The 143,448-nt window shown below is 34.6% G+C and overlaps 10 protein-coding genes across 23 annotated transcripts; 6 read left to right on the forward strand and 4 right to left on the reverse strand.

The window, feature by feature from the left end:
• The first annotated feature begins 20,550 nt into the window (after positions 1-20,550).
• LOC110611035 (AP-1 complex subunit sigma-2) lies at positions 20,551-29,348 on the forward strand. 3 transcript variants are annotated; one of them, XM_021751140.2, is made up of 8 exons: positions 20,559-20,676; positions 21,169-21,255; positions 21,459-21,550; positions 21,660-21,768; positions 22,396-22,431; positions 22,661-22,747; positions 22,856-22,931; positions 29,107-29,348. In XM_021751140.2, the coding sequence occupies exons 1-7, from the start codon at positions 20,674-20,676 to the stop codon at positions 22,925-22,927; spliced, it is 486 nt and encodes a 161-aa protein (XP_021606832.1). In that variant the 5' UTR covers positions 20,559-20,673; the 3' UTR covers positions 22,928-22,931; positions 29,107-29,348. The 3 variants fall into 3 exon arrangements, with proteins under 3 accessions (XP_021606831.1, XP_021606832.1, XP_021606833.1); XM_021751139.2 differs by lacking the exon at positions 29,107-29,348 and having other exon boundaries at positions 20,551-20,676; positions 22,856-23,158; XM_021751141.2 differs by lacking the exons at positions 22,396-22,431; positions 29,107-29,348 and having other exon boundaries at positions 22,856-23,158.
• A 79-nt stretch (positions 29,349-29,427) lies between these two features.
• On the reverse strand, positions 29,428-39,501 carry LOC110611034 (phototropin-2). 4 transcript variants are annotated; one of them, XM_021751138.2, is made up of 24 exons: positions 39,184-39,501; positions 37,960-38,696; positions 37,692-37,874; positions 37,551-37,582; positions 37,115-37,367; positions 36,782-37,001; positions 36,229-36,299; positions 35,530-35,636; positions 35,375-35,424; positions 35,173-35,277; positions 34,879-34,938; positions 34,649-34,738; positions 34,464-34,540; positions 33,587-33,671; positions 33,359-33,439; positions 32,858-32,961; positions 32,261-32,310; positions 32,066-32,172; positions 31,644-31,766; positions 30,858-30,909; positions 30,630-30,742; positions 30,368-30,508; positions 29,673-29,791; positions 29,428-29,571 (listed from the first exon to the last, which is right to left on the reverse strand). In XM_021751138.2, the coding sequence occupies exons 2-23, from the start codon at positions 38,640-38,642 to the stop codon at positions 29,675-29,677; spliced, it is 2,904 nt and encodes a 967-aa protein (XP_021606830.1). In that variant the 5' UTR covers positions 38,643-38,696; positions 39,184-39,501; the 3' UTR covers positions 29,428-29,571; positions 29,673-29,674. The 4 variants fall into 4 exon arrangements, with proteins under 4 accessions (XP_021606830.1, XP_021606827.1, XP_021606829.1 ...); XM_021751135.2 differs by having other exon boundaries at positions 37,491-37,582; XM_021751137.2 differs by having other exon boundaries at positions 37,491-37,582; positions 37,960-38,692; positions 39,184-39,416.
• Positions 39,502-44,867: 5,366 nt separating this feature from the next.
• On the forward strand, positions 44,868-51,875 carry LOC110610907 (sister chromatid cohesion 1 protein 3). 3 transcript variants are annotated; one of them, XR_006350144.1, is made up of 15 exons: positions 44,868-45,078; positions 45,227-45,288; positions 45,818-45,976; positions 46,831-47,092; positions 47,192-47,288; positions 47,403-47,470; positions 47,561-48,132; positions 48,216-48,327; positions 48,412-48,548; positions 48,639-49,261; positions 49,589-49,625; positions 49,723-49,768; positions 49,869-50,004; positions 50,637-50,789; positions 51,464-51,875. XR_006350144.1 is itself a non-coding variant. In XM_043954599.1 (15 exons), the coding sequence occupies exons 3-14, from the start codon at positions 45,853-45,855 to the stop codon at positions 50,733-50,735; spliced, it is 2,313 nt and encodes a 770-aa protein (XP_043810534.1). In that variant the 5' UTR covers positions 44,868-45,078; positions 45,227-45,288; positions 45,818-45,852; the 3' UTR covers positions 50,736-50,780; positions 51,464-51,875. The 3 variants fall into 3 exon arrangements, 2 of the variants coding, with proteins under 2 accessions (XP_043810534.1, XP_021606670.1); XM_043954599.1 differs by having other exon boundaries at positions 50,637-50,780; XM_021750978.2 differs by having other exon boundaries at positions 47,561-48,120; positions 50,637-50,780.
• Positions 51,876-52,973: 1,098 nt separating this feature from the next.
• LOC110611852 (histone deacetylase 19) lies at positions 52,974-58,694 on the forward strand. Of its 2 annotated transcripts, none has more exons than XM_021752372.2 (8): positions 52,974-53,128; positions 53,645-54,200; positions 55,253-55,693; positions 55,831-56,061; positions 56,730-56,800; positions 56,903-56,960; positions 58,246-58,317; positions 58,465-58,694. In XM_021752372.2, the coding sequence occupies exons 2-8, from the start codon at positions 53,673-53,675 to the stop codon at positions 58,561-58,563; spliced, it is 1,500 nt and encodes a 499-aa protein (XP_021608064.1). In that variant the 5' UTR covers positions 52,974-53,128; positions 53,645-53,672; the 3' UTR covers positions 58,564-58,694. The 2 variants fall into 2 exon arrangements, with proteins under 2 accessions (XP_021608064.1, XP_021608065.1); XM_021752373.2 differs by having other exon boundaries at positions 52,976-53,128; positions 53,653-54,200.
• A 1,188-nt stretch (positions 58,695-59,882) lies between these two features.
• LOC110610249 (UDP-rhamnose/UDP-galactose transporter 2) lies at positions 59,883-62,051 on the reverse strand. The gene is made up of 5 exons (XM_021750087.2): positions 61,693-62,051; positions 61,434-61,618; positions 60,922-61,122; positions 60,669-60,830; positions 59,883-60,366 (listed from the first exon to the last, which is right to left on the reverse strand). Exons 1-5 carry the CDS (start codon positions 61,817-61,819, stop codon positions 60,037-60,039), a joined length of 1,005 nt encoding a protein of 334 aa, XP_021605779.1. The 5' UTR covers positions 61,820-62,051; the 3' UTR covers positions 59,883-60,036.
• Positions 62,052-66,083: 4,032 nt separating this feature from the next.
• LOC110610598 (50S ribosomal protein L20) lies at positions 66,084-69,572 on the reverse strand. Its single transcript, XM_021750590.2, has 3 exons — positions 69,286-69,572; positions 67,691-67,894; positions 66,084-66,406 (listed from the first exon to the last, which is right to left on the reverse strand). The coding sequence occupies exons 2-3, from the start codon at positions 67,874-67,876 to the stop codon at positions 66,215-66,217; spliced, it is 378 nt and encodes a 125-aa protein (XP_021606282.1). The 5' UTR covers positions 67,877-67,894; positions 69,286-69,572; the 3' UTR covers positions 66,084-66,214.
• Positions 69,573-73,398: 3,826 nt separating this feature from the next.
• Positions 73,399-81,323, forward strand: LOC110611398 (pre-mRNA-splicing factor CWC25 homolog). Of its 5 annotated transcripts, XR_006350196.1 has the most exons (8): positions 73,399-73,630; positions 74,534-74,637; positions 76,395-76,498; positions 76,911-77,145; positions 77,266-77,587; positions 78,049-78,905; positions 79,216-79,394; positions 81,294-81,323. XR_006350196.1 is itself a non-coding variant. In XM_043954850.1 (7 exons), the coding sequence occupies exons 4-6, from the start codon at positions 76,958-76,960 to the stop codon at positions 78,859-78,861; spliced, it is 1,323 nt and encodes a 440-aa protein (XP_043810785.1). In that variant the 5' UTR covers positions 73,399-73,630; positions 74,534-74,637; positions 76,395-76,498; positions 76,911-76,957; the 3' UTR covers positions 78,862-78,905; positions 79,216-79,465. The 5 variants fall into 5 exon arrangements, 4 of the variants coding, with proteins under 4 accessions (XP_043810785.1, XP_021607396.1, XP_021607395.1 ...); XM_043954850.1 differs by lacking the exon at positions 81,294-81,323 and having other exon boundaries at positions 79,216-79,465; XM_021751704.2 differs by lacking the exons at positions 79,216-79,394; positions 81,294-81,323 and having other exon boundaries at positions 78,049-79,084.
• An 8,613-nt stretch (positions 81,324-89,936) lies between these two features.
• On the forward strand, positions 89,937-108,717 carry LOC110610826. 2 transcript variants are annotated; one of them, XM_043954685.1, is made up of 12 exons: positions 89,937-90,405; positions 90,550-90,679; positions 90,757-90,859; positions 92,090-92,213; positions 95,106-95,177; positions 96,179-96,217; positions 98,907-98,987; positions 99,112-99,159; positions 101,022-101,072; positions 101,165-101,269; positions 107,908-108,150; positions 108,246-108,717. In XM_043954685.1, exons 1-12 carry the CDS (start codon positions 90,253-90,255, stop codon positions 108,492-108,494), a joined length of 1,398 nt encoding a protein of 465 aa, XP_043810620.1. In that variant the 5' UTR covers positions 89,937-90,252; the 3' UTR covers positions 108,495-108,717. The 2 variants fall into 2 exon arrangements, with proteins under 2 accessions (XP_043810620.1, XP_021606594.1); XM_021750902.2 differs by having other exon boundaries at positions 89,940-90,405; positions 101,165-101,233.
• A 1,314-nt stretch (positions 108,718-110,031) lies between these two features.
• LOC110610493 (40S ribosomal protein S4-1) lies at positions 110,032-111,816 on the reverse strand. Its single transcript, XM_021750426.2, has 5 exons — positions 111,674-111,816; positions 111,503-111,580; positions 111,233-111,413; positions 110,724-110,821; positions 110,032-110,603 (listed from the first exon to the last, which is right to left on the reverse strand). The coding sequence occupies exons 1-5, from the start codon at positions 111,674-111,676 to the stop codon at positions 110,172-110,174; spliced, it is 792 nt and encodes a 263-aa protein (XP_021606118.1). The 5' UTR covers positions 111,677-111,816; the 3' UTR covers positions 110,032-110,171.
• A 2,363-nt stretch (positions 111,817-114,179) lies between these two features.
• On the forward strand, positions 114,180-116,135 carry LOC110612449 (L-ascorbate oxidase homolog). Its single transcript, XM_021753243.1, has 3 exons — positions 114,180-114,418; positions 114,641-115,747; positions 115,835-116,135. Exons 1-3 carry the CDS (start codon positions 114,180-114,182, stop codon positions 116,133-116,135), a joined length of 1,647 nt encoding a protein of 548 aa, XP_021608935.1.
• The last annotated feature ends 27,313 nt before the right edge of the window (positions 116,136-143,448 follow it).

Raw genomic sequence — 143,448 nt, forward strand, 5'->3', positions numbered from 1 at the left:
TAAGTAGACATGATACTTATGAATGCCTTGAACTAGAACTGTTACTCGGATAATATTTTTTATTATGACCTGAATGTTTATAAATACTATAACATTGTCTGATTCCCTAAAGTCTATTTCATTCCTGATGCGTGTAGTTTTTTACCTTTCTTTTTTCTTTCTAATTGTCATATTTGGAATAATGGTTGCACCAGAATATTGTGGCCAGTAAGATTCATGTGCTAATGAATGGAAATGAGTATGGTAACATTTTAATTTTTCTTCGAATGTATAACACGTATCCACATATTACTAAAAATTAACATGCAAATATTGACATGCAGCAATAGCATGTGAAGAATGCATTTTTATTTCTTAAAATTTCCCACACTCACATTTTCTCGTTGCAATATTAACGATCTAAGTATTATCCATTTTCTTCGAATTGGATCATAAGCTGTTAGTATCGAACAAAGTCCAATATGACTATTAAATTTAGTCACCTTATGGCCATTTACTTTTAGTGCATGTACTCTAATTTCATTCACGCCTGATAGAGTGTATGTATTATTTATAGTAATTTCATGTTCATAAAGCACTATTTTTTCATCAGAGTACTTAACCAATCTTACGAATGTATGTTGAACGATGCATGTAATTAGCATTTGGCGATCTCCTTTTAGTACACCATTCACACATCAGCAACATTAGTAGTTAAGTTATCATATCTTCAACCATCATCATGTGCGAACGTCCATTGTTCTGTTAAGAATCTAACAGTGCAATTGAATGATGGTACGTCCTTACTTAAGATTTCTTTCATTCGCAATTTGAACTTGTATTGTTGATATGTATTCCCTTCATTTAATGTATAGATGTTATTTAAAGTAATATTTTAAATATAAATAAAAATTAATTGAAAATGTAGCTAATGAGATAATCATAACAGCTCTATATAACATATCTTTTATCTCTTTACTTTTGTGGGTGGTATTATAGTTGCTCACAAATTGTTAAAGATAATGCTTATGATAAGCCAATGGTCCTTTCCAATCCATAGATTCGTTACTCATTAGAGATGTTTATCCGAAACAACATATATTCTATATTTTTGTGTTACATTCTTATGGATGCAGCACATAAACTAACTCCAATTTGACTTATTATTTCCTTCAACAATTGCAAAAACACATGAAATAATCTATTATTACTATCAACAGAACTTGCTATCAATGATGTGTGTTGAAATTTTTCGAATAAAAAAGTTTCATCTACAAGTAATATAGGTTTGCAATGCTCAAACCCATCAACATAGAGTTTAAATGACCAAAAAATCTTTTTGAACATCTTGTAAGATAGATTGATTAGGTCTTCAACTACTAGTTCAACAATTATGCCTAAATTATATAATTGAATAGCATTCAGATATTAAGGTAACTTATAGTATGACTCTCCTTAATTACCAAAAATACAAGTCAAGGCTTTCTTTTTTGCATACCAAACTTTCTTATATGAAATCTCATAATCAAATTTATTTTTTATCACTTCAATTATGACATCAACTTTCAACTTTAGTTTCTTACCAACCATTTTCATAATACACCAACTTATCAATTGATAATCTAATTACCTATGGTCATGGGATAAAATGGGTGCACAACATGTGTATAGGCCGTTGTAAACACTTATTACCTAGTATGAGTTAGATCTTCACTTCATTACATGTAATCTTCACTCATAACTATTGTCAGCTTAAATACACTTAACAACCCAAAAGTATGGTTAGGACTCAACAACACGATATGAAATATTATATTTTATTAAAAATTGTTTCACAACATATTGAACATCTTCTTACGATTTGAAGTATAATCCATAGTATAACTCAAAATTCTCATTTACAGTGATGGGTTCTTGTATTTTCAAAGCATTTACTTCCATAATATCCAAATTGTACCATTATAATGTGATGATGGAAATTAAATTGCATCACAGATGAACCAACAAGCGCATGTTTTGGAACATTGACATTTAAATCAAGTAATTCGTTTCTAAAATTTAAATTACCATATCTAACATTATCAATATCATTATTCTCATCCTCATCATCATAATAACAATCGCCTTCATCATCACTATCATCATTCTAATACTGACACTTGGATCTTTAACCAATTGAAAGTTTATATTGTCCCTTACATCAATATTTTCATATCATATATTTTGATTTGAACAAGAGAAATACTGAAAATAATGTTGGTTTTCACATTTTAAAATAACAATTATAATAAATGGTTCATTAAGTCTACCTTCTTCATTATTATAAATGTTTACTAGTAGAAGGCGCTCTATATGACTATTACAACCATTATATTGAGTGAAATCCATATCTTGACAACTGTGATTATTAGCAAATTTTTTATTTAATTAAGTATTAATCGCAGTGCCTACATCTTTCTTCACTTGATTTTCTATATTGTGCATCTGATGAGCTGTCTCAACTTTAATTTTATTTAACTCAATAAAAATTTCCACATGATTGTAATCTTGAATTGTATTTAGACTGTCAAATATAATATTAATATCATCATCATCCCCAATAAACAAATTTGACCAATATATTGATCCACATCCAACTATGAATTCTTATAGATTCCTCTAAAAATCTTTTCATCACTCTCTAAACCTATTGCAATTGATATTTTATGAATCAACTCATTGAAAGTTGATTTACTTCTGAGCTTAATTCTTCTTGTCTTAATATATTCATTTATAATATCGTATTGAAAGCTATTTATTTGACATTTCCAATGAATAATAAATGATACTTGTAATGACTTTTTTGTACCTATTACAAAAAAATTTGGTTATATCCATTTTATGTCACATGGAAATATATATGATTATTTAATTTATATATAGTTTTCATTTCTCAAATATAATACTATGAAATTTTTCATTTCACTTGGAATACCATTTTTCAAGATAAAATTTAAATTACTAAAATAATCATAAAACTAAAACTATATTTTCTTATAGGGACAAATACATATATGCCCTTTTAGCATTCTTCTATTCACAATATATCACTTGGAACACGAGTAGATTTTGTTTGACTGATTTTAAACTTATTATATTGTAAATGTTCATATTTTCTCTTTCAAATGTGCATTATTATATTGAAATAATACAAATAGTTTCACTTAAAATATCAAACATCTCCAACTCTGTTATTTTATATCAATTATTAATAATTTCTTGCAAATATTTGTTAATTTTTTTCACATGCTCTATTAATCCAAACGATGGGTCCATTTTACTTTTATATATATTTTTCTACATTTTTCTCACTTGCGTTTCAGCGTATGCGCCTCGCAATACTTTAGCATTCATAATCGCTATAACCATCTATAAATGAAAAGAAATATTACTTTGCAATCCCTAAAAATATTATCTCTTGCCTAATTTATTTGAGATTCAAAGATAATCATAATTATTAAGTGATAATTAAAATATAATAAAATTAGACTATGTTAGGATACTAAATTAACAAGCATAATAAATGATAAAATTAATATCAAATAATTTAACACATTTAATTCTATCTACAAAATTAAAAATGTTAATATTTTGTTCACATACATAAAACTTACCTTAGTTGCAGAGTTGTAATCTCGAGTGGATGGATTAATATCAAATTCAAATTCTACCTATAAATAAGTAAAAAAGCATACATATTAAACTTTTAAAGGTCTAAAAAATAAATTTTATGAAATATAAAATGATAACTTTGAATAAAATTTGAAAAATAAAAAAATTGAAAAACTTACCATCAACGTAAGTAAAATTCTCAAATAAATGGCTCAATGGCAAATTCAAATTTCAGCTACAAATAATTGTAAATTTATACATTAAAATTTAAGGACTAAAAGGAAAATTTTATTAAATAAAATATTAATCTCATACAAAATTGTAAGAGAATTTTTTACAAATAATTACTATATAAATTTTAAGGACTACAAGGAAAATTTTGCATAGAAATAAGGGAGATTTACAACTTAGTCCCTGGATATTGCCATTATTAATAAGTCAGTTCCTGTATTTTTAGAAACATATTAAAACATCCTTATCTTTTCTTTCCATCAACGAAATAGTCCTTCCATCCTTTTTTCCGTTAAAAATAGATAAAGGATGAGAGAAAATTTTTAAAATCCAATTTTATCCTCAAATAAAGCCCCTTATTTAGTCCTTGGATATTGCTATTATTAACAAGTCGGTCCCTATATTTTTAGAAATCTATTAAAATATCCTTATATTTTCTTATATCTATTAAAATGTTATTGTCTTTTCTTATATCTATTAAAATATTCTTATCGTTTCTTTCCGTCAATGAAATAGTCCCTCCTCTTTCCGTCAATGAAATAGTCCCTCCTCTTTCCGTCAACGAAATAGTCCCTCCTCCTCAAAAAAGAAGAAAAAAAAGAAGAAGATGATGAAGGAGAAGAAGAAGAAGAAGAAGAAGAAGAAGATGATGATGATGATGATGAAGAAGAAAAAGAAAAAGAAGAAGAAGAAAAAGATCCTCCTCCTCCTTAAAGACGAAGAATAAAAAGAAAAATCGAAGAAGAATCAAAGAAGAAGAAGAAGAAGAACCAAAGAAGAAGAAGAGAAGGAGGAAGAATCAATGAAGAAGAAGAAGAAGAAGAAGAAGAAGAAGAAGAGGAGGAGGAGGAGGAGGAGGAAAAGAAGAGGGGTAATTTAGTTTTTTGCTATATTTTTAACAGCAAAAATAGACGGAAGAACTATTTTATTGACGGAGAGAAAAGATAAGGGCGTTTTAATAGGTTTCTGAAAATGCAGGGACTGACTTGTTAATAATGGTAATACTTAAGGATTAAATTGTAAATCTCCCTAAAAATAATTGTAAATATATATATAATATAATAAAGTTGGGTTCGCAATTGCTATGGTCTATGAATAGTAGCAATTGAGAACAGTAAATTGACACCCACACCTAGCATCTCATCTCACGCGTCTTCGATTTCTATTCTAATTGTTTTGAGTTTCCAAAATTACCCTTCCATTCGCATATTCACAGTGTCTCCTTGCCCGGTTCCATCGTCTTTTCCCTACATTGAAACGACAACGTTTTATTGACTATTTTAGATCTGTTGGCACCTTCTCTCAATAGTGCATGGCCATTCTCTCGCCGCTTCGCCATCTCTCCATGGGATGTTCGCATCCTTGTGCGCGTCTGCCCACCAGCATCCACCTCTGATGTGCCTCACCTTCACGTCTTCTGAAACCTCCTGTTTCTCACTTCTCCCATCCAAGTATTTTGTCGCCTTTGCGCATGTAAATAGCTCACTGTTGCGCTCTTAGAAACCCCGCTTCATGCTCGCTGCCCAAAATTCAGCCCATTTCCTGTTTCTATCTCCTCTTCGTTCATTTATTTCGGCGTCTTCATGTGCGGTTGCTCGCTGGTGTTCTCCTCCGTGGTGTCTCATCGCTATGCCTTTGAAAACCACTTTCTTGCTCGACGGCACGACTTTCAGTCCATGATCTATTTGTCTCTTCTTCCCGTCCATGCACTGTCATGCGTTTGTGAGGGCGCGACTGTTCACATGTCTTTGTATTATGCCATTCTTTACTATTGTTTACCCTCATATCACTGTCTTTTTTTCAGATAAAAAGTTATTTGCATTGTTGTGTATTAATTAGTGCAATTGAAATTTCTTTTTATTTTAATAGCAATGTATTTTTATGTATGGGTCTGTATCTTGTTAGCGTTGACTGGACTCCATCTGCTCTAGGGATGTCTTCATGCACCGGTGCTCTGTTTGGTAAGTAATTCCAGATGTGGCTTCAATTGGAGGTTTGGCTTTACCTTGGCTACTGTTTTTTTTTTGCTGGTGGTTGTAATACCCGGCTAGACTCCGGTATCGGAATTCCTACCGTCCGGTGGAATCTCGGGTGTCGGAGACCTCTAGAAGGGTAAAACCATGTTTTCATAAAATGTTTTAATGTATTCCATGGTTTTAAGTAAAAAGGAAATGAGTTTTTGCATGAAAACAACCTTGGAGGAAAACCCAGGTTCGGCCGCCGAACATGCATGCATTTCGGGTGTGCCTTAGGCCCCCGAAGGCATAAGTGAGGGAAGTCCAGGTTCGCCCGCCGAACCTCAAGTTTGGCCGCCGAACATGGCATGCATGCGGAGGCACGTTCGGCCCCCGAACGTGGCCTGGCCAGCCACTATAAAAGGGTCCCTTAGCCGAAAACGGGCGAGCTTTTCTCCCCATTGTCGGCCAAGGTGAGCTCTCCGCCGTCCCTCACCAATCTTTGAGTTCTTCCTTCAAATCTTTCTCGATTTTCATTAGTTTTATCCTTGTTTTGAAGATTTTGAGCTTTTGAGCAAGTTTTGGAGCAAGTTTTGGAGCTTGGAGGTTCAAGGAACTTTCTCTCTCCCATTTTCCGAGCTAGGATCGTTCTCCTCTCGATCTTCAAGAGGTAAGGGCCGATCTTGAGCTTATGGCATGTTTTAAGTAAGTTTTAAGTAGATCTATGGGGTAGAATGCATGTTTAGCTCATGGTTAGGTTTATGGGTTTTATATGTGTTTATGAACAATGTGGATGTTTGATGTGTTGTAGATGGGGTTTTAGATAGTTTGAAGCCCCTAGGAGCTTGTATGCTTGTGTATGTGTGTTGTAGAATAGGTTTATGCATGTTTGGAAAATTTTGGAGGCAAATGTGCATAGAAGAGCTGAGTTTCTGCCACTATGGGAGAAACCAGGTTCGGCAGCCGAAGGAACTTTCAGCCGCCGAACATGCTTGTGGAGGCAGCCTTTGGCTGCCGAAGCTTGCTCCCGAAGGAGGACTTTCGTCTCTGTCTGGGAGTTTCGGCCGCCGAAAGTGCCGCCGAACATGCATGAGTTTCGCCTCTGTCTGGGAGTTTCGGCCGCCGAAGGTGCCGCCGAACCTGCCTGACTTTCGGCTCTGGAGGGACTTTCGACCGCCGAACCTGCCGCCGAAAGTGCCCTGTCCAGCCCTCTCTTGCATGTTTTTCTATGATTGTTTCATGATGTTTTAGGGGGTTTTTGGGGAGTAGTTTAGAGTTATGTTCTAGTTGTTTGGTCCCTCATTTGAGTCCACCTGTGTAGGTTCGGACCCGAGGAACCGAGGACCCCAGCAGTGAGTCAGCTGCTCCAGTGTCTGGTCAGAGCTATCCAGAGGTGACTAGAATAAACCTTTACGTTTTAAAGTAAATCAAATTGTAAAGTTTTGAGCATGTTCATGCATCATGAATGCCATGTGATGATTTAGGTTGTTTGCATTAGAATTCACGAATATGTTGCATTGCATATTTTAATGTTGATGTGGATGAATGTTGGATGATCCATAGCCCTCGATCTATGATGTGACGATGTGATATGTACGGTACGGAATGTAAGACCAGTGGGACCCATTCTACGTTCGCTGGCACTATGTAAGAGAAAGACCAGGACCCATTCTACGTCTGGCACAGTTGGACTGTTATGTTATGCTATGTAAGGGAGAGACCAGGACCCATTCTACGTTCTGGCACAGTTGGACTATGTAGAGGGCTATTGGTGACAAGTTCATCCTTGATGTGATTAGCTGTGATGTGATGCATTCCATGTTAGCATATGTTTTGAATGTTTTATTATTCTGCTCACTGGGCTCTAGTAGCTCACCCCTCTCCCAATTTCCCCAGGTTTGCAGGTACAGGGTAGACCAGGAGGTCCGCAAGAGTAATGAAGTCATGTGTATGTAATAGATAGTGTGGACATGATAAATGTATTAATGTTATGTAAAAGTACAGTTTTAGTCATGTAATGATATTGAGGATTAGAGATTGTGCTTGACTTTATGTATAAGGTATCCCTTTTAATACATGATCTTAGATGTGTTATGGTATTTATGTAAACCAACTCAACTTATGATGTATCGCCCATTGGGGCATTGATGAGATCCCACAGAGGGGTCATGGTTATAATTATGATTATGTTCAGTGCATGCACAGGTTGAGTTTGGTGTATGAGAGAATGTATGAAGGAAAAGTTTTAATTTTCATGTATTTTCTTGATCATGTATGGGATTAAGCAGGTTTACAGGATGTATGTTAGGCTTGCTAAGGGTCCCGGCGGCCTTAAGCCGACCTGGATCCTAGCGTCGGTAGCGGTCCAATTTTCGGGTCGTTACAAAATGGTATCAGAGCCCTAGGTTCATAGGATCGGACCTAGAGTGTCGGGCTCATAGATTGTTCTAGAAGGTCAAGCACAATAGGAAGATCATGTCCACTAGGATAGGATGTTGAGTCCTGTCTTGTATGATGATGTGAAATGCCATGATTATATACATGTGCATTGATGCTATGATATGAATGATGTATATGTGATGCGGGTTCATGTGTTTCCACATGAACCATATGATGCTAATGTTTGTGTGATGTGTACTGTTTTTCAGAAAACAGGATGAGAAGAACCCGTCGATCTGCGAGATTGACTAGAGTACCACCTGAGGATGAGGGCACGAGCGCCCGTCCTCCTACATTGCCTAGGGCAATGTCATGTAGAGCAAACAGAGAAAGAGTGACAAGGGACCCTAGAAGGTCTTTTGATGCTAGCAGAAGGGGGACTGATAGAGAAGGAAGTTCTTCAGATGTGAGGGAGGTTATGGAAGAGGACCAGAGGAGGGATGGGAATCTGGATGTCAGCATGGCAGAAGAAGGGACAGGGGAGTCACAGGGAGGCGCTCAGGCCTCGGGGTATGGTTTTCCACCCCATTATCCACTCTTCCCACAGGGTTCAGGGTATCCGATGGGAGGCACATCGGATTACTCCAGCTTTAACCCCTACCCTACCTACATGCCTTATCCACCTTTCTATCCACCTTACACACAGTACCCAGCTTATCCACCCTCACCCTTCTATCCTAACCCGGCAAACCCCACCTCGGGGAATGCTGTACCCCCACCTCCACCACCTACAGAACCAGCAGCCCCAGTTACTCAACCTTCTAGACCTAGCTCAGCCGGTGGGAGCAAGGTAAAGATGACAGATTACCTTAAGCTAGATGCTCCCAAATACAAGTCAGGGGATGATCCCTTTGAATACCTGAGAGTAGTAAAGACAATAACTGATGAGCTAGGGGCGGATGACAGCAGGGCCATTCAGATGGCAGGGTTCACCTTAAAGTGCAAGAAGGCACAGGAATGGTTCAAGTGTTATGTGGACCCGAGACTAGACGGTATGACATGGGAGGAATTCGCGAATGAGTTTGCTGGATGGGCTTTTCCAGACAGTTCTAGAGAACTGAAGATGATTGAGTTTGAACAGCTGAGGCAGACAGAACACATAAGTGTAGAGGAGTTCACGGATAAATTCTTGGAGCTATTGCCTTTTTCAGGGCAAGCTCTAGATACAGATTCGAAGAAAGCCAAGAGATATGTTATGAAGCTGCATTCTAGGTACTCCTCTTTGATTCAGTCAGTTGAGAGGGAAAGTTTCCACACTGTGGTGGATATGGCTCGAAGGATGGAGGCGAGTGCTATAGTTGAGGGGTCAGTGAAGCAGTCAGTGACCCAGTCTTCAGGGGTTAAGACCCCAGGCAGAGGAGGGCCAGGTCTCTCTTCTCAGAGCTCAGGTAAGAAGAGGTGGGATAACACCACCAAGAAGCCGAAGAAGAACAAGTTTTGGAGTAAGTTGAAATTCGGTCTGGGATTTGGCGGTGGCTCGAGCTCAGGCTCAAACGGTACAGAATGCCAAAGGTGTGGGAGGCCACACAAGGGAGTGTGTCGAGCTGGGACTAATACATGTTTTAGATGTGGACAGGAGGGACACATGGCTCGGGAGTATCCTAGAGCACCTTTTATGGGCCAGCCCCAGCAGACAGCTTCTGGTAGTGTGGCACAGCCAGCAGATCCAGCCACAACTCAGGGCAGTGGCAGAGGTAGAGGGAGAGGGGCAGCCTCTTCTTCTGGTTCCCGAGGTGAAGGTCCATCAGCTCCAGCCAGGATCTTCACCATGACTCAGTAGGAGGCTAATACATCCAACACCGTAGTGTCAGGTAATCTCATCATTGGGTGTTCTGATGTGTATGCATTAATGGACTCGGGTGCATCTCATTCATTTATAGCTCCGAGAGTCGTTGAGAGGTTGGGTCTGATAGTCTCTGGGTTAGAGTGTCCCCTATGGGTCAGTGGACCCAAGTGTGACCCGTCAGTGGCAGAGTCAGTCTGCCAGTACAGTCCAGTTTTTGTTGAGGGAAGATGCCTCTTCGCTGACCTTGTGGTCCTAGATTTGACAGACTTTGACGTCATTCTAGGGATGGATTGGCTATCTACCCATGGTGCTACCTTGGACTGCAGGGACAAGGTAGTCAGGTTCAGAGATCAGAACGGGTCAGAGGTCGTCTTTAGAGGAGACAAGAGGGGTACACCTAGAGGTATGATATCAGCTCTTCAGGCTCGTAGGTTGCTTAGGAAGGGATGTCAGGGGTATTTGGCTCATGTGAGAGAGCTAGATAATCAGGTCAGGGAGCCAGCCTCGGTACCAGTTGTCAGAGAATTTCAGGATGTTTTTCCAGACGAGCTTTCAGGTTTACCACCTGTTAGGGAGATAGAGTTCGAGATAGAGTTGATGCCTGAAACTAGACCGATCTCTATCCCTCCCTACAGGATGGCCCCAGCTGAGTTGAAGGAATTGAAAGAACAGTTGCAAGAGCTGGTAGAAAAGGGCTTCATCCAACCGAGTACCTCACCTTGGGGTGCTCCAATTTTGTTTGTGAAGAAGAAGGATGGATCCCTCAGACTTTGTATCGACTACAGGCAGTTGAACAAAGTCACTACCAAGAATAGGTACCCTCTGCCAAGGATCGATGATCTATTCGACCAGCTAGCCGGAGCGGGTTGTTTCTCCAAAATAGATCTGAGATCTGGGTACCATCAGCTGAGGATAAGGGATGAAGATGTGCCAAAGACAGCTTTCAGGACCAGATATGGGCATTTTGAGTTTCTTGTAATGCCGTTCGGGTTAACAAACGCCCCTGCAGCATTCATGGATCTCATGAACAGAGTGTTTAGCCAATACCTGGATCACTTTATTATTGTCTTCATAGATGATATCTTGGTGTATTCCAGGAATGCAGAGGAGCATGCCCATCATCTGAGGTTGGTTCTGCAGACCTTGAGGGAACATGGCTTGTATGCCAAGTTCTCTAAGTGTGAGTTCTGGCTGAGGAGCATTTCATTCTTGGGGCATGTAGTGTCAAGAAATGGGATAGAGGTGGACCCCAAGAAGATAGAAGCTGTGGCTGACTGGCCTAGACCCACTTCAGTGACAGAGATTAGAAGTTTCTTGGATTTGGCAGGTTACTATAGGAGGTTCGTCCAGGACTTCTCAAAGATTGCAGCTCCTCTGACCAGATTGACCAGGAAGAATCAGAAGTTTGTGTGGACCGACCAGTGCGAAGAGAGTTTTGAAGAGCTTAAGAGGAGGTTGACTTCAGCACCAGTGTTAGCTTTGCCGGCTAACAGTGAGGACTTCACGGTCTTCTGTGATGCATCCCGAGTGGGTTTGGGTTGTGTGTTAATGCAAAATGAAAGGGTGATTGCTTATGCTTCTAGACAGCTGAAGAAGCATGAGTTGAATTACCCCACACATGACCTGGAGATGGCAGCAGTAATCTTTGCACTCAAGATGTGGAGGCACTACCTCTATGGGGTAAAATGTGAGATCTTCACAGATCATAAGAGCCTGCAGTACATCCTGAGTCAAAGAGATTTGAACTTGAGACAGAGAAGATGGGTGGAGCTGTTGAGTGACTATGATTGCAAGATTCAGTACCACCCGGGTAAGGCGAATGTTGTGGCAGACGCCTTAAGCCGGAAATCACTCAGTAGTTTATCCCACATATCGGCAGAGAGGAGGCCAGTGGTGAAGGAGTTTTACAAGCTCATTGAGGAAGGTCTACAGTTGGAGTTGTCTGGTACAGGTGCTTTGGTAGCTCAGATGAGAGTGGCACCCGTGTTTCTGGAGCAGGTGGCTCAGAAACAGCATGAGGACCCAGAGTTAGTGAAGATTGCCAGGACTGTTCAGTCAGGCAAAGATAGTGAGTTTAGATTCGACAGCAAAGAGATCCTCCGCTATGGGAGCAGACTATGTGTACCAGATGACATAGGGCTAAAAGGAGACATTATGAGAGAGGCTCATAATGCAAGATACAGCGTTCACCCCGGAGCCACCAAGATGTATCAAGATCTGAAGAAGGTTTATTAGTGGCCAGCTATGAAGAAAGAAGTGGCACAGTTTGTGTCAGCCTGCGAAGTGTGTCAGAGGGTGAAGCTGGAACATCAGAAGCCGGCTGGAATGCTTAACCCGCTACCTATTTCAGAGTGGAAATGGGAAAATATAGTTATGGATTTCGTAGTGGGGTTACCGGCGACGTCCAACAGATTGGACTCCATATGGGTGATTGTGGACAAACTCACTAAATCTGCTCACTTCATCCCTGTCAGGAGTGGCTATTCTGTGGACAAGTTGGCACAGGCGTATGTCGATGAGATCGTCAGACTGCATGGGGTTCCTGTTTCGATAGTGTCAGATAGAGGGCCCCAGTTCACCTCCAGATTTTGGCGGAGTCTGCAGAATGCTATGGGTACCAGGTTGGATTTTAGCACTGCTTTCCATCCACAGACGGACGGACAATCAGAAAGGACCATCCAGACCATAGAGGATATGCTTAGAATGTGTGTGCTGGACTTTGGCGGTTCTTGGAGGCAGCATCTACCTTTGGTGGAGTTTGCCTACAACAACAGCCATCATGCTAGCATCGGGATGGCTCCATATGAAGCTTTGTATGGGAGGAAGTGCAGATCACCTGTTTGCTGGGAAGAAGTTGGAGAAAAGGCCTTGGCAGGGCCTGAGCTAGTAGAGATTACCAGCAGGGTAGTACCCATAATCAGAGAAAGGATCAAGACTGCTGCAAGCAGACAGAAGAGTTATGCAGACATCCACAGAAGACAGGTAGAGTTTCAGGAGGGGGATCTAGTATTGCTCAAGGTGTCTCCTATGAAAGGAGTGGTTCGCTTCGGGAAGAAAGGTAAACTAGCCCCACGATACATCGGACCCTTTGAAATCTTGCAAAAGATTGGGAATGTGTCGTACAAGCTGGATTTACCTGCTTCAATGGAAAGAATCCATCCGGTTTTCCATGTTTCAATGTTGAGGAAGTTTGTGTCAGATCTGAGCAAGGTTCTTAGTGAGCCTGATGTGGAGGTCCAAGAGGATCTCACCTATGTTGAACAGCCAATATAGATCATAGACACCCAGATCAGAAAGCTAAGAAACAAGGAAATCCCGATGGTGAAAGTCCTGTGGAACCACCACAATTTGGAAGAATGCACTTGGGAGACACGGGAGTCCATGCTCCAGCAATACCCTTATCTTTTCTAAGGTTAGTTTCTTATATGTTCCATGTGTTTCATGTGTATGATTTTGTATGCCTTGCATGTGCTAGTTGGGGAACATTCGGGGACGAATGTTCTTAAGGGGGGAGAATGTAATACCCGGCTAGACTCCGGTATCGGAATTCCTACCGTCCGGTGGAATCTCGGGTGTCGGAGACCTCTAGAAGGGTAAAACCATGTTTTCATAAAATGTTTTAATGTATTCCATGGTTTGAAGTAAAAAGGAAATGAGTTTTTGCATGAAAACAACCTTGGAGGAAAACCCAGGTTCGGCCGCCGAACCTCAAGTTCGGCCGCCGAACATGCATGCATTTCGGGTGTGCCTTAGGCCCCCGAAGGCATAAGTGAGGGAAGTCCAGGTTCGCCCGCCGAACCTCAAGTTCGGCCGCCGAACATGGCATGCATGCGGAGGCACGTTCGGCCCCCGAACGTGGCCTGGCTAGCCACTATAAAAGGGTCCCTTAGCCGAAAACGAGCGAGCTTTTCTCCCCATTGTCGGCCAAGGTGAGCTCTCCGCCGTCCCTCACCAATCTTTGAGTTCTTCCTTCAAATCTTTCTCGATTTTCATTAGTTTTATCCTTGTTTTGAAGATTTTGAGCTTTTGAGCAAGTTTTGGAGCTTGGAGGTTCAAGGAACTTTCTCTCTCCCATTTTCCGAGCTAGGGTCGTTCTCCTCTCGATCTTCAAGAGGTAAGGGCCGATCTTGAGCTTATGGCATGTTTTAAGTAAGTTTTAAGTAGATCTGTGGGGTAGAATGCATGTTTAGCTCATGGTTAGGTTTATGGGTTTTATATGTGTTTATGAACAATGTGGATGTTTGATGTATTGTAGATGGGGTTTTAGATAGTTTGAAGCCCCTAGGAGCTTGTATGCTTGTGTATGTGTGTTGTAGAATAGGTTTATGCATGTTTGGAAAATTTTGGAGGCAAATGTGCATAGAAGAGCTGAGTTTCTGCCACTATGGGAGAAACCAGGTTCGGCAGCCGAAGGAACTTTCGGCCGCCGAACATGCTTGTGGAGGTAGCCTTCGGCTGCCGAAGCTTGCTCCCGAAGGAGGACTTTCGTCTCTGTCTGGGAGTTTCGGCCGTCGAAAGTGCCGCCGAACATGCATGAGTTTCGCCTCTGTCTGGGAGTTTCGGCCGCCGAAGGTGCCGCCGAACCTGCCTGACTTTCGGCTCTGGAGGGACTTTCGACCGTCGAACCTGCCGCCGAAAGTGCCCTGTCCAGCCCTCTCTTGCATGTTTTTCTATGATTGTTTCATGATGTTTTAGGGGGTTTTTGGGGAGTAGTTTAGAGTTATGTTCTAGTTGTTTGGTCCCTCATTAGAGTCCACCTGTGTAGGTTCGGACCTGAGGAACCGAGGACCCCAGCAGTGAGTCAGCTGCTCCAGTGTCTGGTCAGAGCTATCCAGAGGTGAGTAGAATAAACCTTTACGTTTTAAAGTAAATCAAATTGTAAAGTTTTGAGCATGTTCATGCATCATGAATGCCATGTGATGATTTAGGTTGTTTACATTAGAATTCACGAATATGTTGCATTGCATATTTTAATGTTGATGTGGATGAATGTTGGATGATCCATAGCCCTCGATCTATGATGTGACGATGTGATATGTACGGTACGGAATGTAAGACCAGTGGGACCCATTCTACGTTCGCTGGCACTATGTAAGAGAAAGACCAGGACCCATTCTACGTTCTGGCACAGTTGGACTGTTATGTTATGCTATGTAAGGGAAAGACCAGGACCCATTCTACGTTCTGGCACAGTTGGACTATGTAGAGGGCTATTGGTGACAAGTTCATCCTTGATGTGATTAGCTGTGATGTGATGCATTCCATGTTAGCATATGTTTTGAATGTTTTATTATTCTGCTCACTGGGCTCTAGTAGCTCACCCCTCTCCCAATTTCCCCAGGTTTGCAGGTACAGGGTAGACCAGGAGGTCCGCAAGAGTAATGAAGTCATGTGTATGTAATAGATAGTGTGGACATGATAAATGTATTAATGTTATGTAAAAGTACAGTTTTAGTCATGTAATGATATTGAGGATTAGAGATTGTGCTTGACTTTATGTATAAGGTATCCCTTTTAATACATGATCTTAGATGTGTTATGGTATTTATGTAAACCAACTCAACTTATGATGTATCGCCCATTGGGGCATTGATGAGATCCCACAGAGGGGTCATGGTTATGATTATGATTATGTTCAGTGCATGCACAGGTTGAGTTTGGTGTATGAGAGAATGTATGAAGGAAAAGTTTTAATTTTCATGTATTTTCTTGATCATGTATGGGATTAAGCAGGTTTACAGGATGTATGTTAGGTTTGCTACGGGTCCCGGCGGCCTTAAGCCGACCTGGATCCTAGCGCCGGTAGCGGTCCAATTTTCGGGTCGTTACAGTGGTTTATCAGATACGATATCTAAATGCTCATTCAATATTATTCAGAACATCATTAGCTCATTTAATGGATTTGATTGTTAACCGATTATTTAATATCAATTTATTACTTTTTTTAGTTACATACTAAGCATCTGTCTCTCCAGATTTCATTAATTATTTCTATATTTGGCAAGATATCATCCTGATTGCAGGATTTCCTAAGAGATTCAAAGTTTGCAGGCTCATTTTTTCCTATAAATAGCAAACATCATTTCTTTTATCTGCATAGTTTTCTTTCAAGTTGTTCTTCTATGGTTCTTCTGCTTTCTTTTCCTATCTTTCCATGATGTTTTCTATTTTTTTTTTTGTCTTTCTTCTCTAGTTCCCTGCTGACTTCTCATCCTTTATTGTGTAGGGCTGTTATCCTAGCTAGCTTTTTCTTTTGTATTGTTACTGTTGTGGTTTGCCGTTGGCTTGCCTTGCCTTCCTCTTTGCGCCGTTACTGTAACCTTACTTGGTATTGCCCTAGTCTAACTTAGATTTTGGAGTATAACATTGTGCATGTCAGAAATGTATTAAACATAAAGCTCATGGCACACCAAACCCATTAAGGATGGATGCCATTCATGGAAAACCATCATAAACTTTAGTTTTAATAATTAGATTCAGATCTTGTCAAACATAGAATATGGTGATTCTTTCATATTGAGAAAGTTATAGAGCTGTCAAGTACTGGCACATTAGATCCAGCTAGACTGTAATGGATCGTTGCTGATTCTCACAATAGTTTCATTACCCTTCTCAATCTCACAAGTTTAAGCCAGAGCTTTCAGAATGCCATGGAATTTTTGGGACTTTTGCCACTTTGCTGGTTTTTGTTTGCTTGCCAGCCAAAGTGGGCAAGCAGACTTTCCATACTTTTAGAATCTCTTTCCCATCTCATTTGCCCTTTGGACTGGTATTTATGGTATTGTAGTTTTGTCATTTTCAGTGTGTTTAATATGCTAATTTCATGTTTTTTTTTCAGATATGTGACTTTCTCTTTTGTCTGTTCTTCACAAATGAATTCATGTATGCCATTTACCTCCTGATTGAAATTTGACTACGCTAAGAGGAATAAAATATAAACAACATATTATTTACTTCAACATATTAAAGTTTTAGTATTTGAAGAAACCTAGCTAGCCCTTTTTTATGTTATCATATCTACATAGATCTGTGTGGTTGTATTATGGTACAAACCCATTAAGGATGGATGCTATTCATTGCAAACCATTATAAACTTTAATTTTAATAATTAGATTATTGAAAACCATCATACACTTTAATTTTTATAATTAGATTTAGATCTTGTCAAAGGCAACCATAAAATAGGGTGATTCTTTCATATTGAGAAATGCACAAAGCTGTCAAGTACTGGCACATTAGATCTAGCTGGACTGTAGTGGGTCTTTGTTGAATCTCACAGTAGTTTCATTGCCCTTCTCAATCTCACAAGTTTAAGTTAGAGCTTCCAGAATTCTATGGAAATTTTTTAGACTTTTGCCAATTTGCTAGGTTTTGTTTGCTTGCCAGCCAAATAGGGCAAGCAGACCTTTCATACTTTTAGAATTTCTTTTCCATCTCATTTGCCAATTGGACTGATATTACTTTTGTCATTTGTTGTGTGTTTAATATGCTAATTTCATGTTCTTTTTCAAATATATGATTTTTCCCTGTGTCTTGTTTGTCCTTTACAAATGATTTCATGTTATGCCATTTACTTACAGGTTGAAATTTGACTACATCAAGGGGAATAAAACATAAGCAACATATTATTTACTTAAAGTAAATAAAAAGTAATTATTGATGGGTTATAATTTATGTATGTGGATTTATTTTTAGGGTTATAAAATTTTGATTTTAAAATTTAGTCAGAATTATTTATATAAAAAAATATTGATTTTAAAATTCAGAAAGAATCATTTATATAAAAAAATATTGAAATATTTTTGTAATCTCAAATTAGTTTGTGAATATTTATATTATCATTTTAATTTATTTTCTATTATTTAACTATTTAATTATTAAACTTATATAAATTATTATCATTCTCTTTTTTAAATAATTTTAAAATTAATTTTTCACTGCAAATGAAATTTAATTCATTATTTAATGAAATATCAACTATATTACATCCTATTTTTCTCTATCTTTTTGCATTTTCTTATTTCCTTCCTTAACCAATGTTTTAGGATACATTACTTTAATAATAATAATAATAATAATAATTTTTATTATCATTTAAAATGTGTTAAAAAATATCCATATACTTTTATGATATCTATTTAATTACTCGTTAGCTTATTGAATGTATAAATTTAATTACTAGATATGTAACCAATTAAATTTGTATATAATTCACTATATATTTCAATTTATTTTAAATAATTAAAAATATTTTTAAGATATATATATATATATATTTTATTTTTATATACTAATCTTATTGTTGTTAAATGGTTTGAATGAGTTGTTTGATTATTATTATTAACTTGTCTAACAAATAATTTAATATAAATTATTTCTGTCCGCTTATATTTTATTGGATATATTATAATATGTAAATAATAAATGTTATAAAATTAATATTAGTTAACTTTAAATTAATTAAAGTCAACGAAGAAAATTTTATTTTAATTAAATATTTAAATAAATAATTATCAATAAATAATAATTTTGTTTATAATATATAAGGATAATATTTTGGAGAAATGATAGCACTATCATTTATTTTATGTTACATCATTTTTTTATTATGTTCTTGACTTTAAACTAATTAAAGTGAACACTTAAATTTTTATTTTAATTGAATATGTGAATAAATGATTTTTAATAGATAACAATTTTATTTATAATGTATAAGTATAATATTTTAAAGTACGGAAGACAGTGTCATTTATTTTGCGTCCCATCATTTTTTTAATGTTCTTGAATTTAAACTAATTAAAATGAACAATTAAAATTTTATTTTAATTGAATGTTTGAATAAATGATTACTAAGAGATAACAATTTTGTTTATAATGTATAAGTATAATATTTTGAGATAAAAAAAATATTGTCGTTTATTTTTCGCCCCATCGTTTCTTTTATAATATTCTTTATGTTGTTTTTTCTAGGTTATTAGCCAACATGTTTATTATAATCCCTCTTGCGGATGTTTTTCAACATTAGAGTTTTTATTAACGAATGATTGTTGATACTAACTCTTGAAAAAAAAAAATCATTTGTTAGCCGTCCAAATTATTATAATGAGGTCATCCCGCATTGCTCTAAATTAGCGTCTTGCTTTCCTATGAAATTCTATATTGATACTTGCTGTAAATTCTACATAATTTTTTATATATTAATATTTTAAATTAATTTGAAATTTTACTATATAATATGTGATTTAAAGGTTTTATTTTATTTAAAAAAAACACTTTTTTATTTCATATTAAAATTAACTTTTATTTGCTAAAATTACTAAAATGACACTGCAACATCGCGCAGGTTTAAAACTAATTTATACATTAAAATTTAAAGACTAAAAAAAATTTTATTAAATAAAAAATTAAACTCATACAAAGTTATAGTTTAAAAAAAATTTTAAACTTCGATGTAAATTAAGGTAAATGAAAAACTTAAATTATATATATAAATAATTAGTATATAAATTTTAATGATTAAAAGGGAAATTTTGCATAAAAATAATTGTAAATTTACACACCAAAATATAAGGATTAAAAGAGAAATTTTACCAAATAAAAAATTAAAATCCCACACAGTTATATAAAAATTTAAGTAAAATAAATATAAAAACTCAATATAAATATAAACCGAAGCTAGTGAAAATTTCAAATTACATATATAAATAATTTATATATATATTTTAGGAAATAAAAGAAAATTTTATTTTTTGAAACTCTTAAATACAAAGCATCTTATCTCATTCTGTTATATTCTATAAATATATACACGAAAGCGAGAGTTCATGGAAAAGCATTATGAAGATCATTATGCCATGGTTTTAAAAAGGAGCGTAGTAATATTTTCAAAAACGCCACAATTAATATTATTTTATTTTCAAGAGCTAGTAGCATTTTGAGGAGCATAATAATTGCTCTGCAACACGCCAGTTTAACTGATAATTTTTTTAAATAAAAAGTAATACTAAAACTTTTTTTATTGACATTTTTGAGTAAAAATTAATTTAATAAATAATTTTAGATTCACATTACACTTTTAAAATTTTATTTACATCTTTTTAATAATTAATTTGTCTGGTCTTTCCACGAGTTGGATTTAAAAATTATCAGACATACTTAGAACCTAAATAATAAAACAATACACCAAATACCTTTGAAATTGAAGATACAGTTAAACTTTCTAATAAAGGTCATGATTAATTTATGCATTTACCTCTTATTTAAAAGAAATTGAAAAAAGTTAAATTCCGTTTATTTATTTTTGTCATTTTTCATGTTTGCGATTAAAAATTTTAATTTTTCAATTTAAAAAATTTCAATTTTTTAAAAATTAATTTAATCTCTCTTATTGTAAATAGTTAAAATATATATAATACTATAATAACAATAAATTAATTGGGATTTTGGGTTGGGCTCTCTTCTTAACAGATTTGGTCTATTAGCGTGGCCCAACTTTTTACTTTTCTTTATATTTTTTTCTTTTTGAGACGGATTTCGCGTCAAAGCAAAGAAAAGCAGGAAGAAAAGAAAAACGGTGGTACAGTCGGCTGAGCAGCAGGGGTTTTGATATATTGATACAAACCAACAGAGAAAATGGCAAGTTCTTTCAGTCCTTGTTTTTGATTCTCTTCATCTTTAGATCTGTTTAAACTATTTCTGAAGTTTTGTTTCATTTAGGTTTTGGATCTAATGTTTCATCCTTGTAATCTAGTACTAGTATGCTATTTGATTCTACTTTCTTTAACGGAAACAATGGTTGATTGGTGAAGCTTTTGCAATTATTGTCATTATTTTTGAATTTTCATGATTATGAGTTCTTTGATTTTGGAAATTTTCAAGTCATGTGAGATCTTTTGTTCTGTGCCTTGGAATGTATGGATGGGAAGTTGTTTACATCTCTGAAGTAGCTTTCCACTAATTGTTGAAATAATTCATTATGGGTTCAGTAACTCTGGATGAAGGCTGCACTCCAATCATTCAGAACTTCCAGTTTTCTCCAAATGCTTTACCTAACTGTGATTTATGAATTCTTGTATATTTAGTAATTTGAATACAGACATTAACGGTTCCTGTTACTGTGTGTTCCAGATTCACTTTGTCCTTCTTATTAGTCGACAAGGGAAAGTGAGGTTGACCAAATGGTATTCCACATATTCTCAAAAGGAAAGAACTAAGGTAGTTATCATAAATTCTCGTTTTTTAGTTCTTTCAGTTATAGATTTCAGGATTTTTTTAAAGATATGTGTAAGTCCGTGATGATGATAGAATGTTGGTCTATGCTTCTGGTGGTACCATTTTCTGTTGACAATTATCTGAAAATATTTTGCTTTCTTAACGTTACTTATGTCTATTTGTCTATGGTGCCACATTTTGAGAAGGTTATTCGTGAACTAAGTGGTGTGATTCTGTCTCGAGGACCCAAACTTTGTAATTTTGTTGAATGGAGAGGATATAAAGTTGTTTATAAAAGGTAATGCAAGAACAGATAGCACCTTCTTTTTTATGTAGAAAGACTGCGAAGTGTGTTTTGTTATCTTAGATATGATCAATATGTCATTTCCATTTAATGCAATTTGCAGGTATGCTAGTCTTTATTTCTGCATGTGCATTGATCAAGATGACAATGAATTGGAAGTCCTTGAAATAATTCATCATTATGTTGAGATTCTGGACCGGTATTTTGGCAGTGTGAGTAACTTAACCCTGTGGGCACTCTGTTTCATTAGTCTCCATTTCCTGGAAAATGATACGCATATGAAAACTACTTGTTTTTCTTTTCTTAGAAAATGAATCATGCTGTGATATTTTTTTGACTCAAAATCACAATGGAATTTTGTGTATATATATTGGTGTTCTGGGTGTAACTAAAACATTTATCTAAGAATGAGAATATTTGACCTTTATGTGCTCTATGTTCTTGCACTTGGTTTTACTCTATTTAAAAACAGAAGAGAGCCATGTTAAATCATGGTGGGACTGGGTTCTATTAGCCTGATAGACCCTGATCTCAGCTGCTAATAGCAAGCTACTATTGAATTGAGTGTTGAATAATGATTGTGTGCTTATCTTTTAGTTATTTAAATATGTGTGAGTTTGTAGAATTCTTGCAAAAAATTGCTCTCTCTCTCTCTCTCTCTCTCTCTCTCTCTCTCTCTAAAGTGGCTTGGCTTTCCTGTTGGATGTGGAAAATGCCTTTTTTATTAATTTTTCTGTGCCTCAACATTAGAAATGAGAAGAGAAAATATTATATGTGAAATTAATGGAATATTTATCCTTTGATTTATTGGTTGTTTGGTAATTCATTTATGCTTCCAGGTCTGTGAGTTGGACTTGATCTTCAACTTCCATAAGGTACATGCATGTCTTGCAGTCAAGATGTACTAGATTTCATTTACCCCTCTTTACATAAGCTTGGCATTTAAAAGTTAAATTTATTGTATTACCACTGTTATTGATTATTTATGCTGCAATTGGCTAATCCAAATATGCCTCATTTACTAAAGCAGATTGGTGTTGTTTATTATGTATACATGAATATGAATGTTTCTTTACTTAATTGTTTACTTCTTTTAACATTTAGGCTTACTATATATTGGATGAGCTTTTGATTGCTGGTGAGCTTCAAGAGTCGAGCAAGAAAACAGTTGCCAGGCTAATAGCTGCGCAGGTATAGCTTTTCTTTCTCTAACACCCCCCCTTTCTCTCCCCCCAATTGTCTTTAGTTGTAGTTGTAGATTCTTCCATTTTCCTGAGTTTATCGTTCATTGAGCTGTAGGATTCACTGGTGGAGGCTGCAAAAGAGCAGGCCAGTTCCATAAGTAATATTATTGCCCAGGCCACCAAGTAAGAATGTAAGATACGAAAGAGCATTGTATTTTGTACTGGTTTGACTTTGAAGTGCTGTCAGTTGTCGATATTAATCACAATTTTCCTTGTTGATATGTGAAATATATGTTATGCTAGTATTTTATCACGCTGGATAGTATTGTGATTCGCCTAGAATCTGTCAAATGTGATCCATATGACCAGGGCCATTGTCAAGTGAAATTAATAATAACTCTTTTAAGTGTTCTGTGAATAATGTTGACAATGATTATAATTAAATGCTACAACTAATTCAGCAGAGGCTGTGTCATTGTTGACAACGATAGATTGATGGCACAATAATTCCCAGGCTACCTGGGCTGTAAATTTCTCTTGGATAAACTTTTTTCATGCTAGTTTCTCTTGATGGGGCATTAGAAACCACAGAGCTCACCTCCTCTGACACCACGATTTGGGTTACCCGTTCCATTTACGGAATATTTGTGTCTCAAACTGCTAGGAAACATGTTTAAGTCCCCTAAATAAGGGTTCTAGTGGAAAAGAAAAAGATTAGAGCAGGTCAGGAAAAGAAAGATAAACATAGGTGATGAAAGAAGCAGCCATACATAGGAGAAAGAAGCAGAAAAAGCAAGACGAGGAGAAGAGAAACGAAATATAAATGACACGTGGATGAGAAAAAGATAAAAGTGGGCCCTTTTCATTTTTGATATTAGTGGTTTGATGGAATTTTTATTTTATTTTATATGTTAGTACTTGAGCAGGGTGGAATAGGGCTTCACATATTGGGAGATTAATATATGATTAATATTCGTAGCTAATTACTATTAGATGAGAGTTCTTAAGAAATATAAATACTATTAATTATTTAATTATACTTTGACTTGTTTAAAATTGTATTATGTGATATTAATAGTAGTATGATAAAATGACTTTGTTTATTATATTATATTAATAAATTATTTCTATTAAATAAATACTTTTATTTTCTATAGATATATTATATTAAATAAAATTAAAAGCAAAATATACTACATGAATGTGTCATGTTAATTGTGTACCACAAATCAAATTGACCTACCGTGAATAAAATTATTGTATCAATTAAGACTATACAATGAATCCTATATTTTATTAAGTGTACTGTAGAGTGTATCGACCACTCATGCCAAGGCCTTAGGGTACCATGTTCCAGGTAACTATGCTAGAAACATAGATGATAGAGTATTATTGTATGTGGGTATAGTGGGGAGAGCTGGTGGGGCCAATGTTCTTGCTGTGGTTACAATGACAGTGGTATTTCTGATGTCACTGTTCCCTCGTAAGGTATCACCAACGCTACACTATTTTTTGCATTATTTTAGTGCAAAATATCAAAATGGCATAATATTATTTCCACTTTTTTACATCATTTTTAACACCAAAAAAAGGTTATGTTTGTATTGTTTTCTCTTTCATATTATATTATTTATTTTACTTTAATTTTATTTATTTATTTTACTCAAAAATTTCATATTATTTTATATATTCAAACTAAATATTTATATATTTTACATTTTCATCCAATATTCAAATATTCAATTATATTATAAATAAATAAAAATATATTAATTATAAAAATATATTAATTAAATATTAATTATAAAAATGTATTAATTAAACATTAGTTATAAATATATATTAATTAAACATTAATTAGCAAATTAAAATGAAATTTATTAGATTATTGTTGGTTTAATTATTGTTTAAGATTTCATTTGACTTTATTGAAAATTATGGGGATAGGAATGCATAGGAGATTGAGATAAAATCCATTCAACGGTTGATTTTAATATGAAATCTATCAGAATACTATTGGTTTAATTATTATTTAAAATTCCATCAGATTTTATTGAAAAATGTAGGGATAGGAATGCATACTATTCGACTGTGAAGATCGAAATGAAATCTATCAAACGGTCGATTGTAAGATGAAATCTATCAGGATACTGTTGGTTTAATTATTGTTTAAATTTGTATATATTGGAATGCCAATATCTACAACTTACCCTAAGTTAGCCATATCCTTCAATATTTAATCACTTTGTAAACTATGACTTCAAGATCTGCAGGATATTCTACCAATAAAAATGTTTTATTATGCAGAATTTATTTAGATGTTTCACAAGATCCCGTTATAGGTAAACAACAATCTAGTCAATGTTTTTGGAGTCGGGTGGCAGAAGCATATGAAGTTGCAAAGAATGAGTTTTGGGAGTTTCGCAACCCACGATCTTTGTAATGTCAAATGCAAGTTATTGAGAAAGTTATAAGAAAATTGAATGGTTGTTATCGATAAGTTGAAAACTTACATCCTAGTGGTGATTCAGAGTAAGATCTGATGAGTATTTTTTTGGTAATTACTTTGTACATAAATCTTAGAATTTTCCTTACCATTTTTCAAATTATGCAGCTCAATCAAGCGAAAAATTTACTCATACAAGATCCAAGCTACAAAAAGGATTTAAATTTGACAATGTTTGGAGTATTATGAAAGATGCTGTAAAGTTCAAAGATGATAGCTCTAAAAAAAAGTTCAAAATCAAAGCTCGTCTTATGTGTCCTCAGAGTCTACTCCTGACTCACCTATGGTACCATCTTCAAACTTATCATCATTTTTAATTCATTTAAATGAAGATATTGTAGGAGATTGTACATTATCAGATTGACCTCTTGGTGTCAAAAAAGCAAAATTGAAGAAAAAACTTAATGAATCTTTTTCATCCGCTCTGAAATACTTATATACTGATAATGAAAAGTTTGTGAAATCGTTGGTAAATGCAATGGTAGAAAGGGAGAGAGGAAGGCTAATGATAAGTGAACTTTAGACTTAAAAGGAATTTAAAGAAGAAAATAAAATTTTACTACTCGATTTAAATTTTATTTTCGTCCAATTGCTCGTGAAATGTTTCGCTAAGAAAAAATTCGAATATTAGATAAAAGAGCTCAATGTCAACAACTACCACCGTCATTCGCGTCTAATGTATATGGTATATTGTTGGATTCAGGTTCAACCTACCGAAATGTTAAATATTTATTGTGCTTTTGCTGATTATATTTTTAATTAATATATATTGTTCAATTATAATATATGTGTCACTCCACTTATTCTATATAATATATTATAAATAAATTAATTTATTATAAATACTATTTATAATTAAGAATATATTAATTTAAATTAAATTTTTATAATTATAAAAATATAAAATAAATTAAAAATATAATATATTACGAGAGTGAAAAAAATAAGGACGTAATTGAAAAGTTTTAAATATTCAAATAGTAAGGAAGGATTTTTATGAAAAAAATTATAAAGTTTTATACTATATTGTAAATTAACAAAAAAAGAAATAAGTAGCACTGCTACAGTGTTACACCAAATATATCGTGACATTGTAGCACATCACCAAAATCTCACTGAATTTTGGTGTTGCGTTGGAGTTCATCTTCGATGCTAAAATAAAATTTAGTGTAGCGTCACTATGTTAAATTTTATTTTAGCATTGGAGATGGCCTCTAACGCAGCATCAAAATCCAGCGGAATTTTGATCTCCAACGTTATGCTAAATTTTATTTTAGCGTTGGAGATGACCTCCAACGCAGCACTAAAATTCAGCGGGATTTTGGTGCTGTGCTACAGTAAGTCCTTCCTTACTATTTAAATATTTAAAAATTTTCAATTAGGTCTTTATTTTTTTCACTCTCGTAATATATTATATTTTTAATTTGTTTTATATTTTTATAATTATAAAAATTTAATTTAAATTAATATATTCTTAATTATAAATAGTATTTATGATAAATTAATTTATTTATAATATATTATATAGAATAACTGGAGTGATGCATATATTATAACTGAACAATATATATTAATTGAAAATACAATCAGCAACAACACACTAAATATTTAATATTCTGGTAGGTCGGATCCGAATCCAACAATATCATTGAGATATTGATCATATATATTGGAGGTGAATGACGGTAGTGGTTGTTGACGTTGAGCTCTTTTCTCTGATATTCGAATTTTTTCTTAGCGAAACATTTCACGAGCAATTGGATCGGAAATAGAATTTAAATCGAGTAATAAAATTTTATTTTCTTCGTTAAATTCCTTTAAGTCTAAAGCTCGGCTTCTCATTAGCCTCCCTTTCTACCGTTGCATTCTCCAACGATTCCATAAGCTTTTTATTATCGGTATGTAAGTATTTTGAAGCGGATGAAAAAGATTCATCAAATTTTTTCTTCAATTTTGCTTTTTTGACACTAAGAGATCGATCCGATGATGTACAATATCCTCGTTTAAATAAATTGAAAATGATGATAAGTTTGAAGATGGTACCATAGGTGAGCCAGAAGTAGGATTGTTCGACTCTGAGAACACATAAGACGAGTTTTGATTTTGAACTTTTTTTGTAGAGCTCCCATTTTTGAACTTCTCAGCATCTTTCATCATGCTCCAAACATGGTCAAATTTGAATCCTTTTTTGTAGTTTGGATTATGTATGAGTAAAGTTTTCGCTTGATTGAGCTGCATAATTTGGAAAATGTTAAGGAAAATTTTAAGATTTATATACAAAGTAATTACTAATCTTGCTCTGAAGCACCACTAGAATGTAAGTTTTCAACTTGGCGATAACAACCATTCAATTTTCTTATAACTTTCTCGATAACTTGCATTTGACATTGCAAAGATCGTGGGTTGCGGAACTCCCAAAACTCATTCTTTGCAACTTCATATGCTTCTGTCATCCGACTCCAAAAACGTTGACTAGATTGTTGTTTACTTATAACGGGATCTTGTGAAACATCTAGATAAATTCTGCATAATAACACATCTTCATTAGTAGAATATCCTGCAGATCTTGAAGTTATAGTTTGCAAAGTGATTAAATATTAAAGGATATGGCTAACTTATGGTAAGTTGTAGATGTTAGCATTTCAATATATACAAGTCAGATGGAATCTTAAACAATAATTAAATCAACAGTATCCCTGATAGATTTCATCTAAAAATCGACCGTTGGATGGATTTCATTTTGATTTCCATATTCGGATAGTATGCATCCCTATCCCCACATTTTTCAATAAAGTTAGATGGAATCTTAAATAATAATTAAACCAACAGTATTCTAATAGATTTCATCTTAAAATCAATCGTTGGATGGATTTCATCTCAATCTACACCTTCGGATAATATGCATCCTTATCCCCACAGTTTTCAATAAAGTCAGATGGAATCTTAAACAATAATTAAACCAACAGTAACCTGATAGATTTTATTTTAATTTGCTAATTAATACATTTTTATAATTAATATATTTTTATTTATCTATAATATAATTGAATATTGGATGAAAATGTAAAAAATATAACTATTTGGGTTGGATATATAAAATTTTTGAGTGAAATGGTAAATAAGGTTAAAGTAAAATAAATAATATAATATTAAACAGAAAGAAGAATACAAACAGAATATTTTTTTTGGTGTTAAAAATGGTACAGGAGATGATATTGCATCATTTTGATGTTTTGCACTAAAATGGTGCGTACCTGGCTTCGTATTCTGAACGATTAAATTAGGCTGAATGATTTGTATTGAGAGGGATAATGCAGTTTAACATAGCGTTGCTGAAAGCCCAGGAAATGGCATTGCAGTGCTTTCCTCAGAACTTTTCGAAGAAAGTTGAATTGCATGCTTTTTAGCTGCAAGTAATATAGAACATTCTTGCCTGTCTGGGGTTGGTAACAAAATTAACCCCGCTTAGGTTCTTAAGGTTATAAATAATGCTGAAATGTATTTACCTATCGATGTGCTTTAGTGTAGTTCTTTTCTAGGCAACAATGTTTTAAAGGGATGAAACAGCATAAACTCATTTTGTCGAGCCCTGAAGAGCATTGTGTGGCATGCTCTCTGGCAAGTTGAAGAGTTTGAGGCGTGTGGCTGTCATTTAAAAAAATGACATCCTTGCCTGGATAGGGCAGACAACATTAGGTTACCATACTAGTTTTCCTGTTTATTTTGTTTTTTTTTTTTTTGCATCTTACTAATATAATTATTGAGTTTTCTGTGAGGACTAGGAGGAAATATGAGAATGTTTATGCTACTGGAGTGATTCAGTCAATGAGGTTATATTCATGTTTGGTTTACTTCTTCAGAATGTAGGTCCAGGCAGAAGCTGAGGTCTGATGACAGATTATGTTGGATGATGGTATGAGAAAGAGTAGATGAAAATGTCTAATCACAGAAACATGCACCTAGGTAGCATCTAAATCCGATCATGTGGAATAGTTACTTTATTGAGAAATAGAAGTGAGATGCCTATGGCCCCAGAATTACTGTCAGTCCTTGGTGTTTGAATAGAAATCCATTTCAACTCCCATAAACTTGTTTGCTTTTAGATGGATAGTCTATTATTCTCGTCTTTGTTATTGCAGTTTTTGCTTCAGAAGCTGAGGCAAATCTGTACCCTGCCTTAATGGAACATAAAAGAAACTGATAAAACTGCATAATCTCTCATTTACAGAGCTCTTTTAAGTAATTCTGCACAATGAATATAATATGAACAAATAATAGAGCAATCACTTGGAGCAGCGTTGTATATGATGTCTGGAATATGAGTTCTGCAAAAGAAAAGAAAAAGAGCAATTTGACACTGAAAACTTGGGAATTGCTAACTAGAAATAATGCTGCTCTGAGTTGATGTCTCAAAATTCATACAAACCTTTAGAAAATGTCCATATCCACGGACGATTCAAGCACTCCATCATCTTCCCATGAAACATCTTTGGCCTTGGGATCTTTTTTAATTAATTGGAGAGGAACATCCAGATGTGGTGGGCTCTGCACAGAGATAGCATCCAATGAATGTAACCTTGGTTAAACATTAGTCACAAGTCTTCCGGATGCAAAAAGCTCTGGGTATTTGCTCGCGATGCAAGTATAGGAATTTTTGTGGAAAATTTATTAGTTGGTATTTTAGTTTTAAAAAATATATTAAAATGTCCTTGAAGTTTTTAAAATTTAGCCATTAAATGTCACTTCAAGTTTAGCCATTAAATGTTTGTGACAAGAAAAAACTCATTAATTGGTTCTAGATTTTTTTACAGATTAAAATTGACAAGAAATTAATTAGTAGATTTTTGAAAATTTTATGGGTGTTTTAAAATATTTTTTAAAATTAATAGATTAATTAATTTCTTTATATTACATGGATATGATAGTAATTTACCAATTTTTATCTTCCAAATTACACCAACCCTTCCACACTCTCTTGTTTGTTTACAACCGAAAACGGTAAAACTTTGCTTATGATATGCTTCATATTGAATACTTCCAAGGAGCTCATCTAACTGTTCAATTTCCATTAAAAGAAGCAAAAGTTTTCTTTTAAAAAAGAAACTGATGAAGAAGAAGTACCGTGCAGCGAATAAGAGGCCAGTTAATTCCACGGAAAAAAGGATGTTGCTTAATTTCATTAGCACCGGTCTTTGATCCTATACGAATGTCTGGATCTCTGCTCAACAGTGCATTAATCAATTGCCTAGCAGCAAGGCTAACCTGGTAACCATCATTTAAATAAAATAATGTCAATGGTTCTTAAGAAACTTGTTTCTGAAATAAATATCTTATTGCAAGAAAATTTGCAGTAATCATGTATATAAAAAAGGAAAATTCATACTGGAATGCTACTTGGAAAGGTTAGATCTTTGTGCAAAATATTTGCAAAAGTCTTTTGTCTATTCTTTCCTCTGAATGGTGTGCGACCGTACAGCATCTCATACAACAAAATACCTGAACCCCAAATGTAAATTAAAATTTGTAAGTCACCAATAAATAAATGGTTTTCAGATAATGAAGAAGAAAAAGAAGAAGAAATGGAGGAGAGTGCTTATTTATTTGTGCTTACCAAGAGCCCACCAATCAATGGCACTACTGTGGCCTGCTCCGGTTATTATTTCCTGAAATCAAATAAACCTATAAGAACTCTTCCTCATGAATAAAAATATGGTGAATATTTTTAAATATCTTGTCTACCTTCTATTCCAATTTATCCGAATAACTTTTAGATTTGAATAATTTAAATTTAAAATAATTAATTTAAATTTAAAATAATTAATTCAAGTTATTTTAATGGATAGAGTGAAAACAGTTTATTCTATATATTTTGATATTGAAAATAAAGTTTTTGAGATTGACAATGATCATTTTTTTCTGAGTAAACTAAAAAATTCTTTTTATAGTTATTGGAATTCTAGTTATCTGAATAATGGGTCTAGGAGTGGTGACTCCCACTCTGATCATTATATGTATAATACTAAATATAATTGGAATAATTACATCAATAGTTGCATTGACAGTTATTTCGCTCTGAAATCTGTATTGATAGATTAGTTATTATATTGTACCCAATTATCAAATCACATACAAAAAAAAGGTAGTTATTTTTGTAGAGTGAAAAAATATGTTTGACTCTTATATAAAATTAGACTTTATATGACATTTATATATACATGTCCTAATTTCATTGGCTTGCCATTCCCTGTCACTGTTATATAATAAAATTTCTCCTGATCTAGCCCCTTAAATTCAATTTGTTCTAAATTTAAATACCACATCCCACAAAATGGACACTAAACAATTCCAGAACAAACATTAAAATAAATAAATAAAAGCAAACAAAAATTGAACATACAGGAGCAATGTATTCTTCAGTTCCAACAAAAGAATTTGATTGAGTTACTGGTTCTGCAACAAACGTTGGTGGTGGCTGACTTCTAGAGGTTCTTCGTTTACTAGGGGGCGGGTGCTTTAATATCTGCATAGCATATTTCATCATAACAGATCACACATTTAGTGCCATTTCAGCATTTTCTTTTACAGCTGGAACATGTCAAATTTAACTCACTGATAATTTGAACAAGCAATCAGGAAGCCTAAGCCAAAAATAAAGAATTTTGCAAGAATTAATTCAATTGATTTATTTTATAATAATTTTCTGGTTAAGAAGTTTAAATTTTATATGATTTTGATAGGATTTATTTGATTTTTTTTACAAAATAAATTATACCAAAATGAAGGGTATGTGATTCTGTAAAAAGGAAGAAAATGGCTTACTTGTGGTTTACAGGATGCCATAAATGATAAATCAAAGTCAGTTAAAACGACATGACCATCCTCCTGGATCAAGATGTTTTCTGGCTTTAGGTCTCGATAGATTATTCCTGTTAAAATTATTTAACAGAAAAGGGAAAAAAATTAGCAGCAGAAAGAAAATTTTTTAAGGTATATGCTTAATGTTTATGGAAATACCTAAACAGTGAAGATATTCCAACCCTATGACAACCTCTGCTGCATAGAACCTGAACATGTAATTACAATAAACGGTGAAGTAGAAAGAGGTTAAAGGCAACTTTTAATATTGACAAAACTGAGATGGGTAAATTGCTGTTAAGTCCCTGAATTTTTACAAAATTAACTAGTTCGTCCTATTTCAAAATACTCAATTATAATTTCTCTATATTTTATAAAATATAACTCTTTAATTTTTCTATCAAAACAAAAAAAAATTAGCTATCTTGAATTATTTATACTATCCCTATAATAATTATAGGATATTATTTAATCTCTTTAATTTTAATATTCATACTATTTAATCTCTTTGACAAAAAATATAATAAGTTGGCTCTTTAATAGAAGAATTAAAGAGTTTGGTTTTATAAAATACAGGATGTTTTTAAAAATGGACTAGTGAATTTTCTAAAAACTCAAGAATCTAATAGTAATTCTTACGACCGAGATTGAGACACTGCAAGCACCTCAGATGGAGTAAGAAACTAACCAGACCTCAAGAGAAACAAGTTTTAAGTAGCAGAAAGTTAGGTAAGTTTAGGAGATAACTGATAGTACCTTGCAGATTCCTCCTTAAATAATTTCATAGGTTGCCTATCTAGCAATGCAAATAGCTCTCCACCAGGGCAAAAGTCTGTTATCAGACAAACATGCGTAGATGTCTGAGGAAACAAAGAAACATCACTAAATTAGTCGATCCGAAAATCCCATTTGAAGATGAAGAAATTTTATGTTACTTCACAATGAACCATGTTAAATCATTTTTCACATGGATATATGCATAGACAAAAAAGAATATGTAACTATTGAAATGGGATTTCTCCAAGAAAGAAAATACAAAAAGCACTCATATAATTGATATTTGACTCATGAACTACAAAGATTATGAAATTTAATGCTAACGTATTATCATCTCTCCACACAAGCACAGACTTATCGCAAATATCTCTTCTATTATGAAGACTATCTGGTTTTTCAAGTCAAATTTCATATTGTCTTTTTAGATTTTCAAGTATTATAGATTTGAAGCTCCTAATGAAGCATCTTAAGTGAAAGTACCTGAAAGGAAGTGTATAGTGTGGGAAGGAAAGGATGATCTAGCATCGAAATGATCTCTCTTTCGATGCATGCTCGGTGAACCTGTAGAATAAAGAATGGTAACTATGGAGGTTTTCTGGAAGTGAAAATGATATATTCTAGGGATGTTCATGAGTGAAGAACAAGAACAACATCAAAAAAGGAAGCAAAGAAGATTGAAGTTGAACCGCGAGTTTCAGGCATTCAGACCTTGTTACGGTTCAGCATCATGGATTTTTCCATTGCCTTCATAGCATAAAGCTGGCCAGATTCTTTCAGTTCCACCAAATGAACACTGCAACCAACACAAGAATAATAGAAAGGCTATGTAAATGATCTATAACATCAAACACTAAGGACTGACCTCTAAGCACAAAATAAAGCAATAGTAGAGAGCAAGTGGTAACACAAGAATAAACTTATTATTCTTGGCCTTCCTATGTCCTTTTGTTCTGTTGCAGATATTAAAAAGGAAAATTTACTGTTTAGTTCCTGTGTTATAAGAAAACTCATTAGTTAGTCTTTCGGTTTTAAAAAATACATTAAAATGTCCATAACGTTTTAAAAAATTTTCTAATTAGTCTCTCTATATTGAAAGCATTTTATACTTTTTTGTAATTTGAAAAAAATTATTAGTTAGTCATTCAGTTTTATAAAAAGTTTACTAATTAATCCATCCATGTTAAGAGCATTTTAAATTTTTTATAATATTTAACAAATAAAATTAATGGACAGACTAATTAATAGATTTTTTAAAACGTTAGGGACGTTTTAATATATTTTTCAAAACCGAGAGACCAACTAGTGAGTTTTTCTGTAATATAGGGACTAAATAGTAATTTTTCCTATTAAAAAAATATTAGTTGCAGATTAAAGTCAGGTTTCCCCAGGCAATAACCATTGATCTTTATTGTAGAAAACCAACTCTATATATATGCAAATTCTTATTCTCAAGTAAAAACTCATTAACAAGGCAAAACGAATATAACAACAGTGATAATGGCATATTTCACACTAGCAATTGATCAAAGTTATAGTAAACCAGCCATTTCGATAAATATTTACATAAAGACAAGTGTTTTGCTACCTGCCAGTATCGCCACAACCTAAGGGTTTTATGGGCTTGAAATGGTGCAATCCTATTTTCTCACCACGGGAAGTGATCTGTGGAGACAATGGTGAAACTTAATAGCATGATTTATTACTTGAGACATGCATCTGCAAGAACTGAAACAAACATAGAACAAAATAAACATCTTATAGAATTAGCACCTTTTGTATTGCTATCCATGAAGCACTCTCCCTTTTGTGAGGCCGTGGAAAGACGGGCTGAGAATGCAATGCCCACAAATCTTCTGGTGTCTGAAAGATAGCCATTGTATATAGGTTTGCATGAGCTATATTTATGCAGTATGCCATTTATCTTCAAAAACTGAAAAGCTCAGAGAAGAACGACATCAGCTAATTCTCAGTCCTAACATAGAGTGAAAAGAGTACCTTACCAAGTTGGCGTCAGGAAGTTCTCTAACAGCTTCGTCGACATTTTCTGCAGTTGCTTTAACCTGGTAAAAGTCCAAATGCCAAAATGTTTTTAAATCCAAAAATAAAAAATTGTTTGTGTTTGAATTCACAATGAAATGATTGAAGTTAAAAGACTTGCCTCGACAAGGCCTAAACATAATCACTATTAATGTTCTTGTATGCAATTATGAACAATTTCAGATTTCATTAATGCTAATGATTTTTTTTTAGCAATGATCCTTAAATTCATTCACACCAATGATAGAAATACAAACCAACTTAGCACTTTGTAGCTCAGTCTTCTCTGAGAGGCGGTTTCGCAAGGGTTCCACATGATCACTTCCATCTAGTTGAACACCAATGAAGTATTGAAGCTCCCCCTAGAAAAATAACAATGGACTTATGAGAACAGATAAATGAAAAGCTGAAGTATCGGCTTGAAAATTAAGATGATTTCCAGAGTAACAACACAGCCACCTTTTGGTCACGCATCGGTTGCAAGTGGAATAAGTTCCAGAATTTCTTTCCTGCAAGTCATAAAATCATAGCAATCGATAATACTAATAGCAAAAATTTGCAAACTACATTTTTAATGAGCATGAAGCAAAATTATTTATATCACAATCACATACCACTTTTGGTGTAGTTGATCAACTGAACAGTAATTTCTCGCTGCTCTCTGATAGCATCTCTTATCTTCGAGACAGTTGCTTGATCTGTTTCAGGTCCTTGAAGAAATCTATACAATAAAAAATACTTTTAAGTACCTTGAAAAAATTCAGAAAATATATGGTTATACTACTGATGTTACCAATTATTTTCTTACTTTGTTGGCTTCCTGTGATTCATTCAAATGCATGAAATTAGTTTATCATTGGCAAAGTCATAGCAACTGTGGTTACTTTAGAACTTGAAATTGATAAGAACATTATAATAGTACACCAGTAAATTTTGCTTGACAATTTGAACTAGCCACCCTTCACCAGTTCTGATATTTTTACAACATCCAAAGAAATTTCATACTCATCTTCTTCATCATCTCCAAGATTATGCTTTCGATATCAAAATTATCAGATGGAAGTTAGCAGTTTCAGTTTCATGGGGGCATTTTTCACAGAGGATTGGAACATAAAGAAACTCTTAAGCTTGCATATAATTTACATAGGAACTGAATCATGGATACTAGAGAAGCTCTACTTCTGAAAAAAAAAAAAGCCAGAATTAACATTTGACACTGAGCAAAAGCTCTAGTACTAAATATGTAAAAGATCTGCATAAATATAAGGCTTATCATATGGGAGGTAAATGGAGAAAACAGTAAAGTTTTGTACCGACAGTTTCTTCCCAAGATTTCTTCACGTGTATATTCTGTTAGTTCAAGAAAGCTGTCGGACGCAAATATCTGCAAGAAAGGCATCAAACAATGTAATCTTCATAATGCTAAATTGCATGTGTAACTCATTGCTAGCTTCTTAGCATGTAGCATGATGCCAGTGCTGACTACATATTCACTTCAACACAAGAGATTTGAACTCCAAGATTGATAGTAGTCTAACTCTATGAAACTTTGTGCGTGCTCTATCATCACATAGCAAGCATGAAAGTACACATCGCGGAGGCCATGGAAGGAAACTTCAGAAAGATACAGATGTTTCCTCATCAGAAAAAGACTAATCTGCTTGTGGAAATGAGTATATTTGGCAAGTTAAAATGAAGAAAGCTTTTGCATCCAGCCCTCTAGTGTGAAAGCGAGGTCTTATAAATCAGCAAACTAGGTGGCATATTCCTGAATTCAATGAACTTAAATGGAGGTAGCCAATGCATTGGTCTTTGAGACGGAGATATTGACAAGAAAGTCACGATGGTCATGAACTTGTCACTTACAATAGGATTATCAGGAAGTCTAGGATCTGTGATCACAAAATTCTTTTCAATGCGCTCCAGTGTGGTTGCCAAATCAATTCCTTGGCGTATGTCTCTTTCTCTTCCAGCTCCGTCCCAACTGTCGGACAGTCTTACCTCTCTGGTCATCAAAACCTCTGGCTCAACAGTTGGTGGTGGTGCTTCTCGTGTTCCTGCAAAACTTACGGACTTTGGTTTCAACCTGCAGGAGAATCATCACACATACCATTGATATTACCAGTAAATTCTCAGGCTCAAGACAATGTACAGTGAAAATATCTGGAAATTTGTTGGCAAAAGGGGAGGGAGACTGACCCCATCAAGGAAATGCGACTTGATTTTCTAGTTTTGTTGTCAGCTTCCTGAGAAACATCATTTGTGGAGTTCAACTGAGGAGTTTGGTTACTAGGTGTACCGGAACTGATGGCATCAAAGTCAGCAGATTTAGGCAGAACATAATCAAGGTTCTCTGATGTGTCTTGGCTCATTGCTTGAATGTGAGATTTTGGATGTTTGACAGTTTGAACAACCTCTGTGATGGAACCTAAAGCCTTGTCCATCTGACGAGCTGAATGACATATATACATATAAAAACTAACAGTTGACATGAAATGATAGAAGAAGCTGTAAATATGAAAGCTCTCAAATTTTATACAGTAGAAAACCAAGATTAATATGCATTCTTTTTTACCATCATAGCGGATTAAAGACTTGGGCAATCCATTAGGGCGTAAAGCCTTGTCGTTAATACCTTCAGTATATTTGCTGACTTCTACCTGCATTCTGCATTTTAGCAAAGATGATATGTTACTTATTAATTGTCTATTCACGTTTGGTTCTGTCATGCTTTTTTTCAAACAAGTGTAATGCATATGTTAATGAACAAACTGACCCAATGAATTTGATCGTATTGCCACGGTCATCTTTGATAGGCGTCACAGTTAGCAAATTCCAGAAAGGAGTTCCATCCTTCTTGTAGTTAAGAAGCCTACCACAATAGCTCTTCCCTTTCTTCACTGCATCTCGAATCTTTGCGACTTCTGCCTGGTCTGTTTCCGGCCCTTGAAGAAAGCGGCTGCGAATACAAAACACTTACCTCTCTATGTAAACTTAGCTGGGATTCATCAGCATATCTACTAAAGCCGAAGTATAATGCTTACCAGTTCCTTCCAATAACCTCCTTTGAAGAATAGCCAGTCATGCTAAAAAATCCACTGCTGGCATACATAATAGGACAGTCTGGTTTTGTTGCATCAGACACAACAAATGTTTGCTGTAGTGTTGCTAGAGCATCCTTCAGCTCTTGTGATACCCTTGGAAAGGCTCCTGCTTCTGATTCCTCTGATGTCCTTGTCGACATGGCTGTGAATCTTTCCGACGAGTATTTTCTTCCATCTCCTCCATCTCCAGATGAAAGCTTTATTGCTTTGAAACTACCTTCTCCTCCATCTGACTTCACAACAAGTCCCCATTCTGCAGTCCTTTCTGCTATGCTTGCTTCTGTTAATATTTTATTGGAAGAAGATTGTCCATTGAAATTATAGAAGCTTCGATCATCTTTTGCTGCCAGATTAGCATCAGCAGAAGATTTGAAGTTGGACTTATTTGCTCCTTCGCTTTCAAATGCCATCCACTTGTTCACAGGCTCTTTCCTGCTGCTAGAACTAAAAGCTTGTGATGATCCTCCTTCTTCGGCTCGGGCTTGTGTACCAATGCCATAACTCCTACTACTGCTATTTTCTGGTGGATCAAAAACCTCAATTGGTTTCCTCTCTATTTTATTAATGGATTGATCATTTGCAGATGATGTTGAGGCATTAAATTTCAAATTCTCCTGATCCATTGCTCTATCTTTCTCCCCTTTTCAACTCTTCTCACAATAAATACAAGAGACTGCCTATATCACACCAGCACAGAGATAGATTGTTTACAAATAAGGAATTGATCATAATCTAATCTACATCAATCCCTACTTAAATTTGAATATTTGCTTTTCAGGTTTATTAAAATTTAACTGGAAATTAAACAAATTTTAATAAAAAAATTCACTTTACTGTCACAAACCCGAACCCCAAAACACAACTGAGAACACAGCCATGAATCAACATAGAACTGCTAGAAATTTTGCTGCGAAAGACTGCTAAAATGAGCATGTAGATCAATAAATGTACTTGCAGTCATTATCAGTTGTAAAAAAAATAAACCTGTGGAAAGTAAATAATGAAATATTCTATCAAGAACAGAAGCAACATATGCTGTAAATCACTCAAACAGTTTCATATCTCTTGAATCCAAACTTTATACAAGAACAGCAACAGTAATGCAGAAAAAAAAAGCTATAGTTGCAGGAAACTGAATAAAGAAAGCAAGATAAAGTTGCTTACAGGTATTGTGATCACTGAGAAATGAAACATTGTCTCATCCAAGACATAACCCAGATGAGCGTCTTTGGAGTTCTGATAAACTGAACATGAAAGATAATGTTTGAACTTTTGGAGTAAAGGATCTTTCAGGTGCTGTGTTTCTTCTTTTTTGCTTAATGGTTTGGTTTGTTTTGGAATTTTGATAACGTTGGCCTTTCACCATGTAAATATAGGAAGCCTCAACCGTCCCATGTGTTAGAATAAGGTCCAATCTATAGTAGTACAATTATTTGCCTTTACCAGCTTTTTTGTAAAATTTTCCCCCCTGCTTTACATGGAAGCATTAAGAACCATCCGATTGGCTATCATTTTATCCGACTTAAAAAATATATTATTAGAGTATTAAAAAATATGCTAAACAGTCTTTCTATTAATTTTAATTATTAAGTGTTAATATTACAAAAATCGATAATAATTTTCTTTGTATATATAAAATGCAGCTGATGTACTAAAATTTGCCAAAATTTACCATACATGAAAATTTTTGGACATTATGAGAATAATTAGAACAAAAATAGCACAGAAAGAGGAGGAAGTAGAGATGGAGAAGATTGCTAGAAATATGAGGCTAGAAAGGATGGATGTGGCAATTTTAGGAGATAAAATTTCGCCATCCAACTTTAAATATTGTTTGGGTGGTTTCGGGAATATGAGGACCACAGGCATTCTGTTAGGGTCTCATACCCCTCCACGTTGTATGCTTCCTACCATCATATACATCTCCAACACCTCATCTCATTTTCATTTTTTTTTCTTCTTTTAACTTTGGATAACACAAAAAAAAAATTCATCATATATATTTAAAAAAAAAAAAAAGACTAACCTCATGAATTTATATGGCTAATGGATCGGAGTAATTCGGTTATTTGATTTGAAAAAATTCTGATTCACTGGAGTTTGAGTCATGTATAATTGAATTTAAATTTAAAAAATAATATATATAAGTTTGGTTTATAAATTAAAAGAAAAAAAATAAACTGCAAGTGATTAGTTTTTCATTTTAGTATTTATAAGAATTAAACTTATAAATTAATTTAACTAAATAAATTATTATATTACTTTTATTTAATTTTAAAAATTTATCATATATCTTATTTAATATTTTTTAAAATAATTTTAATAATAAATATACTTATAAGCTATTCATTTCCAAATATGTATACTATTTATTTAGCACTTAAAATATGAATACATAATTGTTTAAATTTTTAAAAATGTATAAACTTTAAATTAATTATAAATATAAAAAATTTATAAATTAAGTCGCTTAAATTAAATAATTAAAAAAAGTGTTGTAGGTTCTGGTTCCAGACATTTGTGCCCAAAAAGGAACCACTCAAAACGGTGTTGTAATTGTTGTGCTGCTCACCAAACAGCATCGCCTCAAAATAAATAAATAATTATGGTTGTCGTTAAAAGTAAAGCACTTCACCCATTTTCTTTGAATTCGATTAAAAATCTTTCTACGATATTTTTCATTTTTTTAATATATTTACTCTGTTAATATTAATAAAATTAAAAAAGTATTTATTTTTAAACCATTATATTTAGATATTTTATTTATATAGTTTAGTTATTAAATATTAATATATCGTAATAATATTATAACTCATACAAAAATTATATAAAAAAAATAAATTACAATTATGATAATAAGAAATAATGCATAATACCCTTTAAAAAAACTAATTTTTACTTTTAGCAAATAATTGTGATATTCAAAATTTTAAAAATAGTATTTTATTTATACAAAATTGTATTTATATGGTCATGACTAATCTGCACTTATATGTGAGAAAAATAAAGAAATTAAGTTTATTTTAATTTTAATAAAAAATTTAGGAGCTTACTTGAAGTTTTTGCCACTTTTGTTTTTTTTAATACTAAACTCCAAACAAGGTGATCAAGTTTAAACAAGCTGAGCTCGTCTTGTCATTGTAGGTTTATAACATTTAGTTGAATTGAGCTTTAGCAATCATTGAACGTGTCATAAACAAATTGGCGCCGACAAAATTTGTATTAATGAAAAACAAATTATTATATTTTAAATCATATATATTAATAAATATAAATTAATTTAATCTGATTTCACTTAATATTTAAAAAATATATTATTTATCTAGAGAGGTTAAATTTGAATTTTTATATTCTTAATTTATATTAAAAAAATACTAATATATGAAATAAATTTTCATAATATTTTTTACAAGTTTTTTATGAAAGCAAAACTATTAATTATGGATATAATTTTAAATAAAAAAATAATTATATTTAATAAATTTTTTAATTAAAATATCAACTGTTAAGCTAGTATTACGATAAATTTATTTAATAAAAATATTAATTACAGAGTTTAATAAAAATTTATAATTATTTAAAATTAAACTTTTGTATAAGATAATTTGATAAATATATTTAATTTATGTCAAATTATTTTAATGTTACGCAAGTTAAATTATTTTAATATTGATAAAATTATATATAATTAATTAAACTATAGGAAAAGTATATGTAAATGATAATTACATGTATTAAGGAAATAAAATAATATATGATTTTGTTCATTATTCATATAATTAATTGTAAATATTATAATTTTATATTGATATATTATTTCTGAAATTCATATATAATATTATATTATCTTTGTAATTAATATATAATATTATATTTTTATTTATATATCTAACTATAGTGTATAAAAAGTACAAATAAAAATTGAACTTATGCATATAATTACTAATTAATTATTCACCACAATCTTTTGTAATTTAAAAAGTATATTACTTTATTTAACAGTTTGTTAACTTAAATTTTTTGTAATTTAAAATTAAAACAATGAATAATAAGTAGATTTTGGGATTAGTGTGAAATTATGGTTATACAATTAGAAAATATTTTTTTTAATGAAAAAAAAAACAATAAACTTAATTAATTAACTTGGTTCCCGTATAAGTCAATACTTTATAATTATTATTTCTTTAATTTTTTTATAGAGCTAGACTTATCATCTACAATTTATTATCTATTGCATTAATAAATGGAAAATATTATGATTTTTATTTATAATAATAAAATTTTTAGTTTAGAAATAATAAAGATAATAAATAAATTAGTTTTAATTTATTTAAATATCTATTATGTTAAATTTTATTCTAAATAAAAAATTATTAATAGAAATAAATATGAATTTTATAAATAGAATTCAATTTATTTTTATTTTCAAACATTGTAAATAAAAACTAAATATAATTGATAGTAAATTAATTTACTTTAAGTTTCATTGATCAAATTAATTATAGAGTTGTATAAATTTTAAATTTTTTAATACTATTGTACTTAAATTTTTGTAATAAATTTTTATACATAATTATAAGTTAAAGTGTCATGTTGACACTATTTATAAAAAATCAAAAATAAAAAATGTTGTTATTTATAAATTAATTATATTAATTATATTTACTATAATAAAATTAAAAATCAACAGATAATCTAATTAATTTAAAATAATTAAATTAAATTTATAATTATAATTTATTTATTTTTAATTTTATTAGATTAATTGTTGACTTTTTAATATAATTATATGATAAATATAATTAATTTTTCAAAATAGAAAGAGTCATCATTCTTGATTTTCTAAAAGATCATATTATCACAATTCTCATAATTTATAAATTATGCAAATGTTGCACTTTATCAATGGAAAAAATTAAAAAATAAGTTATTATTTTTTAAATATATGTTATAAAGTAAATACAATAAGACAAAACCCTGACCAAATTTGGTTTTTCAATATCAACCCAACGAAAACAAAGGTAGCATCAAATGCCATCCACCAAGTGAGTGCATTAAAATCGGTTCAAATCAAAAAAATTGATCAAACTTAATTAATTTAAAATTTTAATTTAATTTTTTATTTAATTAAATTCAATTTAATTTTTAATTTTAAAAATTTTAATTATTTCAATTCGGTTCGATTTTAATAAAAAATTAAATCAAAAAAATCGAAATTAATGATAATAATATATTAATTTTAATAATATAGAAAAATTAAATTATATTAAAATTTTAATATTTCAATTAAATTTTAAAATATTAAAAATAAAGTGTAAATAATAAAAAAATTTATTAAAAATTTAAACCGATTAAATTGAATCGAATCGAATCGATTCGATTTAATATCATTTTTTATCAAAATTAATTAAATTTTCATAAACACTAAAATTTTAATTTTTAATTTATTTAATACAATTCTAACAGAAGCGCACACACACTCGTATGAAGAAAATCAACTTATCATAACATGCTAATATACTGGTTGATGCAAAAAGTGATGCAGGAATTCAATTTAAGGGCTTAATTTAAATAAATAATTAAAGTAAATAAAATATATTATTTTTTATGAGAAAATTAATTTTTCATATATTTATTAAGAAAATTTCAGATATAATTATTGAAATTAATAAAATTTAATTTTTTTATAATTATTTATTTTATTTATATTAAAATATTAATTTAAAATACTTATTAAAATGATAACATAATATTTCTTTTAGATGTAATAATCAAATTTAATGATAGAGTATAAATAAATTTATATATTTAATATAAAATATATTAATTAATTTTATAATTTTAAATTATTTATTAAAATACAAATAATTTAGATATTTTTACCATTTTCCTTTTATAAAATTAAATATTTTTATTGTACAACTAAATAAACTATAAGTCAATTTATTTTAATATTGTTTTAATTAATATAAATATTTAAATATATAAAAATTAAATAATTAAAACTATAAAAACTAAACAATAAAAAAATTAAGACAGTTAATAATTTTATAGATAAAAAAATTAAATAATTTATTTTTATATTATATACTCTTATTTGGAATGTTTAATTTTAAAAGAATTTTAAAAAATAAATTATTTTTTTTAAAATTTTTATATTTGACAATAGTGTGAAAATTTAAATTTCATGGGAATTGATTTTGAATTAAAAGTAAATCTTAAAATTTTATAAGAAATGATTTTATTAAGACTATTTATATCAAAATTATTTAATTAGTTATTAGAATTATTTTTTTATTTTTTATCTTTTATTTTTTTAAATTTTAAATTTATTTTTTATTTTTTAATTAATAATTAATTTTTAATAAATTATTTTAATTTAATATTGACTATTAATATTTAATATATTTGTAATTAATATTAAAAAATTTATTATATTATTTTCTTAATTTAAAAAATAATTTTTATATTTTTAATTGTAAAAAAATATATAAAATTTATATTTTATATTTTATAATAATAATAATAATAATTTTTTAAATGAATGTAATAAAATGATTATTATTTATAAGAATAAATATTTATATTTAATTTAAAAATAATAAGAATGATAAAAATTAAATAATTTAAATTTATTATTAAGTTATTTAATATAAAAATATTCAATTGATTTAAATTTATTTTAAATAAATAGATTTTTTTAAATAAAAATATTTTTTTTATCAAAAATATATATTAAATAAAATTTTTAAATAAAAATAAATTAATAAATTTTCTAAAATTATAGGAAAGCTTCCCATACTTTTAATTTAGTAATTGATTTTGCCCTATTCCCTCTCTCCCGCGCCCGCTCTCACACTCTCCCGCTCTCTCTCTCTCTCTCTCTCTCTCGTTTCTGCCTCTCTTTCCCGCGCTCTCTCTCGTTTCTGCCCTTCCCTCCTGCAGAATATCTCTCTCTCTCTCTCTCTCTCGCGTTTCCGCCCCCCTTCTCTCTCGCTCTTGCTCTCGCTCTTCCTCGAAGTATTGCTGCGGGAGATCTCTCAGCGTTTCTTAATTTAGGTAGTCTCCTGTTCCTATTTTTATTTTTTATTTTCTAGTTTTAATTTTGTGCTTTGAAAGCAAGGTTTTCATCCGATTGCATTGTGTTTCTGGTAATCAGCCTTTTAGCATTTTTCTTTTAAATTTCCTTTCTTTTTCGTTTCTCTAGGTATTCTGTGGTAATTTATCCATTGGTGTAACTCCAGCTCCACTTTCCTTACTGCTAACAAGGTACTGATTTTTCCTTTTCCTCCCCTCTGTTATTTCCCATTTGTAAATTTTACAGCTTTATTTGCAAGTAAGTCAAAAGTTTTTATTTTTCTGTTTAAATTGCTGGTTGTTTGGTGAGTTTTTGATGGGTGAATGGCACATATACTGAGTATTGCTTGTGACTTCCACTTCCGTAAGAATTCTTCCTTGCGACTGCCCTCACCTATTTCACCTCCTTTCTAGAATCACATGTTCTTGCTCTCGGCAGTGGATTCTTGCTATATTATTGTTGAAATTTGAGAAGGAGAAATGCATCCTCTTATTTATTGTTTTTTTAAAAGAAATCTGGATGTGGCTTGTGACTGTTGAGGATCTTCCATGTCTGTATAATCATCTTTTATTTAGTGTGGAGAGTCGATGAAGTGAACTGAACCAACTGAAATTTGTTGGTTCTATTCGATTTGGTTTTCCTTGTAAATTGGTTTGATTCTTATTTTTCTGTTATATTGGTTTTTTGTTCTTATTTTTCTGTTATCTCTGTTATTTGTAGGAGTCCTCCCTCTAAGGTGGCCTAGAAGATAGGAGATGTTCTATTCGCATACCTTTCTGGCCAGAAAGGGCCCACTCGGGACAGTGTGGTGTGCTGCTCACCTACAACATCGCCTCAAAAAGTCTCACTACACTTCCACTGATATCTCCTCCACTGTTGGTATGTTCTTCATCTTTTTATTTTTGTTCCAAAAATTGAGTTTCTGATTAAAAATAAAGCAGTTCAGCAACACATTTTTTTTTTTTTTTTGCATTTGGTGGTCTTTTCATTGTGGGGGTTTTCCTAATAAAAAGTTATTTTTTTTCCTGGAAATTGGTGTTTTAAATTAAACTTATCTTAGATTTTATAACATTATGTATTTTGTCCACTGGGTTTTCTTATTTGATGTTCATATCTAGAGGAAGATTTGGGGAGGGGTTTCTTAATATTGGGTTTGTTATTTTTGCAAATTAAATCAATTGTATCATCTGTTGATTGGTATTTATTTGTTTTGTAACTAAGGTCAAACCTTTTATGGTTCAATTCATGTTGAAACTAGAATTCCAGTGTTATTTTGGGTGGTCTGTTGGCTTATTAAGCAATGACACAGGTTCATATTTTGTGGAAGTCTGTGTTTTTTTATATTATGTTTTGACTGGAAGTAGACCGCCTTTCTTAGACTGCATTACCTCTGCAGTAGTTGGGTTAATTTTTGATGTGTGAGGGAAGAGTATTTTGGGTGAATTTTATTTTTTCCATGTACTGTCTTCTTAATTGTGTAAAAATGATGTTTTTGATATGTTGTTAATGTGGCATGTACCAATTGTATGCAATGATTCTATTATTAAATCAAAAGCTTTCCAGTGAGAGGTGCTTTTTCAATGTACTTTTGTATCATTCGTTATTCTTCTTTGGTGTTATTTTGTGTAGTGTGTCTGTTGTATTCCTCTGAAATGTGGTGTTTACTTGTGTAGAAAAAAAGAAGGGTGGAAAACTGACTTATGCTTTGCTATTTTTGATGGATGTATGTTTAGATCGCATCATGTTCCCTGAAGTTCCCATCGCACTTAGAATGTCTGGCCACCTACTGTTAGGTGTTGTTCGGATATATTCAAAGAAAGTTGATTATCTTTACCATGATTGCAATGTCATTCTTATTGGCTTAAGAAAGGCCTTCGCTTCCACAGAAGTTAATTTGCCAGAGAATGCCACAACAGCAAAATTTGAATCTGTTACTTTGCCACAAACATTTGACCTTGATGCCTTGGATGTGGACTTGGACGTATATCCTGATGGGTAAAATTAGAATGAACAGACTTCTTTTTTTTTTTTTTTTGACTTCTGCACCTTTATTTTTCATTAGAACTTTTTGACACTCAATAATTTTGGTCCTAGGTCTCCGGATACTCATACTAGGAGTCAGGAGGAGATAACACTTCAAGATCAAATTCCTACCGGCAGGGATCCTTATGTTATTATAACTTTTGATGAGGTCTACCATTTTTCTTTAAAAAGTCATCTTAATTTGTATGGCTTTTGCCTGTATGATCTTTTTAATAAATGTATTGGAATTTCATTATTCACTAGCAGAAGGATTGCTGTGCAGGATATTATGATGGATGCATTACCACCAGAACAAGATTTTGATTCAGGGGTTCAGCCAATGGACAAGAAGTACGTCCCTAATTTCATTTTCAGATGCTGTTAATTAAAATAGAAAAGAAATTCAGTTGAGTCGGTCTAACCTTTCTTTTAGAATCACAGTGTCCTTCCTCAATCAATGGTTGATACTCCCCATGCCAGTCCAATGGATCAGATGCAATTACCAACAGAAACTCTTGATCTTCAAGAACCGGGTCCAAGTAATCAGGCAGAAGTGCCTATGGACACTGTTGATAATCAAGAAGCTCCAAGCAACCAAACAGAAATACGAAGTGAAACTTTGGATTTTCAGGATCCTGTTCAGAGCAACCAGGCAGAACTACGAACTGACACTCTGGATGTACGAGATTCTGGTCCGAGCAACCAAACTGAGGTTCTAAATTCAGTACTTAACAATGGAAATTCCCCTCTAGAAATTGAAGTTATGCGTGATCTGGTCCATGGTTTTAGCTCAGAAAATCTTCCTGCAGTATTTCCAGGTCATCAAAATGATGCATCTGATCCTAACAAATCTTTAGATCTAGGTTTGAATCAGAAGGAAATTCCTTCTCCATTTAAGGAAGATACGATGCCATCTGGAGGGCAATCTTCACCATTTCTGCAATGTCCAGAGCCCCTCAATTCTGCTGCTTCGCAACAGGCACCCGAAGTCTTTGATACATGTACTTCATTTAGTGAGCATAACTACATAACTTCTTACATAAGCAGGATATGGCCTATGTATATCTTGGATGAGCTTGTTCTTTTTGTGTTTCAGGGAACATATCACCTGAACTCGCCATGCGTCCAACTCCACCTGTTCAGCAGCCAAGACCAAGGCAGAGAAAGAGAAAGCATTTCTTTGATGAGTCCACGGTGTTAACTAATAAGTACAGTATCTTGTTTGATATGATCATGTCAAGACCTTGTTTCATTTGGTTGTGCTCACTGACATAAGAATGGTAATTTGATAGGTTTATGAAGAAGGCACTAGAAGATTCTAGTGACATATCAAGGAAAAGAAGGGAAATCCCTTCCACCACTTTGGCCATTTGGAAATTGAACAACACTTTAAGGAAGGAACAAGTCTTTTATGAGCCTTCATTAACTGGTATCTTCATCAAATGCATTAGTTGGTTTTTGATTGTTGATTTCTTGGTCTTGGTAGTTTGTGAGAGTAATGATTTTTGTCTGTTTCCAGGGTCTTCTCCTGAGATATGCAATCTTTTAAATAAGGACTTTGTTCCTATAAAATGTCACTTGACTCTTGAAAGGGAAGCCAGTCCAGATCCTAGGATTGCAACCTCTCCTGCTTCTCCAACTGAAGTGATTCCAGAATCCAGGGATGCAACTTCTCCAGCTGCAGCTACGGAAGTGATCCCAGAGCCTAGGATTGCAACTTCTGCCTCTGCAACTGAACACTTTCAAGGGCCTCCAGTTGCACAACCTCTTGCACCAGAAGCTGAACCCAATCCAGAAATTGAATGTCTTCGGCATCATGAAGGCCATGATGGCAATAGTATGTTGCCAGAACTTTTGCCTTCTCCAGCCAGAGTAATGACTTCTCCTGGAAGATTTGTTTCTTCTCCTTTTACTAGAGATGACTTCACTCCCAGCTCACTAAGAAGTCTGGAATCAGAAAAATTACCTTGGGCTGGTACAAATACTGGAACTGAAGTGTTGCCTACACCAGATATTGCAGCATCCACTGGAACTTACACTACTGAGCTGGAAACACCTAGGACATTTTTGGAGGAGCAATTTGATATGGGGCACACTGGACTTTCTAATATTCCTGAATCGATGAATACTGCACAAACAGAGGTAATGCCTTTGCTTTTATTTATTTATTTTTTTGATGCATTTCTAGAATTTTGGTTATTTTGGTCTTTTTTATGCTTTCGTGATTTTTTTCTTCATTTCAAGTATTTGTTACCTTGTGCATGTCCTGATGTGCATTAACGCTAAAGTTCTGATGTTGTGCCTCAAACTTGGTGTATGATGATATGCTTATTCACTTGTCAATACATTCATATATGTTCTTATTCTTGTATCTGTAGTTATTTTAGATTATGAGGCATAAATTCATTCTATCCAAGCTAACCAAGTTAGTGTTTTTTGCATCTTAATTTATGGATTATATTGCTGCAGGACCTTTATTTTCTTGAAGCTGACAATTCCCCAGCTGGTAAATTGATTTTCCTTGTTCATTTAAGAAATTGAAGTGATATTAAGTGTTAAACTTTTTGTTTATGATATTTCGATGGCATTTATGTCCATGGCAGGATCTGAAGGCACTCAAGGTGAATATTCCCTGTCTGTGAGGACAAGGTACTTTTGTTAAAATTTTCACTGGAGAAATCTTCCTTCCTAGTAATTCCTCCTTTCTCCTTCCAGACTTCCTGTTGATTTGTTTACTGTTGGCATGCAGGGCTGTGGCTCAATATTTAAAAGGATGTTCACCAGTCACCCCAGTATCAGAAGACCACTCTGGAGATCTGAGTCTCAACAAGATCTTACAAGGAAAAACAAGAAAGTTATGTGCTCGGATGTTCTTCGAAACACTAGTAAGTTCCTAAATTGTCAATCTGAAGTGTTTAATGCTAATATCAACTTAAATGTTTTCATGCAAGTTAACACGTCAAGGAAAACAAGTCATCATGACACTCTGCATAAGTGGGCATTATATATATTTAAAAAAATTAATGATGATTGATAGGTTACTTTTACAATTTAGTGAAAAATATTGTAGAGCTATGAACTTTCCAATTGACTTGTTATGAAATTGATGAGCACACTTTGTATTATATGTGCTACATGTGTTCATGAATATTGAATGATGGTGGCAAGTGGGAACCTTAGGATTGGAAGTCCCGTTTCCCATGTTTAGTGTAAGTGGCCGTTTAATTGGCCAGAGAATTACTCTTTGTATGCCAAAAGTACATTTTTATTGTTATCTATTATAATTATATTTATTGCATTTGTATATAACTGATTTAAACACATGCTGACTCTTGCAAATGCAATTTGATTCATGATTCATAAGAGCAGGATTTTTTTTCACAATGGGAATCTCAATTGGACAACCATGTCTAGGATTTTCATATAAATGTTCATTTGAATGATTGCAGGTCTTAATGCTACTTGTTTTGTTATTTATCATGCTTTCGGTCATGTGATTCTTGATTGTACACTTCAGGTTTTGAAGAGTTATGGGCTTATTGATGTACGACAGGAGCAACCTTACAGTGATATTACTTTGAAGTTGACTTCTACTTTCTCAAAGGCCCAAATATGAGCATGACATGAACTTGATGGATTTTGGGAGCTATTCTGTATATAGGTACTGATTGTAAGAGCTTTTAACCCAAGTATGTGATTTTTTTTTAATTAATAAATTGATAATGCTCCTGCTGTTTGACCCTTGTCAATGGCCAGTCTGATTATGATGGTTGGCTCTTGTAGAAAGGAAAATTTAGCATTCTACTGTTATGTTATTAATCTTAATGATTTTCTTTGTAGAGGTGAAATTTCTGGATGCTGTAGCGTACATGCAAACGATTTGCAATACTTGACATGTATTTTGTTGAATTTATCTGTAATTCTAGTAATTATGTAACTTCAAAATGATCTTGCTTGTAAAGCCCAAGAAGAGGAATTAAAACAAAAATAATTGATTTTGATGTTTTGTAAAAGTAAAATTGTGCTAATTTTGCTAATAATAATATAAATTATAGTTCTGTTCCTTATAAGCATGTTCGTATTGGCACCTTTAATTGGATAGCCTTAGGAGGACTGTCATTTGCCTCCTAAAACAACTTCATAGTTTTCCTTATTTAAATCTACTTCTTGGTAAATATAGGATGCTTTCTGAAGAGTAGTTTAAATTATTCAAACCTTTGCATTGAAGAAATAAGAGACAGTGTAACTACTCGTGCAACTTTTCATCAAACATGGTTTGTGCTTTTAATGCATGATTTGTGCAAGATGGACATATTATGACATGTACGTTATTATGCATTGCAGTTGGGTTGCCAAGCGAAGAGATGACTAGGACACGATATCAGAGGGAGATGTACAGCTGCAGCAATTTGAATGTGGAAATTTTGTGGCGATGACTGGTCCACATCCAAGTTCATAGTGAGATCCAGTTCGTAATGCCTGTCATTATAAACCATGAGGTTGCCTTAACTTATTGTAATTAGCTTTGCAATTATGGCCATAACATATTGTAATTATTGGCTCGATATTTTATCATGTTTAGTTATCTCTTTGCTAGTAATCTATAGGCTATGGACATATCACATGTCAAAGGTTAACCAATAGGTTCATACAGTTGATAAACTGTAATTTTGGAGCAATTTTTTGGTGGGAATACTGTCTGTCAATGTAAGAATCCAACAGTTTGGCTGCTTCGTTATGTTTTGATGGTTCTGTCCTAGTTGTTAGTTATAGCATTGACTATTGAGTGATCAAAAGTGGCTGTGCAGATGATCCTCGTGTAGATTGCAGATTGTTTTCAATATATCACAAATGTAAATGTGGCCTAAACTGGTAAAACTTATTGATTTGCTGGTTCGGCCAAGAAAAAGAAAACAGTTGGGTGAATTCCAAGTTTTGTCGACATCAGTTGGTAAACTATTGGAAGGAACTCGGGATTTGGATTGCAAGTTCATGCTTGATTATTTCTGCATTTAGCACTGGGTGCTAGCAAAAGCAAGATGCTTTTAAAACTAGAATCTTGACAAGGAGCTGCCTCTTTTTTTTTTTTCACAAGTAATGAAGTAATTTCATTTTTCGCTTTGAAACATAGTACCCTTCTTTTAAAATCCAACCTGTAGAGGGATATTTCCCTTTTGGTTATAAGCCATGCAAACTTATACATTGATAGCAATACTTTGCAGAGACCCAAACACAGAGAAAACTTGTTATCGCCACAACCACAATAGTCAACTAAAAAGGAAATAGATATTTAGAGATTAAAAGTAATTCATCTTAAAATGATCATAAGAAAATAGATGAAAGTATATAAAAAAAAATGTTAGAAAGCAAAATCGATAGAAAGTTATTAAAAGGGAGAAAGTATAATTTTAAATTTAGCTCATTTTTATTTTTAGTTATGTGAATTAATTTATACCAATATAATATATTGTGTTATCATACTATTAATAAATAGTACTGATTCACGTGGTAAATAAAATATAATTATTGATTAAAAAATATATATATAAAAATATAAAAATATTTTTTTAATTTTTAAAATAAAATCTGTAATTTATTTTATATTAAAATAATATTTTATAATATAATTTTCTATTTATTAACAATATCGATATTTTTGATAAATTAAACCATACATTTTAAACCGATAAAAACATAGATACATTTTTATAATTTCTCCTATTGAAAAAAAAAAAAAAAAAAAAGAGTGGTGAGATTCTGTTCTGTGGGTAATGATCGGTTGGGCCAGTATTGAATTGGGCTTAGACAGCAAAGCGAAATGAAAAAAGTACGGGCTGCCCCGCTTCCAACGATCTCTGGAAATCGGAGTTGAAGTAAGAGGAGATCCCACGCAGTTCTTATAAATAACATCCATTTATATTAATTATTAAGGTTCTACCAATTCGAAGGGAGAATACGAAGAACGAACAAGAGTTTAGAGTCTGTTTATTGAAGTTTCTGTTTATAGAGGTATAGTGAAGCAACAAGTCTCTCTAATCTCTTGCTCTGTCTCTGTCTTTTATTTTTAAACAAGTTTGCATTCTCTTATGTGGGTTTCGATTATTTTGATTAATTCTTCTCAAAGTTTTAAGCTTTTCGGTTGTTGTATTCTTGTTTGAGTTTGTATTGACTGAACGGGTTTTGGTTATTTTTAACAATTTTTTTTGTTCAAATTGCGATTACCTGAGAAGGGAAGAGTATTGAAGCATTAAGATTTCTTCGTATATAATGGTTCTCTTTCCGCAAGTTTTTTCCTTTTCTTCTGCTCCACAAGTAATATCTTAATTCTCAGTTTCTTTTGGTGTTGGCTGTTTTCTTTCCTTCTTTCTTTTTCTTTTTCTTTTTCTTTTTTTAAATCTTGACTTTTGGAACCCCGAGTATTTCTTGGTCTTTGCATGAGGAGAAAGCATAGAGATCTAACTATCTAGGGTTGTGTACTTCTTGAACAATGGAGTTGTACAGAAATTAATTGGTGGTTTTTGGTAGAAAAACAGTAATATTCTTAAAACAGTAAATGGAGACCGGAGGCAATTCTCTGCCGTCAGGTCCTGATGGGGTGAAGAGAAAGGTCTGCTATTTTTATGACCCAGAGGTGGGCAATTACTACTATGGACAGGGTCACCCCATGAAGCCACATCGCATTAGAATGACCCATGCCCTTCTTGCCCATTATGGTTTGCTTCAGCACATGCAGGTCCTTAAGCCCTTTCCTGCCAGAGATAGGGATCTATGCCGCTTCCACGCGGATGATTATGTGGCTTTTCTACGCAGCATTACCCCTGAAAGCCAGCAGGACCAGCTCAGGCAGCTCAAGCGCTTTAATGTGGGTGAAGATTGCCCTGTTTTTGATGGCCTTTACTCCTTCTGTCAGACTTATGCTGGTGGCTCAGTTGGTGGGGCTGTGAAATTAAACCATGGTCTTTGTGACATTGCTATCAATTGGGCTGGTGGCCTTCATCATGCTAAGAAGTGTGAAGCGTCTGGCTTTTGCTATGTCAATGACATTGTCCTTGCAATTTTGGAGCTTCTTAAACAGCATGAGGTTTGTCTAATATTCTATTGTGTGTGGTTGCCACCCCCTTTCTTTTTTATAAGCAAATGTATATCTTTAATAACTCATGTAACGTATAGGATTGCATTATTGTCCATCATCTTTGTATTACCAACCGATGTTCATGAGCTTCTTCTTGCATATATATTTTAGTTGAGTCTTCATTTTGTTGATTACTATAGTTACTTTATTTCATTGGTCATAAGCATCAAGTATCTAAATGCAATAAGCAACACCTTTACGAACAGAAAAATTCCTTCTTCTGGCTTTCTATTCCTCTAGGTCTAGTACCATGTTCAGTTTGCTTGGATTTTGTTAGTGTTGTAGCTATAAACATTATTACTACTCATGTCATATGATTTTTTGTTGATATCACCACAAACTGGTGACCATGATTGACAATCGAAGTTACATTAAAATTCTGTCTTAGTGATAATAAGATGAAGAATCCAACTCATCTTACTAGACTAGGTTGGATTAGTTCATCTGCTCCAGATTTAAGATGATGATTGATGAAGGTAGTTTCAGAATCTTAGGGCTTAATGTTCACCTGATTTAAGGTTCCTTCTTGAAATAGTTTTTACAAGTATAAGATTGAATTTATCATGTCCTGAATTGCTGGGGAATTTATGGTGATAGATGCAGTTTGTAGCCTTTGACTTTTGAAGACCACATTTTGCATCATTTGTTTTTCCTCAATATGTGCATATGTAGGATTGGAGATGGGGGTAGAGACTAGGCGAGGGAAATAATTGGAAACTAAGGAGGAAGAAATGCAGATGAGATTACACTATGGAGTTAAAATAGTTGAAGAAAAGGAAAATTGTCCACATAGTTTTTGAAGTGTAATAACTGCAAAAATTGAATCAAATTGTACAATTTAAATTGTGAAAGGTAGATGTATGTGTGTTTCTTATCGCCTTTCAGCTTTTCACATGCATGCCTACTTCAAATTATTTGAGAGTGGAGAATCATACAATTCTAACAATGACATTCAGTAATAGTCAGGTACACTTTCTAATGTATATTTTTCTGTCTTGCAGCGTGTTCTCTATGTGGATATTGACATTCACCATGGTGATGGTGTGGAGGAGGCATTTTACACCACTGATAGGGTCATGACTGTTTCCTTTCACAAATTTGGAGATTATTTTCCTGGTACAGGGGATATACGTGATATTGGATATGGGAAAGGGAAATACTATTCCCTTAATGTTCCATTGGATGATGGAATAGATGACGAGAGCTATCATTTCCTATTTAAACCAATAATCGGAAAAGTAATGGAATTCTTTAAGCCGGGTGCTGTGGTTCTTCAATGTGGTGCTGACTCATTATCTGGGGATAGATTAGGATGCTTCAATCTTTCTATCAAGGGCCATGCTGAGTGTGTGAAATTTATGAGATCATTCAATGTGCCATTATTGCTATTAGGTGGTGGTGGTTACACCATTCGGAATGTTGCTCGCTGCTGGTGCTATGAGGTATGATTTTCTTCAAATAATTTTTATTAATTTACATATTTAAAATCAGAAAAGTTTCTTGAATTATTGAATTAATTGCATTTAATGTTTATTTTAAACTGAATACCTCTTCTGTTGATATATTTTGTACAAGGCAGACAGGAGTTGCACTTGGAATGGAAGTTGATGACAAGATGCCACAGCACGAGTACTATGAGTACTTTGGTCCAGACTATACCCTCCATGTTGCTCCAAGTAATATGGAGAATAAGAATTCACGTCAATTGCTGGATGATATACGGTCCAAGCTTCTTGATAATCTAACAAAGCTTCAACATGCACCCAGTGTCCCATTTCAGGAAAGACCACCCAATACTGAGCTCCCAGAGGTATGTATCTTGCTACTTCTGTAAGTTGTAGTTCTTTGATTTTCTTGTTATTTATTGTTATATCCATCCAGACTATGGCATTCAGTAGTCATGCTCACACAAATAGAATATTATCTTATATTTATCGGATGCTATTATTTTTTGTTGACAACTGACATCGATAATATAATATGATTTTAATTATGTAGTATATGCATTTCTTGTAAGTTCATCTTAACTTGGATTTCTATTGGATATCTTGTGAAGCTGGATGCTTTGGCTAGTATAAGATGTTAATTTAATTCACCCTATGCCAAACACACTCTAAGAGGGATGGTTTGGCTAATATACGATAATATTTTTTTTTCTACTATATTGTGTTTATTTGATATAAAAGGGCCATTATGGATTTAATGCTATACAACCTGTATTTGTTCTCACAACTGCAATTTTGGCACTTGTTTTATAGACTCTAATAAAATGTAATAGAATAAAGATGTATAACCATAATTTTGTTCCATCCCGTTATGCTTTGCTACAGTTTACCAAACATCCTTTAGTAGTTTAGCTTCTTGTATTCCAATTTAATTTGGATTTCTTTCTAATTCATGGTAGACTAGGTTAACTTGTTACTAATCCATTATAGCTTATTTGTAATGAACTTTATCTTTTGTGGTTGATTGTATCAGGTGGATGAGGATCAGGATGATGGAGATGAGAGATGGGATCCAGATTCTGACATGGATGTTGATGATGAGCGGTAGTTTTTTTTTTGTTCCTTTTCCCTCCTCCTCCGGAAAGAAAAGCAGAATAAATCTTTCCCTATTCATGTCTGATGTTTTCTAACTTGCATTTTATGCAGCAAGCCTTTACCAAGCAGGGTGAAGAGAGAATTAATTGAGGCTGAGCCGAAAGATCTGGTATGTTTCTGTTCTGATTATCTTTTGACCATAGAAACTTCAACTGATTGCCTATTTCCTTTCATTTTTTCTTAATATTCTAGTTTTAGGATGTAGACATTTATATTAATATTCTGATTGATAAAAACAATTTTGATATTATACTCTTGAGAATTGATCTGTATTTAATATAGCGAGAAGAAGGTGCATTTTCTCATCACATTGCTCTTTTCACCTTTATCATCTCCAGTTATATGCATTAAGGAACTTGTATATGTATATAGAAACTTGAAATGTTTTTAACTTATGCTTGAAAAGGTAAGGATCTCTTTAGTTTCCCTCTTTAATTTTTAAAAAGAAACTCATAAAAAGGAAGGCGTTGATACTTGATGCTTACAGATATTTTTTTCTAGTTATTTTTGCTTTTGTTTTTTAGTGTAGAATTTATCATAGATCATCTTAAATAATTATGATGGGATTTGTCGGAACCAATCCAGTGCATCTCAGTTGCCTTATCATGATGTTGTACCAAGAAAACAGATTTATCATTTGTGTTTGTTGCTCCAAAAGCACAAGGCTTAGATGATCATTCTCTCCAACTTGCCCCAGAAAAGAAAATCCCATTCTGCTTCATTACTAGATCTTTTTGAGAACTGACATGCAAAATAAGCCAATGTGCTTCTATCGAACATTATCTTGTTTGAGAATTGGAGCAAGCAGCACAGGATAATTCCAGACTTCCGGTGATGAACTTTCAGCTGTAGAATATCAAGCCCATTTTCTCCATTTTAAAATATTACTGGTTTCTAATTTGAATGTGCAAAATGATGGAACGCTATATTTTAATAACCTTTACTTGAATTGTGCTCGTTCTTGCAACTGAAGCGAGGTTGTTCTGTTGTGATGCTATAATATTGTCTGTTAAAAACATTTTTCCAAAGCTAATTGGGTGGAGAATCTCCCTATTGGTAGTCATTCCCTGACAGAGGCCCGCAACGTCTTCTTTCTGGGCTACTCCATGATACTAGTGGGGTTTCTTTTGTTCATTCTTGTGTAATCTAGCTTGTGTCTGAGCTTCTGTTGTCCAAAAGCAAAATGGAAAAAAAAAAAAAAATCAAGTATCAAATGAGATTCTTAGTGTAGGGTTATTAATGTACCCTACATTAGACGCTACTGGCTCTGGCTGACATCTTGAGTATACCTTCTGCATCTGCATGCGCTCATATTTATGGACCATCTATGGATTTTTCCTAATTTATTGTTTATTATGTTATGCCATAATAATTGTTATTTATATTCACCTCAGGAGAGTCAGAAAGGAGTTGCCGAGCATGCTAGAGGCTTTGAAACAACTGCAGATGAGACTGCTGGTGGAAAGGTAAAGTTCGTTGCACACAAGCACCCGCACAGCAGTCCACTGATGGATTTTAAGCTGGAGGCAAATACTTTGCTAGAAACACATTGCAGAAAGATTGAAAGATTCTGTGGGATGAGTTTTGTGATAATCTTGCTTGTGTGCTTGCAGGCTTTAGATGTGGGTCCAATGCAAATTGATGAATCAAGTGTAAAGGTTGAACAGGAGAACTTGAGCAAGACAGCTGATCAAGTGTTCTCCAAATCATAAATCCAAGTCCAAATCAGGCAATTTGTTTATGTAAACAAGTAAGCATTGTTGAATTGATGGATAAAAACCTAATTGATTTTGTTTCCAAATATAAAGACATTGTGAAGAAGTGGACAATTTATATGGGCTAATCTTGAACAAGCTCAATTGACTAGAACTAAAGCAGAGCATGTAACATCAAGTTAGTACATGTATTAAAAGCAGAAACCTACGTGATTCAATTTTGAATTTATCCTTGTGTGCTGAACCTAACAAAAAAAAAACCATATACTTTTTTGCTATTAGCAAAGTGATATTTCCTAATGAAAAATAAAATAATTAAATATCCACGTATGAAATTGATTTTATGATAAAAAGAAATCATGTATTTTTTTATGTCATTAGCACAATTACTTCTACTAATACTATTAAATTTTAATAATAATGCATTAAATATTTAATTTAAAATAACATGTAATTATGAATATAAGTCCCATTGGAAAATATTAAAAAAAGGTAAAAAAAAAAAAAAATGCTAGCGAGTCTTAAGGCTTTATTCTTAGTTACATTCTGTCTTTTCTCTCGTTTTCCCATTGATACTGCCTTCGAGTATTGTCTTGTTCGTGGCTAGAAGTTGCCAGTAGCGGAGGAAAGGAAGAATAAGTGAGCAAGGAAATAGGTCAACGGGTAGTTCACCGATTACTCCTCCTTTTCGTTATGTTTTTAATTTTTATTTTAAATATTTTCTATTATATGCTCATTCCATAGTATAATTTTTATTTATTTATTTTTTTACATATATTAAAAAAATATTTTTTTATTAATTTTTAAATATATTTATTTTAAATACATTAAACTTTATTAAATATAAAAAGGTATTTTGATAATTAGCGATAAGTTATTTTAGAGATAAGATAATATTAAATAAAATTATTATAATTAATTTATATATTAATTATATGTAAAAATAGAAAGTAAATAAATAAATAAAAATTATCGGATGAAATCATTAGAATCTATACTATTAACATAAAAGTCTTGCTTAGCTAATAGTATGAAGGATATTTGTTTATTTATTATAAACTTAAGTTTAGCCCAATAATATTTAATATAAAAATTTTTGTTTGCTAATAGTTTATAAATATAAGATATCATTTTACTATAAATTTAACCTCAAATTTTAAAAGTATTTCAAGAAATTTTAAGAAATACAGAGATTATCTTGCTAATAAAAATATTTTTTAAGAACCTTTTATGAATTCAGCCTAATTGTTATATAGTAAAACCTTCTCATAATTTTCTATTATTTTTTTATTTTTTTTATTAGTTTCTTGGACATCTTTTCATGCACATTTCCTTAATTTAAAAAGTGTGTGTTTATCTTTTGATAAAACAAAAAGGGCAACAAAACAAGGAGAGAGCAATATATGTAGATCCGATCTAAATAAAAATTGCCTATCTTTGACGGCCATAAAATGCATTACTAATCCTAGACTAACCAAGCTCAACATCCTTAATCAATGGAGTCTGTTCCTTTTGGTCTTGTGATAATTTGGGTTTCAAAACAGGAATGAATTTGGTTCCTGTTTGCTTCTCAACCTCTACTGCCCAACTGTATACCACCATTCCAACAACAGCAAGAACCATCCCAATTATATTTTTCAGAGTCATTTTTGAATCAAAGAGTAGCCAACCCAATATTAGGACACACACAGTCTTCATGTGCCCCAAAACCTGGAAAGATACTGCTGAGAAACGTCCAATGCATAGATACTGACTCACATTGCAGAATACAGCCAAGCAACATGACACCACTATCAGAATCTGCAGTGTTTCCAATTATTTCAGAAATATATATAATGTCAAGAGAGTGAGAATGTGTTTTCTTTTCTTTATTTTTATAAAAATATTTACTAATTAATTCATTTATATTAAATATATTTTAGACTTTTTTCAGCTGGATAAAGTTAATTGAGACATTAATTAGTATATTTTTTAAAAGTCTAAAAATATTTTGATATATTTTTTAAAATTAAAAAATTAACTAGTATGTTTTCTAATATTACTGGAACCAAATTAGTAATTTTCCAAAAAAAAAGAAAAAAGAAAGAGATGCTGAGACTTACAAATCCTCCAGGAGATAATGCATAATTTGATATAAATTTGCCACTGAGGTAGTAATCAATGAATGGACCTGTGACTAGAAGAGACAGAGCTTGTAATGGAGCTGTCTTGCTTAGCAGTTCAAAAGAGCCTATTGCATACTTCTTCTGCAAGGACCCAATTGACTTGAACCCACAAGCAAACAAAATTATGAGATTGATTCTTTCAGATCGCATAGCAATAAAAGCAAGTGCAAAGATGAAGAGGAAAGCTCACAATTTGCTGTAGAGATGAAGAGAAGACAGCCACACAAGCACAAAGAAATCCTTTAGCATTAACATTGACATCGGTGACGGTGCAGACACCGACGCCGACAACCACTATCATCACAGCCATCTTCACTTCCCTGGAGTAGTGCTTGCGGTGAAGAAACCATTCCATCACACAAACCACAGGGATCATGCTTAACTTTGAAATCTGCACATGAAAAAATAACCATTAGAATTTAGAAATTAATGTATATATGCAAGGGTAATTTACAGTATAATTCTTGAAGTTTAATTTTTGAATTTTTATTTTATTTTATTAAAAAATAAAATTTATTATTTAATCTAGTAAATGGATCACTCAATTTTAAAAAATACATTAAAATAAATATATATTTTATTAACAAAATAAAATCTCAAAAACTAAATTATATATTATTAAAATGATAGATGCTAAACGATACTATGTTATAAATTAACCAATATACAGAGTTTGAAGAAAGAGAAAACGGTTAAAAAAACCTGATAAAATCCAACAGAGTTGAGCATGAGGCTCAAGTTCATCCCTGTGATTGAAACATTGGCGACAACTGAGAAGCAGACAAGTTCCCCCAAGGGAATGTGCTTAGAAGCAGAGTAACCAGCAGCATTTGAGACCAAGCCAACCAAGGCCGTCATCGAAAAGTGTAAACCAGTTAACATTGTCGCTGCAAGGTAGGAATCAGAAATTTAAAGTCCATGATAACGGAAAGAAAGAAAGAAAGAAAGAAGAAGAGCTTACCAAAAGCAAAATCAAAACCAGTAGGGGACATGAGTTGTTTGTTGACCATGATGATTCCAATGGAACTGATAATGTTCATAGCCCAAGCTCCAACATCTGAGACAGTGGAGGATCTTTTGGCCTCCATGTTTCAGTTGGAGTTCCTGTTGGTTAACAGGACAAGAAGATGAGATTTATAAGTTAATATTGGTAAGAAAAAAGAATGATATTGTCAAATTGATGGGTTGTCGTATCCTTGCTGTGATTATCAGTAAAGGGCATGTTAGCAGCACGTTGCCATTTTGAGTGAGGATGGGATAATCTTTCCCTTTTCTCAAATCTTAAGTTCCTTGTTCACTTCCCTTTGACTACTATGCTAGTTGACCCACTGTCTCAAAGATATACCCTACACCATTCATCACTTCAACATTTTGAAGGCTATTTTATTTTTTTTATATATTTTTTTAAATATATAGAAATATAATGTTTTTTAAATATATTCTATTAAAAAACTTACAAAAAAAGTAAAAAAAAATTTAGTCACAATAAACGTAACTAAATCAATAAATCACAGCAGACGTAATTAAATCGGTTAACCTGTATTGTTGTTTTTTTTAGTATTTATTTTTTTAAAAATTATTTAATTGTTCTATTCTAACTTTAATTCCATGAGATTTGAGAAATTTTCCTAAATTATCTTTAATACTATAATTAACGATCATGTGAATCAAATATTTAGCTTAAAAATTTCAATTCAAACTCAATTTAGCACAAAAGTTAAAATTGCTAAATAAATTTCTTGATTTAAACAAAAATCAAGCTTAAGTTTTTCACTTTTAGAAAATTTTAAATAAAAAAAAAAAGGCTGAACTTTCTATATAAATTTCTTGTTTTTAAGCTAAAATCAAATTAAATTGAAAATTTTGAGCTAATTTAGGCAAAAAAATAAAATAAAAATAGAATAATAAAAAATTAAAAATAGAATAAATTTAACCTGTCCATAAAATTAAGCATTAACCCATAAAATTATTATGATCTTCTTTGTACATAGGGCATGGATTGCTGATGCAATTAGCTCCTGCCAGGCTTTTATCAAAATTTATTAGTTAATTAATTTTTTAATTTTAAAAAATACATTTAAATATTTTTAAGATATTGAAAATTCTATTAATTAATTTGTATGTTTGTTTTATCCTTTCAAATATTTTACTGTTTAGTCCTTATAATATGAGACAATTTGTTAGTTAATTTTTTAATTTTATAAAAATATCTATTAATTAATATTTTCATATCAAATATATTATATATATATTTTTTTACAATACTTAATTATTAAAAAGGGGAGATAGACTAATTAGTATATTTTTTTAAAATCTCATACATATTTTAATATATTTTATAAAATTAAAGAATTAACTAGTGAATTTTCTTATAATATAGGGACTAAATAGTAATTTTAAAAAAAATAAAATTATAGAATTTTGTTGTTATAAGTAGGAAAATTTGTCCACTTAATTCTCCTTCCTCCCAAATTCGCCCCTAATATTACTAGAAATTCTCTTGTAAGTTTGTTAAAACAAAATAAGTAAAATAAGCTATATCAAAATCCACATTAGATATTTGTCATTTTCAGTGTCGATGCTTTGCTTTTGTGAGTTGTGAAAATTGTGATGCAAATGCCAATTGAAGATGACAATGCTCAAAAAATTGGCCATTTTTCGCACACGCAGGACAAGGCAAGTGGATGAAATGGCATTTTTTCTTATCATATGACTGTGTTTAAGCAATAGATATGCTTAATACCCATATACAACTCATCCTCCTACTTACAGTAAGGCATCATTCTCAAGCACTTTAATTAGTACCTCATGCTGGTTATTTAGCTTAGCGATATCAATAGGAGTTTTGCCATCCCATGTTCTGGAGGATACTGCAGTTTGATCAATGAACCAAGAAGCATCCTGGGAACAAAAAATAAAATCCCATAAAAATTTCCTACTTAAATGATGATTGTGACTTATACAGCAGCGCCATTCTCTAGCAAAAGGGCTACACAATCCTTCCTTCCATAACCAGCTGCATAATGAAGTGCTGCAGTGTTCTTATTTTTATCCAGGGCTTCAAGAGTTGCTCCTGCCTCAAGGACGACTTGAGCACATTGTACCTCAAAAAAAAGTAAATCAAAATCAAATTTGAAGTTAATTTCTTGCTTCCACGCAACCGCCTATTTCTCTATGTTTTTTCCATAATTTTCTTAATATCTATTACCCAGTTAAAACGTATTAAGTGGATTTGATTCAAAACTAAATCAAATAAATCAAAATTTTAGTGTTTATGAAAATCAAGTCAAATAGATTTTAGACAAAAATTAATTTGAATCAAATCAGTCTGATTCGGTTTAATTTGATCTATTGAATTTTTTAATGAAATTTTTTTTTATATTTTATTTTTAATATTTTAAAATTTATTTAAAATATTTCAATTTCGATTATGACCTAATTTTTCTATATTATCAAAAATAATTTATTTTTTTTCACTTTTTATCAAAATTAAATCTAATCGGAATAATTAAAAATTTTAAAATTAAAAATTAAATCCAACCAAAATAATAAAAAATTAAACTAAAATTTTAAATTAATTTAATTTAATTAATTTTTTTAATTTAAACTAAATATTAGTCGCTCTTAAATAGCATAATAAATAAATAAACATGTGCTTATAAATCTCTATGTACTCTTACCCACCCAAACCCAATCTCTCCCAAAAAAAACAAATAAATAATCCCAAATACACCCTTGCAAACCCACCAAAAAAAAAATTCTAAGAAATAATAATACCTGCCCATATCCACAAGCAAAGTGCAGTGCTGCTTATTTATTTTAATTAGTATAATTATTATATTTTTCAATGTATTTGTGAAATAAATATAATATTTTATTATTATTGTTTTGTTTTTTTTCTCTCTCTCAACAAACTGGCGAGTTTTCATTGACCTTCTCATTAAAAGTCTTTCTATTTCCTTCACTTTGTAGTCATCATTTTTCCTTTTGACTTGTAAATTATGAAATAACTTAACCCTTAAAGTTGAAGTTAACAACATGCATGGTTTCAACACCTGGCAGGGTAAGTAAAACTCATTAAATATGCTAACTTTTACAAGAAACAATTAGAAGATTGGTTCTCAAAGTGATCATATATGACGCTTTTGGAACACAACTGACCTGCGTTAATTTATTAAACAATTTACAACTTCAATGGATAAATAGAATGACTATAAAATTAAAAGGAGTCTTTGTAAAAAGATCAAGTACGTACGGTGAATTGGTTAATTTTATAAATCATTTTCTTAATAGGAAATCATTTGTCCTAAGCACATGACTTGTAATAATTTAAAATGTTTAAACTTTTAATTTTTATGTATAAAAATAAAATAGCACTTTAAATTTATTATTGATTGCCGTATAATTTAGACCACACTCCTCACAATTTTTTATTCAAATTTTCATAATTAAAAAAGTTCATAAAACAATAAAAATACACTCAAGATATTAAATAATTTGCTATTGACTGAATCATATTCTTCTATTTATATTAGATAAATACAATACATGGATGTTCATGAGATCCATAGATTTGGATTTGGATCGTATATGTCCTTCGGAAAACTTAAAAAATATGAATTTGAGTCCAAGATAAATTTGAACATTTGAAAAAAATTGGATTACAGGTAACAATGGTAACCATGTTAATTCAAATTCATATGTAACCCAAAAAAAATTATTAAACACTAATATCCATTTTAGACAAAAAAAAAAAAAAAAAAAAAACACTAATATCTATTAAAATTTAAAATTAATTTTTTATTAGCCAAACAAGATATTTTGATTTTAAAATCAATATTTCAACTCCAAATTTAAATTCAAATCCATCAATCCAAACATAATCTTCAAGAAAATTTTATTTTAAAATAAAAATAAAACATCTGTAATTGTGTAAGAATTCAAATGATTTTTTTTTTTTTTTAACAAGTGTTAAGCTATTTCTGAATATATGATGCAAGAGGTTGTCCATGCACTTCTAATCATCCTACAATTGTTTAAAAGGGGAGAAAAAAAGATAGAGAGAAGTAAGAAGGGGAAGAGAGAAATTAAGGATAAAACACGCTCAAAGAATACTTACAAGCATAAAATAAACATTAACGCCTTATTTAGAATAAAAAATTTTACAAAAATTCAATTCAATTCTTTTCTAGCAAGTTTTTTGTTTGAAATGGAAGAATTTATTTCTTTCTTTTAACTTACAAAATTTTCATTTTAAAGAAAATAAAATCATACACAATTTTGTTATAATTCTTTTGAATTCTTTTCTTGCTAAAATATAGACGGAGGGTAAATTAACGGCAAATGGGCAAATGGAAGCAAAACAGACACTTAAAAATGAAAGAAGTTGCTTAGTATGAAACATACAAGTCCAATTATTCAAAGGTTTGTTTCAGAAGAAACACCAGATTGGCAGTGAAAGGATGAGCAACCAAAACTACCAGTTACACGTTAATTGAAACGTTTACCTTCCTGGGAGGAAGTACCACATTTTTGTTTCCAGGAAAGGCATTACGAGATATGTCTACGAGGGCCTTGAAACTATATGGTTCATGCATAGATAACTCTGACAAAACTTTCCTGTTCAGCTGAATGTTCTCCTTCATCAGACCATGCATGAAGTTCCCATAGTTAACCTGATAGAAATCGAATAGGCCAAGGAAAGGAAAATGTCAGTACCCATCATATATACGTTTATAATACCACAAAAGAAAACATAAAGGGTTCCTGTATTTGCCCATCGCTTTTAGACAAATCTTGACACCTCCTGTTCCTTCAAATTGCCCATCAATCAGCTTGGGGAATTGGCATTAACCCCCTTATGTTTTAATATTTTTTAACATTTAAATAACTTGAATTTAGATGAAATGCCATATGCTTTTGTAAATTTAAAAGCAGCACAAAATTATATTAATAACATCCATTCAAACTTCCATTCAACGTTTAAAGTGAAGAAAACATGACCAAAGAGAAGAATAATGATGACAGAAGATAGGATGCCCTTAGTTTGTCTTATTTGCTAAGGGATGATCATTAGCTCATTTCCACAAGTTTCCAGAATTGCTAGTTCTAAAAGGCTTCGTTTGATTTGATCCATGGAATAGGTTGAGAACATAACTTTCATTTCAACTTTCAAATGTAAAATAATTACTCAATGTATTTTTTATTAAAATTTTACACGTGCAGTAATTGTTATATAGAATAGAAAATTTCCAACCTTATGGCATAGAATTTCCACAAGTAACAGCTTTTGTAACAGCTTTTCATTCCCATTATATTTTACTCTATGAGCCAAATGAAGTGCAAGGATTATTGTTTCTCCTTAACACCACCACAAATAAAAAGACATCTTCATTCAAATGTGAAATTGCTTTTAAGTCCTGGAGATATTTGAGTTCCTAATAATTTTGATTTACCTAAACAGCAGGCAGTGGAATTCCTTTTCTTCCCAAAAATTCATTAGCTCATAAAAGAAAGAAACCTGAATAACTCTTACAAAGGTAGACCAAAGCTTGCCATTCATGCTAGAAACAAAAGCAAACCAAAGCTTCAAATGACTTGGTACGTTTTTGAACAGGCAACTGATTTTATCATCAATCTTAGCAAAAACCCAAAAGCATGTTTCTATCTCCACCAATTAGTTCATGATATCACATCCCATGGGTCACTTACAAACAATAAGTGAAGCAATTAAATCAGTCGTTACTAAGAAGAAAACATAAAAGACTGGCAAAGGAAAATAAAACATCCACATCATTTTTCTTCATTTTTTTTCCCAGTCATGTTGAGTATAATTATACAAATCCAACTAAAAAGCTAATGCAAAAAAAATAATAATAATAAAAAGGAGCAGTTAGACAAGCAGACTTTTTGGCAATACAATTCTAAAATTATTAATTTTAATCATAAAAATAACTTACACCATGTTGGCGGGTGCCGGCATTGATGCGTTGAATCCAGAGAGCGCGCATGTCTCGCTTCTTGTTGCGACGGTCTCTGTAGGAATACTGTAAGGCCTTCTCCACTCTCTCTCTTGCTATACGAATGCAGTTCTTCGCTCTTCCCCTAAAACCTTTTGCTAGTTTTAGTATCTCTTTCTTGTTCATCTTTCTCTTTTCTGTTTCCTACCCATTATGAAATCAAAATCCAGATCAGTTGCTTTGATGTTTCTCTTATTATCTTACATGCAAAGGCAGAGCACTCTATTTCCAGTATTTTTCATGTTTATTAAGATTTTATGATCAAGTTCATTTTGCAATAATGATGTTAATTATCTATGGTGAAATCCTTTATATTCCGAGAGAAAACTGAAATATAAGGATGAATTCAGATACTTCCTTAATTGAGAATTGAATAGAGGGGTTGATTATTCAGTTCTGGCTAGAACCAAATAACCAACTGATTTGGGAAACTTGATTCAATTTTTGGCTTTAAGTTTTAGTTATTTCAATTCAGTTTGTTTAAGGTGATAAAAAAACCAAAAGAACAGAACACACACAAAAAGAAAATGTGACACAGCGCACAAAGCCCTCCCATAATTTTGGGCTCAGTTCAAATTAAACTCATTAACATGTTTCCGAGCTCTAGGTGTTTAGCTCGTAAATGCACTCATTTAAAAGATGGAGCTCGCACTCATTTAAAAGATGGAGCTCGAGCTCGACATCAAAGAGCTCCAGCTAAACTTAGAGATCAAAAGCTCGAGATAGGGCTCAAATTTCAAATTCAAAAACATAATATTTGCAGTGGGTAAGGTCAAATACCCAAAGATGTTGGACTCAGACCAATAACAAAGAATAAGATTCACGAACCAATAGATAAGAGAAGAACAAAACTAGCAATCAGGTACACATTACGGTTCTCATTACAATTCTAGTATTGTAAAATACTTCTTCATGAAACTATTTTATAAGAAAAAGCAAAAGCAGTTCTTCCAGAAAGGCCTATAACAAATGAAATTATGACTGTATTACCAGCAAATGGTTGATGAAGTCATCTGATATAAGATCAAATTATAGTCAATTACATAGGAGAATAACTTCTCTGGTAGTGAGTCCAAGTAAAATGGTACTAAGTAAGACCATAACCATAGCTGCTTGGCTAAAATAGTTGGATCATAATCATTTCTCAGCACATGGATCTAGGTTATGTACTGTATTTCTTTAGAATAAGTGCGTCGTGCTATGTATTCCATTTAGGCAATAGACTGTTAGCCATTACATACTAACAACTTACTTATCTACAAACATGACCTGCATCTACAAGCCAAAATTTATAACCAGGCTGTGAAGACATTATTTGAATTTGTGTAAGAAAGATTGTATCTAATAAAAAACAAATGAAGCACATGAAATCCAAGCTGTTGCAGCAAGATTGGTCAATAGAATGCCAAAAAAACATATGTTTATAACCCATAAAATCACACTATAAACAACGATTGTTTATATCCCAAGATGTATAAAACCCATACAATCACACCATAAATGGAAGAAAAGACTAACAGATTTAGGACACTAACAGGTAAATGGAAGGAAATAGCTAAATTGAAGAATGAAATGTCTTCTCGTTGAATCGATTGAAGGGAGGCGTACGGCGCCGCTAGGCTGGAGAACGCGGATGACTACGAAACTTCTCGCAGGTGGAGGGCCGGCGACTTTAGATGTGTGCAGCTAGGCTATGCGACTCAGGTTGTGCGGCGGGCGGTTGGAGGCTGGAGAGTGGTCTAGCGGACTGAACTGCTAACTATCGGGAGGAACCGGAGACCGCGATAGGGCTTCAAGATTTTTAGATCAAAATTAAGCAGTTTTGCTGCATAGGTTTCAAATAGATGTTTTTATAATAAATTATTAATATATATATATATATATATATATATATATATATATATATATATATATATATATATATATATATAACCAATTAATATATATCATTAATTATTAATATATTATTATTTTCCATTATTAATAATTACCATTTAACTATTAATAATATTATCGTTTATGTTTAATTTTAAATATATTGTTATATTAAATTACTAATATATTGTCATTTAAATACTTTTAAAGCATTATTTAATTCATAAAATTGCTCTACATAGATAGAACATATTATTTGAAATTAATATATTTATGTAAATATAATCAATTTTATTGTATTAATTTATATTTACATTATCTAATTTTAATTTATAAAAATAAACAGATACTATTAATTATGAAAATTAGTATATAGAGAGAGAAAAGGAGAGATTTAAATACTCTAAAAATGGTGAGAGAGATATACAGTAATAGTAATTATTATATAATTTATTATAATCTATTTTTTAAAATTATAAAAAATAAAAATTAATAGAGTGATAGATAAATAATATAAATATGTATTAAAAATCGAAAGAATACTTATTATATTTATTATTTAATGTTATTTATTTTGAAACGGTATTTAATGTTTTTTTTTTTATAAAATGGAGATTGGAGAAGTAAAATCTGAGATTTTTTAAACTTATTCAGATGTACTTACCACTAGGCTAAGGTTAAGCCTGTGAGAGTACGGTATTTAATGTTACTTATATCATGATTAAGAGAGTATTCATAATATTATTTAATATTTATTATCTTTTATTTTTTTTTATTTTTTACTTAAAAACATATTCATATCTAATGTACCAAGAATCTGTCGACAGTGAGTTCCATTCAAGTTTGTCCTTCGCACATTAGCATATCTTACATAGACATTAGTTGTTGCTAATGGACCATTTCTGTCAAAAGGTGAGTTGTTTGTAATTGAAGGGACATTGTTATTATTTTTTTTATTAATTTATGTGTGAAAGTGAAGTTTATTGGATATTATATACGGTAGATATATTATATAGTGTTAATTTAAATATTAAGATTTAGGTTTTTTTTGTATTAGAGTTTTTGTCAGTATTTATTAAATAAATATGTGATTGACAATCGGGCTTTTGATTTTAGTGGATTAGGAAAATACGATTTGTAGAGTGGTATATATGTTAATCTTGACGTACCAAGGGTAAGAGGGTGAACTTAGGCACGCATATGCTTAAGGTTATTCATACATTGCCTTAATGAGTGATGCTTATAAGATGTTACATATTGGGGTAGACTTGTAACTATAAGGGCTTCTAATGGGTTGACAATTGAAAATAATATGGATTTATTACTAATTCAAGAATTGTACAAGAACAATCATGTGATCACTCTAAATATAATTCCTTTATCTTATGTTGTTAATGTTTAACTACTTGTAGATGGGGAGAGTGATAACAATAATGTATGCAGAGGAATGGGGAGTATCTCTAGTATTAGTAGCATGGTTTATGAGGATTCTAGTATGGGTTATATCATTACTAAGAGGGTGTCTAGTTCTCAAGGTATTGGCAATGGTTTTGAGGCTATTGTGATGAGTTTAATGGGTCTTGTGAGTGTTGACAAGGTTAGTGTGAATTGTTGTGAGTATATTGATATTGTTTGTGAGACTACTGGGATTGGTTGTGAGGCTTCTAAGACTGAATTGCGAGGATGATAAGATAGAAATAGAGCATGATATATGAATTGTGAGGGTGTTGAGATTCATGATTATGTTACAGGACAGGTTTTTAGGATAATCAGGTTATAGGGATAGGTTCTGAGGATATTAATTAGGATTGATGATCAAGATGCAAGGACAGATTCTAAAGGTGTTGGGACTGATCAAGATGTAAGGTAGGTTTTAAGGGTGTTGGGATTGATGATCAAGCTGCAGGAGTAGACTCTGAGTATCATGAGAATATTTCTAGAAATAGTAATATGAGTTCTGAGTCTATTGGGAGAGACTCTATTAGTACTCAAAGGTTGACTTAAAGGGTGAGAAGGGATGGTACAAACACTTTTAGGGGAAGAATGAGAGGAGATAGTGTGAGAGTACAAGATAAAAAGGATGTTATAACTACAATTAGTAAGTTTGAATTTTTCGAGTCTGATGATAATGATGATTAGATGGCAACTCTAGTTCTGAATCAAAAGGAGATGAAGATAGACTGATTGATAAGTTTCATATTGAATCAAATGAGCACATGTCTGACATAGGTAATGGTGAAGAAGAAGGTGTAAATGTTTCTTAGCCTCCTAAAAATGATAGTTACCATGAACACTTTCATGGCATGTATGATGATCAATATATCCAGAGTAGAAGAGAGGAAATGAGTTTCAGAATTGGTCAAGTTTTTGGAGATTTTAATCTGTTTAGAGCTACTATTAGAGATTATGCAGTGAAAGGGGATATGAAATTAAAAGATTAAAGAATAAAAATTTAAGAGCCACAGAGAAATGTTCAACTGAGGGCTGAAGTTGCATGCATCTAGGTTAGCAGATAAACAGTGAAAATATTGCATGAGGAGCATACTTGCATTAGACCCATTGACAATAGGAATAGTAATACAACTATAAAATGGATAGCAGATTAACTTATGGATTCTTTTAGGGCTGATTCATAAATGTTTATGAGTTAATGAATCATAATTTAATGCAAAAATGCGGGCTAGATGCTCCAACTGGCAATTATATAGAGCAAGATGCTTAGCAAAAGTCACAAACTTTAGTGAACACACATAAAATTATAAGAAGCTTAATAGGTATGTTTATTATCTCAGGATGCATAATCCCGGTACTATGGTTAAGGTTCAATCGGAGATAAGGGAAAGGGATAATGATCCATTAATTTTTCAAGAGAATATTTATTATATTTAATGCAATTAAAAAAAGATTCTTAAAGGGTTATAGACCATTGAATGGTATTAATGGCTGTCATTTGAAGGGACAATATTTGGATATGTTTTTAACAGTAATAGTTCTAGATTATAATGAAGAATTTTTCCTTTAGCATTTTCTATAGTTGAGAATCTATAGGACTGTATTAATAGAGGAAGTGATGAGAAGCCATTCATCTTCATGTTTGACAGACAAAAGGTCAGTTGATCTTGCATATTCTGTTAACATGCTTATATTTTAACTTCCAAATGATAATAAGAATTTATTTTTTTGCTTTAATATAGGATTATAAATGCTGTAAGAAATTATTTCTCTGATGTTGGATACAGGTTCTATTATAGATATTTTTTTAATAATTTGAATAAATGGTTCCCAAGTTTATAACTGAAGGAGGACTTTTGGAACTCTGTAAAAGCAATCCATGCAAGGAAATTTCGGCTAAATATGAATATACTGAAAACTAAATGCCAATAAAAGTCTTATGATTGTTGGTAAAAGTCTCTTTATCATGCTTTCTGGCATGAGGCAAAATTAAATCACTGAACCAATAACATGACAGAATTATTCAACAATTGAATTAAAAAATTGAAAGATTAACCAATTAGGAGAAAATAAATGATCATATTTCATAAAAGGTATGCGATAGTATGCACATGAGAAGGCAACTTGATACTAAGAACCATAAAAAGCTTGAACAAAATAATACAACAAAGTAGATATACGGAGGAATCTAATTTTTCACGAAACAAAGAATGATGGAATTCTTAATCTATTTCTGAAAATAGAGGGGTCATATTGTGAATATCATTAAAATTCATGGACTATTCTATACATATTACAATAAACTTTCCCTTCCCAGTTGAAAACTCCAAATTTAATCCTGAGTTCTATTTCAGCCTGACGTTCTCTTTCCTCTTCCCAAGTCCTCCCTTATTCTCAAAGAAAAATTGCAACCTCTTTCCCCTCTCGTCCGCCCTCTGCCGATCTCTGAAATTTTGGCTTCATTATTCGAGATTTCTTCGCTACAGAGACGGCTAAACAACGATAGCTGAAGAATTTTGTAATAGGCGGAGAAGGGTTTTGCCTTGGAACCAGGTTTGTTTTTATGATTTTTAGTTTTTCTGTTCATTTCATTTTTTTGCTTGCTAGTGGACGTGAGAAATGGACTGTAAAGAACATTGCTAGAATTTGTCAGTTTTAGAAAGGAATTATTTGCTGTTAATTTCTGAATTCTAATACCTCACCTCTATTGGTTGCATGTCTTTTATTTAATTCGCGACCCTAAACTTGACAGCTATTGATTAGTTGAACCTAATTTTCTGTGATAATGTTTCAGGCGGGTCTTAAGCACTTCTATCATAAACACACCACAATTTCAAAGCTAACAATGAATGTTTTACATCATTTTTTGTTACAAGTTACTATCATATTGCCTCTTTTTCTTCATGTTTTTTTTCTCCAAAGCATATGTCACTGAAGCAGTATGCTTTTGGCTTTTGTGCTGCTCCTGATTTTCTTGGGATGGTTTTAGTCTTTTATTTATCTAAATGGGGTTCTATAGTGTTTGTTGGATAGTTCTACATGTGGTGTATTTGGTCTTTATTGGAATTTTGTTAATTTCTCAAGGGATTTGATTTTTTGGATTTTAAAATCCAAAATCTTGATAAGAATCAGAATTTCAAGTGTTTTGGCATTTCCTTCCAACTGTGGAACCTGTTTTATCAATACCTCAATATTTCAACATATTTTGATGACAGATATCATTAGTTAATAAAAGCTATATCCTATATGAGAGAGCACTTTTGAGCAACTGAGATTATTTATTCCAAGTTTTTGGAGAACCAGATATCACATGAAAACGTTTTTTTTTAAATAAATGAATAAATATTGGCTAAGATTTACCCAAAGTGCTGCACCTGCACTTCGAGTTGCACAAGTAGTTATGTGAAGAGGACTATTATTCTATGCAATTCTAAGGAAGTAACTTTAATGCCACAGGAATTAGTTGGCTGCCACCACAAGTTTGAAGCCTCACAACAAAAAGTTAGGGGCACTAAGGCTCACTGCTCATATTACTCAAGGAGGAACTAACTGACATTCAAGTAGGTTTAAACCGAATATTGCTCATCCCTAATATATATCAATTGGTTATATATATATATTAATAATTTTTATAAAAAACACCTATTTGAAACCTATGCAGCAAAACTGCGTAGTTTTGATCTAAAGAACCCAACAAATTAAAAATCTTGAAGCCCTATCGCGATCCCCACTTCCTCCCGATAGTTAGCAGTTCAGCAGTTCTCCGCTAGACCACTCTCCAGCCCCCAAGTGCCCGCCGCCCGCCGCATACCCTGAGTCACATAGCCTAGCTGTGCACATCTAAAGTCGCCCGCCCGCCACCCACATGCCCTGAGCAGTTTCCCATTCTTCGATTCAGCTATTTCCTTCCATTGACCTGTTAGTGTCCTAAATCTGTTAGTCTTTTCTTCCATTTATGGTGTGATTGTATGGGTTTTTATACATCGTGGTATATAAACAATCGTTGTTTATAGTGTGATTATATGGATTATAAACATATGTTTTTTTGGCATTCTATTGACCAATCTTGCTGCAACAGCTTCCTCATTACTGGATTTCATGTGCTTCATTTGTTTTTTATTAGATACAATCTTTCTTACACAAATTCAAATAATGTCTTCACAGAATTTTGGCTTGAAGATGCAGGTCATGTTTGTAAATAAGTCAAAGTTGTTAGTATGTAATGGCTAACGGTCTATTGCCTAGATTTTACAGATGTGTATAACTTTCCTTAGTTTTTTTGTTTTTGAAAAACAATTTCCATGAACTTATGATAATGAGAATCCCAAGGCTTGAACTCATAAAAACAAACAAAATGGGAAAACACAAAGCATTTCAACTGGATAAATCTGTTTCTTTGCCTGATGTTTGCTTTTATGATTTTTAGTTTTTCTGTTCATTTCATTTTTTTGCTTGCTAGTTGCCGTGAGAAATGGACGGTAAAGAACATTGCTAGAATTTGTCAGTTTTAGAAAGGAATTATTTGCTGTTAATTTCCGAATTCTAATACCTCACCTCTATTGGTTGCATGTCTTTTATGTAATTCGCGACCCTAAACTTGACAGCTATTGATTAGTTGAACCTAATTTTCTGTGATAATGTTTCAGGCGGGTCTTAAGCACTTCTATCATAAACACACCACAATTTCAAAGCTAACAATGAATGTTTTACATCATTTTTTGTTACAGGTTACTATCATATTGCCTTTTTTTCTTCATGTTTTTGTTCTCCAAAGCATATGTATCTGAAGCAGTATGCTTTTGGCTTTTGTGCTGCTTCTGATTTTCTTGGGACAGTTTTAGTCTTTTATTTATCTAAATGGGGTTCTATAGTGTTTGTTGGATAGTTCTACATGTGGTGTATTTGGTCTTTATTGGAATTTTGTTAATTTCTCAAGGGATTTGATTTTTTGGATTTTAAAATCCAAAATCTTGATAAGAATCAGAATTTCAAGTGTTTTGGCATTTCCTTCCAACTGTGGAACCTGTTTTATCAATACCTCAATATTTCAACATATTTTGATGACAGATATTATTAGTTAATAAAAGCTATATCCTATATGCGAGAGCACTTTTGAGCAACTGAGATTATTTATTCCAAGTTTTTGGAGAACCAGATAATATATCACATGAAAATGTTTTTTTTTTTTAAAATAAATGAATAAATATTGGCTAAGATATACCCAAAGTGCTGCACCTGCACTTCGAGTTGCACAAGTAGTTATGTGAAGAGGACTATTATTCTATGCAATTCTAAGGAAGTAACTTTAATGCCACAGGAATTAGTTGGCTGCGACCACAAGTTTGAAGCCTCACATCAAAAAGTTAGGGGCACTAAGGCTCACTGCTCATATTACTCAAGGAGGAACTAACTGACATTCAAGTAGGCAATCTCTTTTCCACTTTATTAATTTACTGAGATTATATCTGCTGTTATTGGCTTCTCTTTGGCAATTACTTCTTTCTCTTTAAATATGTGTTTGAGGTCTTCTTTGCCTCATCTTCTTGATGATTTTATTTCAGTGTCCTTGTCTCTCTCCTTGCCTACTGTGTGAGTTTGTATATTCATAGTTTTAAAAGCTAAGTAATTGTAATTAGATCAGGGCTGTTTGTTAACAAAATGCTTAGCGATGCAGCATAACTGACTTCTGATTTGTTCTTTTCATATAATTTTCTGTTTCTAGTTTAATCTGAGCATTATGGTAAAGCAAAATAGAGATCATTCCAAGCCTTTGTTCTAATGCATTTTGTACTTGGTCTGTTATTTTTGCTTGGTTTCATCTATGAATCTATAGAGAAGCAATACTTGAGAGCACGTGAGAGTGTGCAAGAGGGGTGCTAAATGGCGTTGAAGTTTCTGAACAAGAAGGGATGGCACACTGGGAGTCTGAGGAACATAGAGAATGTGTGGAAGGCTGAGCAGAAGCATGAGGCTGAGCAGAAGAAATTGGAAGAGCTTCGCAAGCAGATTCAGGATGAACGAGAACGCTCCGAGTTTCGCCTTCTCCAGGAACAAGCTGGTCTCGTACCGTATGTGGTCATTTAATTCTGTAGTAATATTCTTTTGAATTAAGTAAAGCTACATATATTGGTGTTATATATATATGTAGCTTGTTCTGAACAAAAATTGTGCTGAATTTTGGATGACAGGAGGCAGGAGAGATTGGATTTTCTTTATGATTCCGGACTGGCCGTTGGGAAGGGCAGTAGCAGTTCTGCTGGAGGATCGGGAGTAGCATTCAAGGCGCTTGAAGAAGCTGTTCCCAACAATAGCAAGGCCATTGATTCATCATCTTCTACTGCCAAGCAGTCCTCTGCTCCAGGAGCCTTATTTGAGGACAAGCCTCACTCTGCCAATGACACTTGGAGGAAACTTCATTCTGATCCCTTGCTTTTGATTCGCCAGCGGGAGCAAGAAGCCCTTGCCCGTATCAAGAACAACCCTGTAAAAATGGCCCTCATTCGCAAATCGGTAAAGTTAATAATTTTGTTTTCCTTATTATGACTAGCTTTTTTGTTATATTAGATGAAAAGTGGGAAGGGGGGTGGGGAGGGGGAGAGAGATTCCATCCCTTTGATTTCATGGGTTATTGATAGTTCTTTTACGAGTCTGATTTAGGCTTTGAAAATGCATTCCATAACTTGGAAGCATTTCTTTCCATTAATGAGTTCTTCCTTCCACAAGTTCAAAGCTTTAGTTTGCTTCATCAAATGAGGCTTGATGTACCCTATAGTTTGTTCACTTCAAAGTGTCTTCTAATCAATTTCTTGTTCTATGTTTAAAATAATGAGCAGACAGTAACGCTATGAATCTCATCAAAATAATGCAATTAAGGGGAAAAGAAAAGAAATAAGAATCAGTGCTTGATGATCAATTTCCTTGGGCATGATATAATATAGCAATCTGAGCTTTATTTATTTATTTGTATATAGGTTGAAGCAAACAAAGGGGAGAAAGCTCTCCATAAAAAGGAACGTGGAAAGAAGCATAGTCATAAGCATTTATCGTCCAAAGAACAATCAGATTCAGAAGATGCTCATGGTGAAACTGAAAAGAGGAGAAAGACTGGCAAGCATAAGCACTCTAAACATGATGACCATTATTATAAAGGACAAGTGGTCTTGGATGACAAATTTAGTGAAAGAGAAAGTCAAAGAAGAAAGAACAGCTACAAGGCTTCCAACTCCAGAAAGCAGTCTCCCAGTAGCTTCTCAAGCTCAAAAATTGCACAAAGTGATGGTCAAGATGCTGTGAACAAGAGTCGTGACAAGTTGAGTGGTGAGCATCATTCCTTGAAGGGCCAGACAGAACCTGATTTTGATAGAAAGGAAAGGGAAAAGAGAAGTTTTACGTATAGAAATGAAAGGGAAAAGAGAAGTTTTAATGAACCAAGATCTCATGATTCATCCATGTCAATCCGCCATGATTCACGCCATAAGCGCCACAATGTTGCTTCTAAACTTTCAGAAGAGGAACGAGCTGCCAAGTTGCGGGAGATGCAAATGGATGCTGAGTTGCATGAGGAGCAAAGATGGAAGCGCTTGAGGAAGGCTGAGGAGGATGACGTATGGGAAGCTACCCATGCTAGCATGTCTAGTGGCAAGAACTTCCTGGATGCAGCTCAGAGAAGTGTGTATGGCACTGAAAAGGGGGGAAGTTCCACCATAGAGGAGAGTGTCCGTCGTCGAAAATATTATTCACAAGGAAGGTCTGAAGAGGGTGATGGCAATTCTTTTCGGCGATAGTGCTCTTGTATCTTATTAATGTGTTTCCTGTTATAAATTTCCAGGTGAGTTATCACCTCCAGCTTATGCGTGTATCTCATAATATCAATATGGCTTCTTGTATGATATTCACCTTTTTTTTAAGGATCCATAACAAAACATTCTGTAGTAGTTGGGGAGAGGTTAGACAATATGCTTTTATATTTGTTGCTTAATTACAATAAGAGAATTTTACGAGTGTTGCTGATAACTTATGTTCAAAATTTACCTCTATTGAGAGGCTTGATGTATGTCATTCCCTTCCTCTTTTTGTCAATTTTTTATTTTTATTGGAACTTACTGGACAAATGGACTTACCATAATCTTGTTTTGCAGTGATTATCCAGTAAACACATTCTATACAGTGATTTGGTACCTGGAAAGATACCACAAGCCCATTTTATTTCGCTCTTTTTGGACCGGACGTTATTAACTCTCTTTTCTTTTAATTGGTGTTTGACCTGACAAAAGGCTTTTCACAACATTTAGTAGGTTGAAGTTCCGATACCCTCAGGGTGAGTATTTTAGAAATTCAACTGATTATGCTGTAGTTTATTATTAGTAGTATGATTATTATTATTGTTAAGTTTATTGGTTTCAACTTGCAACCTTAATTCCAGTATAGCATGCATATATGGAGAATTTGATTGTGTTCAGAAAGAGTAGCATGCCAGTTCCGGTATTAACTAAATTTGTAGATTTTGAGGCAACCATTCAAGAGACATGCGCAAATTCTCCTGGGCACGTTTCAATTCCAACCGGGAACTAGATTAGATCAGTCAAAATTATTTTGATTAGATCTGTGACTTGGGCCCCAATTGAATATTTTCTATTTAACAAATTAAAGAGATTTCCACTTTCATATCGTATCTAATCATAGTAAATCAAATTACATTAGAATCCAAATGAAGGGGTTTCTATGCTTTCAATTTAGATTTTGTGTTTCCAATTCCTGGTGCTATACACTCTCTCTTAGGGTGTATTTTCTCTCCATCTATCTAGTTTCTTGGGGGCCAATCTGCAAGTTGTCTACGGCTTCGCCTGCCCTTCTTGGGTAGGAAGGTTTCTCTATTCAGTTTTGTGGTTATCATTCTCATCATGTGTAGATTTTAGATTGTTGTTTTGGTTGGATTCTCTAGCAAATTTAAGCTCATCAGAAGATGCTGCGATTGTTATCTATTATGATTATGGTTGCTATGAGTTGTTTGGAGCTCTGTATGGTGCCCTTTGGGATTTGTTGGCGCTTCTTCGGTCTTGAGGAGAATGCCATGGCTGCAAGGAAAGATATCTGAGGAGTCCTGTAGCCGAATATTTCTTTTGGTCCGCAGTCCTTCAAGGTGCGATTGAGCACTGTCATTTGTTCATTCTACAACTTGAGAGATTTTTAATGAGCTTCCTTTGATGCAATTTTAGAGGTCATGCATGTACTTGTTGTTTAAGCGAGTTGGTGTTTTGATTTTCCAAAGCGTTTTTGCTTTCATGGGAGCTTGGGTCTCTACTTGTTCAAACAATGGAGAGAGTCTGCACTAAATGGTTTCTGCATCTCAATTAACTAGCTTAGGGTCTCTATCGCAGGCTTGGCCTTTGTTTCTTTTAGAGTACTTTGCGTCTCCATTTTCTCCCTTTAGACTTTTGGGCTATATGCATATAAAATTTTCCAAATTTTATAAGATCAAGTTGAGCCATATTTATTGTAACGTTAAGAGTGGGCAGTGCCATATTTATTGTAACGTTAAGTGCGGGCAGTGTTAAGAGTAGGCAGTGGTGACGATAGTGGAGAAATGGTTTTTTCTGCCTAGCTTTAGAATTTCTATTTATTGGGTCATAGGCTTCTGGTTTAGTGATAATAGGCTTCATTACTTTAATTTTTCCTTAACTTTTGACTTAACTGAATTGAATTATTGTAAAATTTTTTTGTTTCAAATAAGGTAAGTATTTTTATTCAGGGTTGATTAATCCTTTACCAATGAAATCTCTATCTTCTGATAGAAAAAGATAAATTCATATTTATTATGAATTAATGTGTCATTAGTGTAATTTTATTTATTAACTTTTTTTTAAATGTGTTTTTTACTATATTGTTCTTTTACAACATTTTGGGTATGATTTGACATTTAAATTGAAAATTCTCTCTCTTCTATAAAGAGTCGCAAGTTCTAGTTTTTATGTTCATGCCACTTAAGTTTTGTCTCCTATTTTAACATTTCTCATTATTTCTTCTTATTCTAACCAGTCTCCATTTCTTCTTTCTTTCAGTAGTATTTGCATTACAAATTCTTCATCTATTTTTCAAGAACATCCGCATCTTCATATTCACTTTTCTATCATACTCCCCGTTATATTTGACCTTCATCTCTCCAATAAGTACAATTATCACTCATTTTTCATTTTCATTTTCATCATTTTTTTTCTAGCTCCCTTCATCATTGTATAGGATAGAAATACACAAATCAATCAAGATATCTAATTTGCAATGGGTGAAGGAAGGAAAGAACAAAGGTTCCTATGTTTAAAAGTGTTAAATCTTGAAATATATACCTCAGTATAAATGTATATTCAATGTTATTGGAGTTAGTACGACTTGTATAAATCTTACAATTCAAAAGTAGAAATTATCCAATTTTATAACAATCATTTTGCATTAAAAAGAAACGTAGATTCATTTTCAAGTGGAGAAATTTCATCATCTAATATTATTGTATTCGCATTGGACGCAAAAGTTGCGGAGGAAGAGAATAATCTGATAAGGTAAATGTAAGTTATTCAGTGCAGTAATTTGTGTCCATTAAAGAGAGATTAGATATATATTTTTTGTATCTTAATTGGATATGCATTGGTTTGTGTTCATCAAATCTGATAAGGTAAATGCAAAAGTTTTGCATTATAAGTTCGATAATGAAATTTAGACCAACATAATGACACAAATTTGATAATATATTGTGTTCATTTATTTTTGTGATTGTAGATTTTTTTTTTTTTTAACCTTTATAGTGTCAAAGATGTTGGTTTTTATAAAATTTTTTCAAAGATCTAATATTAGAAGCACTCAAATGGTTATTGAGGAATACTAAATTTTAGTTAAAGCTAGAGAATTACAAAGAGAAAAAAAAAATTATATAAACCTATACTTAGCTTGTAATTGAATAAAAAAATATTAATATCATATACTTGTAAAGTAAATGCCTTTAAACTTTTTAAGGTGCACTTGTTGAATTAGAAGCACACAATCCAATCCTCTTATTGATAATGTAAGCTATTAAATTAAATTTTCTTTGTTTTATAATTTTTATCTTTTTTTTATTGTCTTCTTATTTTTTTTTTACTATAATAACATATAAATTAATTATTACAATTCTATTTTATTTTATTTTATTTTATTTTATTTTTATGAAATTGTTCAAAGTATTTATTAATAAAATTTAATATTTTAAAATAAGTATAATTAAAAAATTAATTAAAAATTTTTTTAAAAAAATTGTCTATGAAAAATAAAATGTATAAAAATTATAAAACGAAAAAAATATAAATTAAGTTTTTAAATTTGAAGAAGGAGTAAAAAGATAAGCTAATTTAAACAATATTTAATATATTTGATCATATTATAAGTGATGATCGCTGGATTTCTTCACCCCGGTCTAAAGGTCAGGCCCATGAAAACAGTCCATGATTCGAAGGCTTCAATATTCCCCTCGAGAGCCAGGTCCAGCCCGCTCAGTCACAGGGCCGGACTCCGCCTAGACTCCTCAATCAAGCCGGCCCAAACCTCTCGGCCCAGTAATTAGGCCCTCACCAGGCTCAACTTCAGCCCTATCATTCAACCCAGCCCGGAAAGGGGAAAATGACCAAGATGTCCCGCTGGTAGGTCCTTCCGCATGCGTATCAGAGGAGAATTAATGGCCGTTACGCATGGAGCAGACGCCTGACACATCCGTATATATGGAGCTAGGCGACATAAGACAGCTTGCATTGTGGCAAAGAGACAGATATATATATCACGGTAGAGGCCACGCAGAAGGGGCTCTCTCTTCTTCTTCCTTCTCCTTCCTGGACACCATTTTTATTCTTTCTGCAACCCTTGCCTAAATATACTACTCTGAGCCATAAAATCTGACTTGAGCGTCGGAGGGCCTCCACCGGGGCACTCCCGGTAGGCCCCTGACTATTCTTTCTTATTTTACAGGTCCTTTCACCAGGTAGAGCATGGAGAGACCCATCAAAGAGCCCAGCAAGAAGGGACCCAGAAGAAAGGCAGATCTATCATGGACCAGGAAGAGGAACAGATTTATCAAATGGCGCCGTCTGTGGGAACGAAGGAGATCTTTTCGTCACCGGAGTTCCCAAATCCACCCATTGAGATCCACATGGAGGTATGAAAGCTTATGCGAAAAAGAAAGCTAGAGATTTACAGTAACCCAGCTGAATAACCCAGCTGAAAAGAAAGACCCAACTGGTTTAAGAATATCTTGACAGTCTTTTAATCTTCATTTTCCTACCCTCGTTGTTTATTTTAACATTTATTAAATTTTATTACTACTAACTTTTTCTTTGAGATCTGACGAGGTGAAACTTCAGATCGAAATGCTTGTCTCTGAGTGTAGATTTTAATCTTTTCTGTAAAAGGAAAAAAGAATGAGAAGTATATATATATTTGTTGAAATTGTGAGGTCGGCTGTAAAATTCCAGGTTAGCAAGTTAGAGAGAAAATTAATAAATGAAAAATAGACGAGGTCGGATAGGACATGATGTCAGAGGATACACTATTCACAGCCATCCAACTCTATTGCAGAGCAACGCCCCTCAAGTATCAGAGCAACCTGGAGATAATAGGAAATAATCAAATATCCAGGTAAGGTGGATAAGCTCGGACGTGGTATGCCGTCCAGCTCAAAGACAAGGTGAGATGAGATACCCAGGTCAGCATGGTCGGCATTAGTCTGTTTGATTGTCGAGAGAACGACTGATCAAGCACCGCTAGTAAGACCGTCAATGGTTTCGCTGGTCGGAGTAGCAGAACAGAAAGGAGCTCGGCAAATCCAACGACCACCGCACAAAATTACTCGCTGAGGTCGGATCCGTGCTCGAGCTTAGATCTGTGATCGAGGTCGGAGCCGCGGGGGAGATTGGGCTCACATTTCAGGGCAGATAAAAATGATCTGTCGCGTCCAGTTGCCGCTCTCTGCTGGGGATCGCGTAATGTCGGAGGTCGGAGCCGTGTTTAGCAAAGCAGAAAAGAACTTGGCAAATCCGACCGCCACAGCGATAGACCGCTCGTTGAGGTCGGACCCGTGCTCGAGCTGAGATGTGATCGAGGTCGGAGCCGTGTTTGTGATCGGGATTCGGGCCCACATTTCAGGTTAGATAAAAATAATCGTCTAGTACCGGGAGCTCGGCTCCACTATCGCTACGGGAAGGAGGCCACCACTTGAAAGTCAATGCAAAAATAGAGTAAACTTGAAGCCACCAATCTATCAGCTGAGGGAATACCCTTCCTCGCAATCTCAAATTGATCCAAAAATTGAACACCCAAATGGCTCAAATCCAAAGACCCAAAAGCATTATTGATTTTCTAGGAGAAGAAATAATCAGAATCATAACACCAGTATCAATCTGCATGTTCATTGTGGTGATTCTGGTCTCAAGTCTCAACACGGACTCCTCGTCGACATCAACAACAATAAACACCATAGCTACCATGGCTTACACTGAGACAACCTCGGACTCCTTCTGGGATAAGCTCAGAGGTACCCTTTTGAACTCTCTTGTGTTTGTGGCTGTTGTCACTGTTGTTACTTTCCTTCTGGTGCTTCTTTTTTACCTTAGATGCACTCAGCTCTTGAAAATATACATGGGTTTCTTACAATGGGCTAGGGCCTATAACAGCAAGACAAGTGTCCTCTGTTTGCCTTTTTGTTTGCTAATAATACATATACATTTGACAAAAAAAAAAAAAAAGAAAGAAAGAAAGAAAGAAAGAAATGGAAGAAAACAGCCACCAGCCGGGCCCACAACCCTAACTTTTACTCAGGGAGAGAGAGCAAGCAAGAGCAAACAGCAGTATATTATTACCTGACTACCATATATATTGGGGACGAAAAAAGAGAATCACAGTCAGAGAAACGGAGGGGAAACGAGCATAGGTCGTAACACTTTGCTATTGATTTGTGCTTCTGAGGGGTTGAATCCGGAGGCGCAAAACCTCCCAAATCTTAAGAATGCCCTCCATGATGAACTTGATCTTTTGAATAACTGGAAATCCACTGATCAGGCATCATGTGAGTGGATCGGTGCGAACCGCACTTCCAATTATGAACCCGCACTCACTCGGTCCTCGGGAGCCTGCACTCATCTGAAATGCTGCTCGCCACATTTTTGACAATCATGCCGATTGATGATTGAAATAAGGTACACATTACTTGACACGTGTCATTAGCATAATTACTGTTGGAGAAATTTATAAGCCCTTAATTGCTTATTTTAAATACTCATGATATATATATATATATATGCTCCAGTTACCCAAATCACACTTTGTTGTGTATATTTATTATTTTGCTTCAGAATTTCAAGAATGCCTTTAGTTATTGGCAATTATTTTAATTAAATATTAGTGAATATAAACGATTTCATGGATTATTAAAGGGCGTATTTCGTATGTAAATAGTAAGATTAAATTTAATTAAAGTATATATCTTTATGAGTTTAGATATCCTGATAATTGCTCACATTATATAGATTGAAAAATTATGGAGAAATTTACACATGCAAAAATATTGTTCATTGCATCTCTAAAAATTGCATGAGTTAATACTTGCATGTATCTAAAAAATGAAACCAAGTGACATGTGCGACATATTATTAATTGACGGATATTATTGAATTAACAATGAACTTCCTCGTTACATACACTCTGTGCAAGCTTTTATTTTGCAGAATGAGCTTGAATCTTGCGTAAGACCTCAATTAGGCACAAAACCAATTGAGATGACGAAGCGACAGTAAGGCCAATGAGCCTGAATCCCATGCAAGGCTAAAGAGCCTGGAAGCGACAGTAAGGCCAATGAGCCTGAATCCCATGCAAGGCTAAAGAGCCTGGAAGCGACAGTAAGGCCAATGAGCCTGAATCCCATGCAAGGCTAAAGAGCCTGGAAGCGACAGTAAGGCCAATGAGCCTGAATCTTGTGCAAAACCTTAAGGAGGTACAAAAAACAGCCGGCGGGGCCCCGAGGTCACCCCGGAGCAAAGAAGACCGGGATCCCCTAGAACTCCCAGGAAAACAAAACAAAAAACAACCGGCGGGGCCCCGAGGTCACCCCGGAGCAAAGAAGACCGGGATCCCTTAGAACTCCCAGGAAAACAAAGTAAAAATAGCCGGCGGGGCCCCGAGGTCACCCCGGAACAAAAATGGCCAGGATCCCGTAAGATCTCCTGGGGCAAAAACAGCCGGCGGGGCCCCGAGGTCACCCCGGAACAAAAACAGCCAGGATCCCGTAAGATCTCCTGAGGCAAAAACAGTCGGCGGGGCCCCGAGGTCACCCCGGAACAAAAACAACCAGCGGGGCCCCGAGGTCACCCCGGAACAAAAACAGTCAGGATCCCGTAAGATCTCCTGGAGCAAAAACAGCCGGCGAGGCCCCGAGGTCATCCCGGAAAAAAGCAAAGAAGACCGGGATCCCCTAGAACTCCCGGGAAAACAAAACAAAAAACAGCCGGCGGGGCCCCGAGGTCACCCCGGAAAAAAGCAAAGAAGACCGGGATCCCCTAGAACTCCCGGGAAAACAAAGAAGACTGGGATCCCCTAAAACTCCCAGAAAAAACAAAACAAAAACGATTAATGAAGGTCTTAATAACCTCCCGGAGCAAAAATTCCCAATATCATGTGCCGGGACAACTCATAAAATACAGTTCCGATCTCATGAGAAAGATGAATCCTAAGCTACCAATAAAGAATCAGACTCCGACCTCCCAAAAAAGCGCGGAGCATAATAGCCAAGAACGCCACAGCATCACGCCGACCTCAAAAAATGAGCTCGGAATGGCAAAAAAGTTCGGCCAAGGACCATCATATGAGGCACCGACCTCGAGAAAGCCTAAGCAAAGAACCAAGGACCGAGTCCCCAGCTCGGATAAAATTGCAACATGAAACACTCAGACAGAAGGAAGCTGAGTGTAGAGGGAACAACAGAGAACAGAGCTCAAACCAGTTTGCCATAAACATACATTTAGCAAAAATAACCCAAGAAGGGGAAAACCGACAAAGGCCGAACTCCCCCTCCCAGTGGAGCACACTGACTAAGTTGCACCGACTGACAAAGGATCACCCCGAGAGGGACCAGACATCCGAGCTCACAAATAAAATAGCGGAGTGAAATCGCCTAAACAGAAGCCAACCCGAGGAAAATCTAATGGCACGAAGCAGATAAAACCTCAGCTCCAGTCCCTGTCAAAACAGAGCTCACGGGTACGATTAGTCTAATTCGGGAAGAGTAAGCCAAGAGCTCAGCCAGCAAAACAAACTTTAGTTATGATCAGCGAATACTTCATTCATGATAAGGAAACAACAGCTCGAGAAACCTCACTGAAGCAGAATACCTCACTGAGGAAGAAGGCCGACGAAGATCTCAAAGATCTCCCAGAGCAAAAACGGCCGGGATCCCCAAGATCGTCCGGTGCCACAAGCAAAAACAACTCATAAGAACATAGTTCCGATCTCACATAAAAGATTGGGGCACGGGACCATAAATGAAAAGCTAAACTCCGACCTCCCAGAGGACCTCGAGTCATCAGGTAAAGAGACTTTGATCTCATACAACAGCCAAAAGTACCAAAGCACCATGCCGATCTCAAGAAAACGAGCGCAGTACTGGTAAACCCAATAGGCAGACCGAATTAAGGCAAGGCGATTCCTAAGCAAACTGCATACCAAAATACAAAGCCAAAACAGAGAATCAGGGGCAATTATAAAAGGCACCGACCTCGAGAATTGACCACTCACACCAAACCAACTCAGCTGACCTAGAGAAAGGTCTAGGCAACAAAGAGCCTGCAAAACGCTCAAGAGAAGACAGCCCATAAATACTCAGGGGCAAAAAACATACATGAGAGTCCAACGCTCAGACAAAAATAATAAAAAGGCAAGAAAGGGATACTTTCGACAAGAGCAGTTCTCAGACCACACGGTCATGAATAGAGTTTAAAGATTTATCCCCTCACCAGTCATGGAATAACTGCTGAGGAGATAAAGGGGCAATTGATGATCGCTGGATTTCTTCACCCCGGTCTAAAGGCCAGGCCCATGAAAACAGTCCATGATTCGAAGGCTTCAATATTCCCCTCGAGAGCCAGGTCCAGCCCGCTCAGTCACAGGGCCGGACTCCGCCTAGACTCCTCAATCAAGCCGGCCCAAACCTCTCGGCCCAGTAATTAGGCCCTCACCAGGCTCAACTTCAGCCCTATCATTCAACCCAGCCCGGAAAGGGGAAAATGACCAAGATGCCCCGCTGGTAGGTCCTTCCGCATGCGTATCAGAGGAGAATTAATGGCCGTTACGCATGGAGCAAGCGCCTGACACATCCGTATATATGGAGCTAGGCGACAGAAGACAGCTTGCATTGTGGCAGAGAGACAGATATATATATCACGGTAGAGGCCACGCAGAAGGGGCTCTCTCTTCTTCTTCCTTCTCCTTCCTGGACACCATTTTTATTCTTTCTGCAACTCTTGCCTAAATATATTACTCTGAGCCATAAAATCTGACTTGAGCGTCGGAGGGCCTCCACCGGGGCACTCCCGGTAGGCCCCTGACTATTCTTTCTTATTTTACAGGTCATTTCACCAGGTAGAGCATGGAGAGACCCATCAAATAGCCCAGCAAGAAGGGACCCAGAAGAAAGCCAAATCTATAATGGACCAGGAAGATGAACAGATTTATCAATAAGTAAACATTTTATTATTTTATTGTTTATTTTTTAGTGTTTATTTATTGAGCTGGGAGGTCAATTATAGTGATTTATTTTCATATTGAAACAACTAAAAAATTGGAGGTTTCTAGTTCGTTTATTAAATAGTTTGCAACGTAGCTAATAAATATATGGTTATTTAATTAAATTATTTAATTTTAAGTTTATTATTCCTAATATCAAATTCATTAGATTTATAAATAAGTCCAGCTATTCATAATTTATTTAATATTCAGTTTAAAAAGCATATTTAATTTAGACTTTTTTACATGAATTAAATTTATTATGAAACTTAAAATAATTAAAGTTTAAATTTAAATTGAGATATAAAACATTTTAACAAACTAAACTTAAACTTTTTAAATTAATTCAACTCGATTTATTTATGCTCTTAATTGCCCATAACTAGGTCTGGCTATTTTGATTTGGACTATAGACTAAATTGGTTTTAATTTCTAAACTGGACTTCAATTTTATATTATGGCTGACTAATTATTGTCCATCTCTTTTGAATTAGAAATAAAATCAGACTAGAACTAATCGATTCAAATAAATATTTCAGATCAATTTGAATTTTTAAAAATAAATCATCCAATAAAATTTTAAAATTTAAATTTGATACATAAATAATTTTTTTTAAAGAAGGAGATGAAGAGTGGGAATTTGATCTGAATTATTAGTTATATATATCTTTAATTATTGAATTAAATCAGATAAGATAATATATAAATATAAATAATTAAGTTCAAATTCATTTTTAAAAAAATTTTTATTTATAAAAAATATTATTTATTTTAAATATAATTCGATTCACCGTTTAAAATTTAGATTTTAACTGAAGTTCAAATTATAAAAAACCATAACCATTGATTTAAAATCAGACTAAAACTGTAAAAAAACTGTTTTGAACTGTTAAAATTGATCCAATTTCGATTTGATTAATTGTGGATTCCCAATTGGAACCGGCATAGGCCAGGCCTACTCATAACTAAACTAAGAGTAAAAAGTTTAGGCCCATGTTAGTATGGGCTTTGTTATGTCCGACCAGATACCCGGCCCAATAAAATGTTGCAATGATTGCAGCGGCCGGGTAGAGGTTGAGGCGGGATACGCTCCTGCTTTCTATTCACACGCGACGCGCATCGCAAATCTGAACACTCACGCTCGCGCACACACTCCTGAACAAGATTGAAATCGCAGAACCCTAGCGGAGAGGACAAGACAAGGGAAGAGAGCGAAGAATTCTCCTTCTTTGAAACCTACACACAGAAAACCAGATTCCATCCACTTGCCCAGAAAATTGTTTACTTTTACATGGTTTGAGCTTCAATTTGTCATCTGTTTGATGTGATATTTGTTTTCATCAAGTTTTTAGGCGATTAAGATTGCAGCTAAGACACATGTATGAGATAAGATAATGAGTAGATTATCATTCAGGCCGCGCCCATTAGACATACACAAGAAGTTACCAATTGTTAAGTCTGTGAAGGATTTTGAAGATGATGAGATTCCCACTTCTACTCGCAATTCTCAGCTCCTCCGCATTGCTTTCGTTGAGCCTGAAAATGAGGTACTTATTTTTTCTTTCTTTAAATTGCTGCTTTAGGTTTCTGCTCAATGACTACCTTTTTTGTTGTGCAACTTTTGTATAATGCCCATTTGCTTGTCAATGTGGATGCCTACTTTTGATTAATTTCAAGATATCTCTCTTTAGGTGCACCACATCCCTACCAAGAAACTAGCTCCTGAAATACCCACTCCTCAGTTTGTTATCGTTGATACTTATGAAAGAGACTATGCCCGCACTTTCGCTCAACCCACATCCTATCTACGTGCGAGGGGAGGTCTGTGAATTACAAAACAATCATTCATTCGTATTTGTATTCTTATGAAATGCTCAAACTCTATTCTCTTTTTGCAGCTAGAGCGGAACTTGGGGACTTTGTTGAATATGATCTAGACAATGAGGACGAGGATTGGCTTCAAGACTTGAACAAAGATAGAAAGAATCTTTCACCTGAAAGGTAAATAATATTTCTATATTTCTTTTTTTTTCCTCTCTACTAATGTGGTGGTTAATATCGCATAAATGGATGTTATTTGTGAGCTTATTGTATGGTTCGTTGTTCACCTTTTGGTTCCTTTATTTCTTTTCATGTCTTTTGTTTAAAAGTATTTTGTAAACATTTTGCTCTTCTTGTGAGATTTTAGTCTTTATAATTTTAGGAAATTTCCTCACCGTCTTATCATTTGAATATACTTATAAGGGAGCAATTCTTCTAAACTTGTTTTTATTATTTTTTCCCTCTTTATGGTCTTTATTTAGAAGGAAAAGGAACATTGAGGTGCCATTAAAATGGGGATATCATTATTATTAGTGAAATATTAATAAACAGTTAACAGATTAAGTTATGAAGGAGATAGATAAAGCAAGAGAATAGATAAAAAATTTGTCCCCAGAAGGTGAATGGAGAATGAGGATAACTGAATGAATTACAATCAGAAACTTGTCCTTTGGTGAAAATAGACTAAGCTAGAACTAGGTAATTATACATTGGCCTTGAACTAGTCCTAGGAGTTCTAATTAGCCTTTTGGCCCTTTCTCATGTTCCCTTGACTTAAAAATGGATTACTTTATTATGGAGGCTAGAATGAATAACTTTGGGATTGAACAACAAACTTTAGGCTTAACATTCAACTTCCTTAATAGTTTGGAGTCTAGATTGAGATTTCAATTTGTGTACAATTGCAAAGAGGGAAAATTACTTTTTAATCCTTGTGATGTAGTAAAACTCACTAGTTAATCCCTTAGTTTTGAAAAATAAATTAAAATGTTGTTGAGATTTAAAAAATTCTATTAATCATTTCTTCCGTTATTTTAACTACTAAGTGCTAGAAAAGTCTAAAATGCCCTCAATCGGGGGGACTAATTAATTTATATTTTTATAAAATTAAGGGACCAATTCATGAATTTTTTCATACTATAAGGACTAAATAATAGAATACTTAACAATTAAAGTTAACAAAGGCCTGATTAGCAGGTTTTTAATATCTTAGAAATGTTTTAATGTATTTTTCAAAATTAAAGGACTAACTAGTGAGTTGTCAACTAAATAGTAAAATACCCTTGCAAAAACTTTTATTTCTTAAATATCTAATTGAACTTCCAATTCTAATTCATTACATTGTTGAATCACTTGCAACCATCTTTCTCTTCTTATATCATAATTATATAGGTATTCTTGTTATTGCAGGTTTGAAAGTTTTATTTTCAAGTTGGAAGTTTTGGATCATAAAGCTCGGGAAAGAGCAGGGGTTATAACTCCCACCCTTGGTTCACCAATCCCTGTTTTGCTACAACTTGATTATGCAATTGAGGTGAATTGCTATTTTCATTGAGCAGATCCTTGTTAGTTTTCACTGTTACTCTTTTGTATTTACGATATCTAGAATGATTGGTTCCTAGTTTATTAAATTCATTGTTTATATTTAGGTCTAGTAAAAAACAAAAAGAAAAAAGACTTGATTCTTTATTGAAACTTGTCCCAGTTTCTCTTACTAAAGAAAGTGTGTTATTTCCTCAATCTTTGGCCTCCATCTGGGTGGTGATTGAAATTTTAGATTTCTCATAGTCCTTATTGTCTTCCTCCTCTCACTTTGCTAACCTCTCGCATTATGTGGTATTCTCATACCAACCCTCAAGTGGAGAAAGTGTGGGATTGCAAGAGGGTGTTGTGAGATTTGGTGGTTTTTGTGGCTTTGTGAGTTTATATGGGTGAAGTTAAGGAGTTGATGGTGTAGTAGGTGATAATGATTTGTGTGGTTGAAGATAGAGTTTACGATGGTTTGTGCTTATGTGGGTATGTGAGCTTTTTTGTTTTTAATCACTATTGATAGTATTATTAATCATAAAACAATGGAGTTATTGAGGGTTATGGTTCCAGGATGGGAAAGAAGAAGATGGGTGAGTATTTTCGTTTAGATTAACATAAATTTGACAGAAATATGGACGTAAGGACTTTGAGTTGGGTAAATGTAAAACTCAAGGATTTAAGAGTTCGATTTTATAAATAAAGGGATAGATCCATTAATTATCCCTAAAAATTAGGGATGAAAGTGTAATTTACCCTTCCTTATGTGAAGCTCCTAATCTGGCTTAATAGATCTATATGAAATATTATTTCTATTGTCTTGGGAAAGCATGACGTAGGTTTGGATAATAATTGCATTATTTAGCAGACTTCAACACATGTAATGTTGTTAGTCAGTTGGCAGTGTAATGACTCAATTTACAAGTAATTCCATGAAAGCGACTGCAAGTAGCAATGGCAAATGGAAGAAAATTCCTAGTACTGGACTGTGTAAAAAGATGCTTCAGGTTGAAGATGTGTCATTTACTATCAAATTTTATATTGTGCTATTGGATGCAAGGATGAGCAATTTTCGGTTTATACCAAAAACCAAACCGAACCGTTCAGTTTGGTTATTATTTTTAAAATTTTGGTTCTTGGTTAATCAATGAAAATCAATGGAAAAAAAGAACCAGCTGTATATATATATATATAACCCTAGAGTCCTGGGCTCCCTCCTTGCGCCGCCCACTACCATTCCTTAGAGACCTCACTCTCTCACCCTCTCCTCATTCTGGTTTGGCCCTGTCTCCCTTTCTCACACAACCTTCTTTTTCTTCATCTTCTTCTTCTTCTGCTTCTTTCTTGAATACGTTTCTTCCCATTTCAATCTCCTCGTTTTGATCCCTCTTGCTCTTGGTTTTGCTTGACGGTACATTTTCCCTCTGCATGCCCAACCTTCCTCTTGTTTGCTACCTAGCATGAAGTGAAGAAGAAATTGCTACTCGAGGATGCTCTAGCCTCTTGCGAGTCACCTCCACTGCATGCTCTCCAGATTCGATGCCATCTCTCAGTTGTTTTTCCTTTGCAGATCGCGATGGATAATTGTTTATTCATTATTTTTTTTTCTTTATTTCTTGGATTAATCTTCACAGTTATTGATGTTTGAAGAAATCTGGATATGGGTTCATTGTTAAGAAATCTAGGTTTTAGGCAAGTTGGTGTATTGTTAACAATGGGTTTCTTTAGTTTTATTGGCTTCAAAGTGATGTATATAGTTTTGCATTTTTTTGGTTAATTGAGTTGGTTTGATTTTTGGTTGTTATTTGATAACTCAGATTTATTGATTAGTTATGTATGTTTTGCATGTGAGATTTGAGAAACTGAAGATTCAGAACAATGTTATGCATGTGAGATTTGAGAACAAAGAACAAAAACAGATTGGGCTAATTGAAATTTGTTGTTGGGATGGGACTGAAATTTCGGTTCTCATTGCATCAGTTCGATTCGGTTATACATATAATGTCTATTTAGTTTGAAATTTTAGGTGATTCAGTTTTCCAAGTTTGGTTTGGTTTGCGACCAAATGTTTGCCCCTTCATTAAGCTAATAAATAGCAACAATTGTGCGCGGTAAGAATCGAGGAAAATCAAAGGCTTCAGCAATAGATATTGATTTTACAGTTAACAGACCTGTGATGCCTTGTCTAGAGGACTCAACATAGCCTCACACTAGCAGATTCAGGATTCACTCCTAACAGCCATGCATTTTCTAGGGTTAAAATTCCATCTCATAACCAAAAACGGAAATGCTAATAGCCTCACACTAGCTTAATTAAAAAAGAAAAACCAAAAAAGAATTATACTTTCTTGAATCTCTTCTTTACAACAGCATTGGTATTTGGTGTCTTTGCATTGACAAACAACTTGACAACATTGGGTTGATTGGAATTTTGACAAATTTGAGCCAAACAAACTTGTATGCTGTATTAAGGCCTATTGGCACTGTTTTCACTGTCTCTCTGGTGAAAGTTGTTCATGTAGTTGTAGGTAGGGATTGAGTAGTTATGCAGAATCCAATAAGCTTATAGGATTGTGTTCCTGTCTTATGTTTTGATTCTCGTCTATAACCATGTTGCACAAATTTGTCATGTCATGTTCATATTATACTAACCAAAGAATTTGGCTTCATGCATTTAGTTTCCAAAGAGTCCGAGAAAAAGATAGATCATGAGTTAATGAAGGATCTTGATATGGAAATCCCCTGTTTTTCTGCTAATGCTTTATTGGTACTGGTTGTTTACCAATTAATGCTTTCATTCATAATAATATGATAGTTTGTCAAATCATTTGAGTGATGCGTTCTGTTTCAATTTATTGTTTCTCTGTTTTCCTTTAATTATTTTCTCTTCCATTGTTAGGCCCTGCAAGCTCAAGCTCAGTCCACCCGATATGCTGTTTTTCAGTCTGTTTTTAATTATTGGAAGGAAAAGGTATGAAATGCATGTCAGCTTTGGAAAATTATGAGAAGATTCAGATCACATTCACTAGTCTGCTTTGAATATTTTTTTATTATAATTTTTGCCGTAAAGAATGTCATTGAACAATCTAATCTAATGCAAAGAAATTGATTTTTCCCCCTTTAGATGCTGGAAGGGATGTAGTTATGGCTTCTGTTTGTGCAAGGAGAGAGTATTAGTGGCATGCTGCATATTTTGTTGTATTATCTGTTTATAATGTTAACACAGTTTTCAGCATACTTGAATTAAGCAATGAGTTCGACAACAAAAAAGTAAAAAAATAAAAATTAAATAACGAGTGTTATATTGTTTATGGAAATTAATGGCATGGTGTGAGGTCCTTGATTTGTTTTCAATTAATAATTCTTAATAGTGTTTGCAAGGGTGGCAGTTCTTTAAATGATATTGCTCTAATATTTTAGTGGCCTTCTTTAGCTTGCAAATGAAGCAGTATATGAAAACATTATGGCTTTTGGATAGTTCAACCATGCTTGGTTGAAGATTAGACATGAGTTTTTTTTTATGCATTCTCTTGTGTCCAAATAATTCCTACTTTTTAGTGCTTACATAAATAAACACCATATCTCTGATTTCGGTATGGCCTCTATATTTTTCTACGCTTATGTGAAAAATCTATGCACGCTTGCCGTTCTAACCTTGAACATGGAAGTTGGCACCATATTTGCACAGTATCCAAGTTGAACAGAAGAGGTCTAATTTATCTACTTTTTTTTTTTTCATGGTGTGATGGGCTAGAAGTGTTTGGCTTCTCTCATTTATTATTTATATTTTAAATTTAAGTCTGCACTACTTTTTAGTGATCTACATAGGGATTTCTTGCTTCACTTGGGTTTCATTGTTGTCTATATCATAACCTTAAAATTTTGTTTACTTCTCTTTGCTGTTTTATTTTTTTTTCTTATTTTTAAAATAAAATCATTAAGTGGTGCTTTTTCTTTTTCTATATTGGCCAGCGTGAAAGATGGCAGAAGCCTATTCTGCGGCGCTTGCAGGTTAGTTTCATCACTTGGGTTTATAAGAATTGTTGTCGTATTACTGTTGCATTTCGTGATTGGATTACTAGTCAAAATGTGATTGTTGGTACATGGTTCATTATTTAAGACATCTTATGTTATTAGATTGTAATAGTACGATTGCTAATTGCAGGAAATAGGATAAGGCTCTCTCTCTCTCTCTCTCTCTCTCTCTCTCTCTCTCCTTGTTGGATATAAATTCAGATATTTTCTACTATTTGATTGTTATGCTAAAAAGCTGCTAGAAAATATCTTCTAGTATAGGGAAAATATTACCAAAAAAAAAGGAGGAAATCATGAGACCTGTGTTAACTCCCTTTTATATTTTGCCTATTTACATAAAAATCTGAAACTTTTCACTGTTTTGCTATTTAATCAAAATCTTTAAAAGTTAGTAAAATTGTCCAAAATTGTAAATTTAGTTGCAGTTGTATCCAATTTTTAAAACTTGAATTGGGAAAAGTGTATCTTGCTAATATGACAATTCTATGTGGCTTATTTTATTATACTTATATGACATGTAAATAAAGACTTGATATAAAAAATCTAAGCTTTTTTGCTGTTTTACAATTTAATCCAAATTTTTTAAAGCAGTTAAAATTCAACTGAAAATCTCTAAATTTGTTCTTACTTACCCTTAAATTCTCAATTTCATTATTTTTCTTTATCCTCGTTTGTTCTGTTGTAAAAGATTACAACTTAAGTTTCTTCTTATTTGTTACTAGTTGTAATAGAAATTGCAACAAGTTTCATATTTGTTCAGTTTCTTTCATTCCAAATATATTATCAAGTACCCATTATGATAAATTTCGTTATATTAATTATAAGAAACTATTTCAACATTATTAGAAATAGAAATTATAGTCTCACTATTTGTAGTTGTGCTATTGATCTTGCAAATTTTGAAGAAATTAAAAACCAAAGAAATTAAGGGACCCAAAATTATAAAATAGGAAGAAGCCTTGATTTATTGCACTAGACTAGATGGAGATGAAGAATAATAATAAGGTTCAGGATATTAGTGGTGAAGGAAGATAGATTTAGGGAGTTTGAGTTGAATTGTATCAGCTTTTAAATATTTGGATTAGATTGCAAAATAGTAAAAAGTTATGAATTTTTTTTATGTTAATAGCCTTTATCTACAAACTATGTGTCATACCAATATAATAAAATAAGCCACATGTCATTGCCACGTCAGCAAGAAACACTTTTCCCAATTTAAAATTGGATATAATTGCAGTAAAGTTTGCAATTTTTGATACTTTAACCAACTTTTTAATATTTATATTAAATTGCAAAATGGCGAAAAGTTTTGAATTTTTGATATCAATTGCCTTTATTTATTTATTTTTTGTTTTTTTTAATTTCTAGCTAAATAAGGGAACAAAGTACACATTTTTCAACAACAAAAGGAATACAAAAAAACACGCCAATATGTGGTTACCAGCGGCAGATATGGCTTCGTGGCAGTTGATGACTATGGTTTCAAATAGGAAAATGGCTTAGTTTTCCCTGTATTTAGAAAAGCAACTTTTCTTTGAAGCCAAATGCCAAAAATTGCAGAAAACATGTCCTATGAAAAAAAAAACCTTAATGTTGTGAGTGTATGCATGTGTGCATTCTAAAAGAATTGCAGAAATTTTCTAGCACATCCTAGTGTTATCCTACTGTAACTTGTCTACCTGCTCATTTCAATATTTGAGTCTATTTGCTTAGTGATCGTTTAGTTTAGCTTTTGGAGACATTGGTTGGTAACTTGGGATTTGAAACTTTAATTGCTAGGCGATAGGCATTGGGTAAACCAAAAACCAAAAGTTAGCTGTTGGAATCATGGAAACAAGATTTGATTTTATGGCTAAAAGCTGCAGAACCGATATAAGCTAGAAATCCTAGCCTTTGGACTCAAAAGTTGACTTCCATAAAACATGCAATTAAATTTCAGATGGTTGTGAAAGTATTTGTTAATAAGAAAAAACACCACACGCAAGCATTTTAAATATACAGTATACACATAGATTCTAGAAGTTGAATGGAAATAAAAACATAATAATTCATTATATGTCAATATCTATATTACTAAGAAGTTAATTTAGAGAATTCATTTGTATATATGTGTAACAAAAACAAATTTAGTGAATTCATTTTTATAATAATAGTTTTATATATATCAACATCTATCTCAATTGTTGAATGTACTGTGGATGACAATTTGCTGGGCACTACCTGTTGGCTACTCACAGCTGATAGGTACTGCTGAACCAAATAGCAATAGGCCCTCAGTCCTATGGAGTTTATGAATTACACATGCAAAGACTAGAGATGCACCCATGCAAGATGCGTGGTCCGAAACACTATAGCTACCAATATCTAAAATATTCATTTCTAAGTTTCCACTTAATACTGTATCTCTATTTTTTTGTGTTTCTTGCTTGATAAGATTTTGCCAAATTCACTTGTGATTAATGTGGTTAAATGTCCACTCTGGTGATATTGTCCTAACTGTCTCAATTGCAATTAGACCTCAATATATTGTCAGCAAAATTGCTGGGCTGGTTATGAGTTGTTAAAAATGAACATTTATCACTTTCTCTGCATTAACATGTGTAGATTTATTTATTCTGTCTCTCTCTCTCTCTTTCTTTCTCTCTGTCTGTCTATCTGGTCACAGCCTCCTCCACCAGTTAATGACACCAACCCATATAATGTGTTCAGGCCAAGGGAGAAAGCTCACAGACTGCACACGAGAAGGGTACGTGTTTTTGCTTTTAATGAAATCTTCAGGTCAAATTTGAGTAATAGATACTTGTTGTGTAAACCTTGCATAAATTTGTTTATTTATAGATATCTCAAATCTGCTGTGTTCTCTTTTACAGATGCAGAGGAGGGAAAATAATGTGCAGTCATTTGAAAAGCTTCGCCAGGTGAGAACTGATATCTTTCTACTTCATTATTGTTCTTAATTCTGATTTAAAGCACTCAATCCCTATGGATAATAATTTTTTCTAGGTTGAAAGGAGTATTTGCTTGGTTTTTTTTTGTTAAGTGCTCCCAATATTTGTTTCGAACTTTTGATTATTATGAATTCTAGCAATTGAACTTCGAGATGTATGATGGAATTCAATGCTTCTGGAAATTGGTTATGGTGCCTAGGGTTGTTTAAGTTTGAAGCTTAAACTATTCGATTATTCACTTTGCTTAATTCAATCCTGCAAAAAACCTCCAAAAAGCCTGCTTTTTGAACCAAATGGCTTTTCAAACTTATATCCTTCTAAACCTTTTGGGAAGTAAAATTAGTACAGGCATGGTTTTGGGGGGTTGTTTGTACAACTGAATTAGGTAAAGTGAGTAATAGATTAGTTTATGCAACACACTTAGGGTTGAATTGCACCACAAAACTCAAACATAATTATTTGAATTCATATTGATTGAAACTTCAAAAGAACATTATAAACATAGGTTTTTATAGATTCAAAAAGTGATCTTAAACCCTTTAAGGATTTGGACAGCAAAACATAATCTTTATCCTTTAAATAGATACACAAGTAAAACTCTAGAAGAAGTAGAAGTACTCCATACTGTCCCTGTATAATCTGCATTAAAACTAAATCATGATGCTAAGCTTTTTGAGTATTTGACTCTGAGTTTTCTTGAATTGCTTGGCTGCATCTCTAGTTCTGTCCTAGTCTAGTCAGTTAGGGAACTTGGCTCTCACTTGAGAGACTGGGGTTTGTTTCCTGGCAAATTCGTGCTTATTTTAGCCATCACAGAGCCTCGGATTTCAAAAATGATTCTGAGACCTGCATCAATCCTGCATATTTTGTCATATTTTTATTAACGTGAATATAGCTGTAGTCTCTTTGTTTGTATTGTACATTATACTTGTGGTCCGTGTATTGTTCTTGGGCAGGTGTTAAATGAATTTCTCATATCAATGATATGTTCGCCATTGTTATCTTAACTGCTGTCAAGACAAGCACCATTTTGATGACACAATTAAAACCAGTGGTTATGGTATTGGTATTGATTTTTATTTTTTCATGGAAACTCTAAACTCCAAAAAAAAAAAAAAAAGATCCCAAACAACTTTTTTGCAACATCTAAAACCGTGCTCTTCCAGAAAGCAGTTACAACCTCAATAGCAAATAGTTATTAAATTGATTGGAAGTGACGTTGCATATACTGTTTATTCATGAAACTTGATGTATTCCTTTGTTCTATTTGCTATTTGTTTCTTCAATCAGTTGTCTTTAAACTTGAATCCAGTTAGGATTAGATTTTTTGTCCTTTTCAAAAATATTCAGTAAATTGTTTTGCACTTAACATGACAGGCCTTTGAATACTTGGTTAACTTGAAATTTTCTTTTTATCATAATCCCTTTTGTCCCCTAGTAGGAGTAAGAAGGGCTGTTCATGTAGTAGGACCAAATCATAGTTAACCTGTGAATTACCAATATCTGAAAAAAGAAAACTCACTCCCCACTCCAGTCACAGTGCATCAATTTATTTGCTGTTTCTGTACATTTTACAGGAAAAGAAAGTTGTCCTTTCGATGTCATTTGCATTTGTTGATTTGTTTGGAGGACTTCAAAGGAAAGAACCTTTAAGGATGAGGAACTGCTGCTTTATTGGTTTTTTGTGTTATGTTGATTCTCCCTTACCCAGTTGGTGACTGTTAATGATGAATTTACTCTTGCAAATAATTTAATGAGATAAAAAGGATTACGATTTGTATTCTCACTAAAGATTTGCATTTTAATGTTCTTTGGCAATTTACTATTTTTAGGTGAGGCGAAACCTTGAGCAAGCTAAAACAATACTTGAGGCTTTGATTAAGGTGATCTCTTATTGAAATTTGCTGAATATTGCAAATCTTAAATGATTGTCATTGTAAGGAGAAGCACTCATTGGCTGGAATAAATATGGCAGCGGGAGGAGAAAAAAAGAGAGGCTATGGAGAGTGAAGTGAGCCTCCAAAGGATCCAAATGAAGTACAAGGTATGTTTATGTTGTATTATCCAAATGAAGAACAAGGTATGTTTATGTTGCCACATTATTTTTGATTCATGTTATTTTCTATGTTCACTTTCTTTAATTGGATCAACCTTGTATTATCCAAAATTTGTGGATGACTTCTCCAAAAAGGGGTAAATAATAATCTTTGGTAATTAATAGTTATCAAGAATGATGCCTATGGTTTTCTCTTTTTATCTGGAATTGAGAAGGTACATACGCTACAAATATATGTTTCTTAATTATTTTTATTACTATTTTACAATTAATGGTATATGAAAGATTGCCCATGTTTGTAGCAGTAGCACTGTGAAATCCAATACTATTTTGTGAAATGAATTTGAAAAAAAGAAAAAAGAAGGAACCTTTTCTTTGGGAAGCTGAGAGGATCATATATTCTCTTGCTTCAAGGCTTGGTGGCTGTCATAGATTGTAATCTCTAATTTTCGACAAATAATTAAATGCCAAAAAACATCATAATTAAATATTAATACTACCAAGAAGATAACCACTTAGATTAGTTCAACATAAGTCATATGCACTGAACATAGAAATAAGAAATACGCAAGACCCCAATGACAAATTCAAGATTCTACTCTACAAGTAATTATTGGAAAAGCTGATGGAGAAATACACAATTAGACTTGGAATTAAAGAGAATGTGGCATTGAGCTTTTGATCTTTTATTATTTATTTAATTTGGGTTTTGTTCACTCTCCCATGAACTTATATTTTGGTTGATTTAGCCTAGTTCTAAGTGAGATGGAGTCCTAGGCTCCTAGCTTGGAACTGCCAACGGCTCATGGCCTAGGGCATAGCTTTTTGTTGAACTTGTGCACCTTTGACAATTGTTTTCTGATATTATTATTATATTTTTGCCATGTACTTCAATAATGTTTATTGCAAACCATGGTCACTGTCATATAATAAAGGAGAGCATTCAGTTAGTTTGGTTCTAAACTAAATCGAATTCGGAAATTGGAAAACCAGAAAACTGGAACCTTTTCATGATTGACCGAACCAAAGCGATTAAGGAGATATAACTGAATGGAATAGAACCAAAATAAGTTGGTTTAGTTTGGATTGGTTCTATTCTTAGTTCTCCTGTGAAACAAAACAAAGTTCTCTCTCACTAACCTCCGTATTAGTTTATTTGTCTTTGCATAAAATATCAAACACAACCATCATAAATCTCAGAATCTGTTCACATGAATTTCACAATTATAACAATCACAGATTCACAGCAACAATCAAGAAAGGAATTTCACAAATCCCAGCAACAATCTACAAACCCACACTGGTCTTCACCATGCCCACATTGGTCTTTACCATGCCAAAAGCTTTTACGAAGCCCAAACCAGAGCTGGTCTTTACCATGCCAAAACCCACCACATTGAAGGCTTGGCCCCTTCCCATTGTCAAGTAGCTGGTTCTTTGCATGACTCAATCTTACGACTTGCGCATGGAGTTCCCTTTAGCCTGATGGGATTGAGGATAAGGAGCTGGACAGCGAGGAGCAGATTGGCTCTTCATAAGATGAAGATGAGGTGAGAAGGGAGAGACAGATTCGAGATATGAGAGAGCCAAGGGGTGAGAACTGAGAAGTTGAAGCTGATAAGGAAAAGAGTATTAGGCAGCAACAAGAAGAACTTGGTGGAAGAGGGTTGTAATGATGAGGAGCAGGGAGTTTTGGGCGGCAAGAATGAAGAGAGGAGCATAGAGCGTTCAAATGGGAAAAAGGAGTTATTAGTCTGATTTAGCTATAAAAAACCTGAACTGAAAAATTAAAAACCTTAAATTGAACCAACTGATATTCTGAAATCCAAACTGAGTGAAGTGGATCAGTTTGGTTTGAATTTTTCAGTTTAGATAAAAAAACTGCACACCGCTGGCTAGTTTCTTTCATTTGTAACCTGCAACTTTCTTGCATATTTGTGATATCTCTTACATTTTATACAAGAAACACCAAGTCTCATGCAAAATTCCAATTTGATTGTGCTTGCCAAAAGCAAACTATAGTTCCCAGGACATGTTTGTTCCTTTTCTTTTTGTTGGTTTCCTATGCAAAATGGCCCAGTAAGCAAAAAATTGCTAACTTTTACTCCCCCCCCCCCCCCCCCCTCTCTCTCTGTCTGATTGGCAAATTTTTGTGTGAAAGAGGAAAGTCCTTATAGTTTTGAGAGACAAGGTTAGATTGTGTGATTTTTCTCTCATAAAAAATTTATAAGTTTAAATAAATGAACAAGGAAGGAGGAGCATTTTGAAATTGTCCAAATTCATTTTATTATTTACAAATAGTATATAATTTTTGAAATCAATCTTAAATTTATTTAATAATCATGGCTTATAATAATCAATAGTATTAAGAACAATAATTATACTTAATAAAATGTAATTATAATTAATAATATTTATAAATACTTCAAAAAGTTATAAATTATTACCGTTCAGTTAATATTTGATATTTATTTTAGTATTTATTTTATAAAAAGAGATGAATACCAAAAGTTAAAAAAAAAAAGGCTAATTACTAAAAAAAATTTATACTATGTAGAGAGTTACAAGTGTATGCTTAATACTTAATGTATAAATAATAATAAAAAATTATATTAAGAGAGAGGGAATGAGATAAAAACATATAATTTTTCATTCATATTAATGAAAAAACCTGCAATAATAGGTGACAAATTCTTTAATAATACTCAAATTGAAGTTGAAAGAATTTCAAAAAAGAAATTGAAGTCGAGTAACCAAATTGAAAATAGTAAAAATTGGACGCATATTATGAACATCATATATTCATGATTCATATTTATAATAGATTGAGAGATGAAATAATTTTTAATTGTAGTAACCTGTAAACTTGGTATAGTAGTTAATATGGACTTCAATGATACTTAAACTACAGTTGAATGAGTTCTAAGAAAGAAATTGAGGTTGAGTGTGGGGGTGTGCAATCAGTTAGTTCGATGCGGAATTAAATCAAATCGAAATAAATAAAAGCCTACTTTTAAAAACTGAACCGATGAAAAGAACAAGCACAGCTGAACTGAACTGAAAAAAATCGCATCGGTGTTCTTCGTTTCAACCATCAAACATCAACAAATTTCACTTGGTACAAATTCAATAAATCTATGAACAATCTTAGAAGGTAATGAATGAATCTGAACCAAAATTGGAGGAAATCTGAACAACCCATCAGCAACACAAGCAACCCATCTGGTTCATCCGTTTTCTTCATTCCAAGCATCAAACACACAAATTTCCTTCAGTATAAATTCAATAAATCTATGAGCAATCTCACAAGGTAAATAACGAATCTGAGCAAAATTTGGGAGAAATCTAAACAACCATCATCAATACAAATCAAAACACAAATTTGCATGAGACAGAACATGGTCACTGACAAAGGGCTTCTGGTCACAGACGCCATCGTTGATTTTGTTAGTGCTGAGCAGGAGAGGAGAGCTGGTTTTGACTGTTAAGAGGAGGGCTAGTTGGCGGCTGGCTTTCAACCTTTCACTTCTAGGAACATAGGGTTTTAACATCATACACACACACACACACACACATATATACAGCTTCTCTCAAGATCGAACAACAAGGTGTCTTGACTTCTCTCAAGGTTGAACCACATGCAGACCATCTTTGCTGACCATCGTCCCAGACTTGCAGATATGTGCTGTGACACAGATCAAACGACATCAAAAGTGTGAAGAAGGGCTGGAATGAAGGAGAAATTGATACCATAAGTGGTGCAGATCGAAGAACAAGGCGGCGATGAAGAAGGAGAAGTGGTCGATGCAAATGAAAACAAAGAAGAGGAGGATGGTTGGATGGGCGGCTGAATGAAAGGCGTTGCCTAGGATTTTTTCTTTGGTATACACATAAACATGCACATAGGCAAACTGCAGCACATTAGCTAAAATTGGTTTGCTTCAGTTAATTCGGTTTTTTAGTTGATTTAACCGAACCAAATCGATAAACCATTTTTTTTTTTGAAACTAAAACGGAAACTGAACTTAAAAACCAGAATCAGGTCAGTTTGCTATTTCATTATAACTGATAAATGCTCACCTCTAGTTGAGTGGCCAAAAAAATATACTTAAAGTTGAGGGACTACATGTGAAAACTAGCCTAATGTATGCATTTAATGTAACGACCCGGATACCGGACCGCTATCGGCGCTAGGATTTAGATCGACTTAAGGTCGCCGGAACCCGTAACAAGTCTACTATACATCCTGTATACCTGATAAAATCCCATACATGATTATACATTTTTATAAGAAAATTTTTCATTTCATATACCTTGGCTCAACCTGTGCATGCATCATATACTATATACATAAAATCCATATTAGAGCCCTCATCAAATGCTCTAGTATGGTCAACATCACATGCCTCAAGTTTGATTCAACATAACTTATCATTTAAAACTTTTACATAAATATCATGATAAACAGGGATACACAAAACATAAGTTAGTGCAAAACACAAATCTAATCCATTACATAGTACATGTCCACCACTATTCTATTACATGAGCTTATACCAGCCTCTAGCCGACTTCCCGATCTATTCTTGACCCTGCAAACCTGGGGTTAGGGGAAAGGGATAAGCTACAAGAGCTTAGTGAGCAGAACATAAAAACAGTTTAATGAACATATGCTCTCATGGAATGCATCACAACACAAACAATACACATCAAGGGTGGACTTGTCACCAGTAACTCTCTACATATCCAAATAATGCGCGGCCCTCGATAGAGTTCCTCAGAACTTCCTCTTAAACATAACATAACATATCCAACTGTGCCAGGAGCGTAAAATGGGTTTCGACCTGGACTTTCTCTTACATCGTGCCAGGGGCATAGAATGGGTCTCGACCTGGATTTCCGTATCATATCATATCATATCATATCGAGGGCTAGTGGGTCATCTAATATCCATCCACATCAACAGTAAAATTATGCAATGCATCATATTCGTGAATTTTAATGCAACAACCTATTGCATAACATGACATTCATGATGCATGAACATGCTTAAGAGTTTGATTACTTTAAAAACAATAGATTAGTTTAGTTCTACTTACCTCTGGTTGACGCTCGACTGACAAAGATGCAACTGGCTCACTGAAGGCTTCTACGGTCTCCCCGGTCCGATCCTACATAGGTGGACTCAAATGAGGGACCAAACACACTCTAACAAGACTCTAAACATCTCCCCAAAACCCCCCTAAAACATCATAAAACATGCATTCAAAACAGGCAAAGGAAGGCTGGGCAGGGGACTTTCGGCGGCGGGTTCGGCGGCCGAAGGTCCCTACAAATCCGAAAGTCAGGCACTTTCGGAGGCAGATTCGGCGGCCGAAGGCTCCATAGATCCGAAAGTCACCAACCTTCGAGGGCAGGTTCGGCGGCCTAACCCCTTCACAGATCCGAAAGTCCTCCCTTTTGGGGGCAGGTTAGGCGGCCAAAAGCTGCCTCTACAGGCAGGTTCGGCGGCCGAACCTGGGTTCTCCAGGATGACAAAACCCGATTCTGCCTCAACACTCAGCCACCAAAACTCACCAAACTCATACCCAACTTCTCAAAACATGCAAAAACTCACTCCATCAAGCATAAGGGGCATAAAACTAACTTAAGCCCAACAACAACAAGAAGAACATCACATAAGCATACATTCATAAAAAACCCAACTCAAAACCTATAACATTAGATCTAACCATAACATGCATCTTTAACCCTTAATCCTTTTTAAAACTTCCTTAAAACATAGGAAAAGACAAAGATTTACACTTACCTCTTGACGATCTAAGGTAGATGCGACCCAAACTTGTGGTTGAGGAGAAACGGTCTCCCAAACTTTAAAATCTTTGATTTTAAGCTTAAAACTTCAAAAACAAGCGAAAACCCATGAAAATTTGAAGGATTTGAAGGAAAAATATAAAATCATCAATGGGAGGGCAATAACTCACCTTTGCCCGAAAATGGAGAGAGAAACTCCTCCATTTTCGGACTGGAGGCCTCTTATAGGTGGCTGGCCAGACCACCTTCGGGGGCCAAAAGAGAGCTCCCGCGGCAGTACCATGTTCGGCGGCCGAACCTGGGCTTATCCCTCAAAAAACATTTTTCTTTCATTTTTAAAACTTTAACTCAAAACCAATTAATAAAATCATGAAAAACATTTTGTAAAAACATATTTTTCCCTTCTAAGAGGTTCCGGTATCCGAGATTTCGGATTCCAACGGGCATTCCGTCGGAAAGTTGGAATTTCAACACCAGAGTCTAGCCGGGTATTACGTTTAATGTCATGTTGCATTTATCAAGTTTATCAAGTTTCTTGAAATTTAATGCATTTATGCACTGTGATTGTTACAACAGTAATCTGCATGGTGAAGGATTCCTTTCATAGTTGATAACCTTAATAATCCGTGCTTGCCCCAAGTCCAAATAATGTTATCACTATAAACAAACTACACTGTTGTCTTTTCACATAGTGAAGGTATTGATCTTAGGCAAGAGATGTTTAAGGTTGGACTTCGATTTTTTTTTTATCTTTCCCCTCAGCTGTTCTGCTTCTCAACTTAACTGTGCTATTTAATTGCCTGTTGTCTTGTTTGAAATCAGCTAATTGGTGCATGGCTTATTCTCAGCATGAAACTGAGCTCCTCGAAGACAGCTTGGCTCTTCCTGGATTCGCATCTCTGTCTTCCAAGTTTGCTTCAAGCGAAGATGAATTTGTGGACTCAGATGATCTAGCAAACAGCCGTCCACGTGCTCAACCTGCTGCAGCTCAAAATCCTCCTTTAACTGATGCTATCCGTACAGGGCCTGCAGGAAGCATGAAGCAAGAGTTTAGGCGGCGGCATACACCATATAATTGGCTTAATAAAATGGTATGCAATTTCATATAGCACGGGCTTGGTGTTACCTAACTTTACTGTATTGTATCAGTTTCACGGCTGAATCTTGTATCTTGGGGTAAATGCAGGATCCTCTTGAGCCAGTTCTGTTGTTCACAAAGCCTCTTGTTCCTGAAAAGTTGGCAGCCTCAGGTATAGTACCACCAGTAGATTCATCAAAGAATTGTTCATCTGCTGCTCCTTACAGATTTCATGGAAGGATAGGCCGAGGGGGACGGATTGTATTTGATAGAAGGAACCCATTTTTGCAAACTTCAATAGACGTTGGTAACTCTTTTTATTTGCCACCAAGGCCCCGCCCTTCGGTGTATAATTAATATTATTACTTGCATTAACTTGCTGCTGTGGCTGATGATACTCTGGAAATAGGTTCAGATGATATTTATTGTAATTATGCAATGTAAATCAAGGAATTTTTTAGGAATTGCAATTGCTATTGAAGGGCTGTGGCAGCGAAGCCACAAAGTCACTTCTCATGTAAACCAAATTTTCCTTCGCTTATGAATGTCAGAAAAGAGCATGCTTGTTCTTTCTCCTTTACTCATCATTATTTGGAAAGCATGCTGATGTTGTTTATGTGGGCGTAGGAGCTCTCTTGCTGTGGAACTTTTGCTATATTTGAAGATTTCTAAATTCGAGTTGGTCATTTGCAAGAACACCAGAAAGGCTGAAAATCAAAATCGGTTAAAAAGAAATTGGAGTTTAAATTCATATCCCGACGTAAAAACCCTGATGGAAGCAACACTTGAAATAGCAATTCATAAAAAAACCAATATGTAGATTAGTTAGAACAAGGTGATAGCCAGTTTAATTTTATATGTTAGCATTTACAGAGCTAATTGGAAACCACTCGCTTACATGACATCCAACAGCAAGGGACAGCAATTAAGGTGTAAAAATATTGCAGATGGAGCTGCTGCTAGAGGTCAACGGAGGTATGAAACTGGAGAGCGACCAAGAAAATTTGTTTTTCCTTTTTTCTTTTTAAATGATAACATCCTAATGCATGTTTTCTTTATTGACGATTTTGATGAATGTTAATATTAGTACGAATATATTTTATTTTATTGAGTCAAAATTTGAAGGTATAGAAATACTACGCCAGTGACACGCCTAGGTTTATTTAAAATTGTAAAAGGCTAATTTTTAATCATAAAGTCAAGATATATACAAATCATGAACTCAATATTCAATCGAATTAAATGAAAAAAAAAAAGATTACGGACAAAGTATTAGGACGAAGTATTAGGCCATCTCCAACGCTGCGTCAAATTTCATTTTGATATTGGAATTTTGGAGCTATGCGTCAGTATCACACTAAACAACGTCATTTTCCCTTTTTTTTTTTAAATTTATAATATAATTCAAAATTTATATCTTTTTCTATTTTTTAAATTTATAATATAATTCAAAATTTATATATATTTTCAATTAAGTTTAATTTTTTTTACTTTCATAATTTATTATATTTTTAATTTATTTTATATTTTTATAATTATTGAAATTTAATTTAAATTAATATATTTATAATTATAAATAATATTTATAATAAATTAATTTATTTATAATATATTTATAAAATAATTAAATATTTGAATATTGAATGAAAATATTAAAATATATAAATATTTAGCGTGAATATATAAAATTATATAAATTTTTTGAGTGAAATATATAAATAAAATTAAAGTAAAATAAATAATATAATATTAAAGAGAAAAAAATATAAATAAAATATTTTTTTTTTAATAAAAATAGTGCAGAAAGTTAGAAATAATATTGTACTATTTACAAAGTATTAAAATAGTGTAAAAAAATGGTGCATAGGATTGGAGATGACCTTATTAATTATAGTTTTATTTAAAATTGTGACTAAAATTGTAATTCAAATATAGTAAAAATATTGAGAAAAATAAACTCCAAATTTGGGACACACTTAGAAAGCAACTAAATGCTTCCCTCATCCAAAATCAGTAAAGCTCCAACAAAAATAACTACCCAACAGTTTGGGCTGCTGCAACTCTCTTCCTAGCCTCCTCAATGATTGACAACTTGATACCCTTACCCTTGGGGAGAGACACCCATGGCTTGTTACCCTTTCCAATAGTGAAGACATTGCCCAAGCGAGTGGCAAACTCATGACCAGTGGCATCTTGAATGTGAATGGTTTCGAAACTCCCCTTGTGCTTCTCTCTGTTCTTTATAACTCCAATCCGCCCCCTATTCCTTCCTCCGGTGACCATGACAATGTTTCCCACATCAAACTTGATGAAGTCTGCAATCTTGTTAGTCTCTAGGTCTAGCTTGATGGTGTCATTAGCCCTGATGAGTGGGTCTTGGTAACGGATGGTGCGACCATCATAGGTGTTTAGGAAGGGAATACCCTTTTGGCCAAACTGAACAGATCGGACTTTGCAAAGCTTGAACTGCAAAGCATATTCAACCCACATACAAATATAACTCCTAGTATTTTCACAACAAAAACAACAATGCAAAATGTAAAATAAAAAAAAAAATTTGCAATAAGCAAAATAACAAAAAAAAACCTTGGCCTCATCATTTCTAACAGAATGGAGACGGAAGCGGCCTTTAGTATCATAGAGGAGGCGGAAGTTCTCATTTGTCTTGGGAATTGACACAACATCTGTTAATACACAAAACTGAGAATACGATCAAAATGAAGATTACATCATTCAAGGACGAAAATGCACAAAGAACAGATGGGCATTAGTTTACACAATGGACAAAATCATGTACTCAATTCAATGCTAATCAGATGTAATGACCACCTTCTAACAACAACAGCAATAGCCTGTTTAATAGCAGAACCAGATCTCACATTGCATAATAATATCACTGCCAGTGGATGTATTACATATTTCCAGTAGCAGATCATATTTGCCAAAAATTTAAGCAGCTGAAATCACTCATTGCATTTAAACAGATATCTCCAAGCCCCAATTCATAAAAATCAATCCCTCCCTTTTAAACATACAAGTAAATAAATAAAAAAAAGGCCAAAGAGCTTAAAATTGTGAAGATGGAAGCGACAAACCCATGAAACCCGCAGGGTACGTCTTATCCGTCCGAACCTTCCCATCAACAAGAACATGTCGCTGCATCAATATAGCAATAACTTCACGATATGTGAGAGCAAATTTCAACCTGTTTCGCATAATAAGGATCAAAGGCAAGCATTCCCTTGACTTGTGAGGTCCAGATGATGGTTTGGGAGCCTGCACAGCGATCACAAAAACAATATTAATTCAAAGAACGAGAGAGATCAGGCGGTACTTAAAAAAAAAGCGCATTAAAATCAACATACAAATGCACCAGAAAGTTTGTCAAGCATCCAATGGTTTGGGGCATTAAGCCTCTTCAAGTGTTTCTTCAGCCCTCTCGCCTGAAATTCACCAAAAAGTAAAGATTCAAAGGAAATTTCCAGCAATTAATAACTGATGTCTGTACAAATACTTCAGAATCCAGAGAACATCACCATTCTCTGAAGGTCTTCTCCTTCGCCGAGTTGCTTTGCTGAGTTCCGGGAAGAAATACCGAGGCTGTGAGACTATAAATAGATTACAAAACCCCCCCAACCCTAAATAAATTATTTATAATTTGATTTAATCCAAATAAATAAAGTTTAAACTACTCATTTTCTATTTTAATCTGATTCACATTCCCACCTTGTTATATTTATATAATTTAATTTTTTAGTTGCTCTTTTATATTAATGAACGTTAGTGTTGGATTTGATGGGATTTCAACCCTAAAGGCCCTAAAAAATTTTATACTTTCCCTATGTATGAACCTTAATCTATCACAACCAAAACACTCCCATCTAAACGAACCTTTATTTAAGTGTTTTTATATAGTAAATACGCTTGATTTCAATTCATTAAATATTAATTATAAATAGTTAATTACTAATTAACTTTATTTGTTATCAACTTAATTAATACTAAATATAAAATTTTAAAATATCTGCAAGATAAAAAAATTATAAGTTTATTTCATAATAATGGTAAAAATAATCATAAAATCATAAAAAAGTTGAAAATAATTTAATTTTATTGTTATATGTATTATGATTTTTCTAATTATATTCTAAATTTTTATAAAATTATAAAATTGCTCTCGTCTCACTAAAAGAAATTTGATACGTTATGATGAATTTCATTATGATATTCTAATATTTTATCAATAAAATTAAAAATATTATGATAAAAATATTTAAATTGTCATGAAAAATTTTTTATAGCATGTAGTCGTGTCATTATAATATAATTATTTTGTTACTAATATATATATTTAATGATAATTTATAAATATCCATCATAGAATGTATATATAGTTAATTTTCATTAATATTCTACATATTCTAAGTTTAATTTTTCAGTGTGACGGATAAATTAATTAATTTTATCATAAATATTGTATATTTAGAGTATTTTATCTCGTGTAATTTCTGTTATTGAGTTTATTGATTGAGATATTTGAGGACTCGACCGATTTCAGTCTAATTTTAAGTAATTTTTTATTTTTTATTATATCAACCTTCTTTCTATAAATTTTTTTTAATCAATACTTAAAATTAAATATTTTGATGAAAAAAAATTTATTTTATTACAAAATAATTCATCATAACATAAAAATTTATTGTAGATGTTTCTAAAAACATTTCTTTTAAGAATGATTTATAATAATTGTTATGAACAGTTTGGAGGCAAATTTTTGCTATGTATAAATTTTTCATTGATAAAATATGTTTATTTTGTGACAATATTGATATGGTATAATTAAAATTATTCGTTATAAAACATTTAAATTTTCAGTATATAATTCTTTATTTATCTTTTTATTATTGTCATTACAATCTTACCTTTAATAATTAATTACAAAATTCAAAGTTTTTATGATCAAATGTATTATTTAATTATAGAAGTATATAGATTTCGATTTTTTAAACGATAAAAAAATTTAAATAATTTAAGAAACTAATCATAAATCTAAAATTTCATTTTTATTTTTATAATAGAAAATATAAAAATTAAAATTATTAATAAACACGTGCAAAGTACATTTACGTATAAATAAAACATGCATATTCTTTCACACAAAGACATTATTCTCTAGATTTTTTACCAAATGACATATTCCATGACGAGTTTATCTTTCATTAATTATTATTATATATAGTATTGCGTGAAGCCACATAGTATTTAATTTAAATTGAAAAATCAATCAAATCGAATTAATTTAAAAATTCAGATAAATTTTTTATTTATTTTAATTTAGTTCATCTTTTAATTTTAAAAATTTTAATTATTTTAGTTCGATTTAATTTTGATAAAATAATTAAAACAATCGAATTGAACTGATTAATGACAATAGTATATTATTTTTAATAATATAGAGAGATTAAATCATAATTAAGGTTAAAATATTTCAATTAAATTTTAAAATATTAAATATAATGTGTAAAAAATAAAAGATCTATTAAAAAGATTAACTAAATCAAATCAAATCGAATCAAACTGAATCAAATCGATTTGATTTAATTTTTATTCAAAATCAATTCAATTCGATTTTTATAAATACTAAAATTTTAATTTTTAATTTATTTGATTTAATTTGGTATTAAATAGAATGGAACAAATGCTTACTCTGTCTGTCTGTCTGACATCAAGGCTGAAGTCAACTCAATAACAAAAATAGTGTGCGTTTTTAAAGGAGTAATGGGAGGAAGAGCGCAAAGGAAGGATCAAGAAAACTTGAAAAAGCAAAAGAAATTCAGGGGACTTCAGCGGTTAGAATGTCTCCATGGACAAGTATGCATTGGTATAAAAAGGAGAAGACAAACAGATCTTCAGGAAGCCAGAAGAAGGGAATGATTCTTCTTCTATAGAACATCAGCTCAACACTTGAAACTTAATATGTCTTAACAGATTTATTACATTATTATTATTATTATTATTAATTGTAAAGAAAGAAGAAGATCCATGGTTGGTGTGTTGTTCATTTTATTACTATGCCTCACAATCTTGGGAGTTAGAGGTGAAGATCCTTACTTGTTTTTCACATGGAACATCACATATGGAACCCTTTCTCCTCTAGGAGTTCCCCAGCAAGTCATTCTCATCAACGATCAATTTCCAGGGCCTGTCATTAACTCCACCAGCAACAACAACATTGTCGTCAATGTCTTCAATAATATTGATGAGCCTTTTCTCTTGACATGGTATCCTCTTTTATTCTTTATTTGTGTTTTGCTTTTTCTTTTTCATGTCTATTAGTTATATTCACCGCTACATTTTATAGTATAAGAAACGATATCTTTGAACGATCAACAACAGTTTAACAGTAATTTAAAATTGTTACAAATAATATATTTTAAATCACTCTCTTATAGCCGTTGCTTTAAATATGTTTTTGTAGCAGTGATTGATTGCATTTGCTACAGGAGCGGCATCCAACAGAGGAAGAACTCTTGGCAAGAGGGAGTTCTTGGAACCAACTGCCCAATCCCCCCTGGAACCAACCAAACCTATCGTTTTCAAGTCAAGGACCAGATAGGCAGCTTCCATTACTACCCTAGCACAGCCATGCACAAGGCAGCTGGAGCTTTTGGTGGTCTCCATATAAATAGTCGTCTGCTCATTCCTGTTCCTTATGCAGATCCTGAGGATGATTACACTGTCATTGTTAATGATTGGTACACTAAGAGCCATAAGGCTCTGAGGGATATGTTAGATAATGGACAAATTCTTGGCCGACCTGAAGGAGTTCTAATCAATGGCAAAAATGCCAAGGGTGATGGTAAAGATAAACCTCTCTTTACTATGAAACCTAATAAAACTTACAAGTTTAGAATTTGCAATGCTGGGCTCAAGACAACCATCAACGTTGGGATCCAAGGCCACACAATGACGCTTGTCGAGATGGAGGGCTCCCATGTGGTTCAGAATGTTTACGAGTCCATGGATGTGCATGTTGGGCAGTGCATGGGCGTGCTTGTGACAGCAAACCAGGCACCTAAGGATTACTATTTGATGGCTTCTACTCGATTTCTGAAAAACGTTGTTTCTGGCATGGGTATCATTCGTTACGCCAATGGGAAAGGACCACCATCGCCTGAACTCCCTGACCCACCCGTGGGATGGGAGTGGTCCCTCAATCAATTCCGTTCCCTTCGTTGGAATCTCACAGCTAGTGCTGCTAGGCCAAATCCTCAGGGCTCTTATCATTATGGATCAATCAACATCACCCGCACTATCAAACTCGTAAACACAGTCGGCACAGTAGAAGGCAAGCTTCGTTATGCTATTAATGGAGTTTCCCACATTAATCCAGAGACCCCACTCAAACTGGCCGAGTATTTTGGGATTGCAGACAAGGTTTTTAAGTATGATACAATTCCTGATGAACCACCTTCTGAAAGTGGAAAAATTGTGACAGAGCCCATTGTCCTTAACATGACCTTCCGTAACTTTGTAGAAATCATATTTGAAAATCCTGAGAAGAGCATGCAATCGTGGCACTTGGACGGGTACTCCTTCTTCGCAGTCGCGTAAGCAATTCCTTATTACCTGCTATATATGTTTTTTAATAGATTGGTGAATGTAATTAGTAAGCTAACAAAAAAATGGATGAACAGAGTTGAGCCTGGAACATGGTCTCCAGAGAAGAGGAAGCACTACAATCTTCTTGACGCAGTGAGTAGAACAACAGTGCAAGTGTTCCCCGAATCCTGGGCTGCAATCTTGTTGACATTTGACAACGCTGGAATGTGGAACTTAAGGTCTGAGTTGTGGGAGAGGACATATCTGGGGCAACAGCTTTACGCCAGTGTTCTTTCTCCTGCACGTTCACTTAGGGACGAATACAATTTGCCTGACAACGCTTTGCTTTGTGGGCTGGTGAAAGATTTGCCGAAGCCACCACCTTATACCATTTAATATAAATTAAGCTTAATCCACAGCATCATCCTACATATAATCGATGGTGATAGAGGAGTGATCTGAGAAGGACTAAGATTTCATATATGTGATTGTGCATCCACACACAGAAGGAGATATGAAGGCACATAATAAGAGGGGTTGCTATGCTTATTATGTTCCTATCAATGCGTTTCTCAATGCCATCACATGCATTTTTGTTTTTTATTTTTATTTTTTGTTTTTATGTAATGTATTGTAACGAACAATTCTTTTTTTTCTTTTTTTCTTTTATGATTGACACTTGTGAATTTATATCCGTGTACGGAATAAGACACTACAAAAAAAGACTATCAGCGACGGAAATTTCTGTCGCTGATAATCCAAAATCCGTCGCTGATACTTTCAGCGACGGATTTCCGATGCCTAAGATCCGTCGCTTAAAGTCATATCGCTAATTTTTCCCACGGATTTGAAGTATTTGCAACGGATATCTGATGGATCATTCTGTCAGAAACGGTAGCAACAAACTTTCTTCGTCGCTAAATTCATCGGCGAAATCCATCTAATAACCAATCCGTCACTAATCTGTCAAAAATAATTAGCGACAGAAAATATCCATAAGAAATCAATCGAAAATATTAAAACTATTTTATTAAAATTCGTCACAAATTCATCAGAAACATTAAGATTATTTTATCAAATTCGTTGCTAATTTGTTTTAAATCCATCACAAAATTATTTATATTTTCAATAATATTCATTACGTCAATAAAATGATTTTCTATTTTTATTTAAATATTTCCTGTATAATTTAAATAATTTACAACTAAAAAATAAATTCAATATAAATTAAACGCCATTTATAATCATTATAATTCATATTTATACATACAACTACTTAACAATATTTATAAAGTTGAAAGTTTAAAACAAATCCATATACTTAATAATATTTATAAAGTCTAGCCTCCTCAATGATAGACAAGTTGATATCCTTGCCCTTAGGGAGAGACACCCATGGTTTGCTATCCTTTCCAATAGTGAAGACATTTCCCAAGCGAGTGGCAAACTCATGACCAGTGGCATCTTGAATGTGAATCATTTCGACACTCCCTTGTGCTTCTCTTTGTTCTTTATAACTCCAATCTGCCCCTTGTTCCTTCCTGCAATGACCATGACAATGTTTTCCACATCAAACTTGATGAAGTCAACAATTTTGTTAGTCTTTAGGTCTAGCTTGATGGTGTTATTAGCTCTGATAAGTGGGTCTGGGTAGCAGATGGTGCGACCATCATAGGTGTTTAGGAAGGGGATACTCTTTTGGCCAAATTGAATAGATTGAACTTTGCAAAGTTTAAACCCATAAATAGCATTCACAAGAATTCATGCACTATTACCTAAACATGAAAACACCACATACAAATATAACTCATATTATTTTCACTAAAAAACAACAACGAAAAATGTAAAATAAAAAGAAAACTTACAATAAGTAAAATAATAAAAATAGCAGAGGGTATTGTCTCATAGAATAGCAACCATGCTCAATCTTTATACACAAACCAAAAATCGCTAACAATAATAGCATATGATAATGTTATCATTTTACCTGATCTAAATATAAAATGAAGGAAATTTTGTGACCGAAAGCATGGAGAATAAAGTACTTATTGAAGTACCTCCTATTGATGGTTCTCATTTAACTCTATTGAGATTATTTCTGTAAATAACCTATATTTATAGTGATAATTAGAGATATAATTGTGTGATATGATTGGAATATGATTAGACTATAATTAGGGAATTAATCTATTTTCTTACCTAGTATGTACTCTTATAAGTAGTATATATACCCCAATTGACTTGAGGAGAATAATAAAGTATTTTCTCTCAAATCTTCTGATCTCTTTTTCTTATTTTCATCAAAATTTCATGGTATTAGAGCCAAGAAATTTGGTTCACCTTTGAGTGGCAGATCTGCCACCTTACTTTGGTGATTTTCTGAAAATCAGTTAGTCTCACCATCCAGCCCATTTTCCACGCCAGCCTCCGATCTGCTTTTCGGTGAAGTACCGCCTCCAGACGCACCTCCACGTGCCACCTCGCACAGCTTGTTTCCAGCCATGCGCCGGCGCGTGCACCACCTTTCGATGACCGTTTCGTGTCGGTGATTCTTCCTCCAGAATCGCTCAGCGCCGACGACTCCAGCCCAGTAGGTTTGGTCGCTTGTTCAGCTCGCCTTCACACTCCCTTCGGCCACGCGTAACGCGTGCACCATCCTCTGGCGACTGTTTCACGTTGGCAGCTCTTCCTCCAACATCGCCCAGCACCGGCGACTCCAGTCCAGTAAGTCCGATCGTCAGATTTACTGTTCACAGGCATTCTTTTTGGCATATTCAGGTCCCTACTCAGTCCCTTATTATTTCAGAATATCTCTCGACATGTCTGAGAAGCAAAACACTCTCAATATAGGTTCTGAGTCTCTTAAACCTTTCTTTTCAATTGATACGGTGAAGTTGCAAGGAAGTAATAATTATGTGTCTTGAGCTGCATCCGTAGAATTATGGTTTGTAGGATAGGAGTATGATGATCATTTAACAAAAAATGCCACTGATATCACTACCACTGATAGATCCAACTGGGTTAAAATTGATACTCAACTATGCAGTCTTTTATGGCATTCGTTAAATCTAAAATTGCTTGCTTTATTTCAGTCTTGCAAAACTTGTTGTAAGATTTGGACTAAGGCCAAAACATTGTATACTAATGATATACAACGCATTTACAAGGTTGTGTCGGATATGGTTCACTTACAACAAAATCATCAGGATATGGCTAGTTACTTGAGTCAAGTAGAAACTCAGAAAGATGAATTTAATTCTCTTATGCCCTTTACTGATGAAGTTGATGCGCAAGAAGAACAACGTGATAAATTTTTTTATAGTTTTGGCATTAATTGGATTGTGATTTGACCTTTGCTCTGTGAAAGATCAAATTTTGACTAGTTCAGTTATTCCAACTTTAGAAGATGTGTCAGCTAGACTCTTACGTATTTCCCGTAGTAAGAGTGGTACTACAGATATGGAATCCTCGGTTTTAGCTCTGCAAGGAAATCAAGGACAAGGAGGAAATCGCAAAGGTAAAAGGAAGAAGTTTCATTGCTTCTATTGTGATAAGAAAGGTCACACACGGGATGCATATTGGGCACTACATGGCCGACGATCACAGCCCAATCAACCTGATAATATTGGTAAGTTAGCAGCTCATTTTGCCCAATCTAATGAAGAAGGTCTGCTCCCACAATATACCAATAAATCTCAGGACCTAGATTCAATTATTTTAACTGGAGAGGACTATAAAGAATACTTACAGTTCCAAGCAGCTAAGCAACATCCTCCATCTTCCAGCATTGCTCACTCCGGTAATTCCTTTGCTTGTTTAACTAAGTCTTCACCTGTTGGTCCATGGATCCTAGACTCTAATGCTTCTGATCACATTTCTAGTAATCACAATTTTTTTTCTACTTTTGTTTCACCTTCTACACCATCTAAAGTCACCTTAGCTAATAGTTCACAAACTCAAGTTAAAGGAATAGGAAACGTACAACTTCTTCCTTCTATTTCCTTAACTACTGTCTTGTTCACTCCTGAATGTCCATATAATTTAATCTCCATTAGTAAATTGACCAAAAATCTTAATTGTTCAGTAACCTTTATTGCTGATTCTATTGTGGTGTAGGATTGTAGTACTGGGAGAATGATTGGAACAGGATTTGAGTCACAAGAATTGTACCATCTCTCCACCTCACTAGTTGCTTTTATTTCTACCACGTCCGCTAAGCTTATTCATAACCGCTTAGGAAATTCTAGTCTTCTCAAATTGTAGAAAATCGTCCTCGGTCATTCTTATTTGTCTTCTTTAGCATGTGAGTCATGTCAACTTGGAAAACAAACTCGAGCTTTATTTTCCAAGCGAGTCAATAATAGGGCCACTTTGATATTTGATATTGTTCATTCAGACATTTGGGGTCCAAATCGTGTCAGTATAACTTTGAAATTTCAATATTTTGTTACTTTTATTGATGGTTATTCTCGTTGTACTTGGCTGTTTTTAATGAAGAATCGCTCTGAGTTATTCTTCATTTTTCAAAAATTTTATGCTGAAAATACATAATCAATTTGGTGTTCGCATTAAGGTTTTGTGTAGTGATAATGCACGAGAATATCTTTCCTCATCTTTTTCTCATTTCTTGTCTACTCAGGGTATTACTCACCAGACTTCTTGTGCCCATACTCCTCATCAAAATGGTGTTGCCGAGCGCAAAAATCGGCATTTGATTAAAACCGCCGGCACTTTATGTTGGGAAATCCAGAGATTATTGCAATCCAAATTGCGCAGCGGAAAAATAAAATTTCTCTGATTTCCTTTTCCCAGAATCCGAGTGCTTCGTTTAATTCACAAGAAGGATATGAGACTAACCTGTTAATCTCGTTGAGAAGATATAATGTTGGACTGATGGTGCTGCTTTTTCAAACGAACACCCTCTATGGTATCCACACGAACGTCTTCTATCCTTCTAGAGTGCTAGCTCTCTCAAAGATAGATAGATTATGTGCTCCACAATCTGCAGCTTTTTAGACTAAGTTTTCTAAAAAATGTGTACCTTCCACAATTCGTAGAAGGGGTATTTATATGTTTCAGGCTTTTGTTTTTCCCACAACTCCTGTGTTTTTCCTACAACTCCTTTTCCTAAAAGGAGTTGTGTTCATAACCCACTATCACAATCTCACAGACACTCAAATATCTTATGTGATAGAGTCCTTTATCTGTAACAATTACAGATAGACTGCAGATCTTTTAAATATTATTATCTCATAATAATAAATGATTAATAATAATAACACTTTATTATTATTAATTATATTAATAATTGATATTAATAATAATAATACATTATTATTATTAATTATATTAATGATTAATATTAATAATAATAATACTTTATTATTATTAATTATATTAATGATTAATAATAATAACACTTTATTATTATTAATTATATTAATGGGCTTTGGGCTTTTAGCCCATTAATATGACATAGCACATCAACAACGTTCTTTTGTGTGTGACCCAATAGGCTCATATTAATTGGCAATAGGCTCAGTCCCACAAGGCCCATAAGTCATAAGTGGCCTCTAGCAAGACATTATGACTACCCAACTAATATGAGGATCAATAGTTCGATAAAGTCTAATAAATATAATATGAATTAATCCCTTTGTCACACGATATCTAGTTTGAATATAAGCCATGGTCAATGTCAAACTTATAATGTTTAAACTTATGATTTCTCGATCTCTAAGTAGACTGATAAAAATCAAATGATATTGATCACACAATCAATTCATTTGAGTACGGCCATGCATTTCTCAGTTTCACTTATCGAGGGGCCCAGAAGATATCTCTCTCAGGCAATAGGCTCAGTCCCACAAGGCCCATAAGTCATAAGTGGCCTCTAGCAAGACATTATGACTACTCAACTAATATGAGGATCAATAATCTGATAAAGCCTAATAAATAGAATGTAATACCCGGCTAGAGTCCGGCATCGGAATTCTACTTTCCGATGGAGTTTCGGATATCGAAAGTCTCTAGAAGGGTTAGAGTGATGTTTTTCTAACATGTTTTGGTATGTTTCATAGTTTTAAAGCATAAGGAAATGAGTTTTTGAGTGAAATGAACCAAGGCAGAAAAGCCAGGTTCGGCTGCCGAAGTTGAGGTTCGGCCGCCGAACATGCATGGCTTTCGGTTTCACGTGTGGCCGCCGAAGGTGGTCTGGCCAGCCACCTATAAAAGGCCCTCAGTCGATTGAAAGGATAAGCTTCGCCGTTTCTTTCACGTTCTGAGGTGAGACCCTGTCCTTTGTGAGTATTCTTTCATGTTTTCATCAAATCTTGCAAAGGTTTGATTAGTTTTTATGTTATTTTGAAGGTTTTAAGCTAAAAACTCAAAGTTGTGAAGTTTGGAGAGTTTGAAGGAGAGTTGCTCCAAAACTCCACGTTGGGATCGTTCAGCTTCTTGGTTTCAAGAGGTAAGTGAAGATCCTGAGCTTGTTGTTATGTTTTCTGAAGGTTTTATGAGGTTTTGGGGGAGAGTTGCATGAATAGGGTTATTTTGGATGTTTTGATGATTTTGTGAGAACACCTTGTATTTGTGTTATTTGTTTTGTGTGTTTGGGGTTGTTAGGTAGGTTTTGACCCCTTTGAGCATATACTTGGGTATATGCAAGTTGAGGAAGTGAGGTGTTTGAGATTGAGAGAGTTTTGGTGTTTTTGGCGAGAGGCAGAGCAAGTTTCTGCCAGTGGTTCGTTTTGGAAAGAAGGGTAAGTTAACTCCACGATACATTGGACCCTTTGAGATTTTGCAGAGGATCGGAAAGGTGTCGTATAAGCTGGATTTACCTGCTTCTATGGAGAGAATTCACCCGGTATTTCATGTTTCTATGCTACGGCAGTTTGTGTCAGATCCGAATCAGGTTCTGAGTGAGCCTGAGGTGGAGATTCTTACAGATCTCACCTATATAGAGCAGCCAGTGCGGATTCTGGACACACAGATCAGACAGCTAAGGAACAAAGAGATCCCAATGGTGAAAGTTCTGTGGAACCACCATAATCTAGAAGAATGTACCTGGGAGACGCGGGAGTCTATGCTCCAGCAATATCTATATTTGTTTTGAGGTTAGTTTCCTCCTTTTTATGTGTTAAATGTTTGTTTTCGGAACATACGAGGACGAATGTTCTTAAGGGGGGGGAGAATGTAATACCCGGCTAGAGTCCGGCATCGGAATTCTACTTTCCGATGGAGTTTCGGATGTCGGAAGTCTCTAGAAGGGTTAGAGTGATGTTTTTCTAACATGTTTTGGTATGTTTCATAGTTTTAAAGCATAAGGAAATGAGTTTTTGAGTGAAATGAACCAAGGCAGAAAAGCCAGGTTCGGCCGCCGAAGGTGAGGTTCGGCCGCCGAACATGCATGGCTTTCGGTTTCACGTGTGGCCGTCGAAGGTGGTCTGGCCAGCCACCTATAAAAGGCCCTCAGTCGGTTGAAAGGATAAGCTTCGCCGTTTCTTTCACGTTCTGAGGTGAGACCCTGTCCTTTGTGAGTATTCTTTCATATTTTCATCAAATCTTGCAAAGGTTTGATTAGTTTTTATGTTATTTTGAAGGTTTTAAGCTAAAAACTCAAAGTTGTGAAGTTTGGAGAGTTTGAAGGAGAGTTGCTCCAAAACTCCACGTTGGGATCGTTCAGCTTCTTGGTTTCAAGAGGTAAGTGAAGATCCTGAGCTTGTTGTTATGTTTTCTGAAGGTTTTATGAGGTTTTGGGGGAGAGTTGCATGAATAGGGTTATTTTGGATGTTTTGATGATTTTGTGAGAACACCTTGTATTTGTGTTATTTGTTTTGTGTGTTTGGGGTTGTTAGGTAGGTTTTGACCCCTTTGAGCATATACTTGGGTATATGCAAGTTGAGGAAGTGAGGTGTTTGAGATTGAGAGAGTTTTGGTGTTTTTGGCGAGAGGCAGAGCAAGTTTCTGCCAGTGGTTCGTTTTGGAAAGAAGGGTAAGTTAACTCCACGATACATTGGACCCTTTGAGATTTTGCAGAGGATCGGAAAGGTGTCGTATAAGCTGGATTTACCTGCTTCTATGGAGAGAATTCACCCGGTATTTCATGTTTCTATGCTACGGCAGTTTGTGTCAGATCCGAATCAGGTTCTGAGTGAGCCTGAGGTGGAGATTCTTACAGATCTCACCTATATAGAGCAGCCAGTGCGGATTCTGGACACACAGATCAGACAGCTAAGGAACAAAGAGATCCCAATGGTGAAAGTTCTGTGGAACCACCATAATCTAGAAGAATGTACCTGGGAGACGCGGGAGTCTATGCTCCAGCAATATCTATATTTGTTTTGAGGTTAGTTTCCTCCTTTTTATGTGTTAAATGTTTGTTTTCGGAACATACGAGGATGAATGTTCTTAAGGGGGGGGAGAATGTAATACCCGGCTAGAGTCCGGCATCGGAATTCTACTTTCCGATGGAGTTTCGGATGTCGGAAGTCTCTAGAAGGGTTAGAGTGATATTTTTCTAACATGTTTTGGTATGTTTCATAGTTTTAAAGCATAAGGAAATGAGTTTTTGAGTGAAATGAACCAAGGCAGAAAAGCCAGGTTCGGCCGCCGAAGGTGAGGTTCGGCCGCCGAACATGCATGGCTTTCGGTTTCACGTGTGGCCGCCGAAGGTGGTCTGGCCAGCCACCTATAAAAGGCCCTCAGTCGGTTGAAAGGATAAGCTTCGCCGTTTCTTTCATGTTTTGAGGTGAGACCCTGTCCTTTGTGAGTATTCTTTCATGTTTTCATCAAATCTTGCAAAGGTTTGATTAGTTTTTATGTTATTTTGAAGGTTTTAAGCTAAAAACTCAAAGTTGTGAAGTTTGGAGAGTTTGAAGGAGAGTTGCTCCAAAACTCCACGTTGGGATCGTTCAGCTTCTTGGTTTCAAGAGGTAAGTGAAGATCATGAGCTTGTTGTTATGTTTTCTGAAGGTTTTATGAGGTTTTGGGGGAGAGTTGCATGAATAGGGTTATTTTGGATGTTTTGATGATTTTGTGAGAACACCTTGTATTTGTGTTATTTGTTTTGTGTGTTTGGGGTTGTTAGGTAGGTTTTGACCCCTTTGAGCATATACTTGGGTATATGCAAGTTGAGGAAGTGAGGTGTTTGAGATTGAGAGAGTTTTGGTGTTTTTGGCGAGAGGCAGAGCAAGTTTCTGCCTTGCGGATGAACTCAGGTTCGGCCGCCGAACCCATGAGGAGGTGGCTTCGGCTGCCCAAGCTTGCCCCCGAGCTTTTGGACTTTCGGCTCTGGAGGGGAGTTCGGCCGCCGAAGGTGCCGCCGAAGGTTAGAGACTTTCGTCTCTGGAGTGCCTTTCAGCCTCCGAAACTTGCCCCCGAAAGGGTTCGGCTGCCGAAAGTAGAGATTCGGCCGCTGAAGGTGCATGAGTTTCGTCTCTGGAGAGGACTTTCGGCCGCCGAACCTGCCGCTGAAAGTGTCCTGTCCAGCTTTCCTTTGCATGCTTTGCATGGATGTTAGAGTGAGTTTAAGGGGATTCTTGGGGCGTTTCATAGAGTTGTTCATAAGCTAGTTTGGTCCCTCATTTGAGTTTATCTGTGCTTACACAGACCAGAGGAACCAGAGAGAGCAGCAGTGAGTACTGCTCCAGAGTTTTCAGAGCCTGTAGAGTCAGTCCAGATAGCCAGAGGTGAGTGGAAATAAACTGAATACTTTTAATTGAGAAATAAAATGCTTTGAGCATAATTCATGTATCATGAATATATATCGTAGGTTGCTTGCATTACAATTCACGAATATGTTGCATTGCATAGATATTTGTTGATGTGGGTGAATGCTGAATGATCCAATAGTCTCTGAGAGAAGTCCAGGAGCCTTTGACTACGCCCTGACAGGTATAGAGAAGTCCAGGAGCCTTTGACTACACCCTGGCAGGTATAGTAAAGTCCAGGAGCCTTTGACTACGCCCTGGCAATGGTAAGTACAGAGGTGTTATATACACATATACATATATAACAGGAAGACCAGGTGCTGGATTCTACGCCCTGGCACGGCAGAGTTACTGGGACTATGTGGTGACAGGTTTACCCTTGATGTGGATTGTCTGTGGTTTGATGCATTCCATCAGAGCATGTGTTAATGACTATTTTACTGTTCTACTCACTGGGCTATAGAGCTCATCCCACTCCCTTAACTCCAGTTTTGCAGGTTCAGTATACAATATACAGAGGAGATCCACAGAGTACAGAAAGAGTAAAGAGATTTGTAATAGCTTAGAGTGGACATGTAATATTAAAGAGATGTAATAGTTGTGTATAAAGTTAGAAATGTGCTTGACTTAGTGATGTTTGTTATATAAATGATCTGTATATGTATATATGTGTTATTGTATGTGAAAAACTAGGCTTAACAGGTATGAGTTAACCCATCTAGAGCAAGCTCTAGTCAGGGGTACAGAGTACAGAGTACAGAGTACAGAGTACAGAGTACAGAGTATAGAGTACAGAGATAGTGCATGCACAGGTTAAGCCTTAGTTCAGAAAAGAGTTTTTATTTTCACAGAAAATGTATGATCATGTATGAGATTTACAGGTACACAGAGAGTATAGCAGGCTTGCTACGAGTTCTGGCGGCCTTAAGCCGACCTGAATCCTAGCACCGGTGACGGTCCATTTTGGGGTCGTTACATAGAACATGAATTAATCCCTTTGTCACACGATATCTAGTTTGAACATAAGCCATGGTCAATGTCAAACTTATAATGTTCAAACTTATGATTTCTCGATCTCTAAGTAGACTAATAAAAATCAAATGATATTGATCACACAATCAATTCATTTGAGTACGGCCATGCATTTCTCAGTCTCACTTATCGAGGGGCCTAGAAGATATCTCTCTCAGGCAATAGGCTCAGTCCCACAAGACCCATAAGTCATAAGTGGCCTCTAGCAAGATATTATGACTACCCAACTAATATGAGGATCAATAGTCCGATAAAGCCTAATAAATAGAACATGAATTAATCCCTTTGTCACACGATATCTAGTTTGAACATAAGCCATGGTCAATGTCAAACTTATAATGTTCAAACTTATGATTTCTCGATCTCTAAGTAGACTGATAAAAATCAAATGATATTGATCACACAATCAATTCATTTGAGTACGGCCATGCATTTCTCAGTCTCACTTATCGAGGGGCCCAGAAGATATCTCTCTCAGGGAGAGGGACAAATCCTATCTTGATTGTTCATTATCCTCTACATAATTTCTATTATGCTCAATCATAACCTTTATGACTGTCCGATTAAAGACAATGTTTGGTTATGTCAAAACATAATAGTCCTTATATTGGAAACTATGATAATCTCAAGTCAAAGGATTAAGACATAACTACTTTGAGATTCACTTATGACAATAACCCATGTAGTGATCTCAATGCGGATCCATCCAATACTTTGTTCTCTAACAAGTATCTATGATTATTGAATTATATCAATATATACATAATCATCTCATGATTATCAATCAATAATCATACTAGTTATATTTTATTATTATCAACATAATAATAAGTAACCAGGGATGATAATCATTATTATGTAACATACAAACAAATAATAATGATAAAAACCTCTTTTATTAATAACCAAAACGACATACAAAAAGGTCCAAGATAATGGCCTAGGGCATATACACTAACAATCTCCCACTTGCACTAGGCCTAATCATACAAGTATCTAATACCCATAGACCTAGTGTGCTGATCATGCTTGACCTGTGAAAGAGCCTTGGTTAGTGGATCTGCAATGTTGTCATTTGTGTCTACTTTGCATATTTTGATATCTCTTCTATCAATGATCTCTCGAATAAGGTGATATCGTTGGAGTATGTGTTTAGATCTCTGATGAGATCTGGGCTCCTTTGCCTATACTATGGCACCATTGTTATCACAATAAAGGTCCATAGGATTTACAATGCTGGGAACCACTCCCAACTGTGTGATGAATTTCTTCAACCAGAATGTCCCTTTAGATGCATCTGATGCTGCTATATACTCAGCTTCTGTTGTAGAATCTGCTACAGTGCTTTGCTTGGAACTTTTTCGGCTAACAGCTCCACCATTTAAAGTGAATACAAATCCTGACTGCAATCTGAAGTCATCTATGTCGGTTTGGAAACTAGCATCTGTGTAACCATTTACAACTAGCTCATCTTCCAATCCTCTATAAACTAGGAATGCATCCTTAGTCCTTCTAAGGTACTATAGGATATTCTTAACAGCTGTCCAGTGACTTTCACCGGAATCTGCCTGATATCTGCTTGTTGTGCTCAAGGCATATGAGACGTCTGGTCTAGTACATAACATGGCATACATGATAGATTCAATAGCAGAAGCATAAAGAATCTTATTCATCCGTTCTCGCTCATCAGATGTCATAGGACATTGATTCTTGCTGAGATGAATACCATGAGACATGGGCAACAATCCTCTTTTGGAATCTTTCATGTTGAACCTTTTCAGCACCTTGTCAATATAAGTACTTTGACTCAGACCGATTATCCTCTTGGATCTATCCCTATAGATCTTAATACCAAGGATATATGCAGCCTCACCTAAGTCCTTCATTGAAAAAGAATTCCCTAACCAAGTCTTAACTTTTTGCAAGGTAGGGATATCATTTCCAATGAGCAATATGTCATCCATATATAGGACTAGAAACGCAACTGCACTCCTACTAACCATCTTGTAAACACAAGGTTCATCTTCATTTTTGATGAATCCAAAGTCCTTGACTGTCTCATCAAAATGAAGATTCCAGCTCCGAGAAGCTTGCTTCAATCCATAAATGGATCTTTAAAGCTTGCAAATCTTTCCAGAATTCTCAAGGATTAAAAAACCCTCAGGTTGTGTCATGTACACATCCTCGAGCAAGTTTCCATTAAGGAAAGCTGTTTTGACATCCATTTGCCATATTTCGTAATCATAGTACGCAGCAATGGCAATGAGAATTCTAACCGACTTAAGCATTGCAACTGGCAAAAAGGTCTCATCATAGTCTATACCATGAGTTTGTTTGAAACCTTTTGCGACAAGTCTTGCTTTGTAGGTATGCACATTTCCATCCATGTCGATTTTCTTCTTGAAAACCCATTTGCAACCAATGGTCTTAACACCCTCAGGGGGATCAATTAATGACCAAACTCGATTGTCATACATGGATTGCATTTCAGATTTCATGGCAGAAAACCAATTCTCGGAATCTAGACCTAACACAGTCTCTTGATAGGTAGTAGGCTCATCTTGATCAATGAGCAAAAGTTCACGACTATCAGTCATGATAAATCCGTATCTCTCAGACTAATGACGTGTCCTATCAGATCTGCATGGGACTTGTGTCACCCTTTCAGTTTTCACAACTGTTTGTGATTCTGAAAGTGGTTCTATCGACGGTTCAATGCTCTCTTTTTGTGCTTGAGTTTCATCAAGTTGCATTGTACTCTCACTAAATCTCTGAGAGATAAATTCCTTTTTAAAAAAGGTATCATTTCGAGCAACAAACACTTTGTTCTCTGAGAGAATATAGAAATAATATCCTTTGGTTTCCTTAGAATACCCCACAAAATTGCACTTGATAGATTTTGGAGCTAGCTTATCTGAAATTGGGCCTTTCACATAAACCTCACAACCCCAAATCTTAAGAAAAGACAAACTGGGCATTTTGCCAGTCCATAACTCATATGGTGTCTTTTCAACCGCTTTCGATAGTGCTCAGTTTAAAATGAATGCAGCTGTTTCCAAGGCATAATCCCAAAACGATAAAGGGAGATTTGTTTGACTCATCATAGATCGAACTATATCTAATAAAGTTCGATTTCTCCTTTCAGAAACACCATTCCATTGTGGAGTTCCTGGAGGAGTTAATTGTGAAACAATTCTACAGTTTCTAAGATGTTCATCAAACTCTTGGCTCAAATATTCACCACCTCGATCAGATCGAAGCATCTTAATAGTTCTACCAAGTTGATTTTGTACTTCATTTTGAAAAGCTCTAAACATTTCAAAAGATTCATGCTTATGTTTCATTAGGTAGACATAGCCATATCTACTGAAATCATCAGTGAATGTAATGAAGTACTGATAACCTCCCCTAGCACTAATGCTTAGTGGGCCACATATATCTGTATGTATTAAGCCCAAGAAGTCTGAAGTCCTTTGACCTTGTCCAGTAAAAGGGTCCTTTGTCATCTTATCAAGCAAACAAGATTCACAATTTTCAAATGATTCAAAATCAAATGAATCTAATAAACCATTTTTATGGAGCTTAGATATGCGATTCTCATTTATATGGCTAAGACGACAGTGCCATAAATATGTTGGGTTTAACTCATTTGGTTTAGTTTTCTTAGAAGTTATGTTATAGATATTATTGTCTTTAGAATCATCTAGATTAAGGACATAAAGGCCATCATAAGAATTTGCAATACAATAAAGCAAATCTTTATTATAAATGAAGTATTTCTTATTCTTAATAAGAAATGAAAAACCTTCATCGTCCAAAACAGAAACTGAAATAATATTCCTACTCAAAGTAGGAACATAAAAGCAATTGTTCAAAACTAACAAAAGCCCATTGGGCAACACAAGTTCATATGTCCCTACAACTAATGCAGCAACTCTTGCTCCATTGCCTACACGTAGGTCCACATCATCCTTTTTCAGTTTTCTACTCCTTTTGAGACCCTGCACATTTGTACAAATGTGAGAACCACATCCGGTATCTAATACCCATGAAGTAGAAATAGATAAATTAATATCTATAACATAAATACCCGAAGTCGTAGTTTCACTACTCTTCTTCTTCTTGCACTCATCCAAATAGAGTTTGCAATTTCTCTTCTAATGCCCTAGTTCCTTGTAATGGAAGTAGACTCCTTCCTTAGGAACTTTTGTCTTGGATTGCCATTTAGGCTTGCCTCGTCCCTTAGACCCATTATCACATTTAGACTTGGGCTTTCCCTTATTTTTTATGGGGTTACCCTTAGTGACATTCAAAATTTGGGTAGGCCTTTTCTTGATATTTACCTCAGCTGTCTTCAGCATCCCATGCAGCTCAGGAATGGATTTCTCCATATTGTTCATGTTATAGTTCATGAAAAACTGAGAAAAACTGCTGGGTAAAGAATGTAGGATCAGATCCGTAGAGAGTTCTAAACTCAGAGGATAGCCAAGCCTAGCAAGGTGATCAATGTAGCCTTTCATCTTTAAAACATGAGCACTAATTGATTCACCTTCAGCCATTTTGCAATCATGCAATACAATGGTGGTTTCATACCTATCCTGCCTAGCTTGTTGTTGGAAAGTTTGTTTGAGATGGACACTCATCTCATAAGCCTCAAGGTGCTCCAGATCCTTCTGAAGTTCTGGGCACATAGTTGCCAACATAAGACATCCAATGTCATTAGAATCATCCATATGCTTCTTATGCTTGTTCTTAATAGCATTAGTAGCATCAGCAGGAGGTGGTCAAGGACAGCTTCATCAAGAACGTAGGACTTTTTCTCTTGCTTGAGAACAATTCTCAAGTTTCTAAACCAGTCAACAAAATTAGTCCCATTTTCTTTCAGTTTATCCTTCTCAAGGATGGATCGCAATGATAAGGTGAAATTGTTATTAGCAGCCATAATTATCTACAAAATATGCAAATATAATCAATTTAGTAAATTAATATTGAGGTGATAATAATCTCCCACTAAAATATAACCCTCAAAAATAATAATATTTTAGTGGGCTAAGATCCATATTTCACCTAATTCTAAATCAGTTTTGGCATGACACTTAGAACTAAGTTATTTAGGTAGGTAACTCCTTACCAATTACATCTAATGTAACTCTTAAAATTATGAGGTGTTGACATCATATGTCAAATGCATGTTATACCCCATCTAATGCCTTAGGCCCAAAACCGTTTTGATAGCCTAATTAAGCTCAACCAAAATTAAATAAATGAGTAACTATTACTCATCCTATCTTACTAGGATAATCTAAGCACTTTACTTTGACAAAACCTGCATTTTGGTGATCTTAGTCTTGATAGGTATTTAATATATGGGTGGCATTAAAACTTAAAATTTTAGAGTGAGGGTTCAACTTTTAATTTTAATTATTTTGTCTTGCATATATATATTATAGCATCCTATATGCATACATATATATATAGACTATCATGCATAGTATCTCATACTAATATATGGCAAAATAATAAAAGATAGTCATTTAAATCTCATTTAAAGACTAAAAGAAAATAATAAAATATTGTCATTTAAATATGATTTAAAGACTAAAAGAAAATAATTTTAAAATTTATTTTCTTATTATTATTATTATTATTTTTTATTTTTATTTTTTTTAATTCCAAGGGTAGAATTGTAATTAGGACATCTTCTTCCTCAGGAAGAAGCCTTAGCCGCCGCCCCGACCGACGCCCGACCCACCGGTGCGCGATCCATCGGTGCGCGACACACTAGTGCACGGCCCACCGGTGCGCGACACATCGGCGCGCGAAGCGCGCCACGCCAGTGCGCGACCCACCGTTCGTGACAATCACGAAGATGCCAGAGGCAAGTACGATGGTGGACGTGGCCCTGCAGTTGTGTTCTTCATCAACACGATTTGCAGAATTGTTTTTTAAAATTTTATTAATTTAATTTTTCTAACAAAAATTAAAATTATTTAAATGATCCAATCATTCATCCATAATTATCATGCCATTCTAATAAACATATATCACATATATCATATTAATCATGGCGTAATTAATTTAAATGAAAAGCACAGGATAGCTCTGATTAGGGGTGTGCATCGGTTGGTTCGGTTCGGTACCGAATGGAACCGGCCAAAATCGATTTAATCGAATTATTTCAAAATGTAAACCGAATCGAACCAAATAAGATAGAAAACCGAATCGAATCGAACTGAACTGGTTCGGTTCGGTTCTATTCGAAATCAATTTTTGAGCTTTTTGCATTGATCATTCACTTACAACTGAAATCAATTTCTCTGCATCTAGAAAACTTCTAATCTATGAATTCCATAATAATGCATGAAACCAACTTATACTGAACCTGTTCCTAATATAAAGAATGAAAACCAAAATTCTCAATTCAAAAACTCTAGGTCTTTGATGTTCTTTAGATGATGCCCAATTGAAATTTCGTCAATTGCTTATAAATTGCCACATTTCATAAACAATGGCCTTGGTACCATATCTGATTTTATTTCTATGTTCAGCCTGTGAGAGAGATGGCTGTGAAACACTGAAACTTACAAGCTAAACTTACAAGCTAAGTTCATGAAACTTACAGTGAAAAGAGTCTTGCGAGCGACGGCTACGAGAGAGAGACGCGAGCGATGGCCGTGAGAGAGACACGCGAAGGATGGAGAGAAGAGACTCTGGCTTTGGCGAGTGGGTGGCCGGTGGGTGGCTGTGGGATTGGCGATTGGGTGGGTGGGTGGCCGTGGCTGCGGGACTGAAGCGGCAAAGGATGGAGAGAAGAGACTGGCTTTAGCGAGTGGGTGGCAGGGTGGGTGGCTGTGGGATTGGCGACTGGATTGGGTTGCTGTGGCTACGGGACTGAAGAGAGATGAAGACGCGAAGGATGGAGATTAGGGATTTGGTCTGAGAGAGATGAAGGTATCGTATGCGCCGTGTGAAGAAGGACGTGGAATGGGAAGTGAACTGAATTGATATAACCCTATAATAAAACGCTGCGTTTAAGATTAAATTCGGTCGGTTCGGTTCGACCAAACTATTTTGACTCCAAAACCGAACCGAACCGATCAATCCGAAATTTTTAAAAATTAAAATCGAATCGAACCGATTTTATTTTAAAACCAAACCAAATTATTAAATTAAATCGGTTCGGTCGGTTATTTCGGTTCAAACCGAACAGTGCTCACCCCTAGCTCTGATACCACTGTTGGGAAATCCAGAGATTATTGCAATTCAAATTGCGCAGCGAAAAAATAAAATTTCTCTGATTTCCTTTTTCTAGAATCCGAGTGCTTCGTTTAATTCATAAGAATGATATGAGACTAACCTGTTAATCTCGTCGAGAAGATACAATGTTGGACTGATGGTGCTGCTTTTTCAAACGAACACCCTCTATGGTATCCACACGAATGTCCTCTATCCTTCTAGAGTGTTAGCTCTCTCAAAGATAGATAGATTATGTGCTCCACAATCTGCAGCTTTTTAGACTGAGTTTTCTAAAAAACGTGTACCTTCCACAATTCGTAGAAGGGGTATTTATATGTTTCAGTCTTTTGTTTTTCCCACAACTCCTGTGTTTTTCCTACAACTCCTTTTCCTAAAAGGAGTTGTGTTCATAACCCACTATCACAATCTCAGAGATACTCAAATATCTTATGTGATAGAGTCCTTTATCTGTAACAGTTACAGATAAACTGCAGATCTTTTAAATATTATTATCTCATAATAATAAATGATTAATAATAATAACACATTGTTATTATTAATTATATTAATGATTAATAATAATAACACTTTATTATTATTAATTATATTAATGGGCTTTGAGCTTTTAGCCCATTAATATGACATAGCACATCAACAACGTTCTTTTGTGTGTGACCCAATAGGCTCATATTAATTGGCAATAGGCCCAGTCCTACAAGGCCCATAAGTCATAAGTGGCCTCTAGCAAGAAATTATGACTACCCAACTAATATGAGGATCAATAGTCCGATAAAGCCTAATAAATAGAACATGAATTAATCCCTTTGTCACACGATATCTAGTTTGAACATAAGTCATGGTCAATGTCAAACTTATAATGTTTAAACTTATGATTTCTTGATCTCTAAGTAGACTGATAAAAATCAAATGATATTGATCACACTATAAATTCATTTGAGCACGACCATGCATTTCTCAGTCTCACTTATCGAGGGGCCCAGAAGATATCTCTCTTAGGGAGAGGGACAAATCCTATCTTGATTGTTCATTATCCTCTACATAAATTCTATTATGCTCAATCATAACTTTTATGACTGTCCGATTAAAGACAATATTTGGTTATGTCAAAACATAATAGTCCTTATGTTGGAAACTATGACAATCTCATGTCAAAGGATTAAGACATAACTACTTTGAGATTCACTTATGATAATAACCCATGTAGTGATCTCAATGCGGGTCCATCCAATACTTTGTTCTCTAACAAGTATCTATGATTATTGAATTATATCAACATATACATAATCATCTCATGATTATCAATCAATAATCATACTAGTTATATTTTATTATTATCAACATAATAATAAGTAACCAGGGATGATAATCATTATTATGTAACATACAAACAAATAATAATAATAAAAACCTCTTTTATTAATAACCAAAACGACATACAAAAAGGTCCAAGATAATGGCCTAGGGCATATACACTAACAATCTCCCACTTGCACTAGGCCTAATCATACAAGTATCTAATACCCATAGACCTAGTGTGTTGATCATGCTTGACCTGTGAAAGAGCCTTGTTTAGTGGATCTGCAATGTTGTCATTTGTGCCTACTTTGCATATTTTGATATCTCCTCTATCAATGATCTCCCGAATAAGGTGTTATCGCCCGAGTATGTGTTTAGATCTCTAATGAGATCTGGACTCCTTTGCCTGTACTATGGCACCATTGTTATCACAATAAAGGTCCATAGGATTTGCAATGCTGGGAACCACTCCCAACTATGTGATGAATTTCTTCAACCAGACTGCCTCTTTAGATGCATCTGATGCTGCTATATACTCAGCTTCTATTGTAGAATCTGCTACAGTGCTTTGTTTGGAACTTTTCTAGCTAACAGCTCCACCATTTAAAGTGAATACAAATCCTAACTGCGATCTGAAGTCATCTATGTCGGTTTGGAAACTAGCATATGTGTAACCATTTATAACTAGCTCGTCTTCCAATCCTCTATAAACTAGGAATGCATCCTTAGTCCTTCTAAGGTACTTTAGGATATTCTTAACAGCTGTCCAGTGACTTTCACCGGGATCTGCCTGATATCTGCTTGTTGTGCTCAAGGCATATGAGACGTCTGGTCTAGTACATAACATAGCATACATGATAGATCCAATAGCAGAAGCATAAGGAATCTTATTGGATCTATCCCTATAGATCTTAATACCAAGGATATATACAGCCTCACATAAGTCCTTCATTGAAAAAGAATTCCCTAACCAAGTCTTAACTTTTTGCAAGGTAGGGATATCATTTCCAATGAGCAATATGTCATCCACATATAGGACTAGAAACACAACTGCACTCCCACTAACCATCTTGTAAACACAAGGTTCATCTTCATTTTTGATGAATCCAAAGTCCCTGACTGTCTCATCAAAATGAAGATTCCAGCTCCGAGAAGCTTGCTTCAATCCATAAATGGATCTCTGAAGCTTGCAAATCTTTCCAGAATTCTCAGGGATTACAAAACCCTCAGGTTGTGTCGTGTACACATCCTCGAGCAAGTTTCCATTAAGGAAAGCTGTTTTGACATCCATTTGCCATATTTCGTAATCATAGTATGCAGCAATGGCAATGAGAATTCTAACCGACTTAAGCATTGCAACTGGCGAAAAGGTCTCATCATAGTCTATACCATGTGAGTGTTTGAAACCTTTTGCGACAAGCCTTGCTTTGTAGGTATGCACATTTCCATCCATGTCGGTTTTGTTCTTGAAAACCCATTTGCAACCAATGGTCTTAAGACCCTAAGGGGGATCAATTAATGACCAAACTCGATTGTCATACATGGATTACATTTCAGATTTCAAGGCAGAAAGCCAATTCTCGGAATCTGGACCTGACATAGTCTCTTGATAGGTAGTAGGCTCATCTTGATCAATGAGCAAAAGTTCACGACTATCAGTCATGAGAAATCCGTATCTCTCAGACTAATGACGTGTCCTATCAGATCTGCATGGGACTTGTGTCACCCTTTCAGTTTTCACAACCGTTTATGGTTCTGAAAGTGGTTCTATCGACGGTTCAATGCTCTCTTGTAGTGCTTGAGTTTCCTCAAGTTGCACTGTACGCCCATTAAATCTCTGAGAGATAAATTCCTTTTCCAAAAAAGTATCATTTCGAGCAACAAACACTTTGTTCTTTGAGGGAATATAGAAATAGTATCCTTTGGTTTCCTTAGGATACCCCCCAAAATTGCACTTGATAGATTTTGGAGCTAGCTTATCTGAAATTAGGCCTTTCACATAAGCCTCACAACCCCAAATCTTAAGTAAAGACAAACTGGGCATTTTGCCAGTCCATAACTCATATTGTGTCTTTTCAACCGCTTTCGATAGTGCTAAGTTTAAAATGAATGCAACTGTTTCTAAGGTATAACCCCAAAATGATAAAGGGAGATTTTTTTGACTCATCACAGATCGAACTATATCTAATAAAGTTCGATTTCTCCTTTCAGAAACACCATTCTATTGTGGATGTAATACCCGGCTAGACTCCGGTATCGAAATTCCTACCGTCCGGTGGAATCTCGGATGTCGGAAACCTCTAGAAGGGTAAAACCATGTTTTTATAAAATGTTTTAATGTATTTTATGGTTTTAAGCAAGAAAGGAAATTGAGTTTTGAATGAAAAAGATCAAGGAGGCATTTCCAGGTTCGGCCGCCGAACCTCAAGTTCGGCCGCCGAACATTGGATAGTTTAGGGGGGCAAGTTAGGCTTCTGAAAGTTTCAAAGGTTTGGCCGCCGAACCTCATGTTCAGCCGCCGAACTTGCATGAGTTTTGGAGGCACTTTAGGCTGCCGAAAGGTGGTCTGGCAGCCCCTATAAAAGGGCTCCATGGCCAAAATGGGCGAGCTTTCTCCCCGTTTTTGGCCAACGGTGAGTCCATGCTCTCCCATGGTTGATCTATGATGTTTTTCCTCCGATCTTTCATGTTTTAACAAGCTTTATGTTGATTTGAAGATATTTGAACAAAAAGAGCAAGTTTTGAAGCTTGGAGACCAAAGAGTTGATTTCTCCCCATCTCCGAGCTAGAATCGTCTCTCCTCTCGTTCTTCAAGAGGTAAGAGTAGATCCATAGTTCATTTCATGTTTTAAGCAAGTTTTATGAAGTTTCTTGGGGTAGAAATGCATGTGTAGGTTTATGATGAGTTTTTAGTTAAATGTGTGTTTATGAACAATGTATATTGAATATGCATGTTTGATGTGTTTTGGTTGGGGTTTAAGTTAGTTTGAGACCCCTATGTGCTTGTTGGCTTGAGTTTGCTTGTTGTAGAATAGGTAAATGCATGTTGAATGAGTTGGGAGGCTGTTTGTGCATGTTGGAGCTGAGTTTCTGCCCTTTGGGAAGAACTCAGGTTCGGCAGCCGAAGGCTCTTTCGGCCGCCGAACCTGCCTGTGGAGGCCAACTTTTGGCTGTTGAACCCTGCCCCCGAAGGTGCATGACTTTCGGCTCTGGAGGGCCTTTCGGCTGCCGAACCTGCCGCCGAAAGTGCCCTGGGCAGCCCTCCTTTGCATGTTTTCTATGATTGTTTTGAGGTGTTTTAGGGGTTTTTTGGGGAGTATTTTTAAGTCATGTTCATGGATGTTTGGTCCCTTATTTGAGTCCACCTGTGTAGGTTCGGACCCGAGGAACCGAGGACCTCAGCGGTGAGATAGCTGCTTCTGAGTCATTAGAGTTTCAGCCAGAGGTGAGTGGAATAACTCTTTATGTTTCAAAGCAAATAAATAAATTTTGAGCATGATACATGCATCACGTATGCCATGAGATATATTAGGTTGTTTGCATTAGAATTCACGAATATGTTGCATTGCATTATTTGATGTTGATGTGGATGGATGTTGGATGATCCTTTAGTCCTCGTACGATATGATATGATGATGATACGGTATGGAAGACCAGTGAGGCCCATTCTACGCCCCTGGCACTATGGTAAGAGAAAGACCAGTGAGGCCCATTCTACGCCCCTGGCATGATTGGACTATGTTGAGGACTATTGGTGACAAGTCCACCCTTGATGTGATTTGTTTGTGATGTGTTTGTGATGTGTTGCATTTCATGAAAGCATGAAATTTAAATGGAATGTTTATTTATTCTGCTCACTGGGCTTTATAGCTCACCCCTCTCCCTTAACCCCCAGGTTTGCAGGTACAGGGTAGACCAGGAGGTCAGCAGGAGTAGAGTCATGTTGTATGTAATAGATAGAAGTGGACATGAACATGAATATGATGTAATGTAAAAGTATAGTATAGAAATGTAATGTATTGATGCTTATGGAAGTTTAGAATTGTGCTTGACCATAGTATGTTGTTAATCCCTCTCTAGTACATGATCTTAAATGTTAATGATGATTATTGTAAACCAAGCTTAATGTATGTTATGTTACCCCATTGGAGTATTTGATGAGGACTCCAGTGCGAGGTTTTATGTTATGATTTGTGCATGCACAGGTTAAGCTTGGTGAAAGTATGAATGAAAGAATGAATGAAAGAATGAATGAATGATTAAATGAGAAAGTTTTAAATTTTTATGTAATTGTTGATCATGTATGGGATTAAACAGGTATACAGGATGAATGTTTGGCTTGCTACGGGTCCCGGCGGCCTTAAGCCGATCTGGATCCTAGCGCCGGTAGCGGTCTGATTTTTGGGTCGTTACAGATTGGTATCAGAGCCCTAGGTTCATATGGTCGGACCTAGAGTGTCGGGCTGATAGATGTTCTAGAAGGTTAAGCACAATAGGAAAATCATGTCCACTAGGATAGGATATAGAGTCCTGTCTTGAATGATGATGTGAAATGCCATGATTATATGCAGGTGCATTAAAGATATACTATGTATGTGATTTATGTGATGCGGGTTCATGTGTTTTCACATGAACCATTTGATGCTAATGTTGTGCTATGTGTGCTGTTTTTCAGTAATCAGGATGAGGGGAACTCGTCGATCTGCACGATTGACTGGAGTACCACCGGAGGATGAGGGCATGAGTGCCCATCCCCCTGCATTGCCAAGGGCAATCTCTAGCAGGTCTAGCAGGGAAAGAGCAGTGAGAGACCCTAGAAGGTCTTTGGATATGAACAGAAGCAGATCAGTAAGGGGAACAGTTCAAGGAGGAATGTCAGAGGAGGGATGGCAGTCTAGGAGTGAGTATGTCGGAGGAGGGTATGGGAGAGTCCCAAGGAGGCACTCAGGCCTCGGGATTTGTTCAGCCACCCTAGTACCCACCCTTTTCTCAGAATCCCGGGTATTCGATGGGAGGTACATCGGACTACCCTAGCTTTAACCCTTACCACTCCCATATGCCATACCCACCTTTCTACCCACCATACCCCCAGTACCCTATGTACCCACCCCCATCTTTCTACCTAGGTACAGCAAACCCTACCCCGGGGGATGCTGCACCTCCTCCACCATCAGCAGCACCTACTGTCCCAGAAACCCAAATGCCTAAACCTAGCTCATCTGGAGGGAGCAAGGTCAAGATGACCGACTACATGAAGCTGGGTGCTCCCCAGTATGAAACAGGTGATGACCCGTTTGTGTATCTTGAGAGGGTCAAGATGATTATAGATGAGATAGGAGCTGATGACAGTAGAGCCATTCAGATGGCTGGGTTCACGCTAAAATGCAAGAAGGCCCGTGAGTGGTTCAAGAACTATGTGAACCCGAGATTGGACAACCTATCATGGGAGGAGTTTACAAATGAGTTTGCAGGATGGGCTTTCCCTGATAGTTCAAGGGAGTTAAAGATGATTGAATTTGAGCAGTTGAGGCAGACGGATGAGATGAGTGTGGATGAGTATACAGACAGATTCTTAGAGCTGTTGCCATTTGCAGGGCAGAATCTAGACACGGATCAGAAGAAGTCAAGGAGGTATATCATGAGGCTCCATTCCAGGTATTCCTCCTTGATTCAGTCAGCAGAGAGGGAGAGTTTCCATGCCATAGTGGATATGGCTCGGAGGATGGAGGCTAGTGCAATCATCGAAGGGAAAGTTAATCAGTCAGTGGCACAGCCTTCTGGTTCCAAGACCCCTGGTGGGGGCAAGTTGGACCCTTCTTCTCTGAGTTCAGCTAGTAAGAGGTGGAGCAGTACCATCAAGAAGTCAAAGAAGAACAAGTTCTGGAGCAAGATCAAGTCAGGTCTGGGATTGGGAAGTGGCTCGAGCTCAGGTGTAGATAATGCAGTATGTAGGAAGTGTGGGAAGCCGCACAAGGGCGTATGCTTGGTTGGGACGACAGCCTGCTTCAGGTGTGGGCAGGAGGGACACATGGCTCGGGAGTGTCCTAGAGCAGCTTTTGTGGCGCAGTCTTAGCAGACAGCTTCTGGTAGTGTGGCTCAACCAGCAGCTCCAGCCGCGACTCAGGCTAGTGGCAGAGGCAGAGGGAGAGGGGCAGCCTCTTCTTCAGTGGGTTTCAGGGGTGAAGGTCCATCAGCTCTAGCACGGATCTTCACCATGACACAGCAGGAGGCAAATGCATCAAACACAGTGGTGTCAGGTAATCTCATCATTGGTTGTTCTGATGTTTATGCCTTAATGGACCCTGGTGCATCTCATTCTTTCATTGCTCCGAGGGCCGTCGAGAGGTTGGGATTGATGGTCTCTGGGTTAGAGTGTCCCCTATGGGTCCCAAGTGTGACCCGTCAGTGGCAGAGTCAGTCTGCCAGTATAGTCCAGTTTTTGTTGAGGGAAGATGCCTTTCAGCCGACCTTGTGGTTCTAGATTTGACAGATTTTGACGTCATTCTAGGGATGGATTGGCTATCTACCCATGGTGCTACCTTAGACTGCAGAGACAAGGTAGTCAAGTTCAGATGTCAGGATGGGTCAGAGGTTGTCTTCAGAGGAGACAGGGGGAGTACACCTAGAGGTTTGATATAAGCCCTACAGGCTCGTAGGCTGCTCAGGAGGGGTTGTCAGGGTTTTCTAGCTCATGTGAGAGAGCTGGATAGTCATGTCAGAGAGCCCGCCTCAGTGCCTGTGGTCAGTGAGTTCTTAGATGTTTTCTCAGATGAGCTGCCAGGTTTACCACCTGCTAGGGAGATAGAGTTCGAAATTGAATTGATGCCTGGAACCAGACCGATCTCTATTCCTCCCTACAGGATGGCACCAGCAGAATTGAAGGAGCTTAAGGAGCAGTTGCAAGAGTTGGTAGATAGAGGATTCATTCGACCGAGTACCTCGCCTTGGGGTGCTCCAGTGCTATTTGTGAAAAAGAAGGATGGATCTCTCAGACTTTGTATCGACTACAGGCAGTTGAACAAGGTCACTACTAAGAATAAGTACCCGTTGCCAAGGATCGACGATCTATTCGACCAGCTAGCAGGAGCAGGTTGTTTCTCCAAAATAGATCTGAGATCGGGGTACCATCAGTTGAGGATAAGAGAAGAGGATGTGCCGAAGAGGCGTTCAGAACCAGATATGGGCACTATGAGTTCCTTGTGATGCCGTTCGGGTTAACCAATGCCCCTGAAGCATTCATGGACCTCATGAACAGAGTTTTCAGTCAATACCTGGATCACTTTGTTATTGTCTTCATAGATGATATCTTAGTGTATTCCAGTAATGCAAAGGAGCATGCCCATCATCTGAGGTTAGTTCTGCAAACCTTGAGGGAACACGGCTTGTATGCCAAGTTCTCCAAGTGTGAGTTCTGGTTGAGGAGCATTTCATTCTTGGGGCACGTTGTGTCAGAAAATGGAATCGAGGTAGACCCCAAGAAAGTGGAAGCTATAGCTAACTGGCCTAGACCCACTACAGTGACAGAGATCAAGAGCTTCTTGGGTTTGGCAGGTTACTACAGGAGATTCGTCCAGGACTTCTCTAAGATTGCAGCTCCTATGACCAGACTGACTAAGAAGAACCAGAGGTTTGTATGGATCGACCAGTGTGAAGAAAGCTTTGAGGAGCTCAAGAAGAGGTTGACTTCAGCACTAGTGTTAGCTCTGCCAACTAGTAATGAAGACTTCTCAGTGTATTGTGATGCGTCCCGTGTGGGACTGGGTTGTGTGCTAATGCAGAATGAAAGGGTGATTGCTTATGCTTCTAGGCAGCTGAAGAAGCATGAGTTGAATTACCCTACACATGACCTTGAGATGGCAGCGGTAATCTTTGCACTCAAGATGTGGAGGCATTACCTTTATGGGGTAAAATGTGAGATCTTCACAGATCATAAAAGCCTGCAGTACATCCTGAGTCAGAGAGAGCTGAATTTGAGGCAGAGAAGATGGGTAGAACTGCTCAGTGACTATGATTGCAAGATCCAGTACCATTCGGGTAAGGCGAATGTTGTGGCAGACGCCTTAAGCCGGAAATCACTTGGTAGTTTGTCCCATATTTCAGCAGAGAGGAGGCCAGTAGTGAGGGAGTTCTTCGAGCTCATCAATGAGGGTCTACAGTTGGAGTTGTCTGGTACAGGTGCTTTGATAGCCCAGATGAGAGTGGCACCCATGTTTCTGGAGCAGGTGGCTCAGAAACAGCATGAGGACCCAGAGTTAGTGAAGATTGCCAGGACTATTCAGTCAGGCAAGAATGAAGAGTTTAGATTTGACAGCAAGGGGATCCTCCGCTATGGGAATAGATTGTGTGTACCAGATGACGTAGGTCTGAAGGGAGACATTATGAAAGAGGCTCATAATGCCAGATACAGTGTTCAC

This window comes from Manihot esculenta, chromosome 3 (assembly GCF_001659605.2).
Source record: "Manihot esculenta cultivar AM560-2 chromosome 3, M.esculenta_v8, whole genome shotgun sequence".
NCBI classification, from domain to species: Eukaryota; Viridiplantae; Streptophyta; class Magnoliopsida; order Malpighiales; family Euphorbiaceae; genus Manihot; species Manihot esculenta.

Coding starts and splice junctions, on each gene's coding strand:
- LOC110610249 (XM_021750087.2), bottom strand. CDS start 61,819: ATGGAGGCCAAAAGATCCTCCACTGTCTCAGATGTTGGAGCTTGGGCT. Junction 61,619..61,692: donor TGGTTTTGATTTTGCTTTTG/GTAAGCTCTTCT, acceptor CCTACCTTGCAG/CGACAATGTTAACTGGTTTA. Junction 60,831..60,921: donor CTTCATCTCTACAGCAAATT/GTGAGCTTTCCT, acceptor TGTGGGTTCAAG/TCAATTGGGTCCTTGCAGAA.
- LOC110610493 (XM_021750426.2), bottom strand. Junction 111,414..111,502: donor ACAAACTTTCTGGTGCATTT/GTATGTTGATTT, acceptor ATCGCTGTGCAG/GCTCCCAAACCATCATCTGG. Junction 110,822..111,232: donor GTACCCTGCGGGTTTCATGG/GTTTGTCGCTTC, acceptor GTGTATTAACAG/ATGTTGTGTCAATTCCCAAG.
- LOC110611852 (XM_021752372.2), top strand. CDS start 53,673: ATGGAGACCGGAGGCAATTCTCTGCCGTCAGGTCCTGATGGGGTGAAG. Junction 54,201..55,252: donor AGCTTCTTAAACAGCATGAG/GTTTGTCTAATA, acceptor TCTGTCTTGCAG/CGTGTTCTCTATGTGGATAT. Junction 56,961..58,245: donor AGGCTGAGCCGAAAGATCTG/GTATGTTTCTGT, acceptor TATTCACCTCAG/GAGAGTCAGAAAGGAGTTGC.
- LOC110610907 (XM_043954599.1), top strand. CDS start 45,853: ATGTTCTATTCGCATACCTTTCTGGCCAGAAAGGGCCCACTCGGGACA. Junction 47,471..47,560: donor GTTCAGCCAATGGACAAGAA/GTACGTCCCTAA, acceptor TTAGAATCACAG/TGTCCTTCCTCAATCAATGG. Junction 50,005..50,636: donor GGATGTTCTTCGAAACACTA/GTAAGTTCCTAA, acceptor TGTACACTTCAG/GTTTTGAAGAGTTATGGGCT.
- LOC110610598 (XM_021750590.2), bottom strand. CDS start 67,876: ATGAACAAGAAAGAGATACTAAAACTAGCAAAAGGTTTTAGGGGAAGA. Junction 66,407..67,690: donor CCGGCACCCGCCAACATGGT/GTAAGTTATTTT, acceptor GATTTCTATCAG/GTTAACTATGGGAACTTCAT.
- LOC110612449 (XM_021753243.1), top strand. CDS start 114,180: ATGGTTGGTGTGTTGTTCATTTTATTACTATGCCTCACAATCTTGGGA. Junction 114,419..114,640: donor GAGCCTTTTCTCTTGACATG/GTATCCTCTTTT, acceptor CATTTGCTACAG/GAGCGGCATCCAACAGAGGA. Junction 115,748..115,834: donor TACTCCTTCTTCGCAGTCGC/GTAAGCAATTCC, acceptor ATGGATGAACAG/AGTTGAGCCTGGAACATGGT.
- LOC110611398 (XM_043954850.1), top strand. CDS start 76,958: ATGGCGTTGAAGTTTCTGAACAAGAAGGGATGGCACACTGGGAGTCTG. Junction 77,146..77,265: donor GAACAAGCTGGTCTCGTACC/GTATGTGGTCAT, acceptor TTTGGATGACAG/GAGGCAGGAGAGATTGGATT. Junction 77,588..78,048: donor TGGCCCTCATTCGCAAATCG/GTAAAGTTAATA, acceptor ATTTGTATATAG/GTTGAAGCAAACAAAGGGGA.
- LOC110611035 (XM_021751139.2), top strand. Junction 21,769..22,395: donor TGGACCGGTATTTTGGCAGT/GTGAGTAACTTA, acceptor TTATGCTTCCAG/GTCTGTGAGTTGGACTTGAT. Junction 22,748..22,855: donor CCAGGCTAATAGCTGCGCAG/GTATAGCTTTTC, acceptor ATTGAGCTGTAG/GATTCACTGGTGGAGGCTGC.
- LOC110610826 (XM_043954685.1), top strand. CDS start 90,253: ATGAGTAGATTATCATTCAGGCCGCGCCCATTAGACATACACAAGAAG. Junction 99,160..101,021: donor CATTTGAAAAGCTTCGCCAG/GTGAGAACTGAT, acceptor TACTATTTTTAG/GTGAGGCGAAACCTTGAGCA. Junction 101,073..101,164: donor TACTTGAGGCTTTGATTAAG/GTGATCTCTTAT, acceptor TAAATATGGCAG/CGGGAGGAGAAAAAAAGAGA.
- LOC110611034 (XM_021751135.2), bottom strand. CDS start 38,642: ATGGATCAGGAGAATTTGAAATTTAATGCCTCAACATCATCTGCAAAT. Junction 37,583..37,691: donor AATACGATCAAATTCATTGG/GTCAGTTTGTTC, acceptor GCTAAAATGCAG/AATGCAGGTAGAAGTCAGCA. Junction 35,278..35,374: donor AACCGATGCGTGACCAAAAG/GTGGCTGTGTTG, acceptor TTATTTTTCTAG/GGGGAGCTTCAATACTTCAT.